Source organism: Carcharhinus amblyrhynchos, chromosome 23, assembly GCF_965287045.1.
Source record: "Carcharhinus amblyrhynchos chromosome 23, sCarAmb.v2.hapA, whole genome shotgun sequence".
Taxonomy (NCBI): domain Eukaryota; kingdom Metazoa; phylum Chordata; class Chondrichthyes; order Carcharhiniformes; family Carcharhinidae; genus Carcharhinus; species Carcharhinus amblyrhynchos.
This window is the reverse complement of record NC_137346.1, coordinates 2621669-2733743: the sequence shown is the minus strand read 5'-3', so window position 1 is coordinate 2733743 and position 112075 is coordinate 2621669. Positions and strand designations below refer to the sequence as shown.

The following is a 112075-nucleotide window of genomic DNA, read 5'->3' as shown; positions in this document are numbered from 1 at the left end:
GGGCATTGATGAGGCCAAATCTGGAGTACTCTGTACATTACTGGTCTCCTTATTCAAGGAGGGAAGTGTATGCAAGCAAGTACCTGGAATGGGCGGGTTGTCTTATGAGGAAAGATTGGGTAGGCTGGGAGTGTATGGGCTGGAGTTCAAAACATTAGGAGACAACTTGATTGAAACATATAAGATCCTGAGGGATTTTGACAAAATGGATGTGGACAGGAGCTCTCTCCTTGTGGGAGAAACTAGCACCAAGAGTCACTGTTTAAAAATAGATGGCTCGGGGGTAGGGAGGAGTCCCTGAATTGGATGGTTTTTGGTGGAGTATTGGGGTTGGGGGGGAGTGTTGGTGTGCTGGGTGGATTTAGGGGTTAGCTGCGCCAGGTGAGTTTGGGGTGTTGCTGTGCTGGGTGGATTTGGGGGGGGTGTCGCTGTGCTGGGTGGGTTTGGGGGGTGTTACTGTGCTGGGTGAGTTTGGGGTGTTGCTGTGCTGGGTGGATCTGGGGGGGGTGTTGCTGTGCTGGGTGGGTTTGGGGGGTGTTACTGTGCTGGGTGGGTTTGGGGGGTGTTACTGTGCTGGGTGAGTTTGGGGGGGTGTTACTGTGCTGGGTGAGTTTGGGGGGGTGTTGCTGTGCTGGGTGGGTTTGGGGGTGTTGCTGTGCTGGGTGAGTTTGGGGGTGTCGATGTGCTGGGTGGGTTTGGGCAGGTGTTGCTGTGCTGGGTGGGTTTGGGGGGGGTGTCGCCGTGCTGTATGGGTGTGGGGGGGGTGCCGCCCTGCTGAGGGGGGTGTCGCTGTGCTGGGTGGGTTTGGGCAGGTGTCGCTGTGCTGGGTGGGTTTGGGCAGGTGTCGCTGTGCTGGGTGGGTTTGGGGGTGTTGATGTGCTGGGTGGGTTTGGGGGGGGTGTCGCCGTGCTGTGTGGGGGGGGGGGTGCTGCCCTGCTGAGGGGGATGTCGCTGTGCTGGGTGGGTTGCCCCATGCTGGGTGGGTTTGGGGGGACTGTTGCTATCCTGGGTGGGTTTGGGGGGGGTGCCCTGCACTGGGTGGGTTTGGGGGGGTGTTGCCATGCTGGGTGGGTGTGGGGGGGTGTTGCTGTGCTGGGTGGGTTTGGGGGGGGTGTCGTCGTGCTGGGTGGGTGTGGAGGGTGCCGCCCTGTTGGGGGGGGTGTTGCCGTGCTGGGTGGGTTTGGGGGGGTGTTGCTGTGCTGGGTGGGTTTGGGGGGGCTGTCGCTGTGCTGGGTGGGTTTGGGGGGGGGGCTGTCGCTGTGCTGGGTGGGTTTGGGGTATGGAGTTGTTCCTGTTTGGGGTGAATTCGGCAAGGATGGCTGGTTTGCTGTGGGAATTGGCGAGGTTGGGAGGTGGCTTTCCAATGTGTTTCAGATAGTCTGACGGCTTTGTGGGGATATACTGTCTGCTCTGCCGCGGCGGCTCTGGGCGGAGTTTGCGCCAGTCACGTATCTCTGCGGCATCACAATCGCTTTATTAAAGCAAAGGCGGAGCGTAGAAAACCGCATTAAGGGCAAATCCGGTTGGAGACTCGGAGCAGAATTGGAGTTGGAGTGAGACACACAGACAGACTGGTAGAGTGAAGACGGAGTTCTTTTTGGTGAGAAGCAGATTGGGTTGGGGGTCCTCTATGTGTATTTATTACCAGTTTAGAAACGGCGTTTGATAATTAATTCTTGGTGGCTGACCACACTTCGCATTGCAGTGGTTTCAATTCAACTGGAAATAATTGCGTTTAATTTACTATTGTTGTCGGGGGAAGATGGCTTTAGAGTGATTTGCTGTCGGTGGCCGTGGTCGTCCAGTTAGTGTTTCAATTTAATGTGATTATTAATTATTTATCATTGAAATGCTTGTGAATTTTGACTTTAATGATTAAAGATTAACGAAGTCGGCATTGAAGACAGACAGACCGAACAGCATTCTATGGAGCACAACATCACCCACACTGAAACCTGCCGCTGTATCCAAAGACCTTTCCACAACATCATTATTAGAAACTAGCAGAGTGAATGCTGCACAATATATACTAGTCGTTGCGTGTAATGTCCATGTGGCTCCCTCTATACTGTCCCCATCAAGCACCCCCAGGACAAGTACAGTACGGACTTAGATACAGAGTAAAGCTCCCTTTACACTGTCCCCACCAAGCATAGTAAGAAGTCTCACAATACCAGGTTAAAGTCCAACAGGTTTATTTAATAGCAAACGCCACTAGCTTTCGGGGCTCTGCCCCTTTGTCAGGTGAGTGGGGAGTTTTGATCACAAATAGGGCATATAAAGACACACACTCAGTTTACAGAATACTGATTAGAATGTGAGTCTTTACAGCTAATCAAGTCTTAAAAGGTGCAGACAATGTGAGTGGAGATAGCGTTAAGCATAGGTTAAAGAGATGTGTATTGTCTCCAGACAGGACAGTGAGATTTTGCAAGTCATGGGGGTTACAAATAGTGTGACATGAATCCAAGATCCCGGTTGAGGCCGTTCTCATGTGTGCGGAACTTGGCTATCTGCTCAGTGACTCTGTGCTGTCATGTGTCATGAAGGCCACCTTGGAGAATGCTTACCTGAAAATCAGAGGCCGAATGCTTGTGACCGCTGAAGTGTTCGCTAACAGGAAGAGAACAGTCTTGCCTGATTGTCGAGTGATGTTCATTCATCCGTTATCGTAGCGTCTGCATGGTCTCCCCAATGTACCGTGCCTCAGGACATCCTTTCCTGCAGCTTATCAGGTAGACAACGTTGGCCAAGTTGCAAGAGTATGACATTGTCTCATGTGAGAACACCATCCACCAGGTACACGGTACATCCTCTTGCAGACCTACGACAACGGATGAATGAACACCACTTGCCAATCACCAGGCAAGACTGTTCTCTTCCTGTTGGCGAACACTTCAGCAGTCACAGGCATTCGGCCTCTGATCTTAAGGTAAGCATTCTCCAAGGCGGTCTTCATGACACGTGACAGAGCAGAGACTGATAGCCAAGTTCCGCACACGAGGACAGCTTCAATCGGGATCTTGAGTTCATGTCATGCTATCTGTAACCCCCATGATTTGCTTGGGTTTGCAAAATCTCACTTACTGTCCTGTCTGCAGACAATACACATCTCTTTTAACTTATGCTTAATGCTATCTCCACTCACGTTGCACCTTTTAAGACTTGATTAGCTGTAAAAACTCACATTCTAATCAGTATTCTGTAAACTGAGTGTGTGTCTTTATGTGCCCTGTTTGTGATGAGAACTCCCCACTCACCTGATGAAGGGGCAGAGCCCCGAAAGCTAGTGGTGTTTGCTACCAAAAAAACCTGTTGGACTCTAACCTGATATTGTAAGACTTCTCACTGTGTTTACCCCAGTCCAACACTGGCATCTCCACATCATGCCCATCAAACACTCCCAGGACAGGTACAGTAAGGGGTTAGATACAGAGTAAAGCTCCCTGTCCCCATCAAACACTCCCAGGATAGGTACGGCAGGGGGTTAGATGTAGAGTGAACTTATTACAATGACTTGAGTAAGTTGTTACTTTCCTGCCAATATCAAGAGTGACACTCCTATTGCCCCAGACAACTTGTTACCCCAAGCTTTATGCGGTCTGCCTGAGAATTATTTGGCAGTTAGCATGGGTTAATGGATGTGTTCCACAAAGTATGGTCATTTCAAATTCACTTCATCTGAAGAACATGAATATCAATTTGTTAATGTTTCCTATTCTATACTGGATATGATGAGGACCCTTTTGGAAATCTTGTGTAAATCTAATCTGCAGTGTTCAGTAACTATTACCTTTCCCCTTGCCTTGCTGTAGTTGGTGGGGAATAAGTCCGAATGTTCCAGACATGTTTTTGATTTTATCTGCATGACCTTGAGAGTCAGTGAAGATGAAGTGCGAGCGGAGGCTAAATCACACGTCAGCACTTTTGGCATCTAAACCACAAGGACATCTGCAGTCACCTGCAGACAGTTGCTGAGATAAGGGAGAACGAATGTTTTTGTAGATGAGGTGACAAGATGCCTTTTTTGATTTTAAACATAATGACTACAGGATCAGGCTGAAGTTGAATCATTTTGAGGTACTGCATTGAATAGGTCGGAATGTGGGTAATGTATAGGAAAGGAAACTGAGCCGTCTGGTCTGCCTACACTGCTTGCTGCTTAGTTTGCTTTCTCTGCCAAATCTGTCTCATTGTCTTATGATTGTACTGCATTAAATTTGGTAGCATGGGTAATCTATCCCATTTACTCAGCACCCACTGCAAAAGGTTGTTAAATACAATTGATCTATCCACTGCTGCTGGGTAAAATTTGATGTCCAAATGATTCTTGACTTCACTCTACCTGCACACAGTAAAACCAAATATTGAAACTTTGGATATTTGTACTTTAGTGGGGGCCAGTTAGCTCAATTTGTGTTAGCATGTTCTTCATAACACCAACAGCACAGGTTCAATTCCCACTTTGACTGAGGTAAATTTGGAATCTGCGTCAACATTCTAGCCCTGACTGGAAGGCAATGGCAAACCACTGCTGAGTAGGTTAACAAACTAACCGGTTTTTCAGTTGGATTTTCCATGAGGGTTTCAAGGCCTGCTATGCATGTCAGTGCGCACTTCATTTACACATGCCCCTTGTCATCTCTATCCCCCACTCTCCAAGCCATTTCTCTCCTAGCCCTTTTTGATTTATTTTTTTTTCCCTATATCTTCTAAATTTTGTAGAACAATGAGGCTTTGTTCAAATTTAAGAGTTGTTTGGAGAGTTGCTAAGCTGTGACAGCAGGATGAAATTCTGGTAGGTATAGAACTTGCTGGTGATGCTGGAAATTTAATGATGTGATTAAATTTATTGTCACGTATTAGTATACTGTGAAAAGTATTGTTTATTGTGCACTATTAAGACAAAGCATACTGTTCATATAGAAGGAAAGGAGAGAGTGCAGAATGTAGTATTGCAGTCATAGCTAGAGTGTAGAGAAAGATCAACTTAATATGACGTAGGTCCATTCAAAAGTCTGATGGCAGCAGGGAAGAAGCTGTTCTTGTGTCGGTTGGTACGTGACCTCAGACTTTTGTATCCTTTTCCTGATGAAAGAAGGTGGAAAAGAGTAAATCTGGGGTGTGTGGGGTACTTGATTATGCAGCTTGCTTTATCGAGGCAGGGGAAAGCATAGACTGTGTCAACGGATGAGAGGCTGGTTTGTGTGATGGACTGGGATTCATTCGTGACTCTATCATAGTATATGAACAGTATGCTTTGTCTTAATAGTGCACAATAAACAATACTTTTCACGATATACTAATACATGTGACTCTTTGTATTTTCTAGCGGTCTTGGGCAGAGCAGGAGCCATACCAAGCTGAGATACAACCAGAAAGAATGCTTTCTGTGGTGCATTTGTAGAAGTTGGCAAGAGTCATAGCAGACAAGCCAAATTTCCTTAGCCTTCCAAGAAAGTAGAGGCGTTCGTGGGTTTTCTTAACTATAGTGTCAGCATAGGGGACCAGGACAGGTTGTCGGTGATCTGGACACCTAAAAACCTGAAGCTTTTGACCATTTCTACTTTGTCTCCATATACAGGGGCATATCCTCCACCTGTTTTGACACCCTCCCCCTCCCCCAAGGTCTATGATTGATTAATCTGTTTGTCTAACATTGTTGTAAATGAGCAGAAATTTACTCCAACTAGATATTAGGACAATCTAACCATTGTCTTCATAAATTCCATTCCATGGACACCAACTCCATTCCTCTCCTTGGCAGCTGTGAGTTTCACCAGACTCTTCACATTCTTAGTGTCACATTTGATGCTGAGATGAGCTACCAAACTCATTTACTCCATAACCAGCTCTTTACTATTTCCATGTCTAACACTGCCCAACTCCACCTGATCTGCAGCTCATCTGCTGCTGAAATCCTCATCCATGCCTTTGTTAACTCCAAACTCGACTATTCCAATGCTTTCCTGCCCATTCTTCCATCTTCCACTCTCCATGAACTTGACCCATCCAAAACTCTGCTGCCCATTTCCTAACTCATCCCCAAGTCTCATTCGTCCATCACCCCAGTACTCTGGCAATGCCTCAATTATAAAATTGTCATCCATGTTTTCAAATGATTTGACCGGCTACCTCTATAATCGTCCATCCTAACTGTGATCTCTGTACTCCTCCAATTCTAGCCACATCCTCCGTTTTAATCACTCTGCTATTGGCAATTGTTCCTTTAGCTGCCTCAGTCTTTTGAATTCCTTCCCTAAAACACTCTGCCTCTCTCTCCTCCATGTAAGATACCTCTTAAAGTCTACCACAAGCTTTTAGTCATCTATCCTAAAATAATTTTGTGACTTAGTGAGTTTTGTTTGACAATGGTCCCGTGAAGTGCATTGGGATGGTCCACTAAATTCAAGAGCACAATATAAATGCAAGTTCTTGCTCTATTGGTGTGTGATGACTTGTTAGCAAATTGTATTTGATCCAAGTAATCCATCCCCATGTGATTTTTGCTTCGGCTAATGGATCACTTCACTCTTCTCTGTTTGTGAAACTGAGAGTTTGTTTTTCAGGAAAGTTTAGCTGATAAGAGAATAAAGCACAACCTTGTATCATCCTCCTCAGTGAACATACAAGGATGACAATCAGTGGCAAACCTGTTTTGCAGGGAAAAAGTAAAATGTCTGCCTCTGAGCATCTGTCTGTATACTGGTGCCTGGAGAGAACGGGTGATCTTTTATTAATGAGGGAGATTTCAATTACACAGAGCAATGTTGAGCCATTGCTAGTCACGCCTGTGATGAATGGGAGGGGGAAGGGAACCAGAGTCAATAAATTTTAAGTGAGCATGGTGGGTAGGACAGAAAGAACCATTGTCCAGCTGTAAGAATTGCAACATGTTCCAAGCTGCAGAGCCAATATACAAATCCAAATCCTTGTTTCAAAATCAACACCTTCTCAACTCTTTCATTTAGGGCTGAGATAATGTTTTCCTGTTTACAGATTCTACAGAATGCTGGGGTGCAGAGGAAGAAATTAAGCTTTTTAATTTTAGTTTTTTAAAAAACTAAGCTTGTCCTGTATATCTGTCCGAGGATTATGATTCTATATTGAACCACATTTCCAAGGGCTGTGATCTGGGGCCCTGGTCATAATTCTGTCTTCTGATATTTTTTAGCCGGGGAGAGAAATGAGACTTCAAAAGTAAAACTGGAAACATCAAGCAAATCAGACATAACCTAAGAAATTACAAATCAGCAAATTGGATGTGGAACCCAAAATATTACAGATTAACAGAGGGAGCAAAGAAATGGCTAAAGAATGAGTGATAAGACTGAGTAATAAATCCAGATAGGTAATGCTTCCACAGTTTTGTCCCCTTCCTCTCCATGTAACCTCCACAGGCCTACAACCTTCTACCCTCCCTCTTCGACATCTGATTTTAATCTTTTTTGATACCTTTTTATTCCTACTCAAAAAGCCAATTAAGTCCATGCAGAATCCCCACTTGACGGGCAGACCAGACCCAAGACAAGACAGGGATATACATCCTATCTTGGGCTTGATCAAAAAAAGGTCCAAGCTGACAGGATTACACTTGCTCCAGGGCTCAATTTGAGCTTCATCTTAGTCAAAAGGCCAAGATGGCTTTAAAAAATTGTATCAGGTGTAGCCTTAGTTTAACCTCATTAGCTACTCTAAATGCTTACCTTGATCTTAGCCCAAAGGGACATCTCTGATCTTAATTGTCGTAGCTTTGTTGGCTACGAATTTAGCTGCCTGTGCCTTAAGCTCTGGCATTCCCTCTCTAAACCTCATCATCACATTCTTCCTTTTTAAATGCTTCTTAAAACCAACCATTTTGACCAAAGTTTTGGTGATCTGTTCCAAAATCTACTTGCATGGTTCAGTGTCAAATCTTGTCAGACAATGCTGTTGTGAAGTAATGGCGTGGAGTTGCCGGCATTGGACTGGGGTAGGCACAGTAAGTAGTCTCACAACACCACCAGGTTAAAGTCCAACAGGTTTATTTGATAGTGCAAACTATCCAGCATTCAGGAGAACAGTGACCACGACACCACACAACCCTGCCACAGCAGCCTCTGCAAGACATGCTGGATCATTGACACAGATGCCATCATCTCATTTGAGAACACCATCCACCAGGTACATTTTGGAGAACATCCTGCTGTGTGAGTGAAAAAGTGTTTTCTGTTTGCACCAGCATAGTGATGCCACCCATAATGCTACTGAACTAATAATCTAAGCTGATGCTCTGAGACTACTGGTTCATATTGGGTGGTACGGTATCTGGCTGATCTGTCCATTGAGAGATCCAGGTCCAGCTGGCCTGGTTGGTAATACCCACTGAGTGTCCCATGCTGAGATTATAAGTTTATTTTTTAATGTCACCAGTACACCCTACACCCCAGTATGACAACACTACATTCTGCACTCTCTCATTTTGTTCTCTATGAATGGTATGCTTTGTCTGTATAGTGCGCAAAAAATAATACTTTTCATTGCACATGGGTTAGCATACAATGATAAATCAAATCGAGTAGGCTTACACTAACACTGCAATGAAATTACTGTTAAAATCCTCCAGTCACCACATTCTGGTGCCTGTTCGGGTACACTGAAGGAGAATTTAGCATGGCCAATGCACCTTACTGGCATGTCTGGTGGAAGTTACATAGAGAGGAAGTGGGGGAAAACTTTGGAAGCGTTAACCATCAGGATAGGTAATGGCAGATCTGACAGTGAAGATACAGAGAACATAAGTTGATTGGTGCCAGCTAGAGAATCCTCTCGAAAGAGCAAGGAAACAGAAAACCATCATGCTCCCCTTTCCCCATGTCAAATATGGTCAGTATAAACAAGGCAACAGCGTGAGAGTTTGACACCACTCATTCCAACATGTCGCTTGGTACTGACCTGTATTAAAGACTGGCTTTGCCAACAAAGTTAGTAACACTCTTGCTATGATACGAAAGACCGTAGCCACCTCTACTCCATGGCAAAGCAACTAAACAGATTTCTCTCCTGAATAGCCAAGTTCCAATTTTAGATTCCTGTTGATCCCTTCAGAGGAATCAGTTTTTCTATATCACTTATTAAATTATTTTACTCTTTTTCAACACCGAGTTTCCCCACCCCTGGAACTGTAAATACCAGCCCGCTCTGTCAGCATTCCTGCTGACAGCATTAGATTTGCTTTTTGTTGTCATGAGAACTCTCAATAGCTACCAAAAATGTATAAGTGCCAAGTAGGATAAATTTAATTTATTTTTAAAATTCTGATAGGAAAGGCAGAGAATTCATTTTTGTTTGTTCACTAGATGTGGGCATTGCTGGCTAGGCTAGCATCTATCCTCAATTATCTTGAAGTTGCTGGGGATTTGTCACCTTGAACCACTGCAGACTGTGTGGGGTAGGTACTCCGCAGGGTTTGTTAACCAGGGAGTCCACAGTGCTGTTAGGGAGGGAGTTCCAGGATTTTGATCCAGCGACAGCGAAAGATGCCGATTATATTTCCAAGTCAAAATGGTGTGTGATAAGGAGGGGAACTTGCAAGTGGTGGTGTTACCATGCATCTGCTACCTTTTGTCCTTTTTAGATGGTAGGGATCATGAGTCTAGAAGGTGCTGTCAAAAGAGTAGTGGTGCGTTGTTGTAATGCATCTCTGCGATGGTATGCACTGCTGTGCCCCTGTTGTGGAGGGAGTGAGAGGTGGTAGATCATCTGCCAACCAAGATGACTGCTTTGTCCTCCTCTTCAGTGTTATTGGAGCTGGATTCATCCAGGTAAATGGAGAGTATCCCATCATGCTTTTGACTTGTACATGTGGAGCTGGGCTTGGGGAGTAGGGAGGTGAGTTACTGTCTGCAGAAGTCCTAGCTTCTGACCAGCTGGTGTAGCCATAGCTTTTATCTGGCTTGTCTAGTTCAGCTTCTGGTCAGTTGTAAGTTCTAGTATGTTGATAGTGGGGGATTTTGTGGTGGTAATGTCATTGAATATCAAGAGGAGATGGTTAGATTCTCTCTTGTTGGGGATGGTCATTACCACGAGTGGCGAGTTACATTCACCATCAGTCCCAAGCCTGAATGCTATCCAGGTCTTGCTGAATACGGACACCAGAAGGCTTCAGTATCTGAGGGGTTGTGAATGGATTTTTTTGTTATTCATTTAGGGAATGAATATCATCCTTGGAGGATGAGAAGGGGGACTTAGTGGTAGGGGATGGGGAAATGGCTGAGGTCTTGAATGACTTTTTTGCTTCGGTCTTCACGGAGGAGGACGTGAATAATTTGCCGGGTGTTAGAGATGGAAAGGTGGTAGGACTGGAGGGTCTCGATGACATTACTGTTACTAGAGAGGTGGTGCTCGACAGACTGGAGGGGCTGATTGTGGACAAGTCCCCAGGACCAGATGGAATGCATCCGAGGGTTCTGAAAGAAATGGCGGAGGTGATAGTGGATGCCTTGGTGGTTATTTTCCAGACGTCGCTGGATTTGGGGGAAGTGCCGGAAGATTGGAAAACGGCTAATGTTATGCCGTTGTTTAAGAAGGGTGCCAGGCAAAAGGCGGGGAATTATAGGCCGGTTAGTTTAACGTCTGTTGTAGGTAAAATGTTAGAATCCGTCATCAAAGAGGAAATAGCGAGGCATCTTGAGGGAAATTGCTTGATAGAGCAGACGCAGCACGGTTTCGTTAAGGGGAAGTCGTGTCTGACAAATTTACTGGAGTTCTATGAGGATGTGTCTAGGGCGGTGGATAGAGGAGAGCCGGTGGATGTGGTCTTTCTTGATTTTCAGAAGGCGTTTGACAAGGTACCTCGCAAGAGGTTATTACAGAAGGTCAGGGGACATGGAGTTGGGGGTAGGGTGTTAGCGTGGATAGAGGACTGGTTGTCAAATAGGAGGCAGAGAGTGGGGGTCAATGGGTGCTGTTCGGATTGGCGGATGGTGACTAGTGGAGTGCCTCAGCTATTTACCATTTATATAGATGATCTGGAGGAGGGAACCGAGTGTATGGTGTCGAAATTTGCCGATGACACCAAGATTGGTGGGAAGGCAAATTGTGCGGAGGGTGTGGAGAGTCTGCAGAAGGATCTAGATAGGCTGGGCGAATGGGCCAGGAACTGGCAAATGGAATTTAATGTTGGCAAGTGCGAGGTGGTCCACTTTGGTAGGAATAATGGTAGGAAGGATTATTACTTGCGTGGAGAAAAACTGCAGCAGGTGACAGTGCAGAGGGACCTCGGGGTCCTTGTGCATGAGTCGCAAAAACCCAGCTTGCAGGTGCAGCAGCTGGTCAGGAAGGCGAATGGGATGCTGGCCTTCATAGCGAGGGGGATTGAATATAAAAGTAGGGAGGTCTTGCTGCGGCTGTATAGGACATTGGTGAGGCCGCAGCTGGAGTACTGTGTGCAGTTTTGGTCGCCGTACTTACGCAAGGATATTTTGGCCTTGGAGGGAGTGCAGAGGAGGTTTACTAGGCTGATGCCGGAGTTGAGGGGGTTGAGCTATGAGGAGAGGCTGAATAAACTAGGCTTGTACTTGTTAGAGTTTAGAAGAATGAGGGGAGATCTCATTGAGACGTATAAGATGATGAGTGGGATGGATAGGATAGAGGTGGAGAGACTCTTCCCGCTCAGAAAGGACAGTAGGACTAGGGGGCACAGCCTCAAGATAAAGGGGGGGCAGTTTAGAACGGAGTTGGGGGAAGAACCTCTTCACTCCAAGGGTGGTGAATCTCTGGAATTCTCTGCCCGTTGAAGTGGTGGAGGCTACCTCGCTAAATATTTTTAAGAAGCGGGTTGATGGGTTTTTGATAAGAGAGGGGATTAGGGGTTATGAGGAGAGGGCGGGAATGTGGAACTGAGCCACGACAGATCAGCCATGATCTTATTGAATGGCGGGGCAGGCTCGAAGGGCCAGATGGCCTACTCTTGCTCCTATTTCTTATGTTCTTATGAATGTGGACATGGCTGGCTAGGTCAGCATTTATTTTCCATTCCTAATTGCCTTTGTGGTGGTGAGTTGACTTCTTGAACTACTGGAATCCATTATGGTGTAGGTACACTCATAATGCTACTAAGAAGGGACTTCCAGGATTTTGATCCAGTGACAGTGAAGGAATGCCAACATATTTCCAAGTCAGGATGATGAGTGACTTGGAGGAATTTCCAGGCAGTGGTGTTTCCATGCGTCAGCTGCCCTTGTCTGTCTTAATGGTGGTGGTTGTGGGTTTGGAAGGTGCTTTTAAGGGGCTGTGGTGAGTTCCTGTAGTGCATCCTATAGATGGTGCACACTGGTGCTACTATGTATTGATGGTGGGGGAGTAGATGTTAGGTACTGGATGGAATGCGAATCATGCATGGTGTTCAGCTTCAAGTGTTGTTGGAGCTGCAGTCATGCAAACAAATGGCGAGTAGTCCATCACACTCCTCACTTGTGCTTTGTTGATGGTAGATAAGCTTTTGAGAGTCAGGAGGTGAGTTACTCACTGCAGGATTCCCAGCCTCTGACCTGCTCTTGGAACCACAGTATTTAGTTTAGTTTTTAGCCAGGGGCAAGCTCCAGGATGTTGATAATGGGGGATTCAGTGATGCTAATTCCATTGATATCAAGGGGCAATGGTTAGATTCTCTTGTTGGAGATGATCGTTGTATGACACAAATGCTGCTTGCTACTTTAGCCCGATCCTGGCTATTGTCCATATCTTGCTGCATTTTGGACATGGACTGCTTCAATATCTGAGAAGTTGTGAATGGTGCTGAACATTGTGTATTCAGTAGCAAACATCTCCACTCCTGACCTTATGATGGAGGGAAGGTCATTGAGAAATCAGCTGAATGTGGTTGGGCCTACGACACAACTCCAAGGAACTCCTGCAGTAATGTCCTGGAGCTGAAATGATTGATCTTTCACCACCTCCCCGGTGTTAGGTATGACTCCAAGCAGTGGAGAGTTTCCATCTGCTCCCCTGCCCCCCGCAAACCGTGATTCCTATAGACTTCAGTATTGCTAGGGCCCCTTGATACCAGACTTGGTCAAATGCTACCTTCATGCTAAGGACAGTAACCCTCTCCTCACCTTTGGATTCCAGCTCTTTTGTCCATGTTTGAGCCAAACCTGTAATGAGATCAGAAGATCTGGCAGAACCCAAACTGAGCATCAGTGAGCAGGTGCTGCTCGATGGCATGGTCAACAACCCTTTCCATCACTTTGCTGACGATCGAGAGTAGACTGATGGGGCGGTAATTGACCGGGTTGGATTTGTCCGACCTTTTGTGCACAGGACGTACCTGAGCAATTTTCCACACTTGCTTTGTAGAGGCTGGTTTTGTAGCTGTACTGGAACAGTTGGTCTGGGGTACAGAAAGTTCTGGAGCATAAGTCTTTAGTACTGTTGCTGGATAATGGGCATGAAGGGCTCTGTGTTGATTTACTGATATGAGAGTGATCTATGATTTTTTTTTTTAACCGTTTCTTTCTTACAGACTTGACCACACATAGTTAGAAGATGACACACCAATATCCTGCACTCACCCCAGCCCAGAAGAAGGAGCTATCTGAGATTGCTTTGAAGATTATTGCCCCAGGGAAGGGCATTTTAGCTGCTGATGAGTCTGTGGGTTAGTGTTTGCTGCCTTTGCTTTCTTGTTTATGGGTTATTGGTAAGGGGAAGATTGTATAAGCAGGTGCACATTTAACAGATTTCTTATTGCGACTGAGCAGACAAGCTAACAAATTACTGTGTGGGCCAAAAGGTTGAGCAACTGTACAAAAGACACACTTACACAATTCTCATCAATAAACACCCCCACCTCCTTGGTCTCTGTCTATTTTTGAGGAACTCCTTTCTGATCCATAGCATGTTAAATGGGAGGGTATCAAAAGTGCCCATTTAGGCAAACTAATTAATTCAACAACATATACCCTAATCCAACCCTGGGTCTAGTGTCCTTGGCTGAGCTTTCACATGGGTTTAACAACACATCGCTGCAGCTTCTGAGTTAACCAATATGAAGTCTTTTTGTCTGTTTTGGGCAGTGAGTTCTCTACAGGGATAAAATGTGCCTTGAAGCAATTGGAACCTTTGAAGATCTGCACAGCTGATAGTGATCTGCTTTTAATCAGAATAAGAACATAAGAACATAAGAAATAGGAGCAAGAGTAGGCCAACTAGCCCTTCGAGCCTGCCCCGCCATTCAATAAGATCATGGCTGATCTGTCGTGGCTCAGTTCCACATTCCCGCCCTCTCCCCATAACCCTTAATCCCCTCTCTCATCAAAAACCCATCAACCCGCGTCTTAAAAATATTTAGCGAGGCAGCCTCCACCACTTCAACGGGCAGAGAATTCCAGAGATTCACCACCCTTTGACTGAAGAAGTTCCTCCTCAACTCTGTTCTAAACCGCACCCCCCCTTTATCTTGAGGCTATGCCCCCTAGTCCTACTATCCTTTCTGAGCGGGAAGAGTCTCTCCACCTCTATCCTATCCATCCCATTCGTCATCTTATACGTCTCAATGAGATCTCCCCTCATTCTTCTAAACTCTAACGAGTACAAGCCTAATCTATTCAGCCTCTCCTCATAGCTCAACCCCCTCAACTCCGGCATCAGCCTAGTAAACCTCCTCTGCACTCCCTCCAAGGCTAAAATATCCTTGCGTAAGTACGGCGCCCAAAACTGCACACAGTACTCCAGCTGCGGCCTCACCAATGTCCCATACAGCCGCAGCAAGACCTCCCTACTTTTATATTCAATCCCCCTTGCGATGAAGGCCAGCATCCCATTCGCCTTCCTGACCACCTGCTGCACCTGCAAGCTGGGTTTTTGCGACTCATGCACAAGGACCCCGAGGTCCCTCTGCACTGTCGCCTGCTGCAGTTTTTCTCCACGTAAGTAATAATCCTTCCTACCATTATTCCTACCAAAGTGGACCACCTCGCACTTGCCAACATTAAATTCCATTTGCCATTTCCTGGCCCATTCGCCCAGCCTATCTAGATCCTTCTGTAGACTCTCCCCACCCTCCGCACAATTTGCCTTCCCACCAATCTTGGTGTCATCGGCAAATTTCGACACCATACACTCGGTTCCCTCCTCCAGATCATCTATATAAATGGTAAATAGCTGAGGCCCCAGCACCGACCCCTGAGGCACTCCACTAGTCACCATCCGCCAATCCGAATAGCACCCATTGACCCCCACTCTCTGCCTCCTATTTGACAACCAGTCCTCTATCCACGCTAACACCCTATCCCCAACTCCATGTCCCCTGACCTTCTGTAATAACCTCTTGCGAGGTACCTTGTCAAACGCCTTCTGAAAATCAAGAAAGACCACATCCACCGGCTCTCCTCTATCCACCGCCCTAGACACATCCTCATAGAACTCCAGTAAATTTGTCAGACACGACTTCCCTTTAAGGAAACCGTGCTGCGTCTGCTTTATCAAGCAGTTCCTCTCAAGACGCCTCGCTATTTCCTCTTTGATGACGGATTCTAACATTTTACCTACAACAGACGTTAAACTAACCGGCCTATAATTCCCCGCCTTTTGCCTGGCACCCTTAAACAACGGCGTAACATTAGCCGTTTTCCAATCTTCTGGCACTTCCCCGGAATCCAGCGACATCTGGAAAATAACCACCAAGGCATCCACTATCACCTCTGCCATTTCTTTCAGGACCCTCGGATGCATTCCATCCGGTCCTGGGGACTTGTCCACAATCAGCCCCTCCAGTCTGTCGAGCACCATCTCTCTAGTAACAATACCCTTTGGTTCTCTAATACCCTTTGGTTCTCTGACCGCACATTATTAGTTTGGGGAGACAGTAGGGTTTTGCTCACCTGTGTACATTCTCATGTTCGTCTCCGTCGGGAATGTAGTAGAATCAGTGATCTAGTGGTAGTTCACAAAACTCCCAATAATGAGTTTTTCCTGCTCCTGAAACAAGGTAAGTTGGCAGTTTATATTTCTAATTGTAGCTAAAGACAAGACAACCAAGCATTTATCGTTGGCTTAAGGTTTCAAACCTAAAACTTAGCATTGGATTAATAACAGGGAATCCTGGTTACGCAGAAAGTACTTTTCAAAGAATACTCTTTTTGGGTAGGAGCAAACTGGGATGGAACCTAGACCCTGCTGTGTGTAGCCTGGTATTGCTACACCACTCTTCATTTATCCATAGTACCATCACCAAGCCTGTACATTTTTTTTATTAAGTAGCTTCCTGTTCTTTTTCCTAGGGAGCATGGCCAAGCGTCTGAACCAGATTGGTGTGGAGAACACTGAGGAGAATCGACGGATCTACCGGCAGATCTTGTTGACTGCAGATGACCGAATGCAAAGTTTTATTGGTGGCGTCATTTTCTTTCATGAAACTTTGTACCAGAGCACTGATGATGGGACACCCTTTGTAAATGTGGTCAAAGATAAGGACATTGTTGCAGGAATCAAGGTAAGTGATTAGAATGTATGTTCATCTCTTTGAGAAATCCAAAAGACTAAACTCACTGGGGAGTAGCAAAGTGAGCACTCTTTCCCGAGAAGGCGAATAGGGCAAGGGGGAACTGGAACTGACACGTGATGTGTCTGGATTCAATTTCATGTTGCTGCCTGTGCTGATCCTAAAGATTTTCAAATGTTCATCTTCTCTGAAGAGGGTAGATACAGAAAGGATGCCCCAGATGTGAGGTAGTCCAAAACTAGGGGGCACAGTCTGAGGATTTGGGGTAGACTATTTAAGACCGGGATGAGGAGGCATTTCTTCAGCCAAAGAGTGGATTTTAGGAACACAGTAGCAGAAGTAGGCCGTTCAGTCCAGTGAGCTTGCTCCACCAATTAGATCATGGCTGATAATCTACCTCAATGCCATTTTTCTGAGTTATCAAAGTAATTGGAATCCAGAAATATATCGATTTTTTTTTTTTTTCTGTCCAGAATATGCTTAATGTTTGAGCTTCCATAGCCCTCCAGGCTAGAGAATCCCAAAGATTCATCACCCTTAAGTGAAGAAATTCCTCATCTCAGTATTAAATGACCTACCTCCTTATTCTAAGACTGTCTCCTGGTTCTAGATTTTCCTGCCTCCCTGGTTTATTTATTAATGTCACAAGTTGACTAGCATTAACATTGTAATGAAGTTACTGTGAAAATCCCTATTGCTCCATACCGGCACCAGTTCAGGTACACTGAGGGAGAAGTTAACATTGGCAGTGCACTTAACAAGCACGTCTTGTGGACTGTAGGAGGAAAGCAGAATACCCAGAATTTAAAGAATGTTTAACACATGAAGCCTCTTGGCCCATTCAAGACTTCAGCCAGGTACTTCTCCATGTGAAAGGAAAGATAAAGTGATCATGAGACCATAAGAAATAGGGACAGGAGTAGGTTGCTCAACCCCTTGAGGCTGCTCTGCCATTCAATAGGATCAGTGGAAGCTGACTCAGTGATCTCCCTGAACCCAAACTAAAACAAACAATACAAGTGATTCACATGTGGGCTCAATCTTTCTTGAGATGTGGGAACTGCTGGCAAAACCAATATTTACTGTCTATCTCTAATGTGCCTGAACGGCGTGGCTTCCCAGGCCTTTTTAGAGGGCAATCACCCATATTTCTGTGGATCTGAAGTCGCATGTAGACCAGACCGGGTAAAGATTGACGATTTCCTTCCCTAAAGGACAGATGTGTTTTTAATGACAATCGCTGATAATTTCATGTTCACTGTGACTGAATCTAGCTTTGTATTCCACATTTAAAAAAAAAATTGTTTGAATTTAAATTCCACCAGCTACCCTGGTATGATCTGAATCCATGTCCTCTGAGCATTAGCATCAAAATGGCGCACAAAGTCAGAACGTAGCAGGGTACAAAATTGTAATAAAACTGGCAAACACTTGTTAAAAATAATTTAGATATTTTATTGAATATTCGTATAAATTATATATATCATTGTTGTATTTGAAACTAAGACTTCTCAGACTGAGCTGTCCTGTATCTTTTCAGGTTGATAAAGGTGTTGTCCCTTTGGCTGGAACCAATGGAGAAACCACCACTCAAGGTAGAGCATCTGCATAATGTGATCAACATCTCTGATGTATTTGGGAAGAATAGAAGAAGAGTGTGCTGTGATTAGAATGGGGGGTGGGGGAGTCAGGATCTGTAAAGTGTGATCGGGGAGTGGGGAGGGCGGTCAGGGAATAGGACATATTGTGTGGAGTGATTGCTAGATTGTCTGCAACATGGATGCACTGTAGAGAAGGACAATGTTCACATGATTTGTGTATGTTAAAGCAGTTGCATCCATTTATGAATATGCTGATCACTATTGTCTGCCCCCGTTCTTTTCATTCACTTGTAATTTCTACAATCCTTTAACCAAGCTCAATTCCAACCCTGATTAAAGTCTCCTTTGTCCCATTAAAATTTTCAGTTGCCTCTCAGAACCATTCCTGGGGTTCTTTCATTTCATAGAATCAGGCTGTATTTTTTCCTGAAACATTTGAGAAATTCTGCATTCGGAAGGAACTGACTGTGGCCTTGTTAATTCTGTGTTTGGCGTGAATTCAATGGGTGCCCCCAGACTAACTTTTCATTCTCAAATGGAGCAGCCATGGGGGAGTGATGTCAGCCTTCTAATCAACACCTCATGGTGCCTAGACATAGCTACACTGGCAAGTTTCTGCTCCCTGAACCTAAAATAACTGACACTAAAATGCCACCCCTACTACCTTGCGAGAGTTCACGTCTGTTATCCTGACAGCAGATTACTTCCCACTCCACACGGACGTGAAGAATGCACTGGACGAAATATACACCAGCACAAATGGCCTTGAGATGAAACATGCCAAGGCCCTGTTCATCTTGGCCAGGGACTTCAATCAGGCAAAGCTCGAGTGTCCTACCAAGGTACCACCAACGTGTCTGCTGCTCCATCAGAGGCTTAAATATCACAGACCACTGCCACACAAATATCAAACATGCTGACTACCCACCCACACTTTGGCAAATCAGGCTGTGCTCCTGCTCCCAGCTTACAAGCAAAAACAGAAACGGGAGAATCCATCAAAAATGTTGGTCTGAGGAATTGAATGATCTCCAATGAGACCACTTTAGAATCAGTAGACTGGTCAGTATTTAAAAACTCTGGGACCAGCCTGAATGAGTATGCCACTACAGTAACTGACTTCAGTGTGTAGAAGACTGTGTACAAAAGAAGCAAATCCATGTGTTTCCCAATTGGAAACCATGGATGAACAGGGATATCCACTGCTTGCTGAAGTCCAGGTCTGAGGCATTCAAGTCAGATGACCCTGACCTACACAAGAAAGCCAGATACGATCTAAGGAAATCCATCAAAGATGCCAAAAGACAATACCGAACCAAGCTAGAGTCCCAGCCTAGCCACACGGACTCCCGCTGACCAAGGCAAGGTCTGCAAGACGTAACAGGCTACAAGATGAAGGCAGATAAAATCGCTGGCTCCAATGCACCCCTCCCCGATGAGCTCAATGCATTCTACTCCTGTTTTGAGCAAGAGCACACCCTCCATCCCAGAAGCCTTGGACAAACCTGTATCTGAGATCACCATTGCTGACGTCAGAGCAGTTTTTCAAAAATCAACCTATGGAAAGCAACTGGCCCAGATGGAGTACATGGATGAGCACTTGGGTCCTATGTGGACCAGCTGGTGGGGGTATTTGCAGATATCTTCAACTTCTCCTTACGCTAGTCTGAGGTCTCTACCTGCTTCAAGAGGACGACCATCATCCTGGTACCAAAGAAAGAGCCAGGCAATGTACCTTAATGACTATTATCCATGTGGCTCTAACAGCCATCATTGGGCATGGTGGCACAGCATTTAGTACTGCTGTCTCACAGTGCCAGGGATGTGGGTTTGATTCCTGGCTTGGATCACTGTCTGTGTGGAGTTTGCATGTTCTCCCTGTGTCTGCATGTGTTTCCTCCTGGGTGCTGTGGTTTCCTCCCACGATCTGAAAGACGTGCTGGTTAGGTGCATTGACCCAAACAGGTGCCACAGTGTGGCAACTAGGAAATTTCACAGTAACTTCATTGCTGTGTTAATGTAAGCCTTACTTGTGACTAATAAATAAACTTTTATAAGTTTAACTTTTAACTTTTTTATGGAAGTGCTTTGAAAGATTAGTCATGGCACAAATCAATCCCTGTCTATCAGACTGTCTGGATCCACTGCAGATGCCATCTCCCTGCCGACACTCAACCCTGGAACACGTAGATAACAAAAACACCTATGTCAGATTCCTATTCATAAACTACAGCTCAGCCATTAATACCATTATTCCTACCAGACTCATCTCCAAATTTCGTGGCCTGGGGCTTAGCTTCTCCCTTTGCCACTGGATCCTAGACTTCCGAACCCAGAGACGCATTTAGTAAAGATGCACAACACCATCCTTGATCATCTTCAACACCAATACTCCGCAAGGGCCTGATGAGATATACCCCAGAATATTGAAAGAGGCAAGGGAGGAAATTGCTGGGGCTTGAGAGAAATCTTTGTATCCTTACTGGTTACAGGGGAGGTCCCAGAGGATGGAGAGTAGCCAATGTTGTTCCTTTTGTTTAAGAAGGGTAGCAAGAATAATCCAGGTAATTACAGGCCAGTGAGCATTACATCAGTGGTAGGGAAATTATTGGAGAGCATTCTTCGAGATAGGATTTATTCCCACTTGGAAATAAGTGATGTATTAGTGAGAGGCAACATGGTTTTGTGAAGGGAAGGTAATGATTGATGAGGGTAGGGCAGTGGATGTTGTCTACATGGACTTCAGTAAGGCCTTTGACAAGGTCCCTCATGGCAGACTGGTGCAGAAGGTGAAGTTGCATGGGATCAGAGGTGAGCTGGCAAGGTGGATACAAAACTGGCTTGGTCAAAGAAGACAGAGTAGCAGTGGAAGGGTGCATTTCTGAATGGAGAGCTGTGACAAGTGGCGTTCCTCAGGGATCAGTGCTGGGACCTTTTGGTGTTTGTAATATATATAAATGACTTGGAGGAAAATGTAACTGGATTGATTAGTAAGTTTGCAGATGACACAAAGTTTGATGGATTTGTGAATAGCGATGAGGACCATCAGAGGATATAGCAGAATGTAGATCAGTTGGAGACTTGGGCGGAGAGGTGGCAGATGGAGTTTAATCTGGACAAATGTGAGGTAATGCATTTTGGAATTTCTAATCCAAATAGGAAATATACAGCAAATGGCAGAACCCTTAAGAGTATTGACAGGCAAAGGGATCTGGGTGTACAAGTACACAGGTCACTGAAAGTGGCAACGTAGGTGGAGAAAGTAGTCAAGAAGGCATACGGCATGCTTGCCTTCATCGGTCGGGACATTGAGTTTAAAGATTGGCAAGTGATGTTGCAGCTTTATAGAACCTTAGTTATGCCGCACTTGGAATATAGTGTTCAATTCTGGTTGCCACACTACCAGAAGGACGTGGAGGCTTTGGAGAGAGTACAGAAAAGATTTACCAGGATGTTGCCTGGTATGAAGGGCATCAGCTATCTGGAGAAGTTGGAGAAACTTGGTTTGTTCTCATTGGAAAGACAGAATTGAGGGGTGACCTAATAGAAGTCTACAAGAGTATGAGAGGACAGAGTGGATAATCAGAAGCTATTTCCCAGGATGGAAGAATGAATTACTAGGTGGCACAGGTTTAAGGTGCAAGGGCAAAGTTTAAAAGAGGTGCAGATTTTTTACAGAGTGGTGGGTGCCTGGAACTCGTTGTGGGGGGAGGTAGTAGAAGCGGATATGGTAGTGACTTTTAAGTGGCATCTTGAAAATACATGAATAGGATGGGAGTAGTCCCTGGAAGGGTAGGGGGTTTTAGTTAAATCGGAGAGCGTGGTTCGTGCAGGCTTGGAGGGTCAAAGGACCTGTCCCTGCGCTGTTATTTTCTTTGTTCTTTGTTCAAGGCTGAGTTCTCAGCCCCCTACTATACTCCTCCTACACCTATGACTGTGTGGCCAAATTCCCCTCCAATTCGATTTTCAAGTTTGCTGATGACACCACTGTAGAGAGTCAGATCTCAAACAACGATGAGACACGGTTCAGGGAAGAGAGAATCTGCTGAATTGGTGTGACAACAATAATCTTTCCCTCGATGTCAACAAAATGAAGGAGATTGTCATCGAGTTCAGGAAGGTAGTGGTGGGCATGCCCTGTTTACATCAATGGGGACAAAGTAGAAATGCTCAAGAGCATCAGGTGTTTAGGTGTTCAGATTACCAACAATATGCCCTAGTCCCCCCACGCCGACACTATAGTTAAGAAAGCTCACCAATGCCTCTACTTTTTCGGAAGACCAAGGAAATTTGGCATGTCCGCTACAACTCTCTCCAATTTCCATAGATACAACTGGAAAGAATGCTATCACAGCTTAGTATGGCTCCTGCTGTAGACTGCAATAAACCACAAAAGGTTGTGAACAAAGTCCAGTCCATCACTCAAACCAGCCTCCCACCCATTGATTTTTGTCTACACTTCCCACTGCCTCAGAGAAGCAGCCAGCATAATCAAGAACCCCACGTACCCCAGACGTTCTCTCGTCCGCCTTCTGCTATTGGAAAAAAGGTACAAAAGTCTGAGGTCACGTACCAACTGACTCAAGAACAGCTTCCCTGCTGCGATCAGACTTTTGAATGGACTTACTTTGCATTAAGTTGATCTTTCTCTACACTCTAGCTATGACTGTAACACTACATTCTGCACTCTCTCATTTCCTTTCCTATGAACAGTATGACAGGCTTTGTCTGTTTAGCGTGCAAGAAACAATATGTTTCACTATACACTAAGATGTGACAATGATAAATCAAATGAGGCAGGGAAGGATCTCCACATCTTCTCTAGTTGCATTATTAAGCATGATTTTCTGTCAGCTGGAAGCCATGGCTTCCCTATTGGCTCACAAGAATGCTGCATTTAGTGTGGCTGTGAGCCACGGTTCAAGGTCTCTTGATTTCCGATTTGGGCTGATCAGGATGAAACTTTTTTGGTTTTATTGCCTTCCTATATCATGGGCACTGTTAGTGGTGAGGGAGCAACCAGAATTCCTGCTGTGAGCCATTGCTCCCTTGAGATATCTAAAGGCAAACTACTCCTAGAGATGGATGTAAACATATGTCAGCTCCTTCAGAGCAATGAGGAAGGGACAAGTCTAAACCCAGTGCTGGCATAAATGGGGGGGGATGAGTTTTTTTTTGCTGTATCCAGTGGTATTTCTCATTGTTGGTAGCAGATATTCCCGTTCAGGTTATTTCCCCAACATTTTTGCCTAGGGTTCATGGCAAAAGGACATTCTGCATCAGTACAGTGAGTTTGCAGTGAATTGAAAGTGTTGGTACATGTTTATGCTACTTATAAGTTCGTTTATGTGTGCTTAAATTGAAAATTAACCTGGAGATTGGCAGTGGAAATGGCCATGTTTTTCTGTGTGAGGGCAGGAAGTTTGCTAGTCAACCAGTATGTAGTCTACAGGCTAGCGGTACATTTGAAATAGAATTAGAAAATACTTAACAGATCAGGTACATCTCGTAAAGACAGAAGCAGATTCTGATGAAGGTCATCAACCTGAAACGTTAATGCCAGAAAACTCCAAACCTTGCCCACGTTCTCTGATGCCACTGCAGTGAATGGCGTTTTGGCTGAGCGTCAAATTCTCCACTCTCACTGGCAGTGGAGGCGGGGCAAATGAGATTGGAGAATCCCACCTAATTGTTTCTCCCTGTCTTCAGATGCTGCCTGATGAGCTGAGTGTTTCCAGCATTCTATCTCTTTATTTGATTCTAGTTTTCATGACCTTACTTTGAGGTACCATCATCTGTGTCAAGCTCACCATTTTGGATGCATAGCCACAGAGGTGACATTTGCAGCACAGTTAGCATTGCTGCCTCACAGTGCCAGGGACCTGGGTTGTGGCCTCAAAGAACAACACAGCACGGGAAACAGGCCCTTTTCGGCCCAATGAGCCCGCACTGCCATCTTAACAATGTATTTTTCCTACCCCTCCCTTGACCCGTGTCTATGCTTATGGTACCCTCATTGGAAACCAGATTCAGGGGAGAATAATTTAGGGACAATTTGTTACACCAATCAGCCTAAGAGCACATCTTTGGGGTGTGAGAGGAAACTGGAGCACTCGGAGGAAACCCACGCAACCACAGGGAGAATGTGCAAACTCCCACACACTGGCCCAAATCCATGTATCTGCACAGCTAGCAGTGATAGTCACTGAGCTGTTGTGGTGCCCATCTGCTGGCCCAGTTTAAGCATACACAAATGACGCGAAGTACTAGGCCACTCTCGAAACATCCAAGAGCAGCCCACGCACGACCCACCGTGTGCATGCCCCTCGTTAGACAACAAGGTGGACTGACGCACCTGCGGAGTAAAAGAGACAAAACATCAATACACGTAGCATTAGATTTCCAGGAACGTCCCGAGGCTCTGATCCTTATTTAAAACCGTCCCCTATAACCCTCCATCCCTGTTTCGCTCATGTGCCTATCTAAGTAAACCTTAAACAAGTCCAGTGTGCCTGCCTCCACCACCTTACTTGGTAGTGCATTCCATACCCTCACGACCCTCTGTGTGGAAAACCTCCCTCTAGCATCCAAATTATACCTCTCCCCCCTCACGCAAAGCTCGTGGCCCCTCATGATATTTGTCTCCAATCTAGGAAAAAGCCTGCCACTGTTTACTCATTACCCTTCATTATTTTATACATCTCTATCAGATCCCCCCCTTAATCTCCGTCTTTCGAAGGAAAAGAGCCCCAGTTTTCCCAATCTTTCCTCATAACCCAGTCCTTCCATACCAGGCAGCATCCTGGTAAATCTCCTCTGCACTCTCTCCAGGGTCTCCACGTCCTTCCGGTACTAAGGTGACCAGAACTGGACGCAGTACTCCAAATGCAGTCTAACCAACGTTCTGTACAACTGTAGCATTAGACGCCAGCTCTTATACTCTATACCCCTTCCTGTAAAGGCTAGCATTCCGTAAGCTTTCTTCGCAACCTTCTCCACCTGAGTTGCCACCTTCAGAGACTTGTGCACTTGCACTCCCAGGTCCCTCAGCATTTCTATACTCTTAATAGGTCTACCCTTTATCATGTAACTCCTCCCTACATTATTCCTTCCAAAATGCATCACCTCACATCTATCAGGATTAAATTCCATCTGCCATTTATCTGCCCAGTATACCAGCCTATCTATATCCTGCTGTGTCACCTGACACTCCTCACTATCCGCCAATCCTGCCATCTTTGTGTCATCTGCAAACTTGCTGATCTCACCACATATGCCCTCTTCCAAGTCATTTATATATATTACGAACAGAAGAGGTCCCAGTACTGAGCTGTGCGGTACACCACTGGTGACAGACCTCCAGCTAGAAAAGGACCCTTCCACTACTACTCTCTGTCTCCTGTTGCCTAGCCAGTTTTCAATCCATCTAGATACCTGTCCTGTATCCCATGAGCCTTAACCTTTTCTACCAGTCTACCATGAGGGACTTTGTCAAACGCCTTACTGAAATCCATATAGCCTCGGGTGACTGTCTGTGTGGAGTTTGCACCTTCTCCCCATGTCTGTGTGGGTTTCCTCCAGATGCTCCGGTTTCTTTCCACACTCCAAAGATTTGTGGATTAATTGCCCTTTAATGTAAATGCATGGGGTTATGGGGATAGAGCTCAGGTGGGACTATGGTCCGTGTAGATTCAATGGGTCAAATGGCCTCCTTCTGCAATGCAGGATTCTACGATTTCTACTAAGTCCTCAGCCAGGTGTGAACCTTACGTCACTGCTTCTCCAGGTTTACAGCCTATTTTGTGTATTAGAATTTTGATCACTGGTATAATGTAGAAATCTCTCAGACAGTGAGATGAAGACCAGTTAATGTTTTAAAAATGTTGGCTGTGGGATAAATTTGCCCAAGACATTGGGAATAACTCCTGTGATCTTCAGTAATGTCAGTAGATCTATTTACAACCAACTGAGAGAGAAGATAGCGATCTTGAGTTACCATCTTAACCAAAAGGTGGCACTTCCAAATGCTCAGCGCCCACTCGGTACTGCAAAAGGATGTCCACCTCCATGTGTGCTCAAGTCTTTCAAGTGGACTTGGTAAGAATACTCCAAATATCTGTGGCTCCTACCAATTTTCAATGCATTTTCCTATTGTTTCAAGGCCCTTGTTCAGAAACAACAGGCAGATATTTCCATTGAAGGTTATTTTTGGCCGGTCAGGTTGTATATTATTTTCTGGTGGAACAACAGAATAGAATGAGGTCCTTCCAGAGATACAGTTGGCTGAATCAATTTGATCCTATTTTGCATTACAGAATTAAAATACAAATCCATTTATAGCAAAGTAAAGGCTTGGGTTCATATTTTTGTTTTTGAGGATACCTGTATCTGAACTAAGCAGTGCTTAACAGCTGGTCTGTGTTTGATTATAGGTCTGGATGGATTGTCAGAACGTTGTGCTCAGTATAAGAAGGATGGAGCAGATTTTGCAAAGTGGCGCTGTGTCCTGAAGATCAGTGACACAACTCCATCCTCCCTTGCTATCGCTGAGAATGCCAATGTCTTGGCACGTTATGCTAGTATCTGCCAGCAGGTAAGTGGAAATATGTTCCAATGTTTTAAGCAGATGATGGCTATAGAATCTGTTTCCAGTTGCCAGCACATCAGTCCTATGTAATGTTTTAGTCTTTCAATGTACAGACATCATAGTAAATAATGAGTAGCTTGGGTCTCCTACTGACTGTGTTGGTAAAGTACACCAAGTGGGGTGGGGAGGAGGTGTGTGGAGAGAAACCCCCTATAAAGTAGGAAAACCCATGTTCTGTCCTGAATGGACCCATCTTGGCTAGTATAGTTAAAGAAATTGACAAAGGATTCTCTCATTTCTATTTGAAGAGGGAAAAATTGTCACTCCCAATCCCTATCCAGTGATGCGACCGAAAGTCTAACATGTTCACTTGTCTGAAGACTCCATGTGAAGGCTATGATCACTTCCATGACTGAATAGTCTGCCAAATTCATAACCAATAATCATTTGATAATACAGAATTTACAGTATTGTTGAAAAAAAGACATGTTAAAGTTTTTAGTCTTGCAATCATCAGCACACTTTGCAAAAATATTAATGACAGGATAAAAGAACGATTTATACCGTATGAGAATACAGCACTGATTTGATTGATAGGTGTTGCCATGAAAAATGCACCTATTGATAGTAAATAACAGTTAACTGCCAAACATTGATAAAAGCAAATTACTGCAGATGCTGGAATCTGAAACTGCCTAGCATTGTTTGAAATTTAAATCAGGAAGCTTGATCCCGATTTTGATCAAGGTATTTCTGAGGAATGAGTAGGCAAATGGCTGTCACTTACATTGGGTGTCTATGTTGTTTGTCTGCAAAAAACAGGATGGTGTATTAATATATGTCTTCTAGTACACACATGTGCCACATTTTGTGAGCCTGATTGATAATTTTAAATTGGTAGTCAGCATAATGCTTGGCAAGCTGAGGTTCATTGAGTAAATGTTGTCCATTTGCAGAATCACATCTCATGTTGGACGCTTTTAGGTTTTGCAGGTATGGGCTGGTTGGGTGTGATCTGCACCTTGCCAGTTGTAAGCAGCTGTTTGATATGATCCACCAGTCTTTGCGAAGTACGGCCTAAATATTTAACAATCCATTAGCACTGAAATTCATATACCGCAGGATGTCTTTTGGCTTGATGGCAGCATCCTGTTACTGTAGAACATTACTTCATGTTGCTATAGCAGAGTAGCAGTGTGAAACACCTCCTGTTGCTCAGATTTTTGAGGTACCTTGCCCTTACAGGGAAATTTGAGATAACTGGGTACTCCAAGACTGAAACCGATGGATTTGGGCCCATTCATGAGTTTGTGAGATTTTGAAATGATCTGATGAGAGTAGTTATTAGCCCACAGAATGTCTTAGATCTGTCCTATTTTAGCATCAAGTCTGAATAATAAGCAAATGGCTCAGGTCCTATTTGCAAGGTTGCTGATTAAGACCGATCTTATAGCATGTGGAATCCCAATTCTTATATTAACACACAGGACCTTGTTGTTTGCAGACAGAAAAAAAATGTCCACAGATTGTGCCTGTTTCAGCTAAACAAAATAAGTGACAGTCAATCACTGACTCATTACTCAGGGCATTGCCTTGCCCAATCCATTTGTATTTATTCTTGTTGGTTGACGAGAACTATACTGTGTTAATGTATGCACCAGGAATGATATAATAGACCTAGCATGGAAAACTAGAGAGAAGCAGCAGCCATGGAAGAGATCATGTGCCATTAATAAAGCATCGTTCATTTTTACCCAAAGCCTATCCTGCTTATTACAGCTCCAATACACAACAACCATCCACTGGTGCATTCTCTGTGAACAATCTATCAATCAACACTCTCTCCTCCTACAGTATAAATTGTTGTTTTTCCCTTGTAAAATGTCCTGATGAGTGCAAGATGAAAAACTTCAATATGTCTCTTTCTTTTAGAAATATTTTTGGCCACTTGGGCAGAGTACTGGAATGTGTTTGTACCACAAACAAATTGGTGGTTTCAAGTGAGGAAGGAGGAGTGGCAAGGGAGGGTGAGAAAGAGGGATTGGATTGTTTTGAATTTTGGATTTGCCTCTAGAACAGTCTCAGCATAAGGGGCAGGCTATTTAGGATTGAGATGAAGTGGTATCTCTTCACTCAGGATGGTGAGTCTTTGGAACTTGCTGATCCAGAGGGCTGTGGAGGCTCAGTTTTTAAGCATGTTCAAGACGGTGATTGATTGCTGCCTATTAAAAATATCAATAGATATGGAGATAATTCAGGAAAATGGTGTTGAAGTAGAAGATCAGCCACGATCTTGTTGAATGGCAGAGTGGGTGTGAAGGGCTGTATGGCTTATTCCTGCTCCTATTTCTTATGTTCAATGTTGTAATGAGAGGAAGGTTGTGAAAACAAAAATAATCCAGCAATGTCTGTAAAGGTGTTGGGAGGAAAGATAATGCAGGTAATGGGGAAAGTTCCACTAATGAGCAGTTTGGAGATTTTGATTCCTAGCAAGATGGGGTTCAGGATCTCTGCACGTCTTCACCATTTTCCCTCCTTGTGTTCTAGAATGGCATTGTTCCCATTGTAGAGCCAGAGATCCTTCCTGATGGTGACCATGATCTGAAGCGATGCCAGTATATCACAGAAAAGGTTGGTTGAAGAAAAGGAACTTGGATTCATCTGATGTCAAAAATTGTTGAGTGTTTTTTATTACTATACTTATAAATGCAGCCAGTTATATTGTAAACAACTGGTTAGCCTGAGAATGATCTTAAGCAGGGACAGTAGTTAAAAATGGAATTTGCAAATGATAAGACAAATGGAATGCAAACTGATTAATGTAAAAATGACAAGAATGTAATTGGAAAAGGAAATAAATGCAAGCAAACTCTTGAGGGAAAACATCACTTTCAATGTTTACACACTGAGGCAATCAAAGATAACCTAGCAGTGGATCATGTAAAATCTATGAAAAGAATATAAGTGGCAGAGGAAAGAAACAGACTAATGAGATAACACTAGAAATTAGTCATAGTCTCAGCAGTAAGCAGCTCAAATGACCAATTCTGCGAGGCTAAGCTCTGTTCCTCACGGACACCCACAGGGGGGAAAGGGGGGAGTCCAAGTCCAATTTTTCTATGTTAGTTTTTTTTAGTCCCCCACATTGGTTGTCTAAAATGGACATGGGCTCCTAATGTTCATTGAGAGACCGAATGCATGTTTTAGCCAGTTTGGGTCCTCTCTGAGAAATTGGTCTGCATGAGTAGAGCAGCTGTTAAGCTCCCAGTGTGGATACAACCTTGGAATCAGCTGACATCAAGAATGCTAGTTCACTTTCCTTTTAAATTTATGTTTGGCCAGATGAACCCCCTGCCTTACCTGAGGCAAGCTGTGCAAAATAAATGTACTGATATAAGGAAGCTGCCTGTGCTGCTTTCCTGAACTATTATAATAAGGGTCAATTTTGGGCTAGTCTTGGGTGAGGGTGACTCAATTCACAGCCTGAAAATGGATGCGGATAAATTTCTACTTGTTGATCCCTACAAATACAGAATTAAAGGGTATCTGGGTTGCAAATAAAGGAGAGGCATTTCTCAGTACTAGATGTTTGTGAATTATGAAATATTTACTTTTTGTGTTTCAGGTGTTAGGGGCTGTCTACAAGGCCCTAAGTGATCACCACATTTATCTGGAGGGCACTTTGTTAAAGCCCAACATGGTGACTGCAGGACATGCCTGTCCCACCAAGTACAGCCCAGAGGAGGTTGCCATTGCCACAGTTACTGCGCTGCGACGCACTGTCCCACCTGCTGTCCCAGGTATGTGCATCCTGGTTGAATAATGGGGAGCATAGAATGTTAGTTACCTTGAACCCCAACCTTGGTAGTGTTAGTTTCATTGTGGAGTGCAGTGATTTGGAATGCTTGAAGGCGTGATACGAATTGGATGACTGGTATTTACCCTTGATGACAGGGTTCCAGCAGTGTGACATGAGAGCATATTTATTGAGGAGGTTAAGGATAATGTTAGATCAAAAGAGGATAATGCAAAGAATAAAAGCAAGTCTGTAGCTTGGGAGTGTTTTAAACTAGCAAAGGGCCGCCAAAAAATGATAGAAAGGGGAAAAGGCTAACCAGGGATATGAAAACAGATTGGAAGGGGTTTTATGTTGTTGTTCGTCCATTGTCGTCAGAGGACCATGACACCATTAGTCATTTTGAGGCTGGATGTGATGTGTCCGAAGATGACTGATCAGGCCAATTTGGGCACGGAATGTCCTGGCACATATTGGATAAACTTGTGTAGGCCCTGTAGTTGTTGCACTGGTGGCTCTGGACTTGCGCAGCTCGCGCTTGAGTTGTGCTTCAGCAATGCACCTTGCTTTGTAAGCTTGACAGCCTTTGTGGATGAGGGAGCGCCAGGTAGGGCAGTTTTGTGCCAGCGTTTCCCTTGTGAGATGGTGTCGAGATTAGCGCTTGATTGGATTAAAGTGAGGGAGAGAACATAAGAACATAAGAAATGGGAGCAGGAGTAGGCCATCTAGCCCCTCGAGCCTGCCCCGCCATTCAATAAGATCATGGCTGATCTGTCGTGGCTCAGTTCCACATTCCCGCCCTCTCCCCATAACCCTTAATCCCCTTGCCTATCAAAAATCTATCAACCCGCGTCTTAAAAATATTGAGCGAGGCAGCCTCCACCACTTCAACGGGCAGAGAATTCCAGAGATTCACCACCCTTTGAGTGAAGAAGTTCCTCCTCAACTCCGTTCTAATTGCGCAGTTGAGAGTTGCACAGCATCAGCCTCACACTCTCTCTTCCCAATTCCCATCTGGATCCAGTGGCAAGACAAGAGTCTAGACGGCTGGAGGTGGGACTAGGTGCAGTGGATGACCAGGACGTCTACTGTATCTTGTCCTGCTCTTTGCATTCCACGCCGCTTGCAGAGGCCGCCTTTTTGACCGCTGGACCTTCCACTGGTCTCGTCCGCTCAATCCGCCAGAGTCTGTCTTCACATGCTGGGATAGATATCTCCCTATCTCTCCGAGGGTTGAGACCCGTTGGCTACCCTCACCTGATTTAGCCGGCTTGTCGAAGCTGTTGCCCAGGGTGTGGCCACTGTCACGTGCAAACAGCTATGGGGAGCCACAGGTGAGAGCTGAGTGCCAGGTGGGGACAAAGGGTGGACAAACTGCCCTGGAAAGGACACAACATGTTACCCCACCAGAGGTACTACCCCTCCCTGACACCCCATACACCCTAGAATAACTCTTATAAAAAGGATGTGAGTGGCTAAAGTAAATGTTGGCCTCTCAAAGCAGAGACTGGAGAAACTATCATGGGCAATGAAGAAATGGCAGAGATGTGGGCACAAAATTTAGACTTCACAGTAAAAACTGAAGGTAATCTAGGGGATAATAAGGGTAAGGAAATTGAGGGAATAAATATAAGCAGAGGAAAAATGCTCAGAGCCTAACATACTAAAATCCGACAAAACCCCAGGAGCTGTTCCAAGTTCCCTAGACTCTTGAGTAATCCCAGCAAATGTTGATACTTGAAAGTTGGCAAATATAACACTGTTATTCAAGGAAGGAGAGAGAAAACAAGGAACTGCAGGGCAGTTAGCCCGATTACCGTCATCAGGGCAGTGTTGGAATCTATTATTAAGGAGGTCTTATCAATGCACTTGGAAAATCATAGTATGATCAGACAAAATCAACATAGTTTTTTTTTTGAAGGGAAATTGTGTTTGATAAATTTAGAGTTTAAAGGGTGTAACTTGTATGGTAAATAAAGGGGAACCACCAGTTGCAGTATACTTGGCTTTTCAAACAGCATTCTATAAGGTGCCAAATGACTTGTATATTCACCTTTTTTAAGGGTTCATAGGGTTGGGGTGATTTTAGCATGGACAAAGAGTTAACAGCAAGGAAGCAGAGAGTAGGAATAAATGGTGCATTTTAAACTGGCTGATTATGACTAGTAGAGTTTTGCAAGGATAAGTGCTGGGGCTCAACTGAGACGTAGAAATGTCTGAAGATTGTTGAAAGAGCTATGAGGGGTTGCAAGCTGTGGTGGATACACAGCTTGCAATAGGTTAACTTAATAGACAACGAGATGGCAGCAGGAATTTAATGTGAGGAAGTATGAAGTTATTCACTTTAAAATATTCTGCTTTTCTATTACGATTAAAGCTGATATTCAGTGAGACTTGGGTACTCAGCACAAAGTTAGCATGGGATGCAGCAAGTTATTAGGAGGGCAAATGGCATGTTGGCTTCCGTTGCAAGGAGTATAAGAATACATTTTTTTTTTAAAGGTATTGCTATAACTGGGGCTTTGGTGATACCACACTTTGTGCAGTTTTGGTTTCCATATTTAAAGAAAGCTATATTGGATTGGACGCAGTACAGCAAAAGTTCACTACATTTTCCCCAGGATGAGATATGTCTTATGAAGAGACTGAGTAAATTGGGACTATATTAAACATAGAAACTAGAAGCAGGAGTAGGCCACTCAGCCCTTCGAGCCTGCTCCACCATTCATTATGATCATGGCTGATCATTGAATTCAAGATCCTGATTTCCACCGCCCCACCCTTCCCCTCATATCCCTTTTAGCCTTAAGAGCTATATCTAATTTCTTCTGGAAACCGGACAACAGTTCGGTGTCAACTGCATTCTGTAATCGTGAATTCCACACATTCACCACCTTCTGGTGAAGAAATTTCTCCTCATCTCAGTTCTAAAAGGTTTACCCTTTTCCCCAGTTCTGGACTCCCCCACTATTGGGAACATTGTTTCTGAATCTACCCTGTTAGAATTTATCAGTTTCTATGAGATCGCCTCTCGCCCTTCTAAACTCCAGTGAATACAATCCTAACCGACTTAGTCTCTCCTCGTATGACAGAACTGCCATCCCAGGAATCAGCCTGGTAAGCCTTCGTTGTACTTCCTCCATATCAAGGATATCCTTCCTCAGATAAGGATGCCAAACTGCACACAATATTCCAGATGTGGCCTCACCAATGTCCTATAAAACTGCAGCAAAACATCCCTATCACTATACTCAAAATCCTCTTGTTATGAAGGCCAACATACCATTTGCTGCCTTTACTACCTGCTGTACCTGTGTGTTTACTTTCAGCAACTGATGCACAAGGACTCCATGGGCTGGTTGTGTATCAACTTCTCTGAATTTACACCCATTCAAGTAATAATCTGTCTTCCTATTATTGTTACCAAACCTCACATTTATCCACATAATACTGCAGATGCCCACATGCTCAGCCTAACCAAATCACGCTGAAGCATCTATGCATCCTCCTCATAGTTCACCCTCCCATCCAACTTGGTATCATCTGCAAATTTGGAGATAATATATTCCATTCTCTCTTCCAAATCATTAATATATAATGTGAACAGTTGGGGTCCTATCACAGATCCCTGCGGAACCCCACAAATCACTGACTGCCAGTCAGAAAAAAGATCCATTTGTGCCAACTCTTTGCTTCCTGTCTGCTAACCAGCTTTCTATCGATCTCAAGACATTACCTGCAATCCCATGTGCTTTAATTTTATATAGTAGTCTGTTAAGTGAGACCTTGTCAAAAGCCTTCTGAAAGTCTAAATAAACCACATCCACTGGTTCTCCTTGGTCAACTCTACTAGTTACATCATCATAGAATTCCATTAAATTTCCCTTTTGTAAATCCATGCTGACTTTGTCTGATTATACCACTGCCTTCCAAATGCTGAGTTATGAAATCCTTGATATTGGCTCTAGCAACTTCCCCAGTACTGATTGATCCAAAGAATTTTGGAAAATAACCACCAGTTGATCTACTATTTCCAGGGGAGGTACGTTAGCACGGTGATTAGCACTGCTGTTTCACAGTGCCAGGGACCTGTGTTTGATTCCCGGCTTGGGTCACTGTCTGCGTGGAGTCAACACACTCTCTCCATGTCTGTGTGGGTTTCCTCCCATATTCTGAAAGACGTGCTGGTTAGGTGCTTTGACCAGAACAGGTGCCAGACTGTGGCGACTAGGGAAATTTCACAGTAACTTCATTGCAGAGTTAATGTAAGCTTTACTTGTGGCTAGTAAATAAACTTTTTTTTTAACTTAAGTACTTTGAGATGAAGATTCAGGACCTGGAGATTTATCCATTTTCAATCCTATCAATTTCCCCAAAACCATTTCTCTACTAATGCTAATTTCCTTCAGCTCCTCACTAAAACTAGTTTTTCATAGAACTTCTGGTACATTATTCATGCCTTCCTTTTTGAAAACTGAAGCAAGATATGAATTTAGTTCCTCAGCCATTTGTTTATTCCCTTTTTTGAGTTCTCCTGTTTCTGACAACATTCTTTTTTTTACATATAGAAACTTCAGCAGTCAGTTTTTATATTCCCTGCTAGCTTACTTTCCCTTAATCAATCCCTTGGTCCTCCTGTGCTCCCAATCCTCAGGCCTATTGCTTTTCCTTGCCAATTTGCATAAGAACATAAGAACTAGGAACAAGAATAGGCTTTCTGGCCCCTTGAGCTGCTGTGCCATTCAGTAAGATCATGGCTGATCTTTTTGTGGACTCAGCTTCACTTACCTGCCAGCTCACCAAAACCCTTAATTCCTTTAACTGTTCAAAAATTTATCTATCCTTGCCTTAAAAACATTTAATAAGACAGCCTCAACTACTTCACTGGGCAGGGAATTTCACAGATTCATAACCCTTTGTGTGAAGAAATTCCTCCTCAACTCAGTCCTAAACGTGCTTGCCCCTTATTTTGAGGCTATGCCCCCTAGTTCTAGTTTCACCTGCCAGTGGAAACAACTTCCCCGCTTCTATCTTGTCTATTCCCTTCATAATCTTATATGTTTCTATAAGATCTCCCCTCATTCTTCTGAATTCCAGTGAGTATAGCTGCAGTCTAATCAGTCTGTCCTCATAAGCCAACCCTCTCAACTCCAGAATCAACTTAGTGAATCTCCTCTGCATCCCCTCCAGTGCCAGTATATCCTTTCTCAAGTAAGGCGACCAAAACTGTACATAGTACTCCAGGTGTGGCCTCATCAGCACCTTATACAGCTGCAACGTAACCTCGCTGTTTTTAAACTCCATCCCTCTAGCAATGAAGGACAAAATTCCATTCACCTTATTAATTACCTGCTGCTCCAGTAAACCAACTCCTTGTGATTCTGACAAAAGGACACCCGGATCACTCCGCACAGCAGCATGCTGCAATTTTTTACCATTTAAATAATAGTCCATTTTGCTGTTATTTTTACCAAAATGGATGACATCTCACTTACCAATATTGTATTCTATCTTCTAGACCCTTGCCCACCCACTCAGACTATCTATATCCTTTTGCAGACTTTCAGTGTCCTTTGCACACTTTGCTCTGCCATTTATCTTAGTATCATCTGCGAATTTTGATACACTACACTTGGTCCCCAACTCCAAATCATTTATGTAAATCGTAAACAATTGTGGTCCCAACACTGATCCCTGAGGCACTCTAGCCACTGCCAGACAGAAAAACACCCATATACCCCCACTGTTTGCTTTCTGTTAGTTAACCAATCCTCTATTCGTGCTCAGGGACCCAGGTTTGATTCCCGGCTTGGGTCACTGTCTGTGCGGAGTTTGCACATTCTCCCCGTGTCTGCACAGATTTCCTTCCACAGTCTGAAAAACATGCTCGTTAGCACGTTGGCCATGCTAAATTCTTCCTCAATATACCCAAATGGGCGCCAGAGTGTGGCGACTAGGGGATTTTCACAGTAACTTCATTGCAGTATTAACGTAAACCTATGTGTGACACTAATAAATAAACTTTTAAACTAAATATCATGGGGCTGTGATGTTCTAAATGTATTAGATCTGCTGTTGCACTCCACTGTTTGTCATTGCGAGAGTTTTTAAGTTGTTGCACAGAGCTCCGTCAACCTCAAGTCATATTATATATCACATGGCAAGTATTTCCATACTGCAGTTTTGGACAGTTTTGTCTTCTGCTTTTCCCCTAGGAGTCACTTTCTTGTCTGGAGGGCAAAGTGAAGAGGAAGCCACCATCCACCTCAATGCCATCAACAAATGTCCATTACCAAAACCATGGGCACTGACCTTCTCATACGGTCGAGCTCTACAGGCCTCGGCACTGAATGCCTGGCGTGGCGAGCCAGACAATTTGCAGGCAGCACAGGATGAGTTCATGAAGCGTGCTGAGGTAATAATGGTTCCTGTCTCACCTTGAAGCCTATACTTGAGTGGAATGATTGTTTAAAAACCCATGTCAGTAGATCTGTGGGTACATACTCGAATAAGGACTCGGAGCAAGAGTAGGCCAGTCAGTCTTCCATACCTGCTCCATTGTTCAATAAGTTCATGGCTGGTCTTACTGTAACTTCAATTCCACATTCCATCCACTCTCTTAACTTTCAACCCATTACTTATCAAGAATCTACCTACCTCTTGTTTTAAAAATATTCAAAAAATCTGCTTCCACTGCCTTTTGAGAAGAGTTGAATATATTCTCAAACTTAGAAAACAATTCTCCACCTCTGTCCTAAATGGGCAACCTCAACTTTTTAAACAGTGGCCCCTTGCGCAAGAGGAAGCAACCTCCACACATCAACTCTGTCACAATCCCTCAGGATCTTGTGTCAAGTCGCTTTTGCCCTTAACTCCAGTGGATACATGCATAGCCTGTTCAACCTTTCCTCATAACTTGCCCAATCTAGGTATGAGGCTAATAAACCAGCTTTGAACTGCTTCCAATGCATTTCCACCCTTCCTGAAATAAGGAGGGCTCCAAACTGGGGTCCATGAAAGGTTTCCAGCAGGTCTGCTGAGCTGTTGGCTGTCATGTGACCAGCAAATCTGGCAGAGGATTTTCTCTGGCTCCATTTTATTTAATCCATCTCATGGCTTCTGAGCAGAAAAGCCCACAGCCAACAGTGAGCCTGTGGTAAAAGGAGGCAGTGAGAAGCCTTGGAAAAGTGTGTGTATCAGGGGGTGGGGGGGTGTGGTTTGGGGAATTTGGGCTTCACAGGCAGATGTTTGGGGGTGGGAGGGTGAGGAGTTTATTGCGTGCAAGAGAGAGGGTGGGGCAGTTGAGTGCATGTGACGGGGATGGGAGAGAAGGGGCAGGGTGGATGGTCGAGCACGTGTGAGGGGGGACAGATGAGCGTGTGCAACTGAAATAGGGAGGGGGCAGACATGTGTTATAGGTGGGGGGAGGGGAGTTGGGGGGTCCTATGTGAGAGAAAGTTGCCTGTGACAGTCCTATGAGGAGAGATTGAAGAAACTGGGTCTGAATTCTTTAATGAGTCAAAGAATGAGGTGTAATCTCTCTGCAACCGAGAAAATACTTAAAGGGATAGATAGGGTAGATGCAGGTAAAATGTTTCTCTAGTTTGGGGAGTCTAGAACCAGGGGGCATTTTGAAAATATAGTAGAAGCCAATTAGGACCAAGATTAGGTTTTTTTTACTCCGGCTGTGAATTTTTGGAATTCTCTACTTCTGAGGGCTGCGAAAACTCAATCTTTGAGCATGGTTAAAGCAGATATTGACAGACAGTATTTAGGAATTCTGTCAAAGACATGAAGGGGTATGGGGATAATGTGGGAGAAAAGGCATTGGAATGGATGATGTGCAATGATCAAATTCAATAACAGCAGATTCGATGGTCTGCATAGCCTTCACCTGTGTAGCTACTTTGTTGCTCCAAACAGCAGTATCTGCCTTGTATAATTGTGTCTCAAAACAGCTGTGCCAAGCGTGGAAACTGTCAATGTTGTTGTTGTTGTTTGAGTTTCTTTCCCCATGGCAATTAGAAGGTCATACAAGCTTGCCTATTACCTCGCTTTCCAGGTGAGTTGTTTCATCTTGAGTTATTTGAGACATTTAAAAAGGCACTGTCCAAAGTCCAGTGTTGATAACACAAGGATGAGAATTTTAAAATGGAGACATTGTCTGCCAGACCAGGAGCCAACATACATCAGTGAATTTAGGAGTGATGGTGACTTTGACTTTGTGGAGTAATGCTTTACAAGCCAAGGGAACAATAATGTTATTGGGGTTCATACTTTTAACCAGTATGATTTTTTTCTTTGTGTTACTTTGTAAAGCCAAAAAATATTTTGAGCACACTTTATGGTTTAATCAGTTTTCATTTCTTTCTAGGTTAACAGTTTGGCCTCACTTGGGCAGTATGAATCAAGTGGCGAGAGTGATGGTGCAGCTAGCCAATCTCTCTACATAGAAAATCATGCCTACTGAAGGAAGCCACAAGAAAATACAAATAATAAAAAAGAAATGAAAAAAGTTTTAAATCCTCATGTGGCTTCTTGTGATTTTCTGACCCACAGCCTCTGCTAACCTCGTATGTTGTGTCCTCACTGCCTGCATTATTTTGCTGTGTAGCTGAGATTTAACCTTAGGAGTGCTCATAGCAATACAACTTGTTCTGTATCCTCCTCCTGGGGTTCATGTAGTTTGACTACACCCTCTAACGGGACGTACTGCGATTTCAAATATAACAAATATTGTTTAATTTCTTTCTTGAAAGATTTAAGATTGTTTTAGTCTTAGCTGCCTTGCCCCTTGATCACCTGGGCTTATTGTGAACAACACATTTCTCTGAATAATCACTCATAGATCAGAGCTTACCTGCACTTTTCCTCTTCACAATGTGAATGTGTTGCTGTGGCTTCCAAAGTGAGCATGACAACATGGAAATGACTCTACACAATATAGAACAGTAATTATAACTAACGCAAGTCAGAATTGGTTCCAAACAGTGCTCATGTTCTCCCTGTCCCAGAAGAGAAATTCACTGTTTGTATATTTTTGTGCATTCCGAATACTTGCAATTACGTGGGGGTAATCGAGTGTTGTGTTCAAAAGTATTTTGTGATATATATAGTTATATTGTACTCACTCCACACCTGCTGGTAAATAGTTACAATAAAGATATTGAACAAAGTCTAATCTTACTGTCTCATTCATTTCATTTAAAAAAAATTGATCATATTTCCACGACATTCCTTTCAAATTTGATGTTAGCAACCCTCTGCCTACTCTAACCACCCTGTCAATTCTAACCATTACCCTCTCTTGAACCCTATTTCCTGCCTCTGTCTTCCAAATCCTTTTTCAAATCCCTCCCTCCAAACAATGCGCTGTTCACTGCAATTTAACAGCCCTAGCAAAGCCCCAGTTGAATCTTCTGAACATGGCACACTGTCCTGTGATATGCTAACCTGTGCCACTCTCCTGACAATGGCCTTGGTACTCCCAAATGTTGACCACCATATCGTCAGCAAATTTCTTTTCCCGTTGTTGCATTATCTTCCTTCTTTGTCTGCACATTTCCCCTGGCTGCGATTATTATTTTGCACTTCCATGCTTCTAACCCCAATTTTTGTCTTATGATTTCACCATCAAGTAAACTGAAGCCACCGCCTTCAATGTTTGCCACAAATGACCTCTAATATGTCAATTCCTTTACTGTCTCATTCACTGAACTTGCTTATCTGGAATAATGGTGGCTCACAGCACTGAGGACCCTGGGTCCATTCTCGGCTTGGGTCACTGTCTGTGTGGAGTCTGTAGTTCTCTCTGTGTCTGTGTGGGTTTCTTCCAGGTGCACCTGTTTCCTCCTACAGTCTGAAAGATGTGCTGGTTAGGTGCATTGGCCATGCTGAATTGTCCCTCAGTGTACCTGAACAGGCACTGGAGAGTGGCGACTAGGGGATTTTCACAGTAACTTCATTACTGTATTAATGTAAGCCTACTCGTGACACTGATAAATAAACTTTAAACTTAAGAAGTGGGATCACAGTATCCCAAAGAACCACTAGAATGCATACAGTGTAGGAGGAGGTCATTCAGCCCATCAACTCTGCACTGACTCGCTGAAACAGCATCTTACCGAGACCCATTCCATCCCTGTGCATTTAGCATACCCAATCCATCTAACCCACACATCTTTAGACTGTGGGAGGAAGCCCACACAGACACGGGGAGAATCCACACAGATAGTCACCCGAGACCGGAATTGAACACAGGTCCCTACTGCTGAGGCAGCAGTGCTAACCATTGTGCCACAGTGATGCCTGTAGACTCACTGCCAAGCTCACTCAACACTCTAACTTTCCAAACCCATTTCACTCTTCAGACCCATAAGCAATGCCAGAGGGAGGGCATTTAACCTTAACTTTGATTTACTACATTTACTGACAATCATCTTCAGACACCTCCCAGGACAGGACCATAGACCACTAAATCCTGGTAAATCCGGGAAAAGTTTATCTGCACTGGCCATGCAAAATTCTCCCTCAATGCACCCGAACAGGTGCAGGAGGGTGGCAACTAGGGGATTTTCACAGTAACTTCATTGCAGTGTTAATGTAGGCCTACTTATGCCACTAATAAATAAATTTGAAAACTTATTCCAGAGGCAGTAAATCCTAGAGGTTTATCTGGGAGATGGTTTATCCAGGAGGTGGTCTTTCTGGAGGATGTTTATCCAGGAAGAGGAGCCTGGGAGGAAGTTTATCGATGAGACTGTTTATCTGGGAGATGGTTTATCCTGGAGGCAGTTTCCTTATGGTAAGCTACTGCAGAAAATACGGATGCATGGGATTGAGGATGATTTAACGGTTTGGATCAGGAATTGGCTAGCTGATAGAAGACAGAGGGTGGTGGTTGATGGGAAATGTTCATCCTGGAGTTCAGTTACTAGTGGTGAACTGCAGGGATCTGTTTTGGGGCCACTGCTGTTCGTCATTTTTATAAATGACCTGGATGAGGGTGTAGAAGGATGGGTTAGAAAGTTTGCTGATGACACCAAAGTCAGAGGAGTTGTAGACAGCGAGGATGGATGTTAGAGTTTGCAGAGGGACATAGTTAAGCTGCAGAGCTGGGCTAAGAGGTGGCAAATGGAGTTCAATGCGGAAAAGTGAGGTGATTCACTTTGGAAGGAGTAACAGGATTACAGAGTATTGGGCTAATGGAAAGACTCTCGGTAGTGTGGATGAGCAGGGAGATCACAGTGTACATGTGCATAGATCCCTGAAAGTTGGCACCCAGGTTGATAAGATTGTTAAGGAGGCGTACGGTGTGTTAGCTTTTATTGGTAGAGGGATTGAATTTCGGAGCCGTGAGATCATGTTGCAGCTGTACAAAATTGTGGTGCAGCTGCACTTGGAGTATTGCGTACAGTTCTGGCTGTCGCATTATAAGAAGGATGTGGAAGCATTGGAAAGAGTGCAGAGGAGGTTTACCAGGATGTTGCCTGGTATGGTGGGAAGGTCTTATGAGGAAAGGCTGATGGACTTGAGGTTGTTTTCGTTAGACAGAAGAAGGTTAAGAGGTGACCCAGTTGAGGCATACAAGATGATCAGAGGATTAGATAGGGTGGATGGTGAGAGCCTTTTTCCTCAGATGGTGATGGCTAACACGAGGGACATAGCTTTAAATTGAGGGGTAATAAATTGAGGGGTTGTCAAATAGGAGACAGAGAGTGGGGGTTAATGGGTGCTATTTGGATTGGCGGTTGGTGACTAGTGGAGTGCCCCAGGGGTCGGTGCTGGGGCCTCAGCTATTTACCATTTATATAGATGATCTGGAGGAGGGAACCAAGTGTATGGTGTCGAAATTTGCTGATGACACCAAGATTGGTGGAACGGCAAATTGCGCGGAGGGTGTGGAGAGTCTGCAGAAGGATCTAGATAGGCTGGGCAAATGGGCCAGGAAATGGCAAATGGAATTTAATGTTGGCAAGTGCGAGGTGGTCCACTTTGGTAGGAATAATGGTAGGAAGGATTATTACTTACGGGGCGAAAAACTGCAGCAGGCGACGGTGCAGAGGGACCTCGGGGTCCTTGTGCCTGAGTCGCAATAACCCAGCCTGCAGGTGCAGCAGGTGGTCAGGAAGGCTAATGGGATGCTGGCCTTCATAGCGAGGGGGATTGAATATAAAAGTAGGGAGGTCTTGCTGCGGCTGTATAGGACATTGGTGAGGCCGCAGCTGGAGTACTGTGTGCAGTTTTGGTCGCGGTACTTACGCAAGGATATTTTGGCCTTGGAGGGAGTGCAGAGGAGATTTACTAGGCTGATACCGGAGTTGAGGGGGTTGAACTATGAGGAGAGGCTGAATAAACTAGGCTTGTACTCGTTAGAGTTTAGAAGAATGAGGGGAGATCTCATTGAGACGTATAAGATGATGAATGGGATGGATAGGATAGAGGTGGAGAGGCTCTTCCCGCTCAGAAAGGACAGTAGGACTAGGGGGCACAACCTCAAGATAAAGGGGGGACGGTTTAGAACGGAGTTGAGGAGGAACTTCTTCACTCAAAGGGTGGTGAATCTCTGGAATTCTCTGCCCGATGAGGTGGCGGAGGCTACCTCGCTAAATATTTTTAAGACGCGGGTTGATGGGTTTTTGATAAGCGAGGGGATTAAGGGTTATGGGGAGAGGGTGGGAATGTGGAACTGAGCCACGACAGATCAGCCATGATCTTATTGAATGGCGGGGCAGGCTCGAAGGGCTAGATGGCCTACTCCTGCTCCTATTTCTTATGTTCTTATTATATAAATATAGGACAGATGTCAGAGGTAGGTCCTTTACTCAGAGGATAGTAAGAGCGTGGAATGCCCTGCCTGCAGCAGTTGTGGACTTGCCAACTTTAAGGGCATTCAAATAGCCATTGGATAGGCATATGGATAATATTGGAATAGGTTAGAGGGTCTTTAGATTGGTTCCACTGGTCAGCACAACATCGAGGGCCTGTGCTGCGCTGTAATGTTCTATGTTTATCCATGAGCGGTTGTATCGCGGAGGTAGTTTATCCGAGAGGTGGTTTATCCATGAGGGGCTTTATCCATGAAGGGGTTTATCCGGGAGGGGGTTTATCCTGGAGGCGGTTTATCCCGGAGGTGTTTATCCATGAGGAGGTATATCCAAGAGGCGGTTTATCCGGGAGGGGGTTTATCCTGGAGTGAGTTATCCATGAAGGGGTTTATCCGGGAGGCGGTTTATCCATGAGGTATATCCGGGAGGGGATTTATCCGGCACGAGGTTTATCCTGGAGTGAGTTATCTATGAAGGGGTTTATCCGGGAGGCGGTTTATCCAGGAGGGGGTTTATCCATGAGGTATATCCGGGAGGGGGTTTATCCGGGAGGGGGTTTATCCTGGAGTGAGTTATCTATGAAGGGGTTTATCCGGGAGGCGGTTTATCCATGAGGTATATCCGGGAGGGGGTTTATCCGGGAGGGGGTTTATCCTGGAGTGAGTTATCTATGAAGGGGTTTATCCGGGAGGGTTTTTCTCACCTTCCCGCCTGATGAGCGCCACGTGCTGCAGAGTGAGAGCAGTGCGCATTCTCCACAGGAGCGCGGGAGACTCGAAAGCGGGGACCCGGATATGCCCGTTTCCCGCCTTCGTCCCGCGGCCCCGCCTCCCCTCCGCCCTGCGGCCCCGCCTCCGCCCCGCGGCCCCGCCTCCTCTCCGCCCTGCGGCCCCGCCTCCGCCCCGCGGCCCCGCCTCCTCTCCGCCTCCGCCCCGCGGCCCCGCCTCCTCTCCGCCTCCGCCCCGCGGTCCCGCCTCTGCCCTCACCCGATTGGTGAAGCGGGTTGAGACACAGGCATGCTGATTGGTGGTTGCGGCTGTCACTCCAGCAGCACTTCCGCTGTCAGGGAGTTGAGACAAGATGGCGGCGGCGGCGGCTGAAGGTGTGCGGATGTGAGGGAAGTGGGATCGGGCCAGTGCTTTACCCCGGGACTCAGCGGTTAGGGCCAAGGCTCACTCCCGCTGTGACAATGGTTTGGTAACATTAACCATTTCCCTCAGGATCACTTTTTGCAACAGCCAAAGCGAGTGGTGGCGAGGACATTCCCTTCCTTGTCCAGACACTGGCCCCAAATATCAGCAGTGTCCCCACCCTGCGGTCAATCCACACCCATGATGTGGTCTCAGCAACCCTTCAAACCATGGCTTTCACCATCAGTTATCCCTTCCACTGCCCCTTCCCCCAAACCATGTTACTGACGCTGCCGATGGCAATGCATCTCCCTGTTAGCCTGAAGTTCCATACAAGGGCTCCAAAATAATATAGTTCCTGCAAATGGTTAGCATCAGCAAGAAGAAAGAGAGACAATTCATTTTCTTTATTTCTTGTTTTGTTTGGCAATGTTATGGCCCCTCGTCCTGTGGCTTTGGGGTTTAATCACACTTTCATCCTGTGGGATAGCATCAGTCCTTTACTTAGTGGCCCCTCATGACAATAGCATAAATATTACCAGTATAGGCACAATAAGAAATCTCAACACCAGGTTAAAGTCCAATAGATTTATTTGGTAAGCATGAGCTTTTGAAGCGCTGCCCCTTCATCAGGTGAGTGAGAGTTGGGTTGACAAACAAGACATATAAAGATACAGACTCAATTTAAAGATAATGGTTAGAATGTGAGTCTTAACCTGTAATCAAGTCTTTACAAGTGCAGACAATGTGAGCGGAGAGAGGGTTAAGCACAGGCTAAAAAGTGTGAATTGTCTCGAGCCAGGACAGTTAGTGAGATTTTGCAAGCCCAGGCAAGTTTTGGGGGTTACAGGTAATGACATGAACCCAAGATCCCGGTTGAGGCTGTCCTCATGAGTGCAGAACTTGGTTATCTGCTCAGCAATTCCGCATTGTCGTATGTAATGACGGCCACCATGGAGAACGCTTACCCGAAGATCAGAGGCTGAATGCCCATGACTGCTGAAGTGTTCCCTGACGGGAAGGGAACACTCTTGCCTGGTGATTGGCGAGCAGTGTCCATTCATCCATTGTTGTCACGTTTGCATGGTCTCGCCAACGTACCATGCCTCGGGGCATACTTTCCTGCAGTGTATCAGGTAGACGATGTTGGCCGAGTTGCAAGAGTATATACCACGTATCTGGTGGATGGTGTTCTCACGTGAGATGATGGCATCCATTTCAATGATCCGGCAGGTCTTGCAAAGGTTGCTGTGGCAGGATTGTGTGTTGTGGTCGCTGCTCTTCTGAAGGCTGGGTAGTTTGCTGCTCAGTAAGAAGTCTGACAACACCAGGTTTTAGTCCAACCTATTTATTTGATAATATACTCACAAGCTTTCGGGTTAGCCCCTTCGTCAAGTGAATGGAGAGTTCTGGCCTCAGACAGAGCATATAAAGCACAGAGCATATAGAGCACTTTATATGCTCTGTCTGCGGCCAGAACTCTCCATTCACCTGACGAAGGGGCTAACCCGAAAGCTTGTGAGTATATTATCAAATAAATAGGTTGGACTAAAACCTGGTGTTGTCAGACTTTTTACTGTGTTTATGCCAGTCCAACGCCGGCATACCCACATCATAGTTTGCTGCAAACAATGTACTTTAACCTGTACTTAACCCTCTCTGCACTCACATTGTCTGCACTTGTTAAGACTTGCCTTGCAACCATTATCTTATATATTGAGTTTGTGTCTTTATATGCCATGTTTGTAAACCCAATTCTCCACTCAACTGATGAAGGAGTAGACCTCCAAAAGCTTGTGCTCCTAAATAAATATGTTGGACTTTAACCTGGTATTGTGAGATTTCTTACTAATCCATCTAACCTACACGTGTTGGGACACCAAGGGGAAATTTAACGTAACCAATCCACTTAACCACATTTTTGGACTGTGGGAGAAAAGCAGAGCACCTGGAGAAAACTCGCACAGACGTGGGGAAATTGTGCAAACTCCACACAGACTGGATATTGCTTTATGAGAAACAAGAACAGTAGCAATCTTTCAGTCCTTAGAGCTAATTCTGCGATTTAGTAGGATTCTGGTTGATCATTGATCTTGACTCCACTTCCTTGTACAGACCCCATATTTTGAGAGCCCAAAATTCCATCTGCCTGTGTTTTGAACACATTCTATGTCTCAGCTTCTATAGTTGTCTCAGGGAGAGTGTTCCAAAGATTCCCTTGAATCAAGAATTTCTTCATTTTATAGAATCCCTCATCTTATCCAAGTCCTTATTTGGAGACTGCACCTCTGTTCTAGACCTTAGTGATACCAACAATAGATTATGGATTCATTGTTAAATGGCAGTGTGGAACAGATTTTATGTTCCATTCTTAAGGACAGATGTGTCTCTATATTGATGGGGAAAATTAGGAAGAGTTTCATCCTCATTAACTAGCTCAACTCTAACAATGAAAGGGAATTGGGAGAAATATTAAGACAGTTTGCAGGATTTGTTTTTGTCTTTATAAAAATCTTGCTGCTTTATAGTTGATGTCTTCTGACACAAATTCTGCGTTTAACAGCTTACAAATCTTTTTGTTTCTTCAGAAAAGTCTCGAGGAAAGTATTCAGCCAGCTGCATCACCATGGTGGTGATATTGCTCGGGCTGCCTCTCTGGTGGAAGACAACTGAGACATATCGTGCTTCGCTGCCTTACAGCCAGATCAATGAACTAGATATTCTACTGGTAATTGTTCATTTCAATTACAGTATGTTGGGCTTTGTGGGACTTGTTTTAAGTGTGCAGTTTCTTCAAGAGTGATAGATAACTCAAGTGAGTAGCACTCTGATTTCTGGGTCCAAAAATTGTGGATTCAAATCCCACATGGGAAGTCAGAGTCATATGTTGAATCTGCACTGACAATACAACACTAAATCTACACTAATCCCGCTTTTTTAGCAGCTGGCCCATAGCCTTGAATGTTATGACATTTCAAACGCTCATCCACGTACTTTTTAAAGATTGTGAGGTTTCCTGCCTTTAACCTCCCAGGCAGTGCGTTTCAGATTCCCACCACCCTCTGGGGAAACCTAAACTCAAAATTGTCTGCTGATATTTCAGTGCTGAACTGAGCAAGTGCTGCAATGTCTGGGAGGGCAACTGTGTTCTAGATGAGGTGTTGTCTGAACTTTCAAATGGATGTAAAAGATCCCATTTCAAAGAAGATCAAGTCTTCTTCCCAGTGTCTGTCAAGGCCACTATTTATCCCTTAATTAACATTACTAAAATCAGATTATCTGGTCATTATCATCTTGCTGTTTGTGGGAGTTTTGCTGGGTGCAAATAGGCTGCTGCATTTCCAATATTACAACACTGACTACTCTTCAAAAATATTTAATTGACTGTTGTTTGGCAGAACAAAATGTGAATCTTGTTGAAGCTTTTGGTCTTGCACTCATTAGGTTGAACATAAAAATGTAAAATTTGTGATCGTTTGAAATTTGGTATTTTTGCCTTTACCCTGGCGAATGTGTTGCCTGTGAAATATTCTATACAGACACTTGACCAGTTCATTACACATTTACTCAAGTGTTTCTACTTTCTGAGACAGACAAAGGACTATGGATCCAACTTAGCTTTATTAAAACACTCAGAATGAAAAAACAATTCTTACCTAATAGATTAAGTTAACTTTTCCCAAACTAGGCTAATTGCCTGAGAAATAGATATTACCCGGTCTGGTGAAATTGATTGGGCTTTTGGATTCAATTCACTGAGCTCACAGCGACAAATGAATTCAGGGTCCTCTTAGCACGAAGGTGGCTGTCGCACGCCTTTTTGTGTTGTCCCAGGTCACACTAGTTTTGGTGGAATATGGCTGTTTTTATCCCCCTTCCTTACCTCATAATGGGTGTCTGGCTGTAACAACTTCCATTGTAAAGTAGAAGCTTCTCGATTCAATGTGTAAAAGTTCTGGTTTCAGGTTATGATGACTTTCCTATTGTTAACCCATGTTTGATGTACAAGACAGATCTGGTTTAAACTTCTATTGATACACGCTTACTACCCTCACTGTCCCTTCCCCAGCCCCTTTGTTACCTTGTCTCAATTGGCTTTTGACCTATGGTAACTTCATAGAAGCAGTTTTTAACTGTATTCATTTAAAAACTCCAATTTTATGTTGGGCCTTGCCCATTTGACCACAAGTGCAAGATGGAAAGCTTTGGCAACATGTTTCCCTTTGCAACAATACTTAATTGACTCTAAAGCTTTAAGATGTCCAGTGCTGAAGAAAGAGCTTTTAGAAGTGTGTATCTTTTTTCCTTTCTCTGGTTAACTGAGAGGACACTGGCCTGGATTGGCCATATAAGATAAGTGTTTTTCTTTTTCCTACCTGGCCATCTAACTTCTTTCTGATGCTTTCCCTAAGGTCCACTCACTCTGCATGAGCCTATTTGGCTATTATTTACGGATTCTTTGCACGGAATATCAGTGAACCCTGTCCTTATTCAGTGTCCACACTCCAGGAAGCAACTTCTTTTTGCCTTATTTTTGTTTCTGCTCCAGGGAGCTGAGTGGACCCCAGCTGAAAGCTGGCTCAACAAAAAACAGTTTAAATCTGGGATTTTCTGACTACATCAGTCAGGATCAAACCATGCAATCAATATTGAACTGAGACAAATGGTGAAGGTGGTAAGCATTCTTAACTGCTATGCCTAGGTGACCTGAAATTTCGTCTGAACTGAAAACAGAAAATGCTGGAAAACTCTCTTGTGTCAACCTTGGTCCAGTGATAGGAAACTCCCTAGTAAACCAAAACATTGTGGATTCAGGTCCTACTCCAGATATATCCTGAAATAACCCAGGCTGATGTGGTGCAGCTCCAAGGGAATGCTGCACTGTTAGAAGAGGTTGTCCTTTAGATGAGATGATAAACAAAACCTTATTTCTACTTGTTTAGATGGTTGTAAAACGTTCCTATTCAAAGAAGAACATGACTTCTTCCTGGTGAGCTGGCCAACATTGATCTGGTTTCTATTTGTGGGACTTCACTGTGCACATATTGATTGCTGTGTTTCCATCTGTTACAACAGAGACGATGTTTCAATGCTTTGTCGGCTTAAAGTGCTTTGGGACATTTGGCAGCAGCACAAAGCACTATAGAAGTGGAAGATTGTCCTCACTCCGTAGATTGCGACATTAAATGGTACACATAAATGTCATTCATGGGATGTTGTGATCTCCTTTGCAGCTTGACATCAGTGTGCCAGTGGAAGTAGTCTTTGCGAGAGGAACACTGACAGCAGAACAACAGAAAAAGCTATTGCCACAAACTCAGTTTAGCCAGAAGATGAATCAACTAGATGGTGAGCAAATAGTGCAGTAAATTTAAAGTTGCTCTCGCATACCAGGAAGGGGTGGGTCCCTCAGGTTCTATGTAATTGCATTAGTGCTAACATTTGAACAAATAAGGGAACATTTGTCCCCACCATCACTAATCCTGTTCTCCTTCTCATTATTGTGCTGTGCAAACCAGCATGGCAGCAGTGTTGATTCTGTAGTTTGTGCCCTATTAAGTTGATCAAAGTCATCTAGTTACACACCAAAAATCCCATTTACTGTTCTCAACAAATGTTTGAGTATTATTACCCACAAGGTATATGTATATTCAATGTACAACTTGCACCAGAAGTTTATTTGTAAATTCTGTCTCATCAGATTTGCTTCTTGTACAAATTGTGTTTGACATGGTATTGCTTTGTAAAATTTTAAACCCTGTTCTATTTCTTTCACAGGTAAAACAGGGTTCAAATACAGGTATGAGAAGACATATAGAGCTGCTACTGGTTTAGAACAAGATGCCATAATGGGTGAAAACGTGGAAGGTATAGAATTACTGCTGCATGTCTTCTACTGTTTCATTTGTATCAAAGACAGGAGAGCCCTCTGTTTATGTTGATACTGAAAGGAGCAGTTTGAGACTAAATGTCTTGCGTTCTAACTCTGAAAGATCAACCCCTGCAAGGTCGCTGGGACTCAGTATGGGGATATGACTGGTACGTCTGGTACCAACTCCCTTCTCCACTGAGATTCTGAGCTGCAGGTGTGAGTTTCATGAATTAAGCAGAGACTTCTAACAACTTGTGACAATAAATTGCAGGGGTAATATGAGAATAGGATGGAGTGAGCAGAGATATAGGCAGCAGAGGTTTGGACAAACGGCACCTGCATATTAGGCCTATCTTGAAAAGCATTGTGAGGCCCCACTTTCAGGGTCTATATTGACATTTGTTGTTCTGTTTAATCTCTCAGAGCTTGTTGTAGAGCAGCAGTCTCAGAAGTGTATCCCACCAGTAAAACTCTCAATCTGCATCATAATGCAGAAATGATCACCTGATGCATTCCTCTCAGGAAGCAATGGCTTCAGTCTTTCTAATATCAGAAGGAATTTATGTTCATCCATTGTTGGATTGTTGAGGGGACCAACACGATGGAGATAGAGCTGGATGTGGTCAGCATTTATTAGGAACTTGTTGTTGCTGGTATGTACTTAAAACATAGAAGGGGCCCAGTATCGATCCTTAGGAAGTCCAGATATAATAGAGAGACTAAAAGGATAAAAGCCATTACAAGAGATTCTCTGGCTCTGAGTAGAAAGATAAGAATAGAATAAAACAGCAAGTGTTGGAAATACTTAGCAGGCCTGGCAGAATCTGTGCAGAGAGAGACAGAGTTAATTCTTCTGGTTGAATATGACTTGGCTTCAGAACTTCTGTTTAAGATTAGAATGGACCCAAATGAAGGTAATTCTACCCAGTTGGATGACAGAGGAAATACTTGGAGCTGGATAGTGTGTCGAAAATTGCAGGCAAATTGGGATGGATGAGAACAAATCATTTATCATAGTTGCAGTTACAAAGAACGCCATCTTTGCCTTTGTTATCTTTAGACATGACTGTTTCAATGCTGTCCTTGCCAGCATCTCGTCTTCCATTCTACACCAACTGCCATTTGTCCAAACCTCTGCTGCCTATATCTCTGCTCATTCCATCCTATTCTCATATTACGCCTGTGCTCCTTCACTTTCTTCGCTCCATATCAGACTGCCTCAATTTTAAAATTCTCATCTATTTTCCAAACTTACTCATGGCTCTTCCCCTGTCTCTATACTCTCCAGTTTTTGAAGCTTTTGAGAACCTGGGTGCTTTTCCACTTCTACCTCTTGTATATCCATGATTTTAATAACTACACTATTGATAGCTTTGCTTTCAGATGTCCTCTTTTAAGACGATCCTTTAAACCTGTTTTCTTGATCATGCTTTTGGTCATCTGTCTTCGTTTCTCTCCTTGTGACTCACAGGAGCAGGAGAAGACCATTTGGCCCGTCAAGCCTGTGCCACCAAATTCAGATATATCATGGCTGATCACCTACCTCAAAGCCATTTTCCTGCGCTATTCCCATAAACCATGATGTCATTAATGTCCAGGGTTCTTAACGATTTCTGTCCTGAACATGCTCAATGATAAAGCTTCCATATCCCTCTGGAATAGGGAATTCCAAAGTTTCACTACATTTGAGTGAAGAAACTTTTCCACATTTCAGTTTTAAATGGCTTGTCTTTATTCTGAGATTGTGTCCACTGGTTGTAGACAAAGGGACAGAGCCCTGAAAGCTAGTGGCGTTTGCTACCAAATAAACCTGTTGGACTTTAACCTGGTGTTGTGAGAATTCTTACTGTGTTTACCCCCAGTCCAATGCCAGCATTTCCACATCTGGACTCATCAGCCAGAGAAAGCATCCTATCTATTTCTATCCTGACATGCCCTATAAGAGTTTGTAATTTTCGATCAGATCACCTCTCCTGCTTTGAAACTGTAACAAATACTAGTTTCCTTAATCTCTCATAAGCCGTTTCTATCATTCTAGGGATTAGTCTGGTGAACCTCTTTTGTACGTACTCCTTTTATGGCAAGTATACTCTTCCTTGGATAAGGAAATAAAACTGTACACAGTACTCCAGGTTATCCCTGAACAAAATTCTATAGAATTGCAGCAATACATTTTTATTCCTGTACTCGCATCCCCTTGCAGTTAAAGTCAACAAAATGCTTGCCTTGCTAATTGCTTGCTGCACCTGCGTACTAGCTTTTAGTGACTCATGAACAAGGACACCCAGGTCCCTTTGGACATCAGCACTTCCCAACCTCTCACCATTTCAGAAATAACCTGCCTTTCTGTTTTTTTGTATCAAATAACTTCATACTTATTCGCATTATATTCATTTGCCATGTTTGTGCCCATTCTCTTCACATGTCCAAAACTCCTTGAAGCCTCCTTGCATTCTCCTCACAGCTTACATTCCCACCTAGTTTGGGTCACGTTTCCATTTCTTTCTTCTCAAAGGAACTCGAGCAAATTCCAGAACGATAAGGTTCGGCACATTAAACATGAATTTCCAACATGAAGCTGAGGTATTAAAAGAATCAACTTGCTGATTGTCGAGTGGTGTTCAATCACCAGGCAAGACTGTTCTCTTCCATTTGGGGAACACTTCAGAGGTCATGGGCATTCGGCCTCTGATCTTCGAGTAAACGTTCTCCAAGGCGGCCTTCATAAGAACATAATAAGAACATAAGAAACAGGAGCAGGAGTAGGCCATCTAGCCCTTCGAGCCTGCCCCGCCGTTCAATAAGATCATGGCTGATCTGTCACTGCTCAGTTCCACTTTCCCGCTTTCTCCCCATAACCCTTAATCCCCTCTCTTATCAAAAACCCATCAACCCGCGTCTTAAAAATATTTAGCGAGGCAGCCTCCACCACTTCAACGGGCAGAGAATTCCAGAGATTCACCACCCTTTGAGTGAAGAAGTTCCTCCTCAACTCCGTTCTAAACCGCCCCCCTTTTATCTTGAGGCTGTGCCCCCTAGCCCTACTGTCTTTTTTGAGCGGGAAGAGTCTCTCCACCTCTATCCTATCCATCCCATTCATCATCTTATACGTCTCAATGAGATCTCCCCTCATTCTTCTAAACTCTAACGAGTACAAGCCCAGTTTATTCAGCCTCTCCTCATAGCTCAACCCCCTCAACTCCGGTATCAGCCTAGTAAACCTCCTCTGCACTCCCTCCAAGGCCAAAATATCTTTGCGCAGGTGCGGCGCCCAAAACTGCACACAGTACTCCAGCTGCGGCCTCACCAATGCCCTATACAGCTGCAGCAAGACCTCCCTACTTTTATATTCAATCCCCCTCGCTATGAAGGCCAGCATCCCATTTGCCTTCCTGACCACCTGCTGCACCTGCAAGCTGGGTTTTTGCGACTCATGCACAAGGACCCCGAGGTCCCTCTGCACCGTCGCCTGCTGCAGTTTTTCGCCCCGTAAGTAATAGTCCTTCCTACCATTCTTCCTACCAAAGTGGACCACCTCACACTTGCCAACATTAAATTCCATTTGCCATTTCCTGGCCCATTTGCCCAGCCTATCTAGATCCTTCTGCAGACTCTCCACACCCTCCGCACAATTTGCCGTTCCCCCAATCTTGGTGTCATCAGCAAATTTCGACACCCTACACTCGGTTCCCTCCTCCAGATCATCTATATAAATGGTAAAAAGCTGAGGCCCCAGCACCGACCCCTGGGGCACTCCACTAGTCACCATCCGCCAATCCGAATAGCACCCGTTGACCCCCACTCTCTGCCTCCTATTTGACAACCAATCCTCTATCCACGCTAACACCCTACCCCCAACTCCATGTCCCTCAACCTTCTGCAATAACCTCTGGTGAGGTACTTTGTCAAACGCCTTCTGAAAATCTAGAAAGACCACATCCACCAGCTCTCCTCTATCCACCGCCCTAGACACATCCTCATAGAACTCCAGTAAATTTGTCAGACACAACTTCCCTTCAATGAAACCGTGCTGCGTCTGCTCTATCAAGCAATTCCCTTCAAGATGCCTCGCAATTTCCTCCTTAATGACAGATTCTAACATTTTACCTACCACAGACGTTAAACTAACTGGCCTATAATTCCCCGCCTTTTGCCTGGCACCCTTCTTAAACAACGGCATAACATTAACCGTTTTCCAATCATCCGGCACTTCCCCAGAATCCAGCGATGTCTGGAAAATAACCACCAAGGCATCCACTATCACTTCCGCCATTTCTTTCAGAACCCTCGGATGCAGGGGATTGAGCTATGAGGAGAGGCTGAATAAACTAGGCTTGTACTCGTTAGAGTTTAGAAGAATGAGGGGAGATCTCATTGAGACGTATAAGATGATGAATGGGATGGATAGGATAGAGGTGGAGAGACTCTTCCCGCTCAAAAAAGACAGTAGGACTAGGGGGCACAGCCTCAAGATAAAGGGGAGGCGGTTTAGAACGGAGTTGAGGAGGAACTTCTTCACTCAAAGGGTGGTGAATCTCTGGAATTCTCTGCCCGTTGAAGTGGTGGAGGCTGCCTCGCTAAATATTTTTAAGAAGCGGGTTGATGGGTTCTTGATAAGAGAGGGGATTAAGGGTTATGGGGAGAGGGCGGGAAAGTGGAACTGAGCTACAACAGATCAGCCATGATCTTATTGAATGGCGGGGCAGGCTCGAAGGGCTAGATGGCCTACTCCTGCTCCTATTTCTTATGTTCTTATTCCATCCGGTCCTGGGGACTTGTCCACAATCAGCCCCTCCAGTCTGTCGAGCACCACCTCTCTAGTAACAGTAATGTCATCGAGACCCTCCAGTCCTACCACCTTTCCATCGCTAACACCCGGCAAATTATTCACGTCCTCCTCCGTGAAGACAAACAAAAAAGTTATTCAATACCTTAGTCATATCCTCATCCCCTACCACTAGGTCCCCTTTCTCATCCTCTAAAGGACCAACATTCATGACACATGACAACACAGAGTCGCTGAGCAGAGACTGATAGCCAAGTTCCGCACACGTGAGGACAGCCTCAACCAGGATCTTGGGTTCATGTCACACTATCGGTAACCCCCACGACTTGCGTGGGCTTGCAAAATCTCACTAACTGTCCTGGCTGGAGACAATACACATCTTTAACCTGTGCTTAACCCTCTCTCCACTCACGTTGTCTGTACCTTTAAGATTTGATTACCTGTAAAGACTTGCATTCCAACCATTATTTTGTAAATTGAGTTTGTGTCTTTATATGCTCTGTTTGTGAACAGAACTCCCACTTACCTGATGAAGGGGTAGCACTCTGAAAGCTAGTGGCTTTTGCTACCAAATAAACCTGTTGGACTTTAATCTGGTGTTGTGAGACTTCTTACTGTGTTTACCCCAGTCCAATGCCAGCATTTCCACATAGTGTTATGATCCCACTGCTATTAATACTGGACAAGTTAGATCCCAGACTCAAACCTGGTTTCGTAGATCCAGCTTTTTTGGAAACCATGGATGAAAGCTACTGAACAAATTGACAGAAGTCTGCTGATGAACTTTTAAACAAATATTAAAACTTTATTAAAACATGAAAAGTGAACTAAATTATACCAGAGAAAAAGGCTGGAAAGATCTTAATACGGACACAATACACTTAAAATTCCTACTGTTCATTTACCTGAGCGTTATCTTTACAAACACAAGAAGAGAGTAAAAAGTTGCCACAAGTTTGACAAAAACTTCTCGCTTGGACATGGCACAGTTGTAAATAGTTTTCTGCTGTTGAATTCCTGAGCATTCACTTGATGCTTCTCACCCCACTCATTTCTCTTCCCAAGGCACACAAACACTGCACTCTAAACTCAACTGCAGAGCAAACAATGAGTTGTGCTAACTCTGTCTTCATCTACGCAAATAGATAATTCACTGAGTTCCATAACTAATTATTTAGTTGGCTACTATCCCACTAGCCTTGCAATTATTTCTTGTCAGAGAGCTTCAAATCCTTTTCTCTCTTTGGCACATTCTAAACATACCCCCCTTCTCTTGTCTTTTCTGTCTGTGTCCCTGGATCACTGTCACTAAGCAACAGTAAAGTTCTTCGACTTGGTTTTTTTCCTGTAATTACTGAACTTTCAACCCCTTTTAATACATTTCTTTCACTTCGGGTGTCATAAGACCTCATTAAAAATGTATGTATACAAACAAACTTGAAAGACCCGAAGTCTCAGTCACAAGTCTTTTCAGATTCTCAGGCATTTATTTTCGGAGATGAAGACTGAGTTAGTGAAACTTATGGTTGGCTGTGCAGCTGAGGAAACAGTGAGATAGGGTGTGGTTTTTGTGTGTCTTGTGATGAGAAATAAATGGGGTGGGAAGCATCGAGTGAACGTTCAGGAATTCAACGGCAGAAAACCATTTGCAACTGTGCCAGGTTCACAAAACTGAAATGAAACGGAACCATTTTTACCCTACATAAATATATAAATCCAACTTAAAAATATACATTATTCATAACAATGGTACCTCACTAAAAGCTTTCTGAAAATCCGGTTGCACCACATCCATTGGTTCTCTATTTGTTACAAATAACATTTTTAAAAAAACCCTGACAGGTTTCTCAAAACATGATTTCTTTTTCTGAATCAATATTGACTCGGCCCAATCATATCATTTTCTAAGTGTCTAGTTCTTACGTCTTTTCCATTTGCAACATTTTAACTACTACTGATTCAGACTAACAGGGTGGCAGGGCAGCGATGGTTAGACTTGGGTCACTGTCTGTGTGGAGTCTGCATGTTCTCCCTGTGTCTCTGTGGGTTTCCTCCGGGTGCTCCGGTTGCCTCCCACACTCCAAAGATGTGCAGATTAGGTGGATTGGCCATGGTAAATGCGCAGGATTATGGAGATGGGATGGAGTGGATGTAGGCCTGGGTAAGATGCTCTTTTGGAGATTCATATGGACTTGATGGACCGAATGGCCTCTTTCCACACTGTAGGGATTCTATGATTCTGTGTTTGCAATTTTTCATTTTCTTTCTTCCTCCTTTCTCAAATTGTAGGATAATGTTTGCTACTTTCCAGTTTGCACAAGTCTTCCCAGAATCTATAGGATTTTGAAAGACAGCCACAATGTATCCACTACCTCTATGGCAACGACCTTCAAAACTCTGGGATGTGGAGTGTCAGGCCGAAGGGATTTATCAAAATTTAGTTCAATGAATATTTGCATATTTCCTCTTCAGTAATGATAATTATTTTCAGCTCCTCATTTTCACAAGTCCCTTGGTTGCCTAGAATTTTTGGATTATTTTCCTCTGTGAAGACAGACACAAAGTAACTGTTTAGTTTCTCTGCTATTTCTTATACTCCATTATAATTCTCCTATTTCCCCCGTAATGGATCTACACTTGTCCTCACTAATCTTTTCCTTTTCACATACTAAAGAAGCTTTTACAGTTCACCTTTATGTTTCTCGTCAGTTTGCACTCATGCTCTCTTTCCCTTTCTTTATCTGTTTCTTGGTTTTCATTTGCTGGATTCCCATTGCTCAGATTTACCACTTTTTCTGGCAATTTTATAAGCCATTTTCTTTGATCTAATACAATTTTAAACTTTCGTTAGTTACAATTGATTCCCCTTTCTTGTTGGGTTCTTGTGTCTCAGAGGAATGTATATTTATTGTAGTCTTTGTTTAAATAGTAGGCATTGCCTATTTATTGTCAAATCTTTTATTATTTTCTCAATCCACTAATGCCATCTTATCCCTTATATCTTCATAATTTCCCTTGTTCAGATTAAGCGCTGTTGTTTCAGAATGAACTGTACCACTTTCAAACTTAATGTAAAGCTCATCATGTTATGATCACTATTTCCTAATGGCTCCTTTACACCAGGATTATTAATCAGCCCTTTTTTTAGATAATAAATCTAAAACAGTGCCTAGTTTCTTCTACAATGTACTACTCCAGGAATTCATCCTCCACAGCATTAGTGCTGATTAGTGTTATGGGAAAATTACCACTTTGGAGTCAGACTGGGGGTGCAACAATACAGTTTTATTTAACGAAGCTTCGTGGAGAAGCGCACTGGCACTCCGCAGTACTGGGCAGCTACCTTCTCTCAATGATACAATAGGACCAGTCCATCTTTATATCCTTTACACAATAGATGGACCGGACATCATTAACACGTTGTTGTAATCAAATGGGTGAACATCGTTTAACACGTCATTACGGACAGATACAGCCATGATCATTTCAATATCGCATTGTTCCATGAATGGATACATTTCCTCTTTATCAATGACTTAGTTTTGGTCTATTCTTACAGTAATTGGTTTCCCTGCACTTATGCATTCCTGTTCCTACTTGTGGCTAAATCCCTATCAGACCCCATTGCCCCGGGACTGTCTTTATCTTTTAAGGTGCCTGGCTTCCTGCAGCATTTGTTCCCTGTATGTTTAATTCAAGTAACTGTCTGTCCTGTGGTTTAAATTTCAAGTAGTTCTCTGCGTTGAAAGTCAGTGCCTGCTTAATGCCTTTTAACCCTTCATGTGCCGGGCGGCTATTTTTATGCCAGGTATCCATCTTTATGGCTTTTTTCCCATTACATTAGGTTTACCCAGCCTAAGTGTAAATTGAAATTGTCCATTGTTACTGTATTACCTATGTTACCTGCAGCTCCAGTTTCCTGATTTATACTCTGCTTAATGTTACTACTACAGTTTGGTGGCCTATAGACAATTCCCACCAAAGTTTGCTGCCCTTTGTTTTTTCTTATCGCCAGTCAAATTGATTCTGTATCTTAATCCTTCAATCTAAGATCTTTTTCCACAGACGTACTACTCCTGAAAGGTAGCTCCAGATGCCAGATGGAGGTAGCTACATCTTTTTCCACAGATGTACTACTCCAGAAAGGTTACAAGGTAGCCAGGAATGAGTTAAAGAAAAGGGCTTAGGAGAGCTGGGAAGGGGCATGAGAAGTCCTTGGCGGGCCGGATAAGGCTTTTTACTCATATGTGAGAAATAAAAGAATGACCAGGGTGAGGTTAGGGCCAGTCAAGGATAGTAGTGGGAACTTGTGCATGGAGTCAGAAGAGGTAGGTGAGGCGTTGAATGAATACTTTTCTTCAGTGCTCACTAAGGAGAGGGGCCATGTTTTTAAGGGTGAGTGTGTGATGCAGGCTGATGGAGGAGGTAGATGTTCTGAGGGAAGATGTATTAGTAATTTTGAAAAACCTGAGGGTGGATAAGTCCCCTGGGCCAGATGGGATACATCCTAGGATTCTTTGGGAGGCAAGGGGATGAGATTGCGGAGCCTTTAGTTTGATCTTTGGGTCCTCACTGTCTACGGGGATAGTGCCAGAGGACTGGAGAGTGGTGAATGTTGCTCCTCTCTTCAAGAAAGGAAATAGGAATGTCCCTGGTAATTATAGGCCAGTTAGTCTTACTTCGGTGGTCAGTAAGTTAATGGAAAGGGCCCTGAGAGATAGGGTTTATGACCATTTGGAAAGATGCAGTTTAATCTGGGATAGTCAGCACGGTTTTGTGAGGGGTAAGTCCCGCCTCTCAAACTTGATTGAATTCTTTGAGGAGGTAACTAAGTGTGTAGACGAAGGTAGAGCAGTTGATGTCATATGCATGGATTTTAGTAAGACGTTTGATAAGAATCCCCATGGTAGGCTCATGAAGAAGATAAGGATGTGTGGGATAGAATGAAATTTGGTCAATTGGATAAGTAACTGGCTGTTTCATAGAAGACAGAGGGTGGTGGTGAAGGAAAATTTTCAGACTGGAGGCCAGCTACCAGCGGTGTACCACAGGGATCAGTGCTGGGTCCTCTGCTATTTGTGATTTTTATCAATGACTTGGAAGAGGGGGCTGAAGGGTGGGTTAGTAAATTTGCTGCTGACACCAAGATTGGTGGAGTAGTGGATGAGGTGGGGGGGCTCTTGCAGGCTGCAAAGAGACATTGATAGGATGCAGAGCTGGGCCGAAAAGTGGCAGATGGAGTTTAACCCTGATAAGTGTGAGGTAATTCATTTTGGAGGGTCAAACTTGAATGCAGATTACAGGGTCAACGGCAGGGTTCTGAGGAATGTGGAGGAACGAGAGAAATTGGGGTTCATATCCACAGATCTCTGAAGGTTGCCACTCAAGTGGATAGAGCCGTGAAGAAGGCTTACAGTGTGTTAGCGTTTATTAACAGGAGTTTGAGTTTAAGAGCCATGGGGTTATGCTGCAATTATACTGGATGTTGATGAGACCACATTTGGAATAGTGTGTGTAGTTCTGGTCACCTCACTACAAGAAGGATGTGAAAGCATTGGAGAGAGTGCAGAAGAGATTTACGAGGATGTTGCCTTGTTTGGAGGGTAGGTCTTATGAAGAAAGTTTGAGGGAGCTGGGGCTTTTCTCTTTGGAGCGGAGGAGGATGAGAGGCGACTTAATAGAGGTTTATAAGGTAATGAGATGGATTGATAGAGTGGATGTGCAGAGGCTATTTCCTCGGGTGGATGAAGCTGTTACTAGGGGGCATAACTGTGAGGTTCATGGTGGGAGATATAGGAGGGATGTCCAAGGTAGATTCTTTACTCAGAGAGTGATTGGGATGTGGAATGGACTGTCTGCTGTGATAGTGGAGTCAGACACTTCAGAAACTTTCAAGCAGTTATTGGATAGGCACATGGAACACACCAGAATTATAGCGAGTGGGATAGCTTGATCTTGGGATTGGACATAGCTCGGCATAACATTGAGGGCAAAGGGCCTGTACTGTTCTGTAATGTTCTATGTACTGATCTTGTCCCTAATCAACAGTGTTAACCCACCTCAGTTTCCTTTTTGCTTCCCTGTCATAAATAACAAATATGCATGAATATGCAGTTCCTAGTCTTGGCCACCCTGTAACTCTGTCTGTAATAACAATTAAATCATACCCATTTATCTCTGTCTGTGCCTTCAAATCATCTTAATGTAAATAATGTGTGCATTCAAGTAGAGTGCCCCTCAACCTTGTTCCACATTCTGTTCCTATTTAATGGTTGCCTTTGCTCTGCCTGCCTTCTGACTTTGCAAACTACTTTTCCACTTCCTGTTACCAGTTTTGCATCCTTCCAGTCTCAGATCCCTCTCAAGTTTCCATTCCCAGCCTGGTTTGGTATCTAAAGTGTTGCAAATGGTTTCATTGAAACCATTTTAAACTTTTCTTAAAGTACCTTGGATTTTGTTTGCATTAAATATGCTCTATAAATGTAAGTTGTTTTTGAATAACGTGGAAGATCAGAATAAAATACATTGTTACAAGGATGCCTGCTTCTGGCTCCATTGCATTTTCTGTCGCCACCCTTTTCCAGCCATCTGTTTATGAAAATTCCATCCATGCCTTTACACCTGCAGTCTGCACTACTCCAATGTTCCCCTGGCTGACTCCACCCTCTATAAATCTAATTCAAAACTTTGCTCCTTGAATCCTACCTGTGTGTCCTCCTCACTTATCAACCAGGCGCATGCTAACCTGCATTGGCTCCCAGTTCCCACAGCCACTGATTGAAAATTTTCATTCTGCGAAATTCCTTGTCGGTATACAAACGCGAATAGTTGATGTTAAAATCCCTTGCTGGCTTCTTTCTTTGATGTCACTGTGATCGCTACAAACTCCTCCAAACCCTCTATTGCCCTGATTCTAATTCTTGTGAATTGCCCATTTCCAATGCGCCACAATGGAGGCCTCTACCTTCCTTGACTGTAATTCGAAGGAGTCTTCTGAAGAAAAGCCATATTAAACTCAAAACCTCAACCTTGTTTTTCTCTCTCCACAGATGCTGCCAGACCTGCTGAGATTTCCCAGATATTCTGTTTTTATTATTGAAAATAATGCTTTCTTGATTGTAGGATTCTTTTCAAATAACCTTTTGCCAGCTGAACCACCTGTTTTTAAGGGAGAGCTAACCTGGTCTTTTTCTCTTATTTTTAGCGGCAGTCGACACACTGTCCCGGGTTTACGAAAGCTCGGCAGGTTCAGTAGTGATCTACGTTGTGCCTGCTGATTCCCAGCTCCTGCCACAGGAGGTCAGTGTTTACATTGGGAAGCACAGGGCTGCCTTCCTGCGCTCGCCTGTAACTGGATCGCATAGTGTGGAGGATGTGCTTCAGGACATTGATGACAATGTGGAAGAGATCCTGCAAACAATGTCCTTCACTGATGACATGGTGGTGGCAGCATTATCCAACCGTGTTCCCTCAGGAATGTTTAGCACTGACACCTTCAGAGACAGTATGACAGCTTTTAAATCGAGCCTTGGTAAGAGTTTCCTCTTCTCTGCTAGCTGGTGCTCCAGTGTTCTCCCCATCTCTCCTGAAGGTGTGGCCTGACACTGGAAGACCATTTCACTGCTGGTGATCACACTTGAGTGTCTTGTCTCATTCTTTGTTTGAGACTAGACAGAACAGGGCAATTTTAACCTAGCTCACAAAATGGGCCAACTGGAATGGGAATGGAATGCTGGATATATTCCTGCTCAATATCACACTGATCCCAATGAAAACTAAAAATGGACAGATTGTAAGGCTGTGTTGCACCCAATCTGTCAATTTAATGACAGGTGCATTGGGTTAAAATTGCCCCGAAGATCTTAACAAGCACTTAGACTGGGAACTCCCTCAGCCAAACCTGACATTTTTCTCACCAAACAATTTTGTTTTTTCAGTTTTTTTTCTTTCGCAGGATATTGGTGCTTTGGCCCGAATTCATTGCCCATCCTTAATTACCCCTTCAGAAGTTGGTGGTGAGCTGCTTTCATGACCCACTGTTGTCCACGTGGTGTAGGTACACCCACAGTGCTGTTACGGAGGGAGTTCTAGGATCTTGACCCAGTGACAGTGAAGGACTGGCGATTATGATTCCAGTCAGGATGGTGTGTGGCTTGAGTGGGAACATGCAAGTGGTGGTGTTCCCATGCAGCTGTTGCCCTATCCCGTGATGGTAGAGGTCATCGGTTTGTTAGGTGCTATTTAAGGAGCCTTACTGAGATGCTGCAGTGCACCAGATTGATAGTACACACTGCTGCCACTGTGTGTTGGTGATGGAGAGAGTGAAAGTTGAAGGTGGTGGATGGGTTCCAAACAGGTGAGCTTCTTTAGATAGTGTCCAGCTAATTCCATTGAACGTCAAATGGCAATGATAGGATTCTCTCTCCCTTGTTGGAGATGCTCGTTGCCTGGCATTTATGTGGCTCAAAAGTAACTTATCACTTGTTAGCCCAAACCTGAATATTGGTCTTGCTTCATTTGGACGTGAACTGCTTCAGTATCTGAGGAGTTGTGAATGTTGTTGAACATTGTGTAGTCATCTACAAGCATCTCTACTTCTGACATTATAATGGAAGAAAGGTCACTGATGAAGCTTCTACAGATGGCTGGGCCTAGGACACTACCCTGAGGGATTCCTGCAGCGATGTCCCGAATGTGAGATGATTGACTTCCAACAGCCACAAACATAAGAACATAAGAAATAGGAGCAGGAGTAGGCCAACTAGCCCTTCGAGCCTGCCCCGCCATTCAATAAGATCATGGCTGATCTGTCGTGGCTCAGTTCTACATTCCCGCCCTCTCCCCATAACCCTTAATCCCCTCTCTCATCAAAAACCCATCAACCCACGTCTTAAAAATATTTAGCGAGGCAGCCTCCACCACTTCAACGGGCAGAGAATTCCAGAGATTCACCACCCTTTGAGTGAAGAAGTTCCTCCTCAACTCTGTTCTAAACCGCCCCCCCCTTTATCTTGAGGCTGTGCCCCCTAGTCCTACTATCCTTTCTGAGCAGGAAGAGTCTCTCCACCTCTATCCTATCCATCCCATTCATCATCTTATACGTCTCAATGAGATCTCCCCTCATTCTTCTAAACTCTAACGAGTACAAGCCTAATCTATTCAGCCTCTCCTCAGAGCTCAACCCCCTCAACTCCGGCATCAGCCTAGTAAACCTCCTCTGCATTCCCTCCAAGGCTAAAATATCCTTGCAACCATCTTCTTTTGTGCCAGATATGACTCCCAACCATTGGAGAGTTTTCACCCCGATCCTATTTATTCTACTTTTGCTATGATTTCTTGATGCCACGCTCAGTCAGTTGATGCCTTGATATTAGGGCACTATCACCTCACTTCTGGAGTTTAGATTTAAAAAAGTTTTTTTTAATTTGGACTAAAACTGTAATTAGGTCAAGAGCTGAGTGGGCCTCACTAAGTAGGTTATTGCTGAGTAAGTGCTGCTTGATGACACTGTCAATGATTATTTGCATCACTTTGCTAATGGGGCTGTAATTGGCTGATTTGGATTTGTCCTGTTTTTTTCTGCACATGATAAATACAAAGTGATGCATTTTGGTGGTTCGAAGCAGGGCAGGACTTACTCAGTTAATGGTAGGACCTTGGGGAGAGTTATAGAATAAAGAGATCTAGGGATACAAGTTCATAGCTCCTTGAAAGTGGAGGCATAGGTGGACAGAGTGGTGAAGAAGGCATTCAGTATGCTTTGTTTCATTGGTCAGAACACTGAATATAGGAGTTGGGATGTCTTGTTGAAGTTGTACAAGACATTGGTAAGGCTACATTTGGAATACTGTGTACAGTTCTGGTCACTCTGTTGTAGAAAGGATATTGTTAAACTAGAAAGAGTACAGAAAAGATTTACTAGGAAGCTACCAGGTCTGGGTCTGTCCTGCTGGTGGGACAGGACATACCCAGGGATGTGTCTGGGCATTGTCTCAAAGGTATGATTTGATGACTATGACTGTCAGGCTGTTGCTTGATTTGTCTGAGAGACAGCTCTCTTAATTTTGGCACAACCCTCAAGATCTTAGGAAGGACGACTTTGCAGGTGTTATAGATCAGGACAAAAGCTGGGAATCATTCAGCGAGTAACTCACCTCCTAACCCACCCCCAAAGCCTGTCCACCATCTACAAGGTACAAGCCAGGAGTGTGATATAATACTCTCCCCATGCCTGTAAGAGTGGAGCTCCAACAACACTCAAGGAGTTCGATACCATCCAAGCCAAAGCACCCCACTCAATTGCTACCCCTTGCACAAACATTCAATCCCTCCCCCACTGATGAACAGCCACAAGATGCACTGCAGGAACTCACAAAGATTCCATAGGCAGCACCTTCCAAACCCATCTCCACTACCATCTAGAAGGAAAAGAGCAAATATCTGGGCATCGCCTGGAGGTTGCCCTTCAAGTAGCTCACCATTCTGATTTGGAAATATATAGCCATTGCTTCATTGTCGCTGGATGAAAACACTGGAATTCCCTCTCTAACAGCACTGTGGGTGTACCTAAACCTCAGGGACTGCAGCGGTTTAACAAGGCAGCTCACCACCATCTTCTGAAGCACAACGAGGGCCTAGCCAGCAATGAATGAAAAAAGCTGGTCACCTGATTTGATGGTGATGTCATTAGGGTGTTGCAGAGGCTGCTGTTTTACTTTCAGTTTGTACTCTGTGTAGGCAAGACTGTCTAGAATTAATCTGTTGTTAGTTTGAATCTGTGTGTGTAAACCACATCTTTGCTTTTTGTTAATACCCACAATTCCTTACCTAGGACATTACAAAACAAAAATTGGTGACAAGTCAGATTTAGTTTTTTTCGAAAACATGGAAAAAAATCCTAAATTTAGTGAAAGAAAATTATTGTGGGTCGTCACACTTTGAGTATTAGAAGGCTGGGGAGAAGCAGCAACAGGATTACAGATTGAAGTGCCAGTGAAGGAAGGCCAAGTATGAAAACCTTTAAAAGAGATTCCAGGCACTATCTGGTATACTTGTGAAGAGTGGAAGCTTTACTATGTGCCTGCGGTCATTTGAAAAAAAAAGTAGCCAGTTGTCTCCAGTGTAAAAAGGGGAGTAACTGGGAAAATAAAATGCTGAGTAGTCTCAAGTCACTCGTGCCTGTCAGGGAAATGGCAGCAAGTCAATTAGGATCCATGGCTATCTCAATGATAAAAATGAGTCATGGAATTACTACGCAAGAGTGTTTTCAGAAGAGTTGCTCATACCAGCTTTGTGCAATAAAATAGGAAGTGAAACCTTTAATTTGCTGTGGAACTTAGTTTATCCAGCAAAGCCAGGAACCCAAAACTTACAATGTCTTGATAAAGGTTCTTGAAGAGTATTACTTTCCAGAGCCACAGATCAACATGGAATGGTTCAGGTTCCACTGAAGGAGTCAAGTGGAAGGCAAAAGCATAACTTGCTGAGTCGTTAGAAGTCTGGTTTGCAGTCTCCAAAATGGGGGTACCCAAAAGATTGCTCACTGAAAATGCTTTGACTTTAAACTCAGCAGTAGAAACCACAGTGTCACTGGAACTGGTTGCTAAAGAGAAGTCACAATTTGGTGCAGGAATGAAGATCCACAAGTCGGAAACTGCCCGTAATTCAAAACAGCAACAAGGATGTCACAGATGTGTCAAAATGGGCCATTCAGCAAGTGAATGCTGGAGTAAGGATAGTCAATGCAAGAATTGTGGGAAAATGAGTCACAATGTGAAAGCTTGTTGGGCTAGACCAGCTTCCCTGAGAAGAATGTTCAGAAGAAGAATCTGAGTATCTTCAAAAAGAACAAGTTGCATTCTACCCAAAGAATTTACAACATTTATAACATTATAACTGTGAAGAAGAGAATGTTCAGAAAGATGAAGATCTCTAACTGAATGTTTTATCCATACAGGGTGAATCATAGAGATTGAGTGATTCCAGTGTTAAGTGGACAGCCTATTAGGATGGGGATTGAATCTGGTGCTGCTGTAACTTTTAATTCCTGAGACTACACACCAACAAAAGCTGAAACATATTCCTTTAAAACCAGTTGATGTGATTTTAAAGATATACACAGAAGAGATTGTGTCGTTAAAAGGCTACATCATAGTCAATGTGGAGTTGAGTGGACAAACAGCAGAGTGCCTGTCCATGTGGCCCTTGGTAATTTTCCAGCTGTATTTTGGGAGATCATGGTTATAGAAGATAAAGCTTAACTGGAGTGCTGTCAATAGATTGGTCAATGTCAAAACAGATCTACAGCATCTTCTGGATAAATATAAGAGGGTATTTGAAGAGACACAGGGCTCAGTGAAGGGAGTTCAAGTGAAATTCAAGATAAATTCTAATAGTCAATCAGAAAGTCTCAAAGTAAGGGTGGTGCCATATACAATTTGTCCCAAGGTCAAAGAAGAATTAGTACGATTTGTTAATACTGACTGGGCTACCCCTATTGTGCCTGTGATGAAACCAGGTGGTTCAGTTTGTATTTGTGGTGATAAAACAATCAATTTGTGTAAAATAATGCAATGTTGTGTGCTGATCAATATCCGCTTCCATTAATTGAAGATTTGTTTGCTGGGTTAGCAGGTGGACAGAAATTCAGCAAGATTGATCTTTCACAAACATATTTACAGATGTGTGCAGCTGCTGAATCATAACCATTGCTTATTATCGTTAGTCATAAAGGACTTTTGCATGATAAAAGATTACCTTTTGGAATAATATCCGCCCCAGCCCTATTCCAAAGATTGATAGATCAGATTTTGAGTGGGCTCTCCAATGTTTAACTTTATCAATGTTACCTGGATGATATTCTAATTACAGAGTCCAGTGAACAAGAGCACTTGAATAATTGAAAAGCATCATTGGAACGTCTTCAAGTGCATGGTGTACATATAAAGAAAGAAACGTGTGACTTTTTGAAGGCGCAGTCCAGTATTTGGGCACCTTATTGGTAGTAGAGGCCTACATTCACAACCTAAAAAGAAAGATACTATTTTAGAAGCGCCACATCTGAAGAGCGTGCCACAATTGAGGTCCTTGGATTAGTAAATGAGTATGGCAGATTTACTCTTAATGTAGCAACGTTATTGAAGGCATTGCATAGTTTGCCATGTGTGGAAGTAATGGGACTGGACCACAGAATGTAGGAAAGCATGCAAGGATGTAAAAGATGCTTTGCAGAAGTCTGAAGCATTGTTTCATTTTCATCTGAAGCAATTATGCTTTTGGAAGAAGAATGTCCAATAGCTTTTGCTTTGCTTATTATTACTAGTGCTGAATCTAACTATGCTCAGTTAGCAAAAGAAGCATTAAGTATAATTTTTGGCATACAAAGGTTTCACCATTATTTATATGGTCGCTGTTTCACATTATTGACTGATCATTATTGACCTTAGCTACTATTTTGGGGTGTTTAAAGCTTGTCTTTGTTAGCTTGCTAGCTGATTGCAAAGATGGCACTGATCGTATCTGCACATTTTTATTGTATAAAGTATTGTCAATCAGAATGTCACTCAAATGCTGATACATTAACACGTTTACCTTTACCTATTTAGCAGATGCCACCAACTGGTTTTGCTCATATTCTTTAGTTTTCACTAGTAGATCATTTAGACGTAACAGCTTCTAAAGTTCAGAGGCATTTTAGAAATGATCCTGTAATGGGCAAGGTGATGGATATGGTATTGAAAGGAATGATAGCAGGAATGCATCATCCACATTCTGATTTGAAACCATGTGTCTCAAGAAAGCTTGAGTTAACTGTCCAAGGTGGTTGCCTACTGTGGGATATCAGAATGATCATTCCTCCTAGTCTGCGTGGAAGAGGTCTGAGACAATTACATGAAGGACATCCTGGTATACTCCGGGTGAGGGAACTAACACGTTACTTTAGTTGGGTCTGGATGTTCAGATTGAAGAACGTGTCAGTTCTTTGCATGAGTAAGAAATCCACCACTGTTGTCTCTTTATACCCATGGGAGTGGCCTAAGATACCATGGCAATGATGGCATGTAGATTTTGCTGGTCCATTTGAGCGTTTCATGTTCTTGGTCATAATTGATGCTTGCTCACAGTGGCCTGAAGTTACCCTGAGATCCACTACAACTGAAGAAACCATTAAAAAACTTGGTGTAATTTTTTGCAAGATCTGGTAATCTGGAGCTGATTATTAATGATAATACTTCACAGTTTACTTCACAAGAATTTGAGGATTATTTGAAAATAAATGGTTTTCAGTATGTAAAATCCGCACCTGGTCATGCCTCAACCAATGGGTTAGCTGAAAGATTTGTTCAATCCTTGTAACTTTCTTTAGAAGCTTCAAAAGGCAGCATGGTGGCACTGCTGCCTCACAGTGCCAGGGACCCGGGTTCAATTCCTGACTGGAGTCACTGTCTGCGTGGAGTCTGCACGAGTTTCCTCTGGGTGTAAATATATAAATAGTTCCTAATGGAGCAACCTTAATATCTGGTATATAAAACAACACTAAGTAACAATCAGGCTATGATAATGATTGCTTCACTCGTGCACACTGGTTTGTCTTGGTGAATTTCTGTGCTTTTTTCACTCCCTATGCAGGATATGAAATCACCTTCAGTTTGTTGAATCCAGATCCTAAATCCCACAATGTTTGCTGGGATATTGAACGAGCTGTGAATAATTATGTGCAGCCCTTCTTGGACAAGCTGTCATTCATCGCTAATTTTTCCGTGGACTCTCAGGTAGGGTTGAGTTGGCAAGCTTGCCTTTTAACCTGAGAAAATTGGACAGAGGGTGTAGGCACCTGCTCCAGGCCACCAGCAAAGGTGAAAGGAGCAGAGAAAGAAATAAAGCAAATCAGCAGCAATGCTGTCATTTTATACAGAACCTTTCATAATCTCAGATTATCCTGAAGTGTTTTACTGCCAAATTCACTAATGTACTGAAAAGCTGCCGCCAATTAGCATGCATTCCAAGCTCCATCAAACAGCATTGAGAGAGGTAACCAGTGCTACCTCAATACTGACCCTCCGATGGTGTGACGTTACCTTCGCACTGCTTCTCCGATGCGGCACTTCCTCAACACTGCCCCTTCGACAGTGCAGAGCTGCCTCAATACTGACCCTTCCATGGTGCAGACCTCCTGCAACACTGTCCCTTCGACAGTGCAGAGCTGCCTCAATACTGACCCATGGCGCAGAACTCCCTCAACAATTCCCATTTGACAGGGTGGTGCTCCCTCAGCAAGCCCATCGATGGATGACACTTGTCCTCCTTTTCATTCAGTGGTAATGAAGCTGGAATAAAGAAAAGAAAGAGATACAGAACAAAGACCAGACGCAAAATGGGAATTATTGTTTTGTGTAAGTTTGAAACCAGAATCAGTTCGTTGGTGTATTTTTTTCAGTGTTGACAGGCTGAAGTCTTTAACACTGAATAATTAAATTCTTGGTTGGGATGACTTCCCTGTTGAGATAGATACATGGAGATGAATTGGCCTTATAGATGCTGGCATAGAAGTTCAGATATTCCAGTAGAAACTGCTTCGGTGGGGAACCGGCTTCAAACCCAGACAGAGCCCTTATTCTGAGTTGTGTGATTCCCATCTGTCCACTTCTGTGCAAATCCTTTGAAATTTGATCTCTGCGGTCACCGGGGTCTTTAGTATACCTTCAGAGATAATGAGGTGTCAGCCTCTGCTTTTCCAAACATTGTTTTTGTGTGAGTCATGGCCAGCCATGGCTTCACTTATTATATTGTCTTTGTCCAGTTTTTGAAATAAATAGGCATGGTGAGAAATGTAGTTTGTGATGATGGCTACGCAGGGTCATCAATAGATCTCCTTTTGGGATTTGTGGAGTACAGACTTCCTTATTGAGCAAGCGGAGGCTTGCCCAGTGAGAAATGGTCAACGGGGGTTTTGAAACTTGCTGCTGAACCCGGACTGGTGTTGTAGATCCCGAGGTGTAGACTGTAAGCTGCAGGCACAGCCCTTCTCTTTGGTGCATAATAAAGGGTGTTTTGCTGAATTACTCTGTATATCTTCAAAATTTATTAATTAGTCATAAGTAGGTTTATATTAACACTACAATGAAGTTACTGTGAAAATTCTCTAGTCACTACACTCTGGTGCTATTTGAGTACACTGAGGGAGAATTTAACATGACCAGTGCACCTAACCAGCACGTCTTTTAGACTGTGGGAGAAATAATATAGTGAAGAATTAGCTCCAGATATTTCCTAATTACTTGCTGTGTTAGGTTAAAAAAAACTGAGTGAAACATGTTGGCTTTACCCCTGTCAGGGAAGGTGAGGAACTCTTTCTAAGTAGCCTTGAACCTGTAGAAGGATCAGCAAGATTGTCCACATCAGTGACTATATTTTGCAAGTGTTGGAACTTTGTCTCAATGATTGTTGAGTTTTGAAGAGCCTGTTATGTGGAGGTCCATTCCATCCTCACAGGGAGGGGAAAGCTCAGACTCCTTTATGTCCTGGTTGCTAATGGAAAGAGATTGTGTGCAGAATGTTTGACTGGGTGCATTTTGTGTGCGTATATCATTTTTGGTTGAGGCCTGATAACTGATTCATTATGTGCAGATGCTGGCGTTGGACTGGGGTAAGCACAGTAAGGACAAACCTGCTGGACTTTAATCTGGAGATGTGAGACTTCGAACTGATTCGTTGCCATTTCACTGAGTGTGCTGAGGGGATTCTGAGTCTAACACTAACTGTCTCTTTGCAGGTACTATATTATGCAGTTCTAGGAGTAACCCCACGCTTCGATAAGGCATCATCGAGCTTTTCGCTAAATGAGGACAGTTTGCCCCATGTGATCAATCCAGTTGAAGCCAAGCTGGGTAAGAATCTCCCTCTATTCGCTTGCGCACGTGCGCTCTCTGTCTCTCGCGCGCGCTCTCTGCCACTTTCTCGCATGCGCGCGCTCTCTGCCTCTCTCGGCGCGCGCTCTCTGCCTCTCTCGGCGCGCACTCTCTGCCTCTCGCGCGCGCGCTCTCTGCCTCTCTCGGCGCGCACTCTCTGCCTCTCTCGGCGCGCACTCTCTGCCTCTTGCGCGCGCGCTCTCTGCCTCTCTCGGCGCGCGCCCTCTTCCTCTCTCTCGCGTGCGCCCTCTTCCTCTCTCGCGCGCGCCCTCTTCCTCTCTCGCGCACGCGCGCCCTCTTCCTCTCTCGCGCGCGCGCCCTCTTCCTCTCTCTCGCGCGCGCGCCCTCTTCCTCTCTCTCGCGCGCGCGCCCTCTTCCTCTCTCGCGCGCGCGCGCCCTCTTCCTCTCTCGTGCACGCGCGCCCTCTTCCTCTCTCGTGCACGCGCGCCCTCTTCCTCTCTCTCGCGCACGCCCTCTTCCTCTCTCTTGCGCGCGCCCTCTTCCTCTCTCTCGCGCACGCCCTCTTCCTCTCTCTCGCGCGCGCCCTCTTCCTCTCTCGCGCGCGCCCTCTTCCTCTCTCTCGCGCGCGCGCCCTCTTCCTCTCTCTCGCGCGCGCGCCCTCTTCCTCTCTCTCGCGCGCGCGCCCTCTTCCTCTCTCTCGCGCGCGCGCCCTCTTCCTCTCGCGCGCGCGCCCTCTTCCTCTCTCTCGTGCGCGCGCCCTCTTCCTCTCTCGCGCGCGCCCTCTTCCTCTCTCTCGCGCGCACGTGCCCTCTTCCTCTCTCGCGCGCGCGCCCTCTTCCTCTCTCGCGCGCGCGCCCTCTTCCTCTCTCGCGCGCGCGCGCGCGCCCTCTTCCTCTCTCGCGCGCGCGCGCGCCCTCTTCCTCTCTCGCGCGCGCGCGCGCCCTCTTCCTCTCTCGCGCGCGCGCGCGCGCCCTCTTCCTCTCGCGCGCGCGCGCGCCCTCTTCCTCTCTCGCGCGCGCGCGCGCGCCATCTTCCTCTCTCGCGCGCGCGCGCGCCCTCTTCCTCTCTCGCGCGCGCGCCCTCTTCCTCTCTCGCGCGCGCGCCCTCTTCCTCTCTCGCGCGCGCGCCCTCTTCCTCTCTCGCGCGCGCGCCCTCTTCCTCTCTCGCGCGCGCGCACGCCCTCTTCCTCTCTCGCGCGCGCGCCCTCTTCCTCTCTCGCGCGCGCGCGCGCCCTCTTCCTCTCTCGCTCGCGCGCGCGCGCGCCCTCTTCCTCTCTCGCGCGCTCGCGCGCGCGCGCGCGCCCTCTTCCTCTCTCGCGCGCGCGCGCGCGCCCTCTTCCTCTCTCGCGCGCACATATTGTTGGAATGCTGCTTTGATTAGACGGCTTAATTGACAAAGAATGCGGGTTAGTAAATAAATTTTATGTCATCGAATTCAGTAGACGTGAAGAGACTTTATGGAATAAATGAGTTGACATGCCTTGTATGACCTCTTTTAGCTGTCTGGACACGTGTCAGGCATTTTAATTTTAAGCAAGTGCGATTTTTAAATGAAAAGAGAATCTCCTTGAATTATGTGTTCTGCATAATTGCTGCCCATTTGTGTGGCTTCCCTTGGCGGCTAGGCTGGGCATAGCAGGTACATTCCTGCTCACAGCCATCCTCCTGGAAATATATAGGAATAGAGGAGGACTTTTATGCCCTTCTGGGTTGTTCTGGCATTCGTGGTAGATATTTATTCACTTACCATTCTGGTACGTTCTTGTCCATCAAAAATCACAAGAAGAAATCCTCCAGGCTTTGGCAAGCAAATTTTTGAATGCTAAACTTTGGTCTACAAATCATTGTCTCCATGACGGAGTTTATGTTTCAGGCAGCTGCAGGCACACCATGAAGCAGCAGACAGAGCCATTGATACTATCAGTCTCATGACTGTATAAAAATTCTCATACCTGGGTAATGTGCTCTCCAGAGATGCCTCACAATTCATGAAGATATCATTGCACACATCTTGAGAGCAATTTGTGCTCACAGTCAGCTCCATGATCACGTCTGGAAGCAGCATGGTATTAAGCTGAAGACCAAAATCAAAATCTGTCTTGCCGTTATCCTCGCTAACCTATTGTGTGGCAAAGAATCCTGGGCCTATAAAACTCACCACAACAAAGCTCTGAAATGCTGTCATCAAAGAACATAGAACATAGAACATTACAGCGCAGAACAGGCCCTTCGGCCCACGATGTTGCGCCGACCAGTTATAAAAACAATGACCCACTAGCCTATACCAATCCCTTTTCGTCCATAAACCTATCCAGAGATCTCTTAAACGCCCCCAAACTAGACGCATTTACAACTGCAGCAGGCAGGGCATTCCAATCCTTCACCACCCGCTGGGTAAAGAACCTACCCCTGACATCCGTCCTGTAGCTACCCCCCCTTAATTTAAAGCCATGCCCCCTCGTGCTAGCTTTCTCCATCCGAGGAAAAAGGCTATCACTATCCACCCTATCTAAACCTCTAATCATCTTATATGTTTCAATAAGATCCCCTCTTAGCCGCCTTCTTTCCAACGAAAACAACCCTAAATCCCTCAGTCTCTCCTCATAGGACCTCCCCACCATACCAGGCACCATCCTAGTAAACCTCCTCTGCACCCTCTCCAATGCCTCCACATCCTTCTTGTAATGCGGGGACCAGAACTGCACACAGTACTCCAAGTGCGGCCGCACTAGAGTAGTGTACAGTTGCAACATTACACTGCGACTCCTAAATTCAATCCCCCTACCAATAAACGCCAAGACACCATACGCCTTCTTAACAACCTTATCTACTTGATTCCCAACTTTCAGGGATCTATGTACACACACACCTAGATCCCTCTGTTCATCCACACTATTCAAAGTCCTCCCATTAGCCCTATACTCGACACATCTGTTGCTCCTACCAAAGTGAATTACCTCACACTTCTCCGCATTAAATTCCATCCGCCACCTCTCGGCCCAGCTCTGCAACCTATCTAAGTCTCCCTGCAGACTATGACACCCTTCCTCACAATCTACCACACCTCCAATTTTGGTGTCATCAGCAAATTTACTAATCCACCCAACTATACCCTCATCCAGATCATTAATAAAAATTACAAACAACAGTGGCCCCAAAACAGATCCCTGAGGCACACCACTCGTAACTGTACTCCATGATGAATATTTACCATCCACCACCACCCTCTGTCTCCTATCTGATAGCCAATTCCTGATCCAACTTCCTAGATTACCCACAATCCCATACATCTGCATTTTCTGCAGAAGCCTACCATGGTGAACCTTATCGAACGCCTTACTAAAATCCATGTATACCACGTCAACTGCCTTACCCCCATCCACCTCTTTGGTCACCTTCTCAAAAAACTCAATAAGGTTAGTAAGGCACGACCTACCCGCTACAAAACCATGTTGACTATTTCTAATCAATTCATTACACTCCAAATAACTATAAATCCTATCCCTAATAATTTTTTCTAAAACCTTGCCCACAACAGAAGTAAGACTCACCGGTCTATAATTCCCGGCAAAGTCTCTGTTCCCCTTCTTAAACAATGGGACAACATTCGCTATCCTCCAATCCTCCGGGACTACACCAGAGACCAATGACGACCTGAAGATCTGAGCCAGAGGCTCTGCAATCACCTCTCTAGCCTCCCAGAGAATCCTAGGGTAGATCCCATCCGGACCAGGGGACTTATCTATTTTCAGCCCCTCAAGAATTTCCAGCACATCCTCTTTATCAACCATAATACTGTCTATTTTACACCCCTGCAACCCAATGTCCTCCTCAGCTATATTCATGTCCCCCTGCGTGAACACCGAAGAGAAATATTGGTTCAATACTTCTCCAATCTCCTCCGGTTCCACACACAACTTCCCCCTGCTGTCTGTAACTGGCCCTAATCTTGCCAGATGTCCATCATGAGAATTTGATGGCAGAACAAAGTGCTCCACCATTCATTTTCATCATGGCTGATCTTCCACACACCCCCTTCCGCCCGATATCCCTTGATCTCTTTAGCCCCAAGAGCTATGTCTAATTTCTTCTTGAGATCAAACATTTTGGCCTCAACTACTTTCTGTGATAGTGAATTCCACACATTCACCACCCTCTGGGTGAAGGAAGTTCACCTCACCTCAGTTCTAAAAGGTTTACCCCTTACCCTCAAGCCATGACCCCTATTTCTGGACTCCCCGCACCATTGGGAACATTCTCTCTGAACCTACTCTGTCTAACCCCATCCTATTTAGAATTTTATAAGTTTCTATGAGATCCCCCTCCCACTCTTCTGAACTCCCGCGAATATAATCCTAACCAACTTAGTGAATCCTCATATGGCAGAACTGCCATCCCAGGAATCAGCCTGCTAAACCTTCGCCGTACTCCCCCTATAGCAAAGACATCCTTCCTCAGATAAGGACATCAGAACTGCACACAATACTCCAGGTGTAGCCTCACCAATGCTCTATGTAATTGCAAATACAAAAACATCCCTATCCTATTCTCAAATCCTCTCACAATGAAGGCCAACATACCATTTACCTTCTTTACTGCCTGCTGTACCTTTGTGCTTACTTTCAGCAACTGATGCAAGAGGATTCCAAGGTCTCGTTGAGTATCCACTTCTCTCAATTTACAGCCATTGAAGCAATAATCTGTCGCCTTATTATTGCTACCAAAGTGGATAACCTCACATTTATCCACATTATACTACATCTGTCATGTAGATGCCTAGAAACTCTGCCTGTCCAAAGGAAGCATCTCTGCATCCTCCTCACAGCTCACCCTCCTACCTAACTTGGTATCATCTGCAAATCTGGAGATAATACATTCCATTCCCTCTTCCAAATAAGAACATAATACATAAGAACATAAGAAATAGGAGCAGGAGTAGGCCATCTAGCCCTTCAAGCCTGCCCCGCCATTCATTAAGATCATGGCTGATCTGTCGTGGCTCAGTTCCACATTCCCGCCCTCTCCCCATAACCCTTAATCCCCTCGCTTATCAAAAACCCATCAACCCGCTTCTTAAAAATATTTAGCGAGGCAGCCTCCACCACTTCAACGGGCAGAGAATTCCAGAGATTCACCACCCTTTGAGTGAAGAAGTTCCTCCTCAACTCCGTTCTAAACCACCCCCCCTTTATCTTGAGGCTGTGACCCCTAGTCCTACTGTCCTTTCTGAGCAGGAAGAGTCTCTCCACCTCTATCCTATCCATCCCATTCATCATCTTATATGTCTCAATGAGATCTCCCCTCATTCTTCTAAACTCTAACGAGTACAAGCCTAGTTTATTCAGCCTCTCCTCATAGCTCAACCCCCTCAACTCCGGTATCAGCCTAGTAAACCTCCTCTGTACTCCCTCCAAGGCCAAAATATCCTTGCGTAAGTGCGGCGACCAAAACTAATCATTAATATATAATGTGAACAGTTGGGGTCTTAGCACAGATCCCTGTGGAACCCCACTAGTCACTGACTGCCAATCAAAAGAGGACCCATTTATGCCAACTCTTTGCTTTCTATCTGCTAACCAGCTTTCTATCCATCTCAAGACATTACCTGCACTCCCATGTGTTTTAACTTTACATAGTAGTTTGTTGTGTGAGACTTTGTCGAAAGCCTTCTGAAAGTCTAAATAAACCACATCCGCTGGTTCTCCTCATTCGACTCTACTAACATCCTCAAATAATTTCAATAGGATCATCAACCATGATTTCCCTTTTGTAAATCCATGCTGACTTTGTCTGATTATACCGCTGCGTTCCAAATGCCGAGTTATGAAATCCTTGATAATGGACTCTAGCAACTGCCCCCGTACTGACATTAGGCTCACCAATCTGTAGTTTCCTGTTTTTTCTCTACCTCTCTTTTTGAATAGAGGGCTTACATTAGCTACCCTCCAATCTGTAGAAACTATTCCAGTCTGCATGTTCTCCCTGTGTCTGCATGGGTTGCCTCACACAGTCCAAAGATGTGCGGGTTAGGTTGATTGGCCGTGCTAAATTGCCCCTCAGTGTCAGGGACCAGCAGGGTAAAGACATGGTGTTAAAGGGATAGGGTCTGGATGGGATTGTTGGCATGATACGTTCCACCCCACCATCAGACTCACCATAAACTATTCTCCGGAATCGGTTGCATTCTTGGACACACGTACCTTCATCAAGGATGGCCACCTCAGCACCTCACTGTACCGCAAGCCCGCAGACACCCTCACAATGCTCCACTTCTCCAGCTTCCACCCTAAATACGTTAAAGAAGCCATCCCCTATGGACAAGCCCTCCGTATACACAGGATCTGTTCCATTGAGGAGGATCATGACAGACACCTCCAGACGATGAAAGATGCCCTCATAAGAACAGGATATGGCACTCGACTCATCGATCGATAGTTCCGATGCGCCACAGCGAAAAACTGCACCGATCTCCTCAGAGGATAAACATGGGACATGGTGGACAGAGTACCCTTCGTCGTTCAGTACTTGCCCGGAGCAGAGAAGCTACGACATCTTCTCCGAAGTCTTCAACATATCATTGATGAAGATGAACATCTCGCCAGGGCCATCTCCACACCCCCACTTCTTGCCTTCAAACAACTGCACAACCTCAAACAGACCATTGTTCACAGCAAACTACCCAGCCTTCAGAACAGTGACCACAACACCACACAACCCTGCCACAGCAACCTGTGCAAAACATGCCGGACCATCGACATGGATGACATCATCACACGTGAGAATACCATCCACCAGGTACACGGTAAATACTGTTGCAACTCGGTCAACGTTGTCTAACTAATACGCTGCAGGAAAGGATGTCCTGAAGCATGGTACATTGGGGAGACCATGCAGACGCTATGACAATGGATGAATGAACATCGCTTGACAACCACCAGTCAAGACTGTTCCCTTCCTGTTGGCGAACACTTCAGCAGTCATGGGCATTCACCCTCTGACCTTTGGGTAAGTGTTCTCCAAGGCGGCCTTCACGACACATGACAGCGCAGAGTCGCTGAGCGGAAACTGATAGCCAAGTTCCGCACACGTGAGGACGGCCTCAACCGGGATCTTGGGTTCATGTCACACTATCTGTAACCCCCATGACTTGCTTGGGTTTGCAAAACCTCACTTACTTTACTGTCTGGAGACAATACACACCTCTTTAACCTATGCATAATGCTCTTTCCATTCACATTGTCGGCATCTTTAAGACTTGAATAGCAGGTTAGTTGTAAAGACTTGCATTCTAATTAGTAATTTGTAAACTGTGTGTGCTGTTATATGCTCTGTCTGAGGCCAGAACTCTCCATTCACCTAATGAAGGGGCAAACCCCGAAAGCTTGTGAGTTTATTGTCAAATAAATTGGTTGGACTTAAACCTGGTGTTGTTAGACTTCTTACTGGGATTGTAGGTGCAGGCTAGATGAGCTGAATGGCTTAATTCTGCACTGTAGAGATTCTATGATCTCTGCTCCCAATTCCTCTGCCATCTTCCTCCAGATTTGATCTCTCATGCCCCGGAACCAGAGACAAGCCTGATGGGTTAGGCTGTTAATGCAGCAACTACCTCCAGATATGCTTCCACACTGGTACAATGTGCAGCACCTGCTATCTGGTTTTTACACATTGCTCTGTGGATAGAAATCCTCTGACTTCCAGATGTAAGCTCATGAATAAATTGATTGGAGTTGAGAAAAAGTAGGATGTGTGTAAAATGGTATTATTTGGAATCTAGAATCGTCATTTATGTAACGTTGCTAAAAGAAATTAGGTGCTAGGAGTTTGCATCCAATGTGGAATGCGCAATTTACTTGAGAAAAAGGCAACTTGTATTTATATAAAATATATATATTTTCACAGTCTCAGGATGTCACAAAGCACTTTACTGGCAAGCTAATGGTGCATTTTCAGCCTGAGCGCTATTGTAGTGTAGGGAATTGCTCAATTCCTATACGTGTTATGTAAATGCAGAGATCACAGCTCCTAAGTGCATTGCACTCCGTGCCAGATTAGTACCCATGCTCACATCCTGTCCTCTTGAAGTTAGAGCTTATAGCTGATGCAGTGAGCAGTGGATTGCAGTAATATTGATGGAAGTTGTGATCCTAGACTTTGGATAAATGGAGAATGACCTACACCAGACTGAATCTCCTTGGTCCAGTTTTAGTAGCATGAGCCGCAAAGCTGAGAATCATTATCACTGACATGAAAAGCTGGCAGGTGTTCGGAACATCACAGGATGGCTGATAGGTGCCATAGGAATTGGTGCTGAGGGACCATGAGAGGAAGTTTAAAGGAAGCTTTACTCTGTATCTAACCCCGTGCTGTACCTGTTCTGGGAGTGTTTGATGGGGACAGTGTAGAGGGAGCTTTACTCTGTATCTAACCCCGTGCTGTACCTGTCCTGGGAGTGTTTGATGGGGACAGTGTAGAGGGAGCTTTACTCTGTATCTAACCCCGTGTTGTACCTGTCCTGGGAGTGTTTGATGGGGACAGTGCAGAGGGAGCTTTACGCTGTATCTAACCCCTCGCTGTGCCTTTCCTGGGAGTGTTTGATGGGGGACAGTGTAGAGGGAACTTTACTCTCTATCTTACCCTGTCCTGGGAGGGTTTATGAAGGAAAGAAAATTGCAGATGTGAATGTAGCAGTTCCGTGCCTTGAATGTACACTATTTCTACAGAAGATTGATGTTGATGAGGACGACTAAGCCCCCATGAAGCTTAACTCTTGGTTTTGTTTATTCCTAGGGTCCAGTGTTGCTTCAAGCTACCCAGTTTTAAATTTCCTTCTTTATGTTCCTGAATATTCTCATTCTCCTCTGTACATCCGTGACAGTCATGGATCTCCTGTTGAATCAAACGCCTTTCACAGCTCACGATGGGGAGGAATCATGGTAATGCCTTTTAAAGAAAAAAATATTGTGTTTATTGAGCTCTCTTCCATCTGGTGTTTCACAAATAATATTCTGAACTGCAAGATCCATTCCTGTTCATGCTAATGCAGCAGCCATTTGCACAGCAAGCTCTTATAAGGGGCAATCCACCTAACCAGCACGTTTTTGGATTGTGGGAGGAAACCCACGCAGACAGGAAGAGAACATGCAAACTCCACATAGTCACCTGAGGGCGGAATCAAACTCAGGTCACTGGCGCTGTGAGGCAGCATTGTTAGCCACTGTGCCACCATGCTGCGTCTAAAGCCTGGTAAAAATCCCTCAAGCCATTCTGGGAAGAAAAATCTGGAAAATTCCTCTCTGACTCACTGAAGTAATTAAAACCTAGTTCCAGGAGATTGCAGTTATGAAGTGCAAACCCACCTACCTTCTGTACGTTATGATAATAGCCACAGTGAGCTACCCATCTAGTTATTATTTGAAATGCAATAATAAGTCTGCATCTACCACTCAGCCCAACCTTTATTCAGAGATGCCCTCTCAAATCTAACTTAGTCCAATCCACACTTAAAATGTCTCATTGTCCATAATCTATCTAGCTATAATGGTCTTCTTGTTATTTATTTTTGGGATGGGCAATAAATGCTGGCTGAATGTGGTGCTAAGCAGCCTTCTTGAACAGCTACAGTCCCTGAGGTGTAGGTACATCCACTGTGCTGTTACAGAGTGTGTTCCAGAATTTTGACCCAGAGTCAGTGAAGGATCAGAGATATATTTTGAAGTCAAATGGTGAGTGGCTTGGAAGAGAACCTCCAGGTGATCACGTTCCCAAGTATCTACTGCCTTTGTCCTTCTAGATGGAAGTGATCATGGGTTTGGAAGATGCTGCCCAAGGAACATTAGTGAGTTTTTGTAGTTCATATTGTAGATGGTATGCACGGCTGCCATTATATTTGTCGGTGGTGGAGAGATTGAAAGTTTGTGCACCGGTAGCAACGAAGTGGGCTGCTTTGTTTTGGATAGTGTTGAATGTCTTGAGTATTGCTGGAGTTGCATTCATCCAGGCAAGTGGGGAGTATTCCATTACACTCCTGACTTGTTCCTTTTAGGTGGTGGACAGGCTTTGGCGGGGTCAGAAGGTGAGTTCCTTGCTGCAGAATTTCTAGCCTTTCACCTGCTATGGTAACCACAGTGTTTATATGGCTACTCCAGTTCAGTTTCTGGTCAGTGGTAACCCCCCCGTATGTTGATAGTGGGACATTCAACGATGGTAATATCATTGAATGTCAAGGGGTAATGATTAGATTCTCTCTTGTTAGAAATGGTCATTGCCTAGCATTTATGTGGTATGAATGTTACTCGCCACTTATCAGCCCAAACCCAGATATTGTCCAGCTCTTGCTGCGTTTGGACATTAACTGCTTCAGTATCTGAGGAGTCATGAAGGTGCTGAACATTGTGCAGTCGTCAGCAAACATCCCCACTTCTGGCCATATGATGGAAGGGAGGTCATTGATGAAGCTGCTGAAGGTGATTGGTTCTGGGACACTATCCTGAGGGACTCCTGCAGTGATGTCTCGGAGCTGAGATGATTGACTTCCAATCACCACAACCACCTTCCTTTGTGCCACGTATAACTCCAACAAGCAGAGAGTTTTCCCCTGATTCTCATTGACTCCAGTTTTGCTGTGCATTAGGGTTAGGGCTCTTTGATGCCGTACGTGGTCAACTGCTGCCTTGGTGTTGGAGGCAGTCACTCTGAACTCTAGATTTCAGCTCTTTTGTCTATGTTTGTACCAAGGCTGTAATGAGGTCAGGAGTTGTGACCTTGGCAGAACCCAAACGGAGTGACCATGAGCAGGTTATTGTTGAGTAAGTGCTGCTTGATTGTAGATGGATCATCCACTTGGCACATCTGACTGAAGCTTGCTGTGAATGCTTCAGCTTTATCTTTTGCACTGATGTGCTGGGTTTCCCCAACATTGAGGGTGGGGATATTTTCACAGCCCCCTGTTTCAGTGATTTGTTTAATTGTCCACCAATATTCACGGCTGGGTGTAGCCAGGACTGCAGAGCTTTAGATCTGATCCATAATTGTGGAATCACTTAGCTCTGTCTGATACTTGCTGCTGATGCTGTTTGGTAAGTAGTCTAATGTTGTAACTTCACCAGATTGACACCTCATTTGTAGGTTGCTCCTGGCATGTCCTCCCGCACTCTTCATTGAACCTAGTTGTTCCCCATCTTGGTGATGATGGTAAAGTGGGGGATATGCTGGGACATGAGGTTACGGATTGGGGTTGTGTACAATTCTATTGCTGCTGATGGCCCACAGCGACTTACGGGTGCCCAGCCTTGTGTTGCTGGATCTGTTCGAAGTCTATCCCATTTAGCACAATGCCACACAACACGATCTGACCCCTGCCGACTATGGCAGGGTCTGCAAGACATAACAGGCTACAAGATGAAGGTGTGTAAAGTCACCGGTTCCAATGCACCCCTCCCTGATGAGCTCAATGCATTCTATGCTCGTTTTGAGCTTTTGCCTTGGAAGTCCTGGATGAACCTCTATCTGGTCAACATTGCAGATGTTAGAGCAGCCTCCTCAAGGTCAACCCATGGAAAGTGACTGGCCTGGATGGGTGCCTGGACGAGCACTCAGATCCTGTGCGGGTCAGCTGGTAGGGGATTCAACCTCTCTTCACAACAATCTGAGGTCCCCATCTGCTTCAAGAAGACGACTGTCATCCCAGCACCTAAGAAAAATCAAGCCTTAATGACTATCGGCTGTGGCTCTGATATCCATCACTATGAAGTGCTTCAAAAGGCTAATCATGGCACGAATCAGTTCCAGCCTCCCAGACTGCCTGGATCCACTACAGGTTTGCCCATTGCTGCAACAGGTCCACAGCAGACGTCATCTGATGAATGTTTGGAATCTAAAATGGTCAAGTTGGTTATCCCTTTTGCTTCTGATTTGTCCCCTCCTCGCTTGAGGGAAAAAACTTTTGCTGAAGATTGTGTGGTGGGGAGTCAGTCTATTGTACCATCTGTTCTAATCTTAATGTCGAAAGGTTCTTTGATTGTGAAAATTATCATGATCAAGCTCAAATTTTGCCCTGATCTGATGTCCACAACAACACATATTCCAGCTTGCATCAGCGAATAATAAGCAGGATCCCTGGCTGAATGTCACGTGCTTCTGGCAGAGCAGCAGTGACCAGATGTGACTTACCCATCTCTCTGTCATTTGAGGCCAATTAACTTGATGCAGACCAGGCATTGATCCTGATGTGTGGATTAGTGCCTTTACTAACTGGACCATATGTGGACTTCTGCCAATATTTTCTGAGATAACGGTTACAGGTTTCCCTCTGATTTCTTTTTAAGTTGAATGAGTTAGCTGTACATACAGTTTCCTTTGCCACCAGCATCCTTTACCTTGTTACAGCCTTCCCTCTATTTTTTTTGTGCAGCATTTCCTGGCAATGGTCTCTATAGTATCAGTGTTGAAGGTGTTGCAAATGATTCTGTGCATGATTGCATCTCCAAACGAATGCATTTAGCCTCGAGAGGTCCACTGCAGTCGCGGCCTTATGGATAACAACATCCAGGCAGCATCCATAGCAACACCTGTTGCTAGTTGCTCTAGCAACAGTATCCATAGCAACATAGCTTCGCACTCCCTGGTGCTTGTATCTGCGCATCAATGCTGAAAATAGCACAAGGTTTAATTTCCTGTTTTTCTACAAAGGATTTCCACATAGGCAGGTTTCATAATGCTGCAGTGATTTACTACATTTGTGACAAACTGAATTTTACTGAATTTATAATGAAAAGTAGCTTTATACATTTCATTTGTTGTTATCACAATGTGCACCAAAATAAGCAACAACACAAATTCCCTTTGGTTTTAAATAACTGGACAGAGAAAATTACTGTAAAGTGCGCTATTTGTGTCAGTCTATTCTGTCACTGTGCCTTTTTGTATGTGTGTTGCTTTCTCTGGCTGTGTCTTCTAGTGCTTCTTTGCCCTTTACTTTCTTGTTTCTCCTGAACACCATATGCAATGTTGTACTTTAATTTCAGCACAGAGTGCAGCAGGAAGGAATCCTCACTGTGATGAAAGCAACATTTGCCATAATGTTGTAACTCAGAGCTTGCCAGGACATCTAAATTGTAAAATCCCTCAGTGTTAGCACAAGGGCTTTTCCTTGGATTAATCATCTAAGGCTATTCTTGTTCCTTATAAACTAGGGTGAACCTTTATTTATCCAGTCTCTAAATAATCATGGCAATCCTGGACGATCAAATAGAAAATAATTGTTACTGTATTCTGGCTTATTGAATATATCACGTGATCCCTTGTGGTTTCCTTGACTTTGGAAGGTGAAAGAGTAACTATTGTCAGATTGTGGCTTATCATACACCACAAAACATACATAGTGATCAGAGACTGAATTACACTGCCTCATCGATATGGAAAATGCAAAATTACCTCTGCGTTACTGGATCTAAAACAATCTCCCTGGATAATTTAGTGTGGCCAGTTGCTAACCTACTACACAACCTGTGACCCAGCACGGACTCTGTTGACTGTTAACACCAGAAAATCCAGAAATATTTCCAAAGCTCTTTTAAAGGTCAACTGGAACAAAGGAAATTAAAAATGTGCCTCTACAACTTGACAGTTTGACATCCTATAATGTGTTACAAATTCTGAGGCTTCCTGTTTGTGCCAAACTTCCTGTTGCTGTAACAGTGTTACCATCATTGTCCGAATGTCAGTTTTAACTTGTGTTGCAAGCCGTAGGAACTTTCAAAATATTGGCAGAAAACTGGTTCCTCAAGTTTGCCTGCTTCATGGTAGCCAGTGCATTGTGACTAAACACCACTTTAGCCCCAACCTCTCCTTTGCCATGCAGTCTGCTGAGACAGAGTAATAGAGAGAAAATAAACCAAAGCCCATTAAGGAAAGAAAACTTTCTAGTTGGATCTCCAAGTATTTGAAACCAGTTCTTGAGATCACATGGTCTGAGTGTTATCTACTACTGATGTACTTAGCTTTGAGTTCTCTGGTGATGCGGTGACACACTGCCTCAGGCTCGCAGCCACTATGCACTTGTGATAAATGGGTTGGACTTAGCACGGGGCAGGATACAAACAGCTGAGTTTTTGACATGAGTTTATGGGTGGATGTGGATTGGGAGGCTGGCAAAGAAAATGTTGAAGATACAGTCTCTAGACATTATAAAAGCATGACTAAGGAAAGAGCAGGGCCCATAAAAGATCAAAAAGGTCACCTTTGTGGAGGCAGCAGATGTGAATTCTAGTATTCTGAATATTTTGTGTCCCTAGTCGTAAAAAAGGGAACAATGCAGACATTATAGTTGAGTGTGAAATCTTGGGATGTAATAAGCTTAGGGAGAGAGGAAGTATTAAGAGAATTAGCATCCTTGAAAATGAATAAAACACTAGGGCTGGATAGAAAATACCCCAGGCTGTTAGAAACCAGGAGGAAGTTGCAACAGATCTGACCATTATTTTCCAACCCCCACTGGATACAGGTGAAATGTTGGAGGACCGGAGATCTAATATTGTACCTTTGTTTAAAAAGGGAGTGATGGACTGATGGAGTAATTACAGGCCAATCAATGGGAAAATTACTGGAATCAATTCTGAAGGACAGGATAAATGGTCACTTAAAAAGGCATTGATTAATCAAGGAAGGTTGGCATGGATTTGTTAAAGAATATTTTTGAGGCAGTAATGAGTAGGATTGCTGATGGTAGTTCAGTTAATGTGGTCTGTATGGTATTTAGAAACGCTTTTGACAAGGTCCTACTTGGCAGACTGGTTAAAAAAAAACCATGGGATCCAAGGGACTTTATCAAACTGAATCCAAAATTAGCTCTGTGGCAGGAAACAAAGGTTAATTGTTGATGTATGTTTTTGCAACTGGAAGGCTGTTTCCAGAGGGGTTCCATAGGGCTTGATACTAGATCTGCTGATTTTTGTAGAATATATTAATAATTTGGATGTAAATGTAGGGGGAATGATCAAGAATTTTGCAGATGACATAAAAATTGACTGCAAGGAGGATAGTTTTAGACTGTAGCAATACATCAATGGACTGCTCAAATGAAGTGTGACGTGGGGAGGTCCAACAAGGGAAAGGATTACACGATAAATGGGAGGAAGTGAGGGACTTTGGGAGTGAATGTGCACAGATCCCTAAAGATAGCAGGGCAGGTTGATCAGCTGGCTAAGAAGACATACGGAATTCTTTCATTTATCAACTAAAGTATCGAATACAAGAACAAAGAGGTTATGCTGGAACTGTGTAAAATATTGGTTAGGCTACACCTTGAGCACTGTGTGCAGTTCTGGTTACCTCATTACAGGAAAGATGTCATTACATTAGAGAGGGCACAGAGGAAAGTTAGGAGGTTGTTGCCAGGACTGTATAATTGGAGTGATGAGGAATGATTATATAGGCTGGGATTATTCTTCTGGGAAGAGGAGGTTGACAGGAGGTTTGATTGAGATGTACAAAATTCTGAAGTTCTGGATAGAGTAGATGGGAAGAGCCTATTTACTGTAGCAGAGAGCTCAGTGACAAAGGGGCATTGATTTCAAGTGACTGGTTGAATGTTTAAAGGGGAGATTTAGAAAAATCTGGGAGTCTGGAACTCACTGTCTGAAAGAGAAATAGAAACTGTCAACTCGAGATGTTGAGAAACACACCTCAAATGTGCTAACCTGGAGGACCATGGACCAAATATTGGAGAGTGAGACAATGCTGGGTGGCTTATTTTTCAGCTGGTGCAGACACAATGAGCAAAGTGGTCTCTATGACTGAAAGTTTCATTGTTGATGGCATTGAACTGCTGACGATGGCAAAATGAAAATTCCTGGTGGTACACAGGGTGTAATATTTGATGTCCAGTTCTGGCATGAATTGGATGCTGCAGTTTTGCATCACATGGTTCAGTCTGAACAAGTGGGTGGTTTAAATAAAGACTTCAATTTGGACAACACCTTTTATGATCCCAGAGCATTCCAAAACATTTTACAGCTAAGGCCCTTTTAAATATAGTCAGTGTTGTAAATGTAGGAGACTAGTGCTCAGCAAGTTCCCACAGGCAGTAATATGAAATGGCCAGATAATTTACTTTAGGGCTGTTATTTGAGGGTTAAATAATGGCCAGGGTAGGGCAACCAAACCGAACAAGTGAATGGAGTTTATGGTGGGAGTGTGACAGGTGTCAAAAAAGATGACATTGGCCACCCAATGTTTAGTGAAGAAATTGACTGATCTGCCCCTTGATATTGCAGCAGAATGGCATGACGTCATTGTGAGCTGACAAATCTATTTGCAGCAAGACAGGGCGAGTGGTGGCCAATAAGCTGTCTGTATATACATTGTATGTAATAGTATACAATGTATAATTGCATATACAATTAGTATATACAGACATTACATGAACTGAACACAGTAATCGTCGTGCATTTTATACTTCTGTAAAAAATGAATTAATGCAACTTTTCGTGTCAACCCTGACTCGTTTCCCCTGAGTAAGAATGTGTAGTTTCTGATCCTGCTCCTGAGATTTGAGCCCAAAATCCAGACTGATACTCCCAGTACCGGAACTGCAGGTGTGACGCAGTATTAGAAGTGCTGTCTTTCAGATGAGGTGTTGAACTGAGCTGCCAACCTCCCCGTCTTGGCCAGAGCATTTCGGGACAAACAATAAATGCTGGCCTTTCCAGTGCCACACTCATCTTAGCACTGAATTAAAAATAAAAATAAATCATCCCATGATACAACTGTGAGGAAGATTTGTGGAATTCACCCTGGTAACTTGACCAATATTCAAGCAATATTGCTGAAATGTTATTTGGCCATTATTGTGTTGCTATTTGTCATAGTCGTAGAGTTTTGTAGCAGAGAAAGTTGTGAAATCTTGTTGTGTGCAATTGGTCTGCTGTGTTTCCTACATTACAATAATGACTAACCACACTTCAAAATGTGCCAATGCAGAGGTCATGAAAGATACTACATAAATCCAAATTATTACTTATACATGGAATGTAAGTATATAAATGTTATACATTTACAAAGGACTGACCTGTAATTTAGGGTGTAATCAGTAGTAATCTGTTTCTCAGTACTTTGATCAGTTGGTCCTTAACATATAAATCTTATTTCCTGATCAGATTTACAATGTGGATCACCAGCAACTAAATGAGACGCAGCTGCCAGTCTCGGTCAACGTAGACATGACTCAAGTGATGGAAGTGTTTCTGTCTCAGCTGCGGTAAGACAAAAAAAGTATTTGCAATTCTTCAGCACCTTTCACCATCTCAGAAAGCTCAGCGCACTTTTTAGAATCATTGAAGTATTTCTGAGATGTAGATATTGTTGTAATGTAGGAAGTGGGGCAGCCAAATTATGCACAGCAAGCTTCCAAGTAATAGGTTTTTAATTGTTTTTGAAATATAAATCTTGACCAGGGTACTGTGGAGAATTCCTCTACCCCTGTTTGAATAGTGGCCATGGGAACTTCGGCTGAGGTGGTAGGCAAGCTCTCAGTTCAATGCCTGATCAGGAAGACAGCCTCTCTGACTGTGCAGCACTCCCCCAGTACTGCATTGGGAGTGTCTGAGCCCAAGTCCCTGGGCCTTTCAGTTCAGAAACTGAGTTTTAGAGCTCCTATGGAGAGCATTTTCAATACTTTGTACAAGTGAATAAAATTGCAGTTGAATTGCTTGTATCAGCTTTTCTCAATTAAATAGGAAGTATTTGCTCTGAAACTTGGTTCACCCAGCAATGCCTGGAGCCTAAACTTATGATGACTTGACAGTCAGTAAGGATAGGCAACAATACCTCCTCCACGATCATCCTCAGTACCTCTACTCAACAAGGCTGTGTTCTCAGCTCCCTACTACACTCCTTATACACCTATGACTGTGTGGCCAGATTCCCCTCCAACTTGATTTTCAAGTTTGCTAATGACACCATCACAAACAATGATGAGACAGAGTACAGAAATGAGAAAGAGAATCTAGTGAACTGGTGCCATGACAATAATCTCTCCCTCAGTGCCAACAAAATGAAGGAGATAGTCATCAACTTCAGGAAGCACAGTGGAGAACATGCCTCTGTCTACATCAATGGGGACGAAGTAGAAATGGTTGCGAGCATCACATTTTTGGGTGTCCAAATTACCAATAACCTGTCCTGGTCCCTTATGCTGATACTACAGGTTAAAAAAAATCACCACACCTTTCTCAGAAGACTAAAGAAATTTGGCATGTCAACTACAACTCTCTCCAACTTTTACAGATGCACCATAGAAAGCATTCTTTCTGGTTGTATCACAACTTGGAATAGCTCTTGCTCTGCCCAAGACTGTACGAAACTACAAAAGGTCGTGAATGTAGCCCAATCCATCACACAAACCAGCCTCCCATACGGTGGCTCTGTCTACATTTCCCACTGCCTTGGCAAAGCAGCCAGCATAATTAAGGATCACATGCATCCCGGACATTCTCTCTTTCACCTTCTTCCGTCAGGAAAAAGAAACAGTCGTCTGGGGTCATGTACCAACCGACTCAAGAACAGCTTCTTCCCCGCTGCCTTCAGACTTTTGAATGGGCCTACCTCGCATTAAGTTGATTTTTCTCTGTGCCCTAGCTAAGACTACATTCTGCACTCTCTTGTTTCCTTCTCTATTAATGGTATGATTTGTCTGTGTTGCGCACAAGAAACAATATTTTTTATTGTACACTAATACATGTGACAATAATAAATCAAATCAAATCAGAAAGATCCTTAAAGAGCATTAATCTCCAAAGTCACTAACCATAGTGGCACAGTTTAGGTTCAACTGAAGGAATCGAGTGGGAGGTATTATGGTTGGGCGCCTGGATCATAAGTTTTGCATCTTGAACTTAGCGAGGATAAGCATGATAGGTTTCACTTCAGGTGTGATTCAAATGACCCACTAGGGAACTCTTATCAAACAAACTTTATTTAGGAATATGATTAACATGTATAGTAAGAATATTATCAATAACATCCATCAATTACAAACAACACCAAAACAAGCACGATAATGTACAACCTTAGTAAATGTAGGAGCTGTCCCAATCAAACCAATCCCATAAACAAGACCCTTGAAATAGATTTAATATAGCACAGACTAAAGCTCATGTTAATGGAATTTAATCCTTTGGATGAAGTCTGAAGTTCTCTGGATAGACTCAGAAGAATTTGAAGTCAAAACACCTTTCCAAAACAAGAGGAACTCGAATCAAGCTACCAACAGCAGATTCACTCCTTCAGAAAAGCAAGACCTTGCTTTCACATCACCAGCAGAATTTCCAAAACAACAGTGAGAGAAAGAAAACACTTCTTTTCAGCTTGTTGTCCCTTCTAAAACTGAAATCTGCAGCTCAGAACTGAAAATGAAACCATAAACTTACTGGAAAGAAACAAAACTGTCCCAAAACACACGACTGTCCTCCTAATAAAGCAGGATCATAAACGACTCAGAGTTAAAATAAACAGGACCTATTTAAATCACTAAAGCTGCAAATAAGAGACATCTCCAGACAAACTGGGTGCCATAATGACAACACCTAAGGCTGTGAGCTGAGAAACGCTGAGTCTGTGAGAGCTGCAGAGATCATGATTTTAAAAAAAAACTTTCTTAAAAGTACACCAATGTCACAGAGGCAAAATTATTGTTCAGCTTATGGCAACCTTAAAAGGGCTGGCAGAACGTTGAGTTTGGTGAGTCATTGGAAGATGCTGTTTGAGATTATCTAGTTTGTGGTCTCCAAAAGTAGACTATCCAAAGAAGACGTTTACTGAACATCCTTTGACTTTAAAGGCAGCGATAGAAATCATAGTGTTAATGGAACTGGTTGCTATAGAGGCTTCACAATTTGTTGCAGGAATGAATGAAGATCCACAAGTTGGGAACTGCTCATAATTCAAAACTTGTCACTGATGTGCCAAAATGGGCCATCATCATGGATATTCAATGCAAGAATTGTGGCAAAATGGGTCACATTGCAAATGTTTGTTTGGATTGGATTTTCAGAAGAAGAGTCTTGGTACCTTCAAGAAGAACAAATTGCATTTTACAAAAAGAAAGTACAACAAGGAAAGAAAGAAGTGTAACTGTGAAGAAGAGAAGGTCCTTAAAGATGATGAAGAGTTCCAACTAAATGTCCTATCCATACAGGGTGGATCACAGAGATTCTGGGTGATTCTAATGTTATGTGGACAGTCTATTAGGATGGAAGTTGAATCTGATGCTGCTGTATTTTTAATTCCTGAGACTACACACCAACAAAAGCTGAAACATCTTCCTTTAAAACCAGCTCATGTGATTTTAAGGACAAATTTCCTCCCACGGTCTGAAAGACATGCATTGGCCATGCTAAATTCTCCCCCTGTGCCCAAATAGATGCCGGAGTGTGGCGACTAGGGGATTTTCACAGTAACTTCTTTGCAGTGTTAATGCAAGTCTACTCGGGACACAAGTAAACTAAAACACCAAAGAGATTGTACTTTTAAAAAGTTACGTCATGGTCAACATAGAGTTCAGTGGACAAACAGCAGAGTTGCTTCTCCACGTGGTCCGTGGTAAGTTTCCAGCTTTGGAAATTGGGAGATCATAGTTAGAGAAGATAAAGCTTAATTGGCATGCTGCCAGCGGATTGGTTGACGCCAAAACAGATCTACAGTATTTGCAAGGATGTATTTGAAGAGACACCTGGCTAATTGCAGGGAGTTGAAGTGAAAGTCAAGATAAATCAAAAAGATTCAAAGTAAGAGCGGTGCCATAAAAATCCATCCCTAGGTCAAAGAAGAATTAGTAGCATTTGTTACCACAGCTGTGGGGTTACGGGGGATTGGATCATGGATGGTATTGTGGTCAGTGCAGATTCGATGGGCCGAAATGTTTCCTTCTGTACTGTGGGGATTCTATGATTCTTAACACTTGTGTGTTAGAACTGGTTGCAGTGAGTCACTGGGCTACCCCCATTGTATCTGTCATGAAACTAGATGTTTCAGTTTGTATTTGTGATTTTAAAATAATCTTAAATCTAGTGTTGTGTTCTGATCAGTATCCATTTTCTGTTGTTGGAGATTTATTTGCTGGGTTATCAACAAATCGGCAGAAATTCAGCAGGCAAATTTACACATGAATGTAGTGGCTGAATCACAACCATTGTTTATTATTGTTACTTAAAGGTCTTTTTCGTTAGAAAAGGTTACCTTTTGTGAGAACTGCTCCAGTCCTATTCCAAAGATCAGTGGATCAGATTTTGAGTGGTCTCTCCAGTTGTACAATGTCTTCTAGATGATATTCTAATTACAGAGTCCATGAACATTTGGAGCACTTAAATAGTTTAGAAGCAACATTGGAAAGTCTTCAAGTGCATGGTCTACATATCAAGAAAGGAAAGTGTGACATTTTCCAAATATCAGTCCAGTATTTGGTTCACGTTATTGATAGTAAAAGCCTACACTGAGCACCTAAGGAGAAGCACCAACAAATGTGATGCAGTTAAAGTCCTTTCTAGGTTTAGTAAATTATTATGGCAAATTTGTTCCTAACTCAGTTACATTATTGAAGCCATTGCATGATTTACAAGGTGAGAAACAGTCATGGGACTGTACTACAGATTATGAGAAAGCATACAAGGATGTCAAAGATGCTTTTCAGAAGCCTGAATTATTGGTTCATTTTAATCCAAAGCTACCATAACTGCGACAATAGTTTCACATTATGCTTTCAGGAAAAGAACGACCAATAGCTTTTGCTTCACTTACCCTGAGGAGAGCTAAATTTAACTATGCTTAGCTAGAAAATTAGCATTGAATATAATTTTTGGTTTACATTATTTGTATGGTCATCATTTCACATTATGAAGAGGAGACAAACATAATTGAAGAGGAAAGGGTTGTGCATGTAGTTTATATGGACTTCAGTAAAGCATTTGACAAGGTCCCACATGGCAGACTTGTACAAAATCACATGGGATTTGGGGTGAACTGGCTAGATGGATACAGAACTGGCTTGGTTACAGAAGACAGTAGCAGTGGAAGGGTGTTTTTCAGAATGGAGATCTTAGAATGGAGCTAGTGGTGTTCCGCAGGGATCAGTGCTGGGACCTCTTGTTGTAGTGTATATAAATGATCTGGTGGAAAATGTGATGGGCCTGATTTGTAAATTTGCAGGTGACACGAAGATTGGTGGAGTTGCTGATAGTGCTGGTGATTGTCAGAAAATACAACAGAGTATAGATAGATTGGAGACTTGGGCACTGAACTGGCAAATGCAGTTTAATCCAGACAATTGCAGTTGATGCATTTTGGAGGATCAAATTTAGGTGTGAAGGAAAATCGTGCTTGACAAACGTTCTGGAATTTTTGAAGATGTGACCAGTAGAGTGGAGAAGGGTGAACCAGTGGATGTTGTGCATCTGGACTTTCAAAAGGCTTTTGACAAGGTCCCATACAAGAGATTAATGAGCAAAATTAAAGCTCATGGTACGGGGGTAATGTATTGTCGTGGATAGAGAACTAGTTGGCATACAGGAAGCAAAGAGTGAGAATAAACAGGTCCTTTTCAGAGTGACAGGCAGTGACTAGTGGGGACCACAATGTTCAGTGCGGGGACCCCAGCTATTCGCAGTATGTATTAATGATTTGGATGGAGGAATTGAATACAATCTGTCCAAAAGAACTAAGCTGGATGGCAGTGTGTGTTGTGTGGAGGATGCTAAGAAACTGCAGGATGACTTGGACAGGCTGGCTGAGTGGGCAAATACTTGGCAAATGCAATATAATGTGGATAAATGTGAGATTATCCACTTTGGTGGCAAAAACAGGAAGGAAGATTATTACCTGAATAGTGGCAGTTTAGGAAAAGGGGAAGTGCAACATGACCTGGGTGTCATCATGGAACAGTCGCTGAAGGTTGGCATGCAGGTACAGCAGGCACTGAAGAAAGCTAATGGCATGCTGGCCTTCATAGCAAGAGGATTTAATATAGGAGCAAGGATGTCTTGCTGCAGTTATACAGGGCCTTGGTAAGGCCACACCTTGAGTATTGTGCGCAGTTTTGGTCTCCTAGTCTGAGGAAGTACATTCTTGTTATTGAGGGAATCCAGCGAAGGTTCACCAGACTGATTCCTGGAATTGCAGGACTGATGTATAAAGAGATACTGGATCGACTGGGCTTGTACTCACTGGAATTTAGAAGAATGAGAGGGAATTTTACAGAAACATACAAAATCCTGATGGGACTGGACAGGCTAGATGCGGGAAGAATGTTCCTAATGTTGAAGAACTCCAGAACGAAGGGTCACAGTCTAAAAATAGAGGTAAGCCATTCAGGACTGAGACAAGAAAGAACTTCTTCACTCAGAGAGTTGTGAACCTGTAGAATTCTCTACCTCAGAAAGCTGTTGGAGCCAGTTCATTAGAAATGTTCAAGAGAGAGCTGGACATGGCTCTTGTGGCTAAAGGGATCAAGGGGTATGGAGAGAAAGTGGGAGTGGGATATTGAAAGTACATGATCATATTGAATGGTAGTGCAGGCTCGAAGGGCCAAATGGCTTACACCTATTTTCTATGTTTCTTTGTCTTAATTATACTGTAAATGGCAGAATCCTTAGGAACATTAACATAGAGAGGGATCTGGGCGTGCAGGTCCATAATTCCCTCAAAGTGGCAATACAGGTGGTCGAGGTGATTAAGAAGGCATTTGGCATGCTTGCTTTCATCAGCTGGGGCATTGAGGCCAAGAGTTGGGAAATTATGTTGCAGCTATATAAAATCTTGGTTAAGCTGCATTTGGAAAATTGTGTCCAATTCTGGTCACCACACTATCATCCATCTGATGTGGAAGCTTTGGAGAGAGTACAAAGAAGGTTCACCAGGATGTTGCCTGGTCTCGAGAGTATTGGCTATGAGGAGAGATTGAATAAACTAGGATTGTTTTCACTAGAAAAACAGAAGCTGAGGGGAAACTTGATAGAGGTCTACCAAAATTATGAGAAGCATAGACAGGGTGGAGATTCAGAGGCTTTTTCCCAGGGTGACAATATCAATTACAAGGGACACAGGTTCAGAGTGAGAGGGAGAATGTTTAAGGGAGATGAGGGAAAGCTTTTTACACAGAGAATGATGGGTGCCTGGAATGCGCTGCCAGAGAAGGTGGTGGAAGCAGGCACATTATCAACATTTAAGAGGCATCTGGATGGGTCTGTGAATAGGGAGAGAATAAAGGGTTACAGACTGAGTAAGGGCAGAAGGTTTATTTTAATTATGGCATGATCGGTACAGGCTTGGAGGGCAGAAGGACCTGTTCTTGTGCTGTAGTTTTCTTTGTTCTTTATTATTATTTTTGGCCATATAAAGAAATGCCATTGTTGGCTGCTAGCTGATTGCAAAGATTGTCACTGGTCTTATCTGCACATTCTTGGAATATAAAGTATTGTCAATCAGAGTGCCATGCAAATACCGAGGTATCATCCCATTTATCTTGACCAGATAAGTGTGATGATGACCTTGAGCAGATGCCACCAACTTTGGTAATATTCTTTATTTTTCACTAGTAAATCATTGTGACATCTTCTCAAGTTCAGAGACATACCAGACATGATCTTGTCATGGGGAAGATGATGGATATGGTATTGAATGGAACAAAAGCTGGAAAGCATTGTTTGCATCCTGATTTGAAACCATGTGTGTTAAGAAAGCTTAACTTGACTGTCCAAGGTGGTTATCCATTGTGGGGAATCTGAGTGATCATTCCTCCTAACCTGTGTGGAAAAGTTCTTGAACAATTACATGGAGGATATCCTGATATAGTCTGGATGAAGAAATTAGGTTGTGGTTATTTTTAGTAGCTGGATCTGGATGCTCAGGTTGAAGGAAAAGTGGCACAGTGCATGACTAAGAAATACACAACTGTCTCGTTACATTCTTGGGAGTGGCCTGAAGTACCGTGGCATTGATGGCATTTAGATTTTGCTGGTCCGTTTGAGGGTTACATGTTCTTTGATATAATTGATGCACTTTCAAAGTAGCTGGAAATTATCATGAGATCTACTACATCGAAACAAATATTGGAAAACTTGACCAATCTTTGCAAGATTTAACAATCAGAACAGATTGTTAGTGATAATGGTTCACAGTTTACTTCACAAGAGTTTGAGGATTATCTCAGGGTAAATGGTATTCTGTCTATAAAATCCACACCTTATCATCCAGCAACCAATGGATTGGTGAAAGATTGATCCAATCATTGAAACATTCTTTATAAGGTTGAAGAGAACACAGTTTGTTATCACATTGTGTGCATATCTTTTTGGCATCTTATGGAAACACTATTCACATGACGACCCAACATTCACCTACATTCCGGCTCTTGGAGGAAGTTGGGAACTGTGTTTGATTTGTTGTTACTGTCAGCATCTTCAGCGACAGTGGAGTGTCAACAACAACCTCAAGTTGCGCAACGAGAAGTGAGGGCAAAACACCGCTCATTTTGACAAGGAGATTGCGTGTTTGTGTGTAATGATGCAGTGAGTGAGAAATGGGTAGCAGCCATTGTTTTAGCAAAGTTCCCTTTCTGACACGGTTTAAACTGAGGATGGGCTGGTTTGGTGACACCATGCTGACCAATCTTATCATCTCAAAATGATTTCCCTGAATTGTCTCCAGAAACACCAATTTCTTCATTTCCTGGTGTTGTGAATGCTACCATGGGAGACTTGTTGAATCTGAATTGCCTGATTATTGTGTCTACACTCCTATACCGAGTGAGAATGATACACTTTGGCTCTAGGCGAAGAAATGTCTCCTCAAGTTCCAAATCGAGCTCATTAAGTTGTGGACTGTCAGATTCCAGAATGTTGTATACAACTGAAGAGGAATAGATGCCCTCCTGATCTGGATTTTCATGGACACTTTGCTGCAGGACTAACCATGTAATGAGCAGAAACAGAAGCTCTGGTTGATATTTCACCTTCCAGGCCCAGGGAGCAAGGAGGCAAATGTAGTCCTCATCCAACTATTATAACCCAAAGTTACTGGATATCTCCTGTTGGAGATCGTTTTAAATCTGGGCTGCTATCTTTGCTTATTCGAGAACTATTTTTTGTTTATTACCTCTAGAAACTTCAGCTATAGTACAATGTCAACAACAGTCTCAAGTTGTGGGATGAGAAGTGGGAACAAAATAACACTCATTTAAAAGTTTAAAGTTTATTAGTCACAAGTAGGCTTACATTAACACTGCAAGGAAATTACTAAGAAAATCCCCTAGTCGCCACACTCTGGCATCTGTTTGGGTACATTGAGGGAGAATTTAGCAAGGCCATTCACCTAACCTGCACATCTTTGGACTGTGGGAGGAAACCAGAGCACCTGCAGGAAACCCACGCAGACACAGGGAGAACACGCAGACTCCACAGACAGTGCCCCAAACTGGGAATTGAACCTGGGTTTCTGGCATTGAGGCGACAGTGCTAACCACTGAGCCACCATGCTACCTCCTTCAACAAGGAAGTAGAGTGTCAGTACATAATGCCAGGAATGAGAAATAGGTACCAGCTATAGCTTCAGCAAAAACAGATCCAATTTCTTACCAATGATGTTCAAACCAATGATGAACTAGTTTGGCGAATCTATACTGATCAACTGATGTAATTTTAAAATTATTTCTCTGAATTATCTCCAGAAATATCATCATCTTTAATTCCTGATGTTATAAGCACTACTACAGAAGATTTAGTTAACTCTCAGTTGCCTGATGATTGTGTCTCTGCTACTATACCACATTAGAATGTTGTAGTAGCTCCAAGAGGTGTCTGCTAAAATTCCAAATCGTGCTTTTTGGATCAAGGACAGCCAGATTCCAGAGCGTCACGTACAACCAATGAGAAATAAACAGCCTCCTGATTGACTTTCTTATTGACTGTGTATAATGATGAATGATGCACTGTATTGAGTCTAGAGTATTATTGATCTTATGTACAACATGGTACTAATTTGTTGTTATGACCACAGAAGCAAAGGGGGAGAGATGTTATGTATTTAAGTGGTTGCAGGTTGTGTTAAGAGCTGAACACTTGATTTGTTGAAGATATCACTAAGTGATTGCAGAGGCTTCAGTTTTACTTCAATTTGTATTCTGTATAGGCAAGAGTCCTGGAATAAATCTGTTACTAATTTGAATCTACATGTGCAAATCACCTATTTGTTTTTTTGTTAAAACATTTAACCCCTAACATAGGGCATTACACACAACACTGTTAACCCAAATTATAAAACAAAAAAGTGACACTTAACTCTTAAGTGACACTTAACTTAAATAGACTGGGTCTGTACTCGTTGGAGTTTAGAAGGATGAGGGGGGATCTTATACAGACGTATAAGATAATGAAGGGGATGGATAGGGTAGAGGTAGAGAGATTCTTCCCGCTCAGAAAGGACAGCAGGATGAGAGGGCACAGCCTCAAGGTAAGGGGGGTGCAGTTTAGAACGGAGTTGAGGAGGAACTTCTTCACTCAAAGGGTGGTGAATCTCTGGAATTCTCTGCCTGTTGATGTGGTGGAGGCTACCTCGCTAAATATATTTAAGTCACGGGTAGATAGGTTTTTGGTAGGCAAGGGAATTAAGGGTTATGGGAAGAAAGCGGGAAAGTGGAACTGATCCACTTCAGATCAGCCATGATCTTATTGAATGGCGGGGCAGGCTCGAAGGGCTAGATGGCCTACTCCTGCTTCTACTTCCTACTTCTTATGTTCTTATAACTCAATAGCCCACCAATGTAATAAAGTGACACACAAACACTGAGCTGGGGTGAGGTGTTAAAATGTAGACTGCCGCCTCCAACTAACAGAATGAGAGCAGTTGCCTCACTTGCTGGGCCTACTGTCATGTATGTGTCAGTGAGGTCTATGTTTAATTCTTGTACACAACTGTCTGAACTGCTGTGTGTCTAGTCCTGCTGCACAGAGCTAACTAATTTGTTTGCTTTCTCTCTCTGCATCCCCTCATTCTCTCGACAGGTTATTATTGGGTATTCAGAAAGTGCAGCCCCTTCCTGAATCCCTTGTCCAAAATCCCGGGAATATGATAGTCACTGACTGGGAGACTGACCGCTTGCTGTGGATAAGGACAGTGGAGAACATTGCCACCGCAACAAACACGCTGACTTCCTTAGCTCAGCTCCTTGATGAAATTGGAAACATCGTGATTAATGATAACATTGCATCTGAGGTGAGTTTGAGCCAAACAAACTTAGTTTTAAATTCAGCTGTTCTACCGTCCTGTCTAGAAGGCCTGCCCCTTGCTGGTGTGCAGTTCCACGGGCTTAGCATCAAATTATAGAATGCTTACAACACTGAAAGAAGGCTTTTGGTTCACCTAGTCTAACTTCCCTGACTTTTACCCATAGTCCTGAACGTTTTCTCTAAATAAATATCCAACATCCCCTTTGGAAGCCACCATTGAATCTACCATCAGCAGGGAGTGTATTCCCAATCCTAACCCCTCCCTTTATTCATTTGACCTTTTCAATGCAGTAATTAACTTATGATGTGGAAATGCTGGCGTTGGACTGGGGTAAACATAGTAAGAAGTCTCACAACACCAGGTTAAAGTCCAATAGGTTTATTTGGTACCAAAAGCCACTAGCTTTCAGAGAGCTGCTCCTTTGTCAGGTAACTGGGAGTTCTGTTCACAAACAAGACATATAAAGATACAAACTCAATTTACAAAATAATGGTTGGAATGCGAGTCTTTACAGGTAATCAGGTTTTAAAGGTGTAGACAATGTGACTGGAGAGAGCATTAAGCACAGGTTAAAGAGATGTGTATTGTCTCCAAACAGGACAGTTAGTGAGATTTTGCAAGCCCAGGCAAGTCATGGGGGTTACAGATAGAATGGCATGAACCCAAGATCCCGGTTGAGGCTGCCCTCGTGTGCGGAACTTGGCTATCACTTTCTGCTCAACGACTCTGCGCTATCGTGTGTCGTGAAGACCGTCTGGGTACCCAATCTCAGTAAGCATTCTCCAAGGTGGCCTTCATGAAACATGAGAGCGCAGAGTCACTGAGCAGAGACTGATAGCCAAGTTCTGCACACATGAGGACGGCCTCAACCAAGCCTCACGACTATGAGGAATGTGCAGGATTTTGTGATTAATTGCGAAGCTCTTTTATGGGCTGACACGGGCATTGGGTTGAACAATCTCCCTGCATGCCCTATGGGAATGAGTAGGCTCTGTGTTTAACCATATTTTAGTGCCTCTTTTTCCTTTTCCAGTAGCATCTTTAATTTTCTTATCTTTTCACTCTTTCATCCAAGACACACTCTTTCTTTGCAGGTGTATAATGCTGTGGCTTCTGTTCAACGATCACTTGAGGAGTTAGAAGCTGGAAGACTATTTCCAGCTTTCCTGGCCAGCAAGGAGGCCATCACCTCGTCTGAAAAAGCTTTCTTCGATCCATCTCTGCTCCATCTCCTATATTTCCCAGATGATCAGAAATTTGCCATTTACATTCCCTTGTTTCTGCCAATGTGTGTCCCCATTGTGCTGTCTCTGTTGAAAACTGGCAAGGACCTTAAATGGAGAAAGAAGGTGGATTGAGGAGGAGGTGCACTGATTCTGAGCAACTAATGGCTGCTCACAGATTTGGCACATCCAATTATCAAAGAACGTTGAATGATAAGGCTCAAAGGGTTGTAAATGTTCTAAATTTTGTGAATTTAATTTATTGGGAGCTGTTGTCCTCTTTCCTGAATGCAATGGAATCATAATGGAATGGAGCTCTGCAGATGCTTACTGTCCTTTAACTCCAGACGTTCTTAATGTACAATGCAGATGGGCTACTCAGCTATGGGAAACATCACAACCAACTCATCGTATTTTGCAAATGTTCTGCAATTGCTTCTCTCCCCAAATGCCTGGGTAGAATTTAGGTTTTTGATGCTATTCATACTTGGTATCAAAGAAGAAATTGACCAACTCCACATAGAACAAGTCAGTTCCTTCTAATTGCTGTGTCTTGTTATACAGGACATTTCTCTAACTGTAGGCCATCAGGAACTTAAATCCTTTTGCTTACTGTGGTTTCTGCCACAATCCCTGTGGGTCCCTGTGGCAGTGTTAGTACTTCGGTTTATACGTACACCAGACACAGCAGCTTAGCTTCATATAATAAGTGCAAGAAGATACTGGATATGAAGGTATGTTAAATGTCAGAATGTGTGTTTGTTCAGTTTTTCTGATTGGATTTTGTGTAAAATTATTTCTAGGGGAACTGTATCTTTGTTTATGTACCTTTTCAACCATTTGCTGGAATGTTCAGAAACCAATAAAATAAGACACCAAGTTGGAGATTAAATCATTTCCTTGCATATGGTTATTTCTTCTTCTGGTGGTCTCTCTTCGCCTTCCTTCTCTTTCTTACTGTACCAGTTTCCTGCCCCTCCTTCCTCGCCATCTCCTGTCTCTACCCCATCTGTCTCACTATCTGTCATCTCTTACCATGTATGCCACTCATCACTTCCTGTCCCTTCTCTGCTTTGCTGGATCTTGCTCTCTGTCTTTCTCTCTCTTTTTCTCTCTCACACGTATTTTTTTCCCCCATATTTCAATTTCTTTATTGGTCCCTTTCTTTCCTCCTGACCACCCAACTCCCTGATGTGAGGCCTTTAATTAAGAGGAGTTATTACAAAGTAAATGTTATGTTCAATCTTATAAGTAGTATTTAGTATTACTGTGTTTATTGCTAATGAATTACTGCTGCATGATGAGTAGAATTGTAGGATCTGAACACAGTAATTAGATTATAATGACAGAAGTATTAATTAAGATTTATAAAGCAAAGCATGATATTTTAACTTGCTTAAGACCTTGGTTAAGCCACAGAATAAATACTGCGTCCAGTTTTGGTTTCCTCACAAGATGGGGGTTATTGGGAGGACTGCAGAGAAATATCACAAGACTGTTTAAAGCATCTTACTTATCCATTAATACAGAAACAAAATACTGTGGATGCTGGAAATCTTGGTTTTGATGAATAGTTATTGACCTGAAACTTTATCTGTTTCTCTCTCCACAGGCAATGGGGACATGCTGAGTATTTCCAGCATTTTATGTTTCTAATTTGGATTTCCATCATTAGCAGTATTTTGCTTTTATCTTAATTACCCAGATAGAACATAGAACATTACAGCGCAGAACAGGCCCTTCGGCCCACGATGTTGCGCCGACCAGTTACAAAAACAATGACCCACTAGCCTATACCAATCCCTTTTCGTCCATAAACCTATCCACAGATCTCTTAAACGCCCCCAAACTAGGCGCATTTACAACTGCAGCAGGCAGGGCATTCCAATCCCTCACCACCCGCTGGGTAAAGAACCTACCCCTGACATCCGTCCTGTAGCTACCCCCCCTTAATTTAAAGCCATGCCCCCTCGTGCTAGCTTTCTCCATCCGAGGAAAAACGCTATCACTATCCACCCTATCTGAACCTCTAATCATCTTATACGTTTCAATAAGATCCCCTCTTAGCTGCCTTCTTTCCAACGAAAACAACCCTAAATCCCTCAGTCTCTCCTCATAGGACCTCCCCACCATACCAGGCAACATCCTAGTAAACCTCCTCTGCACCCTCTCCAAAGCCTCCACATCCTTCTTGTAATGTGGGGACCAGAACTGCACACAGTACTCCAAGTGCGGCCGCACCAGAGTAGTGTACAGTTGCAACATGATGCTGCGACTCCTAAATTCAATCCCCCTACCAATAAACGCCAAGACACCGTACGCCTTCTTGACAACCTTATCTACTTGATTCCCAACTTTCAGGGATCTATGTACACATACACCTAGATCCCTCTGTTCATCCACACTATTCAAAGTCCTCCCGTTAGCCCTATACTCGACACATCTGTTGCTCCTACCAAAGTGAATTACCTCACACTTCTCTGCATTAAATTCCATCTGCCACCTCTCGGCCCAGCTCTGCAACCTATCTAAGTCTCCCTGCAGACTATGACACCCTTCCTCACAATCTACCACACCTCCGACTTTGGTGTCATCAGCAAATTTACTAATCCACCCAACTATACCCTCATCCAGATCATTAATAAAGATTACAAACAACAGTGGCCCCAAAACAGATCCCTGAGGCACACCACTCGTAACCGAACTCCATGATGAATATTTACCATCAACCACCACCCTCTGTCTCCTATCTGATAGCCAATTCCTGATCCAACTTCTTAGATTACCCACAATCCCATACATCTGCATTTTCTGCAGAAGCCTACCATGGTGAACCTTATCAAACGCCTTACTAAAATCCATATATACCACGTCAACTGCCTTGCCCCCATCCACCTCTTTGGTCACCTTCTCAAAAAACTCAATAAGGTTAGTAAGGCACGACCTACCCGCTACAAAACCATGCTATTTCTAATCAATTCATTACACTCCAAATAACTATAAATCCTATCCCTAATAATTTTTTCTAAAACCTTGCCCACAACAGAAGTAAGACTCACCGGTCTATAATTCCCGGCAAAGTCTCTGTTCCCCTTCTTAAACAATGGGACAACATTCGCTATCCTCCAATCCTCCGGGACTACACCAGAGACCAATGACGACCTGAAGATCAGAGCCAGAGGCTCTGCAATCACCTCTCTAGCCTCCCAGAAAATCCTAGGGTAGATCCCATCCGGACCAGGGGACTTATCTATTTTCAGCCCCTCAAGAATATCCAGCACATCCCCCTTATCAACCGTAATACTGTCTATTTTACACCCCTGCAACCCAGTGTCCTCCTCAGCTATATTCATGTCCCCCTGCTTGAACACCGAAGAGAAATATTGGTTCAATGCTTCTCCAACCTCCTCCGGTTCCACACACAACTTCCCTCTGCTGTCTGTAACTGGCCCTAATCTTGCCCTGACCAACCTTCTGTTCCTGACAAACCTATAGAATGCCTTAGGATTCTCCTTAATCCTATCAGCCAAGATCTTCTCATGTCCTCTTTTAGCCCTTCTTAACTCCCTCTTCAACTCCCTCCTAGCCAATCTAAAGCTTTCTAGTGCACTACCTGAGCCCTCAAATCTCATCCGAACATAAGCCTAGAATTGGAGAGCTGGATCTGTATTCTGTAGAGAAGCGTAAACCCGGGTGATTTCATTGAGATTTATAAAAAATTGAATTGACCTCTCTGGAGGCCAATTACTTCGACTTGTTAGATTATTCAAGACCAGGAGTCTGATTACAAATTAAGGGCAGGACTAGGTTGGATTCTTCTTTTTCCAGAGAATGGTGTGGAACAGGCTGCCAATTCTTGAGTGGACGTTGATTTGCTGAATTTCTTCAAGCAAGAACTGTCCTGTCGATGGCTGAGGTACAAGGGATATGTATTCTGTAAAGTAAATCAGGCTCTATATGATCTGGACTCGTTTTGATCAATACTATGGATGTAGAGAGGAGTTTTCCAGATTGGTTTCCTAAATTAGCCTGGTTTGTCTCTTGTCTCTGTTTTCCCACCTATCTCATGTTGCTTATGTCTTATGTTGCTCTTGGTAAATTGGGAGTGAGTATGATGATGCTTAACGACTATCGCGGACAAGCTGATTGAATCAATGGGTCATCTCCTGTTTTGCATTTTTTGTTTGTTTATGTGTTTTGATTTTATTTGGACTGTTCTAATGGGGGTTTATAGAGGAGGTTAGGAAACAGTAATTCGGCCTCTGGGTATTGTAGCAATTTCAGTGACCTTTGCCAGGGTATATTTTAAAGTTAGTTTATTAGTCACAAGTAGGCTTACATTAACACTACAATGAAGTTACTGTGAAAATCCCTTAGTCGCCACACTCCTGTTCGGGTATACTGAGGAAGAATTTAGCATGGCCAATTCACCTAACCAGCACATCTTTTGGACTGTGGGAGGAAACTGAAGCACCCTTTCCAGGGGATAATGTGCAAACTCCACACAGACAGTGACCCAAGCCGGGAATCGAACCCGGGTCGCTGGCGCTGAGACAGCCGTGCTAGCCACTGTGAATACCTTAGACAGTGAAAGTGAACACACAGCTGTCTTCACCAACTTCAGTCCTAATATATTACAGCCTATTTTACAAAGCTTGTTCAGTAGTACCTTCCAAACATGCAATCTGTACCACCTACCAGGAGAAGGACAGAGATCCATGGATCACCATCATCTTCAAGTCATGCATCAACCTGACTTAGCTATTCCTTTCAATGTGACTATTCACTGATGTGTGTGTGTATAATATACTGTACTTTATCCAGGATAGTCCACCTCCTGGGGCATCCTTTACCAGGTATATTGCTTTGTTTTAGATGAGACTTTAAACCATGATTCTGTTTGTTCTCTGAAGTGGACATAAAAGATCCCATGACAGTATTCGAAGAGGAGCAGTGACATTTTCTCCATTTATCTCTCGGCCAAATCATTATACAAATTAGCTGCTTGTTATCACAGTGCTGTTTCTGGGATCTTGCTGTTCATAAATTCACTGCTGTGTTTCTTACAGTGATGCACTACAAAAGCATTTCATCCACTTTGGGATGTCCTGCATGCAGGTGCAGCAGACTGTAAAGGAGGCAAATGGTATGTTGGCCTTCATAACAAGAGGATTCGTGTACAGGAGCAGAGATGGCTTGTGCAATTACGCAGGGTCCTTGGTGAGGCCACACCTGGAATGTGGTGTGCAGTTTTGGTCTCCTTATCCAAGGAAGGATGGTCTTATTCTGGAGGGAGTGCAGAGGAGGTTTACCAAACTGATTCCTATGATATTTGGCCTAATGTATGAGAAATGATTGAGTCAATTAGGATAATATTCACTGGAGTTCAGAAGAATGAGGGAAGATCTCATATAAAATTCTAACAGGACTAGATAGGAAGGATGTTCCCAATGATAGGGGAGTCCAGAACCAAAGGTGATAGTCTGATGATACGAGTTAGACCATTTAGGAATGAGGTAAGAACATAAGAAATAGGAGCAGGAGTAGGCCATCTGGCCCCTCGAGCCTGCCCCGCCATTCAATAAGATCATGGCTGATCTGTTGTGGCTCAGTTCCACATTCCCGCCCTCTCCCCATAACCCTTAATCCCCTCTCTTATCAAAAACCCATCAACCCGCGTCTTAAAAATATTTAGCGAGGCAGCCTCCACCACTTCAACGGGCAGAGAATTCCAGAGATTCACCACCCTTTGAGTGAAGAAGTTCCTCCTCAACTCCGTTCTAAACCGCCTCCCCTTTATTTTGAGGCTGTGCCCCCTAGTCCTACTATCCTTTCTGAGCGGGAAGAGTCTCTCCACCTCTATCCTATCCATCCCATTCATCATCTTATACGTCTCAATGAGATCTCCCCTCATTCTTCTAAACTCTAACGAGTACAAGCCTAGTTTATTCAACCTCTCCTCATAGCTCAACCCCTTCAACTCCGCCATCAGCCTAGTAAACCTCCTCCGCACTCCCTCCAAGGCCAAAATATCCTTGCATAAGTACGGCGCCCAAAACTGCACACAGTACTCCAGCTGCGGCCTCACATGCCCTATACAGCCGCAGCAAGATCTCCCTACTTTTATATTCAATCCCCCTCGCTATGAAGGCCAGCATCCCATTCGCCTTCCTGACCACCTGCTGCACCTGCAAGCTGGGTTTTTGTGACTCATGCACAAGGACCCCGAGGTCCCTCTGCACCTTCGCCTGCTGCAGTTTTTCTCCACGTAAGTAATAATCCTTCCTACCATTATTCCTACCAAAGTGGACCACCTCACACTTGCCAACATTAAACTCCATTTGCCAGGAGAAATTGCTTCACCCAGAGTGGTCAGCCTGTGGAATTGGCTAGCACACAAGTAGTTGGGGCTGAAAATTGTTCAAAAATTTTTTCAAAAAGCAGTTAGAAATAGCTGTTGCAAGAAAGGGTATCAAAGGATATGGGGGAAGGCAGGATGACTATTGAGTTGGATGATCAGCCATGATCATAGTGAATGGTGGAGCAGTCTTGGAAGAGCTGAACAGCCTACTGTTGCTCCTATCTTCTATGTTTCGATGTGAATGCCACTGCAGAAATACAAGTTGTCTTTATACGAGGAACAGCAACGTTCTTGCATTAAATTCTTATATAGCTATAAGACAGTATTTTACTCTGGATAATCCCTCTCCTGTATGTATTTGTATAAATTAGAGGATGCTGTTCTGGCCAGGATAGTTCCCCTCTTGTAAGTCAGCTTTTTTCAACTGCAAGTCAGTATTCTTGTCTCACAAACTTCAAGCTGACCAGCAGAGTCACTGAGAATGTGCAACATTGGGAACAGCTGGTCGCTTCTCTGCAGTAAGCTCTGAATAAGGACAGACTCAATCCAAGGACAGAATCACAATGGACACGTTACTTTCCGCTCTGCATGAGTATCAGTTTTATGGTTCTGACTTCCTGTTTATGTATTTTTTTTCCAGGGAGCCTTGTGTGGACTATAGCTGAAATGCTATTTGCCTGCTTCCCACAGAGTTATGATTTGGATCTGTTTGTTTATTTATTGCAAATGGAACATAAAAGTAGAGAAGTTTTGCTGTACAGGGCCATGATGAGAGCACACCTGGAATACTATGCAAAAGTGGATATAATTGCATTTGAAACCGTTCAGAAGAGTTCATTCCTAGGGCTTACCTTATGAAGAAAGGATTGAGCCTTTACCCATTGGAGTTCAGAGGAATGAGAGGTGATCTTATTGAAATATTTTAAGGTCTTGAGTCTTGAGGGGACTTGATTAGGTGGAAATCAAGAAGATATTTTCTGTTGTCTGAGCAACTAGAATTAGGGGACACTTTAAAAATAAGAGATCTTCCTTTTAAGACAGAGGTGAGAGCTTTTTTTCTCTGAGAGTTATTAGTCTGTGGAGTGCTCTTCCCCAAAAGCAGTGGAGGCTGGGTTATTGAATTTATTCAAGGCTAAGTTAGACAGATCTTTGACAGACAAGGGACTCTACAGTTATAAGTGGGGCAGGGGGTAGTTACAGGATCTTATCATCCTGTGTTGCTATCTGTTCTCCATATTGGTGAATGGTGAGTGAGCTTCCCACACATTCAGAATATGTTAATGGAATGGGTGGGGTGAAACATAGTGTGGGACCTTCCTGTTCCTGTGGAAGGAGTGGGAAACCACTGATTTACTTTCTAGTTGGCTGTTATACTGCAACATTGCTGGAGCCATAGAAGCAACCGCTTCACACACTTTTGACTAGGACCCATGCTTCCAGGGACATGGGATGGGTGTTCCATTAATTAAGAGGATATGACAAATTCCTAATGGTTCAATGTACAAATACCATGATTTGTAGTACTGACAGAGTGGTACTAAAATTAACCTCTGAATCCCATTCTATGAGAAAGGTTTTTAACTCTATAGTAACGTGTGGAGAGGAGGCACAAATTGATATGGCTTGGGGGGTGATAAGGAGTAGAGGACATCCTTGAGTGGTGCCATGGGATCTTTAATGTCCCCAGTAGTTATGCATAAAGCTTCAGTTTGACATTTGTCCAAATTGCATCTCTGACAATGCAGCATTCCTTCAGAGCTGCACTAGAGTGCCAGACTAGACATAGAGAAACAGCTTGGTATCGGACTTCCTGATCTACGTACTCTCACCTCGACTGTGACCAATCGAGTCGAGCTGACACTCAAAACAACCCAGACAACATCGTAACACAGAGTTCCTGTGAAAACAACTCTTCAAGACCGAAATCAATAACTTTTTGTTGGCCAAGGCATCAAGGGATAGAGTTCGACAATGGTTACTGAGGTGTATAAAATCATGAGGGGCATAGATAGGATGGACACACATAGTCTTTTTCCCAGGTTAGGGGAATTGAAAACTAGAGGGCATAGGTTTAAGGTGAGAAGGGAAAGATTTAAAAGGGATCTGAGGGGCAACTTCTTCTCACAGAGGGCAGTGCATGTATAGAGCTGCCAGAGAAAGTGATTGAGGCAGGTTCAATAGCAACATGTAAAAAGCATTTGGGTAAGTACATGGATGGGAGAGGATTAGAGGGATATGGGCCAATTGCAGGCAATTGGGACAAGATGGGAGGACAGCATGGTGCAGTTGGGCTGGAGGGCCTGTTTCCATGCTGTATTGCTCTATGATTCTGTGGATAAATTCAGATCTGATTGAACAACAAGAACTGGTTTGTGGAGCTGAGCAGCCTATTCGTTCTGAGTTATTAAACCAGATGTCAGCATTTTGTCTTAGACTTTTTCAGTGCCTATTACAGAAAGAAGGAATACACTGCAAATAACCATTCTCAGTCCTGGCTTCCACCTATACCCACAACCCTGTCTGTTGTAATGAGAAGTAGTATTGACGTAATGTGATTAACAAAAAGACAAAGGTGACAAGAAAACTGTTTTTAAGTAGTGGGTGGTTACAATTTGGAATGAATTACCTGGTGGAGTAAATGTTCAAACGTGGCTTTCAGAAAGGATTAGATAAGCACCTGAAGGAGAATATTTTGCAGGCCGGTGGGGAAAGGGTGGAGGAGTAGGACTAACTGCACTCATCCAGAGAACCTGGATGAGCTAAATGATCTGTGTTATGACTATTCCATGTCTATTCTAGGCTTCTGTTGTCCAATTTGGACAAGTGTGTATTTTAGGATCATTCCCCTGGAAGCATTTTGAGGTCCCTCATGCCACTCTGTGTAACTCGTGTCTCAGAACTTGGTTTGTTGACACGTGGGTGACCTCCTCATGTTCAGAATAAGCAATGAAGTGAGTCATAAGGAAGAAATGTCACAGTATAGGCAAGTGTTGTAGGCACACTGTCTAGAACATATCAGAAATTCTCAGCTTATCGCTGCAATGGAAGTCCAGTCTGTTGACGCTGGGGTAGCTTTATACATCAGTTTTAAAAGCCCATTGCATGTATTAATATAAGTTGTTATTGCTACAGTACCTTTCACAACCTCAGGATGTCACTCAGCACTTCACAGCCAATGAAATACTTTCGCCATGTAGTCACTTGTAATGTAGATGATACACTATCAAGAGGTGCTATTTTTCAGATGAGAAGTTAAACTGAACTCCCATTTATCATCTTGGGTGAGTAAGAAAGATCCCATAGCCACTATTCTAAAGAGTTGGGCAGCTCCCCACCCAGTGACCTAGGACCATTATCAATATCTCAGTATTTCTTAAAACCGATTTTTATCCTTATTTCACTGTGGGAGCTTTCTGGGCACAAATTGGCTCCAGTGTTTCCTACATTACAAGTGACTACACGGCAAAAGTATTTCATTGGCTGTGAAGCGCTGATTTTTCAATCAAGTGGGCTACTTTGTCTTGGATGGTGTCAAGTTTCTTGAGTGTTCTTAGAGTTGCACCCACCCAGGCAAGTGGGGAGTATTCAATCACATTTCTGACTTGTGCCTTGTAGATGGTGGACAGGCTTTGGAGAGTCAGAAGGTGATTCACTCGGTGCAGGATTCCCTAGTCTATAATCTGCTCTTGTAGCCACTGTGTTTATGTGGTGAGTCCAGTTGAGTTTCTGGTCAATGGTAACCCAAGGATGTTGACAGTGGGGGCTTCAGTGATGGTTACACCATTGAATGTTCAGGGGTGGTGCTTAGAGTATCTCTTATTGGTGATGATCATTGTTTGGCATTTGTGAGGTGCAAATATCACTCGCCACTTGTCAGCCCAACTCTGGATATTGTCCAGGTCTTGCTGCATTTGAACATGGACTGCTTCAGTATCTGAAGAGTCACGACTGGTGTTGAACATTGTGCAATCATCAGCGAACATCCCCACTTCTAACCTTATGATGGAGGGAAGGTCATTGATGAAGCAGCTGACGATGGTTGGGCTGAGGAACTCTTGCAAAGATGTCCTGGAGCTGAGGTGATTGACCCTTTACAACCACAATCATTTTCCGATGTAGCAGGTGGGAAAGAGGCTAGGAATGGCGAGATCTTGGTAGATTAAGGGCTGGGGAATGGGAAACGATTTGAATAGGTGGATGAGAATTTTTAAGAAAGAGGCGTTGCTGGACTCGGAGCCATAGTTGTTCAGTGGGAACGGGGGGCGGGTGC

The 112075-nt window shown here is 43.8% G+C and overlaps 2 protein-coding genes across 3 annotated transcripts; both read left to right on the top strand.

The window, feature by feature from the left end:
- The first annotated feature begins 1485 nt into the window (after positions 1–1485).
- On the top strand, positions 1486–39643 carry aldocb (aldolase C, fructose-bisphosphate, b). The gene is made up of 9 exons (XM_080210405.1): positions 1486–1600; positions 13505–13639; positions 16263–16474; positions 18024–18078; positions 26517–26677; positions 29219–29302; positions 30297–30471; positions 36683–36882; positions 38842–39643. Exons 2-9 carry the CDS (start codon positions 13528–13530, stop codon positions 38935–38937), a joined length of 1095 nt encoding a protein of 364 aa, XP_080066531.1. The 5' UTR covers positions 1486–1600; positions 13505–13527; the 3' UTR covers positions 38938–39643.
- A 4712-nt stretch (positions 39644–44355) lies between these two features.
- Positions 44356–102336, top strand: pigs (phosphatidylinositol glycan anchor biosynthesis, class S). Of its 2 annotated transcripts, none has more exons than XM_080210720.1 (11): positions 44356–44396; positions 47013–47152; positions 49659–49773; positions 50203–50292; positions 62287–62613; positions 69711–69853; positions 71854–71968; positions 80740–80885; positions 89106–89206; positions 99996–100206; positions 101316–102336. In XM_080210720.1, exons 1-11 carry the CDS (start codon positions 44375–44377, stop codon positions 101577–101579), a joined length of 1674 nt encoding a protein of 557 aa, XP_080066846.1. In that variant the 5' UTR covers positions 44356–44374; the 3' UTR covers positions 101580–102336. The 2 variants fall into 2 exon arrangements, with proteins under 2 accessions (XP_080066846.1, XP_080066847.1); XM_080210721.1 differs by lacking the exon at positions 44356–44396 and adding an exon at positions 44963–45057.
- The last annotated feature ends 9739 nt before the right edge of the window (positions 102337–112075 follow it).

Excerpts from the sequence above, each read along its gene's own strand:
- aldocb (XM_080210405.1), top strand. The coding sequence starts at position 13,528 with ATGACACACCAATATCCTGCACTCACCCCAGCCCAGAAGAAGGAGCTA. Across the intron at positions 26,678-29,218 it reads ATGCTAGTATCTGCCAGCAG|AATGGCATTGTTCCCATTGT; the intron begins GTAAGTGGAAAT and ends CTTGTGTTCTAG. Across the intron at positions 36,883-38,841 it reads AGTTCATGAAGCGTGCTGAG|GTTAACAGTTTGGCCTCACT; the intron begins GTAATAATGGTT and ends ATTTCTTTCTAG.
- pigs (XM_080210720.1), top strand. The coding sequence starts at position 44,375 with ATGGCGGCGGCGGCGGCTGAAG. Across the intron at positions 69,854-71,853 it reads ATTTTTCCGTGGACTCTCAG|GTACTATATTATGCAGTTCT; the intron begins GTAGGGTTGAGT and ends GTCTCTTTGCAG. Across the intron at positions 80,886-89,105 it reads CACGATGGGGAGGAATCATG|ATTTACAATGTGGATCACCA; the intron begins GTAATGCCTTTT and ends TTTCCTGATCAG.